This window comes from Hyperoodon ampullatus, assembly GCF_949752795.1.
Source record: "Hyperoodon ampullatus genome assembly, chromosome: 1".
NCBI lineage: Eukaryota > Metazoa > Chordata > Mammalia > Artiodactyla > Ziphiidae > Hyperoodon > Hyperoodon ampullatus.
The window spans coordinates 176,618,632-176,762,810 of NC_136914.1; the positions used below are offsets into that span (position 1 = coordinate 176,618,632).

Sequence of the window (144,179 nt, forward strand, 5' to 3'; positions counted from 1 at the left end):
TTCACTACCCTTGACCCCCCTAGACTGAGGAAATACCCTTGCAGATCCGCTTCATTTCTGTTGTGTCCATTCATGGGAATGGGATTGATAAACTATTCTATGGGGCTCCAGTGCCAAGAAACAAAGAGAGGAAATAATAGAGGGGCAAATTACAGTTCACTATAAGGGCCAGGAATGTATATAGCGCAGGGGCTGACAGTTCAGGCTGAGGTAGAAAGGCCTGTTTGGAACCTCAGCTCAGCCACACTTATAAGCTGTGTGACCTGAGCAAGTCACTTCACCTCTCTGGGCCTGAGCTCTCTCATCTGTAAAATAAGACTATCACATTGGACTGTTGTGAAGATTAAATCAAGAGTTACTCATGAGAGGTGTATAGCATAGTGTGAAGGCCTAAGGATCTAATGAATGGCTACCTAGTCATGGATTGGATGACCTTGAAAGGTAGTGAGTGTCGTGTCCCTAGAAGGATCAAGTAAAGGCAAGGCTGCTATCTCTTCGGTTTGGAAGAAGGATTTCCGCATCCATTAAGAGGCCAGCTGAGATGAATTCTGTGATCCCAACTCTTGGGGGGGAAGGGCCAAGATGAAGGAAAGACTGGCGCCCATAAGGGCAGGCATCTGGCTCCTGCACAGAACCGGATGTGTGCCACCAGACCCGCCCACAGGACCCCATTTGGCCCCTGGAGGCTATTTTTACGCCTCTCCTTTTACAGATCTATTTTGTTAATCTTCTTATATTTGCTGTTTTGACTTCCCAGCCAGCTTGCTAATCAGTTTGCCTATTTGACTCACAGGGTTTGCGTTTGTCACTGAGACTTAAACACACACTTGTTTTGATTTCTTTTTGTAAAATTAGAAGCGTTTGATGTAATGACTCTACCTAGACGCAGCTGGTAAAGTGAGAATAATGCTCCAGTTTGCACAGTTTAAACACAATGTCGACAATAATTAGAAATGCTATCTTTAGATGTTTAGGATAAGCTTTTTCTCCGAATTGCAGTGAATTTTTCTTCCAAGTGGGGCTTTTCAGTGCGTGTATATACAGAAATACTAAAAACGTAAGAAAATAGAGCAAATCAGTGAGTGCTTTGGTCAACTTGAAAGATGGCAGGAAATTAACTAACTGATTTTAGATCTGGCATTTTTGACTGAATGCATAAAATCCTTACATTCTCCATATTTTTCACGACTAGCATATGATCTAAAAATTTTAGGGACGGATTGCAAGTGATAAGTTGCTACAATATGCTAAAAGCTATGCTCAGCCTAGCCTTGGCCTTCGGCGAGGGTGGGAGGAGAATAATGTAAATAATACCGATGATTAATCACCTACATCAGGAAAATTACATTTTAATTTCAGGTAACAAAAAAGATACAGTTATGATACATGATGATCATAGATCCACTAAATCAAGGTCTACAACTGAATAGAAGTTACTTTGTTTAAATCAAATGACAAAACAGCAGCTGATCTGCTTTTTTTTTTTTCAAGTCCGTTGTTTTAAATTTAATAGGCTATCACTGGCCTTCGCCAAGATCCCAAAATATATTCCTGGGCTCATATAGATTCCAGAAAATCATACTTGTCAGTATTATGCAAACTTTCCCTAAGAATCTGAAAAAAATCCTCATTTGGTAAAGAGGTGTTATGAAATGTAAGGCGACACATCTATATCTATCATTTTAAATTACCTTCAGCCTGTATCAACTTGTTTTGTTTTGTTTTGTTTTTGTGAACAACTGTAATATCGAGAGATGGGTCCGTCTTATTTTTCTGCTTATTTCTAATTAGATTCACTGCCTCGCTCTCTATTGCATCTCTAGAATGTTCAAATTTTTCTCTGTTCAGAAGGACACCTGGAAAACAAGGAATATATTAATGTAGTGAGTTGAGGGGAATCCTTTGGCTTTTTGACATCCTAACTGAGCCATATGAAGGTACCCTCAGTGTTATTAAGGAGGAAGATTGCTCCAAATGGAGGCTTCCAAAATGAAAGCAGAGGGCAGAGATGGAAGAGAACTTCTTCAAAGAGAAATAAGGTATCAAGTCACAGGGCTACAGGAAACAATCCAGCCAGGAGAGAGCCACAGGTTTTAGAGGAAACCAAGAGCGGCAAAGGCATGCTGTGATTTGAAAGAGACAGAAAAGGTAACCCCAATGAGCAAGTAGCTGGTCTTCGAAATTCTTTAGAGAGAAGATTGGACGTCCATTTGGAATAATTCAGTTGGTGAGCTGGGGTGCAAATGCTCCCAGAAGGAATAACACATCCCCAAATTCACTCCAACACATGAATGACTGATACTAGAACTCTTTTTTTAGAGCTTCAAGTCATGATGGTGGTGTGTGTCTGGGAGTGAGGGCACAGAATGAGGAAAAACGATGGGAAAATGAATTTCGCTTCCTTAAGGCTGCCAGCTAGGAGCAGGTTCCAGCAGGGATTGAGCTGAATGCCATCGGGGGCCTCCTAACTACAGAGGCTGTTCCAGGAGAAGGAGAAAGGGGGAGGGGGAGAGGAAGGTGCAGGAGGCATGGAAAGAGGAGTTAGGGATGAGAAATGTCTGGTTTACAAAAACCAATCCATTTCCACTGGCCTTAATTAAAAGAATGACAAACACTCATATGTAAAAATCCACACCTAAAGGCTCTCAGGTACAGAGCGATCACAAGAAATGCAGAGTGTGCAAACAAGCTTTCATTAAGAGACCTGTCAGCTCGGTTTCATTTATCCAGACTGTTCAGCATTCTGCTGGCAACTGAGCTGGAAAAATAATGGAAGGACAGATACACTTGAAGAGGTAAACAAAGGTGGGAATGTTTCAGCTGCAAAATAGGACAGATAATAAAGAAGTCAGGGAACGGGAGAGATGAGATGGCATTTTTCTTAACAAACAAACAAATAACAACCACCCCTCCCTCAACTCCACACTCATCAGTAGTGCAATATTCTGGCTTTTAAAAGAAAAAATAAAACAAGAACAGACATGTGGGGTTCAGAGACAATGCTATTGGTGGCCTACTCAAATCTATTCCCCGCTCTGCTACACTTCCCAAGATCTGATTTCATTTTAGTGTTCACCCTTTTAGAGTCTACATGTCCAGGGACAAGGCTCCTCCCCAATTCAGAGGATGATACTGATGAACCTAAGTCCATCAGAGTAATTTCATCTTCCTTGTTAAGGACCGTTTTAGACATAGACATGTGACATGGTCATATAGGCATGTGACAATTTTGACCAATGAAATGTGACAAGAACTGGGTTACCTGCTCTTAAAACACACACACACACACACACACACACAGAGAAACTTCCTTCTGCCTTTGGACACAGATGTGAGAACAGGTGATGGCTGGAGCTGTTGAAGCCATCTTGTTATCATGAGGGAGTAGGTGACACCGAGGCAGGCAAAGCAGGAAGACAGAAACTCAGATCCTTGATAACTTTCTTGAATGAACCAGCCCTGCCTAGCATTCCCTACTTCTTAAGTTCTTGTTATGCAAAATAATTCATTTCCTTATTGTTTAAGTTTCTTAAAGTGTGAACTGTAGCTGAGAATACCCCAACTGATGCAGGGTTATCTGGTGGAGTAGGGGACAGAATGCAATACATTGTCACAATGACTCTTAAAAAGACAAAAGACAACCATAAGTAATTGCTGAAACTCTTTTTAATGTCTGTGGAACAGAAGAACCATGTTGAGTTGGGATAGCAGAGGTGGGACAGTGTCACATGTATGTACAGGGCAATGTCAAGATTACAAATATGACAGGATCACCTCATTGGCTCCAATTCCATCTAATAACACAAGACCCCCCCCCCCAGGCTGATTGGATACACAGAGCTTAGGTTATCGCTCCCTATGACCCCCTGCCCTGAACCCCATACTCTGGGACTCATGGCAATTTCTTGCCCATGACGGAATGTGTAGGAGTTTATTATAAGCCCTGCTTTCCAGAAGGTGATGAATGGGCCCTAAAGACATGCACCTGGCCAACTGTGTGTCAAAACCAAGGCTTCCGTGGGGAGAGATTTTTCTTTTTATTATCATTGTATTAAATCTGGCTGTGTTTTCTTTTGGTGGCTTTGGCGTCCTATGCAGTAGTGTTAAACATTTGCAGGGAGTTTAGGCCTGGTGCAGCAGGAAAATGATTTCTGTGGCTGCTGGCCTGGGCAAGCTTTGCAGCTGCAGAAGCGACCTCCGTGGAGGGAAAGGTGAGGGGATGAGTCTGGGAAGGTGGAGAGGCTGGAGCATAGAGGGGTGAATGGGGCATTGGGGCCTGACGGGAGCCACAGTGCTCTGACTCAGGTGTGCCTGCATCCCGCTAGGTGATGAGGGTGAACTCAGGTGAGTGGGAAGAATGCAGCTGGAGGTCCACCCAGGGTGCATTTGGCAGAGGATGGGACCCTCCGGTCTGCACCTTGCCCTCCTTCAGAGCAAGACAGTGCAAAGTCTGATGGATCCCACCCAGCTGGCAGACTGATGTCAGGAGATAAATGTGGCAGGGAAGTTTTGGGGGTGGGCGGGGGCGGGGCTGGCTGGCCACCCACGTGCATGCAGGATTCACACCTGGGATCCCAAGCCTGGTCTAAACCTCTGATTTCTAGGATGAATTGATGAATTTTCTACCTCTCCCACCTTGGGAGCTTCTCTTTTCCCTGCAGGAGAGTCTCTCAAAGGAGCCATTCTGGTTTTCAGGGACGTTCTGAGCTTTGGGATCTAGTTTTAGGTCTTCCTGGAGAAATGAACTGCGTTCAGCACAAAGAAAGGTCTGTCATTTGATGAGGCTTCAACGTGCTGCAGCGCCAGATGCCTCCTAGAAAAGTTAATTTTATCCCTAAGGAAAGAAGCAGGTGGGGGTGACCACTCTCTGCTTTCCCACTCTTGGAGCTTGAACTTGCTTCCCTAGTCCCCTCCCCTCCCCATCATTACAAAGGCTGTAATGACGTTACTTTGTTTTTCCCTTTCTTTCCACTCTAGGGCCACGAGCTCTGTCTTTAAAACCCCAATAGCTGGCAGCACAGGGGGAAGCAGCCGCAGCATTCTGTTGGAGGAGTGATGCTAGAGGTTTCAGGTGGTGGGGGGATTGTGGGTTGGCCCCTAAGCAGCTATATCTTGCCCTAACCCTACAGGACCATAAAACCATAAAACCCTATATGTAGCCTGGGATGAAGGGAGAGAACCAGCATTCCCAGGTTCTGGCTCTCATCTCACCTCAGAAACGAAACATCAAAACACCACTGGAGTCCCCCCCACCCTCCCTGCGTATCCACAGCCCGCCCCCCTCCACCCCCCCTCCCCAGTCACTCCAGGTCGATTAATCCTTTAGAATTACAGGCTGGAAAATTCAGCTCTAGTAGTCAGCAGACAGGTCTCAACAGGGGCTGTGGATTTCAGACCGGAAGCCTAACCTTCTGAGCCCACTTAAGCCCCTTTCCGCCTGCCAGTCAGTGCCACTACAGACAGCGCTGCGGGCAGGATGCCAAGAACACCCATGCTGGGAGGTCCTACCGGGCCCGGACGTGATGGAGAGGAGCCGGAGGGGGGCCCTCTGGATCCACTGTGCTTAATTACACCTTACTCTACAGCCTCCTAATCAGTACAAAGACGGGGATCTGATTAAAAACCCCATCCGTTTCAAGCCCTTCCCATAATTTTGATCGACAACTTTAAACGCAAATAGAAAAACATCTTATCTCTAATAAAACAAGTGCTGACAGAAAGATGGATGTCGAAAACCAGCCATATGGCTGACACGATTCCGTGCCTGGCCGTGTTCACAGCGTGCAGCTTCCGCAGAAAGAGATGACGCTGAGAAGCTTGAGGACCCGCATTTAATAAATCGAACTGTGCTGGCATCATCAGAATATTCACAGTTTGCAACAGGAGCTGTGTGTCCTTTTACACTTGCAGACTTGGAGGTGTTTTAGGAGAAAGTGACTTCGGTGAGCTGTTCCGATGCTGAATTCTTTACCCTCCCGGGTGCCTTCAATGAGCCTGACCTCGTTCCCCTTCAAGTTTTCATGGTGTTCCTTCTACCTCCACTCTCTGGGGTCTCTCCTTGCCATCTTCCAGGGTGGGAGCTTCTGCTGCAGGCTGGCTGGACTCAGCAGAGTCCGGGCAAGGTTTGGGGCACGACCCCTTGGCGGCCAGGCCCGGCGGGGATGGCCCCATCTCGTCCCTCCGACTCTGCACAGGACTCTCTCTTGTGACCCCTTCTGGTTTGGCAGCTGCCTGCTCCTCTGCCAGTTTCACGATTTCCCTTCCAAGCCTGTTTACGTCTTCTTCCTCAGAAGGGAGCTGGGGTAATGAGGGATGAAAGTGCTTGCGTTGGTTCCTGTGGCTCTGACTTGCTGGGGAGCTAACGGCGGGCCTCCCAGCATCCTCCCGCACTGTCAACGCCTCGGCAGCGGCACGACTTTCGTCTCGTTCTTGCTTCTGAGCCTCCCCTGAAACAGACCAGGGACAGCATCAAACCTCTGGCTGGAAGTCAGCCCTTACTTCCCCTCTCCTCCCAACCTCGGGCCCGCTGCTGCCGGGCCTCCGACATAGAAAATGCTGCTGAAGGGAACACAGGACCCACAAAAAAGAAAACAGCCACTCTGGTGATTCCTGTGTCATTAATGGAGGGAAAGGGATCACGTGGCCATGTCTGTAACCGCCCCCCTTTCCAGGCCCCTGGTTATCGCCTGCTTCGCTCTCTGATGGTGGTTCCTTGTGCCCTTGAAATATTTAACCTGAGGACAAAGGTTTTGTAGGTTCTGTAGCTCAGGGAAGATCTGGGGCTCTTTAGTAATGAAAAGAGGTTCTGGCTGCTCTCTGTGTGGGAAACAGAAGGAGAGTTAGGAAGGGATTGAGCACCTCCACCCCAATCTCCATCAGCCCCTCATTCTTTGATGCAGACCACTTGTGCTTTCTCACTTTCAATAAACTGCTGTATGCAAAAGCAACTTCAAGCTCCCTACCCCGCCTCACTAAACTGTTCTTTCTAAACCTGTACAACAGAAATTCTCTAGCTGCAACTGGAGGGGGATGGGAGAGAACATGGGGCCCTGAGAGCCGGCATCCAGCCCCCATTTTCCTATTTGCTTGCTTTGTGATCAGGATGACCTGTTTGGCCTTCTTCTTTTTTTTTTTTTTTTTTTTAACATCTTTATTGCAGTATACTTGCTTTACATTGTTGTGTTAGTTTCTGCTGTATAACAAAGCGAATCAGCTATACATGTACATATATCTCCATATCCCCTCCCTCTTGCGTCTCCCTGCCACCCTCCCTATCCACCGCTCTAGGTGGTCGCAAAGCACGAGCTGATCTCCCTGTGCTATGCGGCTGCTTCCCACTAGCTAGCTATTTTACATTTGGTAGTGTATATATGTCAGTGCCACTCTCACTTTGTCCCAGCTTCCCCTTCCTCCTCCCCGTGTCCTCAAGTCCATTCTCTGTGTCTGTGTCTTTATTCCTGTCCTGCCCTTAGGTTCATCAGAACCCTTTTATTTTTTTTTAGATTCCATATATATGTGTTAGCATACAGTATTTGTTTTTCTCTTTCTGACTTACTTCACTCTGTATGACAGACTCTAGGTCCATCCACCTCACTACAAATAACTCAATCTTGTTTTTTTATGGCTGAGTAATATTCCATTGTATGTATGTGCCACATCTTCTTTATCCATTCATCTGTCGATGGACACTTAGGTTGCTTCCATGTCCTGGCTATTGTAAATAGAGCTGCAATGAACATTGTGGTACATGACTCTTTTTGAATTATGGTTTTCTCAGGGTATATGCCCAGTAGTGGGATTGCTGGGTCGTATGGTAGTTCTATTTGTAGTTTTGTAAGGAACCTCCATACTGTTCTCCATACTGGCTGTATCAATTTACAGTCCCACCAACAGTGCAAGAGGGTTCCCTTTTCTCCACACCCTCTCCAGCATTTACTGTTTGTAGATTTTTTTGATGATGGCCATTCTGACTGGTGTGAGGTGATACCTCATTGTAGTTTTGATTTGCATTCTCTAATGATTAGTGATGTTGAGCATCTTTTCATGTGTTTATTGGCAATCTGTATATCTTCTTTGGAGAAATGTCTATTTAGGTCTTCTGACCATTTTTGGATTGGGTTGTTTGTTTTTTTGATATTGAGCTGCATGAGCTGCTTGTATATCTTGAAGATTAATCCTTTGTCAGTTGCTTCGTTTGCAAATATTTTCTCCCATTCTGAGGGTTGTCTTTTCATCTTGTTTATGATTTCCTTTGCTGTGCAAAAGATTTTAAGTTTCATTAGGTCCCATTTGTTTATTTTTGTTTTTATTTCCATTTCTCTAGGTGGTGAGTCAAAAAGGATCTTGCTGTGATTTATGTCATAGAATGTTCTGCCTATGTTTTCCTCTAAGAGTTTTATAGTGTCTGGCCTTACATTTAGGTCTTTAATCCATTTTGAGTTTATTTTTGTGTATGGTGTTAGGGAGTGTTCTAATTTCATTCTTTTACATATAGCTGTCCAGTTTTCCCAGTATCACTTATTGAAGAGGCTGTCATTTCTCCATTGTATTCTCTTGCCTCCTTTGTCAAAGATAAGGTAACCATATGTGTGTGGGTTTATCTCTGGGCTTTCTATCCTGTTCCATTGATCTGTATTTCTGTTTTTGTGCCAGTACCATACTGTCTTGATTACTGTAGCTTTGTAGTATAGTCCGAAGTCTGGGAGCCTGATTCCTCCTGCTCCATTTTTCTTTCTCAAGATTGCTTTGGCTATTTGGCGTCTTTTGTGTTTCCATACAAATTTTGAAATTTTTTGTTCTAGTTCTGTGAAAAAAGCCATTGGTAGTTTGACAGAGATTGCATTGAATCTGTAGATTGCTTTGGGTAGTATAGTCATTTTCACAATGTTGAGTCTTCCAATCCAAGAACATAGTATATCTATCTCTCCATCTGTTTGTGTTATCTTTAATTTCTTTCATCAGTGTCTTATAGGTTTCTGCATACAGGTCTTTTGTCTCCATAGGTAGGTTTATTCCTAGGTATTTTATTCTTTTTGTTGCAGTGGCAAATGGGAGTGTTGCCTTAATTTCTCTTTCAGATTTTTCATCATTAGTGTATAGGAATGCAAGAGATTTCTGTGCACTAATTTTGTATCCTGGTACTCTACCAAATTCACTGATTAGCTCTAGTAGTTTTCTGGTAGCATGGCCTTCTTTTTTTCAGATACAAAATGAGGGGCAGGACTCTCTGATGGCCCTTCCGGACCTAACAAGCAAAGAGGCTCTGCATGCCTGGGAAGCACTTGGGGAGTGAAATTTTGGCACCCAGACATGTGTGTTCAACACTAGACCCTGTGGTTCCCAGAAGTCAAGGCAGACCTTGACTGCTGTCCCCACCCCCCAAGCCTCTAGTTCTGATACAGATTTGCTTCTCACATTCAAAAGAAGCCATTTTCCTTCTCTTACTTCCTTTTAATGACCATAGAAATTTCCCAGGGACAGACATTTGACCAAATCTTGTATATACTCTAAAGCCTGTATTTAGTCATGGACCACTATGTATTACTCTCCTAAGAGCTCATTGACTTCAGTAAGTATTGTACCTGAAAATGAGACAATTACTTGTGCTTAAATGAAATTCATGAATATATAAATGAGTGACTAAAGCAAGCCTTGATTTTTAAAAAAGTAACTCTTCAGATCTGTTCAGCCAGGATAAAGTACGTTAGTTCCTAATAGGTTCCTGTGCTCCCCCGCTCCTCCTGCTGTAATCCAACCTATCCGGAGAGGAACCTTCCCTAAGGCTTTGCTACTAAAAGTGGGGTCCATGGACTAGCAGCAGTGGCATCACCTGGCAGTTTGTTAGACATGCAGTATCCTATCCCAGACCTACTGGTTCAGAATCCGCATTTTAGTAAGATCGCAGGCGATGTGACTGCATGTTACAGTGTGAGAAACACTAGAGCTGAAACATAAATACGACTATGCCTTTCCCCAGCTCTCAAACCTCCAAAGGCTGCCACCACCCTGAGAACAAAGCCCAAGCTTCTCCTGACATTTAAGACCTTCAGTGACCCAACATCCATTTACCTGCCATGCAAACTCTTCTTCTCGTGACCTTATACTCCAGCCACACCGAACCCTTCATGGCACTCAGCCCTGCCCTCTGCGTCTTTGCTTACATGGTTGATGCCTCTGTGACCATCATTCCTTGATGCGTCAAGATGACCAGCTTCAAGAGTGAGCCCCACCTCCACCTCCTCCGTGAAGCCTGTTTGATTAAATCCTTCCACTGTCCTAATCCCCACAAGGTTGTGTCTGAACCTCCAAGGGAACTTCATACTTTATACTTTTTTAACCCTTAAATTGTTACTTATGTATAATTAGCTTATAAAACGCACCTGAAGTATAAAATCTTACCTGATTAATTTTTTACCTTTGCCAGTGTTCTATAGCAGGGGCTCAGTAAATAGCTTATTAAATGTTTGAATCTATAGACATATACATGAATGCATGAATAAATGAATATGTTAGTACATATATTTCAATGCCATCCATAAATAAATGAAAGCAGTCCTTGAATTTGTTTGTTCCAGGTTCAGGTTGCTAAAAGTTCTTAAAATGGCACTTTGAGAAAAAAAGATTTCTAACTCACACAATCACTTAGTTACATCTGTGGTATCTCAGGGAAGCAATCACATAATTTTCATACTAACAAATGAAAAAATGTTATAGTGGTTATACAGGAGACACCGGGAAACACGGAGTCAAAATGAGCCAGTTTCCAGCATAGTGCAAGAAACTTTATTCAAAAGGAGTAAATTATGGTCCTTTCTGCGACTAAATTGTTCACCAACGTGAGATGAATAAACTCCTTCTGGAAATTACTCTTACGAAATTACTTCTTCCAGGACACTTAATAGTATATTCTAGTGCCCCTGAAAAATTAATTAACCTTATCCATAACAACCTAACCCCTAAACCATTTGCGCTGTTTTTACTGTAGGTCAGGTTAATCTTCTCTACCTTAATTTACATCTAAGGGAGGGTGGTCTAAATTACACTGGGGCCTTTTGGTTCGCTGGTCCTTTGCCTTGTGCCATTTTTTTAGATGACATTCTGCTCACATCCAAATGTATGAATCTTTTTTAAAATGGCAAACCTCTGAGATTACCAGGGAGAACTTTTCAACGTTTGGGGGGTGAGGGGAACGGGGGCCCCACTGCTGTCATCATTATAGGTCAAGGCACAGTCGCAATAAGGGGATGGACATGGCTGTAATTCTCTTGTCTGGTCCTATTGCGGATTTTTTTTTTTTTTTTTTTTTTTCCGAGAAAGCCTAGATTTTCAGAGTCTCAGGACCATAAACATATAGGGACCAGGCTCTGAGACTGGCTTATGGTTCAACAGCAGGATTTGCCAATCCTCTTCTCGCTTTTGTTTATCCAAAAGATATCTAAAAAGTATACTCAAGTAGTGATCAGAAGACAAAGAAAAGTTACTGAAAATACCACAACTCTTGAGCTTATAAGGAGGACATCTGGTTATCTGCTGTGGGAGCAGAATCTTCCTTTAACTCTGTGATTCTGGAATGTTGACTCTTAAGCTGTGGGAGTTTTATTTCTCCTTCGAGAACAGACACATAACATTGCCATTTCTTTCTTTTTTTTTTTTTTTTTTTGCGGTATGCGGGTCTCTCACTGTTGTGGCCTCTCCCGTTGCGGAGCACAGGCTCCGGACGCACAGGCTCAGCGGCCATGGCTCACGGGCCCAGCCGCTCCGTGGCATGTGGGATCTTCCCGGACCGGGGCACTAACCCGTGTCCCCTGCATCGGCAGACGGACTCTCAACCACTGCGCCACCAGGGAAGCCCTTGCCATTTCCATAAAAGAAAGATTTCTGAATTGGCTCAGAATTGGAAAATATTATTACCCCCCAAATAGTAATTATTCCGTGCTGCTTTAGCAAACAGAATTAGTATCATTAATACTTATTAATAACAATATACATATCAATAATGAGGAGGCAATCAACTGATACAAATGCATTAGGACACAAATAGTGCAGAAAGAAGAAATATTTTCTCTAAAAGAAAAAAACAGTAGCTCTTTGTAGAAAGGATTGTTGGTCTTCTAAAAATGTGTTCCCTCCCCCCTAACATTGGCCCGAAGGGCACATTCATCTTCTTTTGTTAACTGGTCTCTGATGGGCTTTGTCTTCCTGAGTGTGAGCTGCTTTCAGTTGGAATTAATCAGAGATGCAGCGGTGATGAGGGCATCCCAGACACTGACAGCAGTTACATAAATGCTTCCTTGTTGCCACCCGTGCTGGCGAAGGACAGGGTTGGAACAATGAGAGCTAATGATGGAACTCTGAAAGCTATCATTTTGAATCAGGCCATTACTTACGCTACCCTTCTGAAAATCAAGCCAGGCTCAGACTCCATATCAGATTAGCAGGCTTGGGCCTGCCTGGGGGCTCAGCAGGCCACAGCAGACAGAGGGCTTTGGATCTCCATGGAGACACTGGATGCTGGCATGGGATGACCACCAGCAAAGACATGTTCCAGACTGCACAGTGGGCTATGGTGTGTTACAGGCCAGCCTTGCCAACAGCCACATGCTGCTGGCTAGAAAGTCCCAGCCTTGTCTTCTGGCCAGTGTGGGAACCACACAAGTCAGGAGCTCTCTCCAGGAATTCTTCCCGCATGTGCTTGGGGAATCTCTCTGTTGAAATCCTAGACCTGTCCAGGCTTCTCTTCTTACCATTCCATGCACTAGTATGAGTGATCTGGTTAGGCTTCAAAACACAGCTGTACAGAAGCAGGAGTGAACCTTGCTGAACCCAGCTCAGATTAGCAGAACCACCCATCTGATCCAAAGACTCAGGATAAATAATACATAGTTGTTGCTTTAAGTTCTAAGTTTTGGGATGTTTTATTATACAACAGCTAACAATAGACAGTTGGGAGCCATTTGAGATTTTTGAGCAGAGTACAACCATGATGGAAAGCAGTGCTCCAGAAGCTTCATCCCACAGCAGCAGGATGAAGACGGGAAGGGAGTAAGGAGATTCTGGGAGACAGGAAAACCAGGATGGAAGCCTTGCCAAGGTCAAGAGGGTCTAAACCAAGCCAGAGGTGGTAGAAATGGAGATACAAGAAACTCTGAAGAAACAGTAGCAGCAGACTAGGTATGGATGGAGAAGGAAAGTGGATGGTGGTCGATGATGACGCTGCTGGATAGCTAAGTGACAAAAAGGAGAGGAAGCAGGAAGAGTTGTGATGTCATACTTGAGAAGTCCATAGAATAGGCAGGCGGGAAAATTTGTGCTTTGGGAAATATGGGACTGTAACTCTGCAGACGGGACCCACTGGGAAAAAATTTCAAAAATATTTTCATAGAGGTGTGGTTGAAGGCATGACTCTGAGCAAGAGAAGATGGAGAGGAAATGTAGAAATCCAGGAAGGAAGCATGACACCTGTGTGCTGGGTATATTAGTTATCTAATGCTGTATAACGAATTGTCTCAAAACTTAGCAGCTTAAGACTCAGGAGCCTGGGAGCAGTTTATCTGGGTGGTTCTTGCTAATGGTCTCTAATGTGGTTGCCATCAAAATGTTAAACAGGGCTGTTGTCATCTGAAGGTTTGACTGCGGCTGGAGCATCTGCTTCCAAGATGGCACACTCACATGTGATGGCTGGAAGCCTCAGTTCCAGGCCACATGAAGATCATGTAGGGCTGCTCAAGAATCCTCAGGACATGGCAGCCAGCTTCCTCCAGAGTGAATGATCCAAGGTAGAGAGAGCAAGGCAGACTCCACATGTCTTTCATAACTCGGCCTCAGAACTCACATACCATCACTTCTGCTGTAATCTATCAGCCACACAGACCAACGCTGATACAGTGTGGGAGAGGACTACACAAGGGCACAAATGCCAGGAAGTGGAGATCAATTGGGGCCATCTTGGAAGCTGGTAACCACACTGGGGGTGGAGGGAGAAGATAAGCAAAACTCAGAAAGATGTGAAAGATAGTTTAGTCAGGGAAATGAGACTGCCACCTGGGAAGAGATCTGGTTCTCGACCCTGTTGCTTCATCTGGCACCTTAAATGGGCCCTTGATCCCCTTCAAAACACACTGCCTCCAGGAAGCGTGCCTGGTAAAGAAGTTTTTTTCTCCATCCAACTGATTCCTAGACCACTTACAACATTGCCAGGCAATGTGCCAAGACTTCCCTGACGTTGGTACCACATCTCACCTTCTTATAGGTAGGGAAACTGAGGTTGAAGTTACCAGTCCAAGTTCTCACAGCCAGTGTGACGTGGGGCTGGAATAGGAACCCAGGTTGCTCAAATCCTGAGCCCTCACTCCTAACCTCTATGCCACCATGCTGAGAGTGCAGGGATGCTTGTTCTTCTTCAGGAAGCTCCAAACAAGACAAACCCACATAGGCAACAAGCAGAAACATGAGGGATGACCCGACAGTGCCACAGAAGCTGCAGGAAGGCGAAGGACTGATGTCCTCCAAGCCCCTGTGCCAGGCACAGGCCAGGCAAAGAGCAAGAAATCAAGGGCTGCTTACCATCCTTAGGACTCGCTTTGTTCTCAGTGAGCTGCTCGACGAACTTGAGCAGTGGGGATCTCGACCTCTGCGTGGTGGGAAGAGCGGGGTCACCAAACAGTATGGTGTCTTTGCCTCCTGTCATGGAAAAGAGGAAAATGGACATATGATGTCACCACTGGAGTCATGGTCACACTCATCCCACACAAGGGACTGGCTGTTTGGGTGAACAAGGCACCTTCTTCAATCATAGGGAGTGCTGTGGGAGGGAAAGGGCCAGCATTGCCCTCTCTGCAGTGTGAGGACCCGGCAGAAATGTCCAGGGCCAGCTGTCTATGAGCCCTAGAGTCTGCTCAGGACATGGCTGCCCACAAATGCCACCGTTAAGGGGTAGCCTGCTATGTCTGCCAAAAACTGAGTGGCTTTGATCTGGGTGAGACAATAACAATAATAACGACAGCAGTAGAGTGCTTTGAGCACAGGCTCTGGAGCCATGCTGTAGTGCCTGTATCCTGGACCCCATCGCTTGCTAGCTGGGTGGCCTTGGGCAAGTCACTGACCCTCTCTGAGCCTCAGAGCCCTCATCTGTAAAGTGAGGAAGAATAACAGCACCCACCTCATGGGGTGGTGGTGATAAAATGAACTGATTCATGTAAAGCACTTAGGCATTTCATCAGCGCTCAATAAATTTCACACATTGAATTATTACTTTATGGTGGAGACAGAACTGCCATACACATATCTCTGATTTAATTAGCTTTGGTCATTTAGATCGAATCATAAGTATGTCATGAGGCAGGTAGCATCAGGTTCCCTAAATGATCACAGCTAAACTCTACTTAGGACATAGAGACCTGCACCAGCCAAACCCTTTTATGGATTCACATGAACTCCCTAAGTGGATAGAGAAAGCCTGAGGCAAAGAGAAGGAGGAAAGGAAAACCATTACAACTCTACTTTTGAGGCCATGGTAAGGTATGGGGGTGAGGACCAGGGAAGTGTGGCTTTGAAACATGAGCGTGATGAGCACAGACACATGGACACAAGACACGTACACAGAAAGTGATGCTGCCCCAGTGATGAGGAGAGCCCTGCAGGGAGGATTTGATCCCAAACTCCTGCCCATGAGCCCTGAAGATTCTCTCGGTGGGAACCACCATGCCAACAGCAAAAACCCTGGGGGCCATGGCCCAGCCCATGCTCCAGCCTCAACTGTCTGACTTTGGATGAGACCTTATCTGAAGCCAAGTCACTTGAATGTCTCTGGGGCTCAGATCAGAGGCTCTAAAGTTCTATGACTCTACTCAGTTTCAGGTTCGGCAGAGCACAGAATGGTATTTGGGTCAAGATGTCCACTCCCTTGGATAGCCAGGTGAACCTTGGCCTGTACCTCGGAGCCCTCAATTTGTTTATAATACTACCCTCCCTGTAGGCCATGCACGTCTTATTAACTTGATTTCCAAGACTGTAGTAGAGAGTTTGGCGTATGGCAGGTGCTTCATAAATAGCTGGTAACTGTGCATAAATGGCTGATGCGTTCTTGGAAATCCTGATGTCTTGGTGGGCATGGGTGCTTGCAGCTGCCACAGGCAGATGGAGTATGTTACTAGCAGCCACTGGTCTCTGGTTTCCGCTATATGAGGGTCATCCCAGAAGAGAAATCTGATAGGAGCTGACCCTGAAGTTCTCCACCAGCACAGCTATTGTCTCAAGTGGAAAAAGTCCTGAAATCTTCAGGACCACAGTCTGGAGAGGTTTCCCATGGAGAACCATTTGAGCTATACCTTGGGATATTTTAAGAGGCTCTCAGGATGAAGTCAACCCAGTCAGGTCTCTTCTTGTGCTGCAAAGATAAAATCTAGAAACACCATGAGGAACTAATGGTTGTTATGAAGCCATAGCAGATGCCTCAGGTGGGCTTCTTTTGTTTCTCTCCACCAAGGCAACAGTTACTGTCCTCGAGTCAGGGACGGGACTGCAATTCCTGACCCATCTTTCTCTAGAAGGTAGGCTGGAAGCTCTCTAACCTTAGGGGACTGAGGAAGAGGCACACTCTGCACTCTGTGTCTGAACAAACCTTCCAAGTCCCCTCTGCCCTGTGGCCAAGGAATCAGAATTATGGGCAGAGTTGGGAGCTGGCTGCAGCCGAGTGACTAAGGCACCAGGTGGATGGTGCGGGGAGCCTCGGCCCTTCCTATTGTGAGGAATTCTCTAGGGCAGGATGTCTCTGTGGCTGTTTCCAACCACAGGGATTATCCACTCCGCAATGGCTCCTCAAAAACACTGGTACCAGCACATAAAACTTCTCCAAGAATCTGAGCAACAGGCATGCAGACAAGGGAAATAGAAGCCGCCATTCATCCATATCCAGTCAAAGTAGGGGCTGGGGAGAAATTAAATACCTCCCTAAATCCCTGCCTGCAGAGACCATTTCCTTATCTGATGGTAAAATGCCAAGATTTGGTTTTTGCAAAATATTTGAAGAATTCAAAGATCTTCCTTAGAAGGCTCTCAGTTCTATTGTTTCTAACTAAGCCCGGATTCTATCTGTGTTGACTCAATTGAGCTCTAAACTGATGGTCTGCTATCTCCTAGTCGCATTTTGGTTCTTGGGACTGGGGGGTGGGGTGAGGGAGATCCACGAACTAGATGTGAACCACAACCAATGTAGGTCTCACAGGCCCTTCCATTCAACTGGTGTGTGAGTTTCCGGAAGCCCTCCTGATTCCCTGTAACACAACGTCCCTCGTCCACTTCTCCAAAATGTGCCAGTTACTTTCAAAATGCACATTTTCCTTCTCAGGCTGATGTTGAGAGTGGAGAACAGAGAATTCAAATAAAAAGCTCAAAGAGCCAGGCTCTGCTCGTGCCAGATTTTTTTCTGGCTTTCAGTATTTCTTTCCAGAGCATGAGCACATCCAGGAAATCTCCCCTCAGTCCTCCCCTTCCCCCCAAGCATCATTCTCACCTGCAGACTCCAGCAAAAGGCTGGGAGAATGAGGCTGACAGGTAGGGGCTGAGGAAGGTGGAGGGTCGTTCCTTCCTGAAGGGCACGGCCAACCAGCCCACCCCCTGGCTTCCTCAAAATAGCCCCGTGCCTTTCCCACTTCTCAGGGACCCGTTAAACAGTCTGGAGTACACTCTGCTTTCCAGATGATTTTTCCATGTGGGCTGTGACATCTGTTAGACTTGTCTACTTCCCAGCAAGATCACACATTTGCCCCAACTTTATCAGACACCATCAAGAGCTATATATTGTTGGCTGAGAGAGTGAGGAGGGAGGGAGAAGAGAGTCAAAGGAAAATCATAGCATGCTCCAAGTCCAAGAGTAATTCTGCCTTATAGTAATGAGTGATGGGCTCCTTCACAATGGTCCTTTAAAGTCTCAGGATAGATGGTTCCAGCTTCTGAATTTTTCTTCTCCAATTCAACTTGCTTTGAGAACCAGTCCCCAGCTGATCTAATCTACACTCTACAACCCCCACCCCCTGTGTGTGTCCCTCTTCTCTGAATTGTACTTCTCCAGTGCAGGTGGAGTACTGAAATGAAGATCTGAACACCTGAGTTCAGCCTCTGTGGTCTTAGGTATCACCTAACTTCCTGAGCTTCTGTTTCCTTGTCTAAAATGAGGGGATCAGACTAGATCAGGAAAGGGAAAAATGTTTTCTCTCACATATCTACTCTGACCAAGAGGTGGCTTCTTGGAAAGCAAAAATGCAAGACTGTTTTTAGGGCCACATGTGAGATCAGCAAGGAGTGATGTGATTGATTAGCAATGCCTGCCACTGGCATGAGAATGGTGTTGGTTATATACACCAAGCATTTGCCATCCTTGAACTTTTTGCTCTCATCTGTCCTTCTAAGTCCAGCATTCGATGACTTGTCCCATTATTCCCTCACACACTAACATCTTTATCACTTAATTGATACTTAATTATGTAATATTTTGTGCTTTCTTTTCACTGTTTGATGCATATTCATCTTACTTCCCTAGTGGGACTGTAGATTCTTGGAGGGGGCGAGCGGCATGTCTAGGATGCCTGGTACAGGACTGAATTTACAAAGCTGATGCTCAGAAAGGTTTCAGTATATTATGGGTTGATTTATTAGAGGAGCCACTGATCCTTTCAAGATGCCGGTAAATAAGAGAGAGCTAGCAATTCTCTGAAACCACTGGGACTCAATCCCTTCCAGTTGGCTGAAATCCTATGACTTGGCTCTTACTTGGGGAAAGAGGAAGAGGAAGAAGAGAAGAGACAAGTGGAATAAGAAGAGGAAAAGGAGGTGGAAGAGGAAGAAGAGGAGGAAGAGGAAGAAGAGAAGGGAAACAGAACATACTTCCTCTTGCTCCGCTATTCAGAAGGTTAAATGGAGACCACAGAACAATGAGCAGACAGGAGAGACTGGTCTGATTTGCACTAAAAGAGGCCACTCCCCATCCCCCAATCTCACCATGGTTTGAAAATGATCATAAGGTGACACCTCATTGCAACCCCCTTCATCACTGCACCAGGGCAATGCTATCACCATTACATAAACTGTGTCAGATCAGGGGGAATTGCCGCTCTTTATTTCTGTCCTCCCATTTTGTATGGTTGTGGAGGCCAGAGATTAGAACAAACATGGCTAGGGCGTAAAATCCATTCAGTTACTGCCATCCAAACTAATTTTACCATTTAATATTTGCTTTGTGCTAATTGAATTCTCTATTTCAATTGGCTGTTCTAATCAGAAAAGTGCAAGGATACATAGAGAATGCATTTCTATTTATTTACATGCAGGGGTGATATTAATGCACTGCTATTAGCCACAAACAAAGATATTTCAAATAGAACATACTCCCAAATCCTACAGAAACATTGTAGCTCAGGCCTTCAGGCAGCAAGAAAAAAAAAAAAAAAGGAAAGAAACAATTGTTATTGCATAATAGCCATTCTAACCTAGACCAAACAACAGCAGAGACAGGAAATTCTCAGCATTCTTTCATTTATTCAACTTCCATCTTTTTACATAAGTTGTAGAAATAAAACATTGTGAAATCTCACTAAGTCATTTGGAGAGAAAAAAAAAATCCAAACTCCAGTACATGCACAGAAATAGCAATCTGACTGCACAAATAAACGATAAATTTGCCTGTGTTGAAATTCAATGCAATAAAAGAAAGGCCTTCAAAGGAGATAAGGTTTTAACTGAATCAAAATGTTCTTGTGCAAAATGGATCATTCAAATCCCCAGGATGGCACTTGCCACTAATTAGGTCTGTTAGGTCTTTTGACATCAAGTTCAAGGAATCTCTACTAAAAATTCCAATTTATGAAACACACTTCCAGGCAACCTAAGGTGGCTATTCAGATTTATGTTAAGAAAACATGTGGTTTCGTCCATGTCCCCGTGGCGATGTTAATTTCTCATCCATTACAAGGAAGCAACCAATATGATTAAAGGGTAGAGAAGGGTTTGTGCAGAAAGGTTAAGTAACTAAAAATATTGGAACAAAGTTGTTTCCAGGGGAAGAGGAGGTGGTGGAAATGATAAATATAAGTTTCTGGAGAATGTGAAGAGAAAGAAGAATAGCTGACAGGGGTCTCATGAAGGGGGTATTTTACCAGGACAAATGGGTAAATATAGCTAATTAAAGTGAAACATCAGTTTCTTCACACCCTGTACAACTGCAAAAAATAATCTCCAGAGGAAGTTTTGATTTTCAATCTATGTAACAAATGGGATGGGGCGGGGGAGAGAGAAGGAGGTTATAAAGTGCATTTGGGATAGACAATTGTTGGTTCTTATATTCATTTTTAGGACTGATGATTAAATTGAACAAGTCTTTGTAAGTTTGTACATTCATTTTTAGAACTGATGATTAACTAGAATAAGTTTTTGTGGTTCCTATATTCATTTTTAGGGGTGATGATTAAATTGAATACATCTCTATAAGACACATACAGGGAAAAAAATGAAGCAATTTACCATACTCATAAAAGTTAAAAATAAAATATATACAGACATATACAATGACAATTTCAGAATTTAGATCAGCAAAACTTCATAGTTCACCTTGCGTATTTATTATTTTTTTCTGATTTCCTCCAAAATGATGGCTTCTAAGTTTAAAACACTTGTAGATTTCTCAGCAATGATCATCAAATAAAAGAACATTAAAAAGGTAAAGGGCTTCCCTGGTGGTGCAGTGGTTGAGAGTCTGCCTGCAGATGCAGGGGACACAGGTTCGAGCCCCGGTCCGGGAAGATCCCACATGCCACGGAGCAGCCAAGCCCGTGAGCCATGGCTGCTGAGCCTGCGTGTCCAGAGCCTGTGCTCCGCAACGGGAGAGGCCACAACAGTGAGAGGCCCACGTACCGCAAAAAAAAAAAAAAAAAAAAAAGGTAAAGTCTGTTCTGCAAATTTTCAAAAAAAGAATTTTTTTTTTCAAAAAAAGAAAATTTTCATGAAGTTCTACTTACCTGGAAGACTCCACAAACCAGAAACTTCCAGAGTTCTTAATTTTTTCTCCAGTTCAGCCACCCGATTCCCTAGGATTCTGGAAAAGGGGAGAGAATGACAATAGACACCAATGAACATCGATCTCATCAGCTCTCAGGGCTGTGAGCAGGATACTTGGGAAGCCCCCTAGTGCCCTAATAGAGAGAACATGTTTTGAGATTTAAGATACATGCTAAAAACTGTGTGTGTGTGTTTGCTACACACACACATACTCTATTGGAAGTACATATGAAAATATAAAGTGAATAATTAAAAGTGATTTAAAAATTACTGAAATGTTGCCATTCAAGTGAATCTTGTCACACAAAGGTAGCTGCACAGCCAAACAATGATTCTACCATTGCCCAGACATCTTACATCATTTCTATTTGCTCAATGCTAAAGATGACACTTAATTTTGAATACTCTTACAAGTATCACACCCTGATTCTTTGAGGGTGGATCTGAGTTTCAGAAACAACCAAGTCTAGTAAATAATATGGAAGAACATGCTTGGTAATGTTACTTAGAGGTAATAAAATAATAAGATCCTCCTTCTTAGACCTAAACTATGGCTTACAGATGTCCATATCCTTGATATCTAGCATAATGCCTGGTAGATGGTAGGTGCTCAATAAATATATTTGATTAAATAAATGCTTGCCTTTTTTTCGTGGCTTGTAATGATCTCCGGAGAGAATTAAAAAATAGGCATATCAAAAACTTTTCAGAAATTACAGAGTCACTAGAATAATTACATTGCCTTCCAAGGTGCCCATTCTGACTCACTGTGATGTATAAGATCTAAAATGTGTATTTGAACAGATTACTTTGTTTACTTGGAAGCCAAACTTTGTCTATATGCAGGGAAAGACATAAATGTGGGCATATATTTTCCCTCCTTCACTCTACACAAAATTAAATATAGTTGGGAAATGATTTGATAGTCATCTAAAACTTCAATCATTTTCCATTGGCCCTGAAATTGAAAAACCAGTCTTTATCTTTGGGGGATTTTCTTGGCATTGCTGTGCTAAAATGATGTGGAAATCACGTTAATAGCCAAGTTTCAAATCCTTTCAGCAGGAGAAACCAGAACACCAGAATTGTTCTTCTACCTCTCTTTAAATTCCAGACATAGCTGCACACACCCACATACATACCGAGACATGAATATGTATATATCTGCACATATATATGTGGCTTTGAATTCATCCTTATTTTACCTGAATTCACTTGCGGCGTCTTAATTAATATTCCCTTTGAGTTCACAGAAAACTCTTTGACGTGACTCTATGTGGTTTTGTTCATCTAGGTACTTAGAGTTTTCTTTTCTTCTTTTCCTTAAGTCTTAAATTCTGCATAGTCGTTATCAATTACTTTCAATTTTCACTCTATGTGTTGGGTCTATTCTGCTTTCATGTCTGTGACCCCTCAATAAACACCTCTTTTTGTAACCTCACTTTCAATATTTTGCTCAGACCCTCTGATCCGAGCTCCCTTTTCACCAGCTGATGGGTCTGAGATGCAATCACAGCAATGTTCAAGTTGATGCCTGCTTCTTAGCGAGATCAGATCATCTGTACATGGCTGCCTCTTGGAAACAAAAGATAAGGCTTAACTCTTCTGTGGACGATGAAGGATGCCATCAGGGCAACGTTCAAAGGCGTGGTGCAGAGACATTTGGCTGCATTTTTTCTGATAGTCCTGGATAACGCAGCCATGTCTCCCAGAAATGTGCTGAGGTCAATTTGTTGGGGTCCCTAACAACCTACTCTCAGGGACTCTGCCTAAGTTTGTCAGGGCTGACTGCTTTCTTCTTTAGCCTGACATAAGCATCTGATGCAGGGCTGGAGGTGATAAAATGGACCCAGCAGAAGTTGTGGTAGTAGTAATAGTAACAATAATGCCACCAATAAAAATAACAACTACACTACAGTTAACACAAATAGCAACTAATCTTTCCTGAGTCCCAGGTCTGAGTCAGAGCCTATGCCAAACACCTACTAACTATGCATTTTTTTATCTGACCTGACAAAAACTCTGCAGCATAGACTGTATTTTTAGCCTCCTTTTACACATGTGAACTCTAACAAACAGAGAGGTTAAGCAACTTGTCCAAGGACACACAGCTCATCTCAAAGCTGTGTCTTTTCCCAACCCCCAGTGTTCTCACCCACCACACTCGACTCCTCCCATTAGAAAACAGAGGCAGGGAAGTTAGTTAACTTAACCAAAACCACATGTAGGACTCAGCTGGTGATGAGTCTGGATTTTTAACCTATACCTCTGTTTGCCTCCCAAGTGCATGTTCTTAACCAATAACCCCCTAATGGCACTAGAAAACCAGTATTCTCACACCTAAAGCAAGTTCTCTTTAAAACCGTTCATAACTGATATATGGATGCAGCCAAAGCTGGACTTGCAAAATATAACCCAAGATACTTCAAATGACAGAGAGTCTTCTAACTGGCCTCACACTGAACAGATATGGCAGGTGGTCCACTGAACGTGGTATGATGCAGCCCACAGAGAGAAGGGGGTTATCTGAGTCTCAATAGCTGGTAGTATTCATAGATGGAGACAGTAGAAGTACAAACAGGGTCTGTTCAATGAAGTTCAACCAATCCAACAATTATTGAGGCTGTAGGGGACACTGGACCCTGTCCCTACATTTAGGGACTAAAATTCTGGTGGGAGACAGACAGATGCACACAAACAGACACACACAAGTACAGTACCAGTGGAAGGCTTTAACAACAGCTTTAACACTTGTTTAAATAAACAAGTGATATGTATTAATCACTTGTTCTGTACCAGGTATTACTCTAAGCCTTGCACAAATATTATCTCCCTTAGCCCCATGTGACAATAGATGAGGTAGCTCTTATTACGTTTATTAGAGGCCAACTAACTTGCCCTGGGTGACACAGCTGGTAGTGGAGTGTCCAGAATCAAAACCCGAGGCTGGAAATACACAAGTCCTTCAGTAGAACTGTGGAGAAGACTGTGAAGATTAAATGAAAGATGAATCCAGAGCAGCTTGTAGGGACCGAGATCACGAATGATCTTGCTGCCATATTGAGAATGGTGAGACTTTTTATTCATTGGCCACAAGGAGATATTGAAGGGTTGTAAGCAGAGTAGCAGCATAAGGAAGTTTAGGAAAACTGTTTCTGATGTGGGGTTGAGAATGAACTGGAAGGAGGATGAGTAGAAGCAGAAAGACCAGTTAGGAGAGTGTTGTACTGGGCAGTGATGACGATGGCTCAAAGGAGCCAGAGGGGATGCAGGGAAGCCAAAGGGATGGAGTAATAATACGGAGGAAGATGAGCAGTTCTGGAGGTGCCTATGGGATATCGGGGTAGACAGCTGCACAACTGGGAGACAGGAGGATCTGGGGGAGCAAAGATGAGAGTGCACACTGGGGTTGGCTCTGCTGCCCAACAGAGTGTGAGGAGTCAGAAGAACAGAGGGCCAGAGCACCACCCGCGGAAGGTGAGAAAGGACCAGAGAAGCACAGGTGGAGAGGGGAGAGGAGCGCCAGGGCCATGTGGGGAAGGGGAGAGCCAGCATGGTCAGGATCGTCTTATTCTAGAAGGTGGTCACACAGGATGAAAAAGCCCACTAAGAAGACATGCCCCACCCTTGAGAGAGCTGTTACAAGACAGAGGAAGGGGTGAAATCCAGAATCCAAGTGACAGGGGTGGGAAAAGCAGCCTATGAGAAGGTTGAAGCAGTGAATATAGATGACTCTTCAAGTAGTTTAGCAGGGAATCCAAGGAGACAGCCAGGGCAGTAGCCTGAGGCATAAACAGGCTTGAGAGAGGTTTTTTTTTTTTTTTTTGTAGGACGGGGGAGATTTTAAAATAAAGTTTTTATTTAGAGGTGGCTTGTTTTAGGGTAGGGGAGATTTCAGCATATGTCTACCCAGTAGTCTAGAAAAATCCTCCAGATGCCAGGCTTCTAGAGAGATTTTCAGTAGTAGTTTCTGATGATAGCAACATTACAGGAAATCTGCAAAGACAGAACGAACCCAGGAGCCGGCCACCACTATGCCTCTGTCTTTGCTCTCTGGACAACACAGCAAGCAAGAACCTCTGAGTGAGGGTCCTGGGGGGAGCCCGATCCCAAAGAGGAAGAGGTGGCCACGGCCCCCCGCAGACTGGAGAGAACCGTGCCCCCCTACCTCCACCCCAGGGGACCTTCTTTTGAATCTCTGCTCTGATCCCCGACAGCTCCCGCTGCTTCCAAGACCTTGAACTTCCAAGGTCTTGAACTACCACTGGCCACCACTACCACTACCTTGAACTACCACTGGCCAGGGAGTGGGGAGAGCAGTGAAGAGTTTTAGGCAAAGCACAGAGGGTAGCGAAAGGCCAGCGTATCCTCACGTACTAACCACCACGGCTATCATCCCAGCACTGGCAGAGTGAAGGCTTGCTGGGATGGGCTGGAGGACCAGAGGTGGTGTGCTGTGAGACGTAACTCTTAACGTCTGTCTCTTCATTAATGCTTTGCCACCTGTTTCTAGGACACGTGAACCCCGCCCCTTCTTTAACCATAGCTAGACAACTGCAAACTCACAAGAAGTCCCTCAAGCAAAATGCTTATTAATTGAACTTCGTCTCAAAATATAAAGTCCTAGGTTTATTCATCAGTTCTTCAAGATGGCTCCCACTGGGCCTTCTCAGCGTCAGGGGTGGGTGGGGGGGTAGAGGGGGTGTGTGCCAGGTGGTGGAGAACCAGTAGGGGGAACACACTCTTACAGAACAGAGAACCTGTATTCCTACTTCTAATGCTCCACCCAAACAAAGCTATTTTAAAATCTTAGGTACAAAAGGCTAAATCATGGGGGACAACAGCAAGCAGACCAAATGCACATTTTATTCTTAGCCCTCACTCCATCTGTTGTGTAATTCGTTTCTTTCCATACCCCCAAATAAAACATTTATTGAAAGTGTGAAACTTAAGACCCTCAAAGGATTAAAAATGGCACACTAGGTACTTTACGTACTGATATGAGGCAATCTTCAAGATCTATTGTTATGAGAGAAAAAAGCAAGGTGGAAGACAGTGAAACGAACTTTTTCTGATGAATACTAGCTACCATTTGTAAAAATATGTCTATATAAATATATATGAGCATTTATGTGTGTCTGTATAAATGTACTATGTGTTTGCTTATATATGCATCCTTGGAGAGGATACATAAAAAAGGAGGAATGGTGGTTTCTTCCAGGCAGGGGAATTGGGTGGCTGAGAGATAAAAGTAGTTTGGAGATATATTGTTGCTCAATCTTTTAAAACGTAAATCAACAGATGGTTCAAAATTATTAAATAGTAGTTAAAAATGGAAAGGTACCTTAAAAAAGTAAAGCCAGCAAAATGAAAATGTCTGTCTCTCTCAACAGAGGGCGAGAGCCCATGGCACCTGGGGATGTGTGTGGCTGCAGTGCAGTATGGGAGGGATGTATAAGGAAATCAACCTGTCACAAGAGGCGGGAGTGTCAGGCCAGCAGCTTGGGGATACTGAGTTTTGCAGGCGGTGGGACTCAGCTGGGCTTTTCGGTGGAGGCTCGTGTCATGATCGGCACTGTAGCTGGCAGGTGGGTCTGAGTGTGGCCGGGCAAGCAGTGGAGGAGGTGAGCTGGGGTCTGAGGATGGAGGGTTGATGGGAGGATCTTCCCAAGGACAAGGTAATGGTCTGGTGGGAAGAAGAAGAGGCAGGTAGGAGATGTACACTGAAGGACCTTGGCAAGCACTCAGGAAATATATATTGAATAAGTGAATGAATGCATGAAAACCATAAAACTGAATGCCTGTTTGCATGTGAGTATTAAGGGAACAGGAACAAAGGGTTAGAGGACATTCAATCATCCATTCATCAAATAATCACGAGCACCCACTGTGGGCCCAGCACTATCCGACATACTGGGAGAGAACAGTGACCAAAATGGACAAACATACTGGCCCTGGGACAGCTTCGACCTGAGTGAAGTGGAAGTTGGTCAAACCTAGGTATTAGGATGGTGAGCAGAGCACGTTAAATATTCTTCAAATCACGCTTTAAATGGCTGCATGATATTGTGCCTTATGGATTTACTGTAATCTTAACCATTCTCCAATTTAAAAATATTTGGGTTGTTTCCATTTTTTTCACTCTTAGAAATGAATCCACGGTGAACAACCTTATGTATAAATCTAGGGCATCATTCTGATTTTTTTCTTTAGGATAAATTCCTAGAAGCGGACCCTCTGGGTCAAAGGGCACAAGCATTTCAAAGTATTTAAAATGTACTAAGGGATGGATGCTCCAGACTCTAGACTCATTGAATCTGAGGAGATGAAAAAATATCAGGGGAAACTGTCAACCTAGCAGATGGAAATGTGGGTCTTGCTCTCGATGGCGCAGTGGAGACAAGAGTTCTGGGAAGAGCCTCCAGAGAACAAGAAGCAAAGACAGAGGGAGTGAGGTCCCCCAGTGGGGGAAGAAGATGGAAGACCAAAGAAAAGAGGAGGAGGAGGTGAGCTGGGGTGGAGGGAGGGGAAGAGGACAAGGCGGAAGGGAACGAGGCAGTACAGTGAGTAGGAGGAATCCAAGAAGATGGGTTTCAAGACGGGGATTGGGATGAAGAGAAATTATAGATGAAAGAGACTCAGAAAGTGGGGTTTGGGGGTACTGGTGACCTCCAAAGGAAGATTGCTATGGAAAATTCACAAGAGGTCTTGGGAGGTATTGAAGCGAGGTGATCTTTTGTTGCTGCCCAATGGCATTACTGGGGGCTTGCTGAAATCCAGAATCCTGATATTCCCTCCAGAAACCCCCCTAAATCTGCATTTCTAAACAAGCACCCCCTCCAAGTAATTCTAACACAGGTGCCCCCCAGAACACACTTTGAGGGGGTGGCTATTGAAGAAGTAGAGGTGGCCTCTTGTTCACAAAGATTGGAGGTGAGTGGAATTCACGGGAATCCTTTGGGGGGTTCAGGAAGACCTGGGAGGTTTCTGGGTGAAGATGCAGAAGCAGGACGAGGGGCAGAAGTTGAAGAGGTTGAAAGAGGAGGTCACAGGAGAGCTGGGCCCCAAAGGAGGGAGGATGGTGTGGACCAACAGGACAGCGTGTTGGTGTGCTTCCCAGAGACTGGACGGATAGGATGGAAGACATTGCTTTGGCGGGCCCAGCACTATCCGACATACTGGGAGAGAGGCAGTAAGCCTTGTGGCTCAGGATAGGCAGGCTTTGTTTTCTCAGTAAAAGAAGAGCTGAGGTCACCTGCTGGGAACAGACTAGGGTTTAGAAGACCTTGAGGAGGTTTGAAAGAGCCCCGGTGGGTGCCTTCTAGGGAGCTGGTGAGGACAGAGAAGGCTCCTGGGGACACTGCCGGGTACAGGGGATTCTACCTGAATAAAACAGACCTCGTACCTATTCTGTGGAGACTCTCCTATTTCTTCGTCCTCCCCCCGAGGCATATCTCCATTTTAGCATCTGGCTGCTTCAGTCCTTGATTAAGATTTCTTTTAAAGGAATTTTTAAAACTTCTTCTGTCAATAAATTACCCCTGTCATCCCTTTGAGATTGCCCAGACCCCCTCCACTGCTCTCTGCCCTCTTTTATATATATCTTAATCTCTTGCTCAATCTTCCTTTACTCCCGGCCTCTCTTTTCGTTATTTTGTTTTCACAATACTCTCCATCATTTTCCAGTTGCCTCTCTCCTTGCACCCCGCCTCGCCAGGCCCCCGATTCCCCGACCCCTCCCTGTTCTTGCTGGAAGCCCAGCCTTGGGCACTTGCTTCTGTATTCCACGCTTTAATTTTGCTTCCACACGTAGGTCTTATAAGCAGGACCAGCTACGTAATTTGCAGAGCTCAGCGCAAAATGAAAATCCAGGGCCCCCTTATTCAAAAAAGATTAAGATTTTCAAGATGGTGACGCAAAGCACTGATTAGACCAAGTGCAGGGACCTTCTGTGCACTGGGCCATGTGTGACTGCATGAGTCTCTGGTCCTCAAAGCTGGCCCTGTTTGCAATGTGTTTTGCTTTAATTTACTGTTTATTCACCATTCTCTGAACACTTCCAATTTTGCTTCTGTGGTCTTGACCTGTTACTTTAACTTGCTTGATTTTGCCCAACATAGTCAACATATTTATAGTAACCAAATAAGACATTCTGTTTTAATTATTGTTTCTTTTCACCATCTTTTTTGCTGATCTGGAAAAGTGGCACGAGACTCCGTTCTAGGCCCAGCTGCCTGCAAGTTGATACTTGGGTGTTCCTGCTATTCAGAGCCCAAGAAAGCTGTGCTGTGAGGTTAAAATGGCACGAGGAGGTGCCTCCTCTAGAGAAGATACGGAGGAGAGTTGATTAATTTCCCCGGGCAAGCATACCATCAAAATCAGCCAGGTAATATGCATTACTCTGTGAGTGGCTCAGAGTAGGCATTCAATAAGCAAGAACCAGTATTATTTCCATGTTGGTTCCAGCTGAGAGCCAAGGTGCTGTCATAATGCAGAAGCACAGCTCTAGCTCAATAAGTTTCCTTCCAGATTTAAGGGCTCTTCTTCCCTTAAGGCCGGCAGGCCCACCACGTGGTTGCCACCCACTGCTGATAGTCATCGTCCCACATATCTCCCGCCTGCCCTGCACCCCAGGGTCCAGCCACCTACTTGTTGGTCTGCCTCTGGTGCTGGATCACCATGTTTTTCTCATGGATTGTCTCCAACAGGGCTGTTGCCAGAGATTTCAGATCAGAAATGGACTGTGGAGTAGCTGGGAGACTGCACCCGTGATCCTCAGATAACAGATCCTGAACTGGGTGGGATATAAAATTTACAACTCAGTCTTAAATCCTTCTGGAACGTTGGAATGCAAACCAATGTCAGTTCTTCCTGGATAATGAAGCTGGGATCAGTTCCCAGCTTCCACACGCTACTGTGTTGTAACTGAAGAGTCCACTTCAAGTGTCAAAAGTGAAAAAAAATAAAATTTAGTGTGAGGGTTAAACAGAAAGGAGGAAGTACTCATGGACTTTTAGCAACACCTTTTATTTAAAGGATAATAATTTTTTGCATTTGTCCAGTATTTTATGCTTTCAAAACACTCATGCTGACTAACTCATTTGAGGCTTCAAATTTTAAAAAGAACCTGGAAAATGTTATTTATTCCCATTTCATGGACAGAAAAGCAAGGTGCTGATGGATTAAAAACATTAGCTGAAGGTCACACAGCAATGAAAATGAAAATGACTCTAGTCCTGAGCTCCTGGCTTTATATCACAGCTTCCCACAGTACCCTTGGTGGGTGGTAAGATAATGTAGGAGATTATTTAGAATACAAAATATATTTTGTATATGCATGTTTTTAGAAACTAAGAGATAACCCAAAAAGACCACAACCACTTGTATTCCTATGAGACAGAAAAAAGAAGAAATAATATAAATCTCTCATTATATATCTTTGAACACCATTTCCTATATGCCTATATGTAGACACACAAATTCACACATTTCTCTCCAAAAATGGGAAAAAGCTCTGCTTTTTTCACTTAACCTTATGTCTCATCATGAATATCTACTAAAATATAAAATGTAACGGCTGCTTAGTAGTCCATGCATAGATCTACAGTAATTTATTTAATTACTCCTGGACAATTATGTTGTTTCCAATGTTTTTTATTATAACTAATGTAGGAAGAACTTTCCTGAAGCAAAATGCTTGCATATGTCTGTGATCATTTCTTGTTGGCTCAAAGGGGATCAGTTTAGGGCTTTTTATAACAGAGAACCAAATGGTTCTTTAGAAAGGTTGTGCCTGGTTGACTGCTCTGCCAGCGTGTTTGAGTGTGGCTAGCGTTCCCCAGATCCGTGACAGGACTGGGTCTCAACATTCAAACATTCAACATTCAAAGGCTATCAAGGGTATCCAGAGCTATACTTAGATGGGCTACCTCACGTTTGTATAGAAGGTGTCCTTTTCTAGTTGAGTGAAAAAAAAAAAAAAAGAAGTTGCTTGGAAAAGTGCCTTGATTATTAGGTAGTCTGGAGATTCAGCATTTTTTTTTTTAATCCCCCGTAGCTCTGATGAGGACTGTCACGTGATCCTTGCTGGTCTGCACTGCCAACAAGCCCAAAGCAGGCCAGTCCAGCACGGTCCACTTGAGGATCGTGTTTAGAACTGAATTCCCAAATATTAAGTGTCAGAAGCAAGCTCTCTGCTATTTATTCCCCCTGAGTGTTCCTGGAAGATCATTATTTTTCATCGGAATCGACAAGAAGGAGGAACAAAATTGCAATCAATAAAAGCTTCTTTGAAAAAGGCACATGTGCCATGGTAAAATGATTTCAGCAGCTGTGAGACTTTTCTAGTCTGATCATAGAGGCCAGGAAAAGGAGAAACTCAATGAGAATGGAACAGACACTTGGAGATACTAACCTGGTGATTACAGAAGGGAAAACATTCTGGAAAGAGAAGCATAGTTAGGGGAATAGGTGCAAATGGGGTCCAGTCATTAGAGAGACCTCTAATGCAGCGGCTCTCAAAGCAGGGTCCCCGAACCAGCATCAGCATTATCTGGGAACGTTTTAGAAATGCATATTCTCCGGGCTCACCCTAGACCTAGTAAATCAGAAACTCTGAGGTGGGGCCCAGTAATCTGTGTGTTAATAAGCCCTCCAGGCAATCCTGATGCAGGTGGAAGTTTGGGGGTGGCTGCTCTAAGGATCACTTCCATTCCCAATTCAAAAAACGAGATGTGGACCCACAGTGCTAGCATTCTGTGATCATAGATGGTCCCTCCCAGAAAATGACCCCTACCTTGCTTTGCAGACAGGACTCCAGTCAGAGCACTGCTGCTGGATTTACCCTGGCCTTTTGAGTTTTTCCGTCTCTCAAGAGCATTCTAAAGCAGCATTGGGAGAAAACAAAAACCTCTGTCAGAAAAGCCAATAATGGAAAAATACCTAATTCCGGTAGATGCATCCTCCCATCCAGCACACAAGAACTCTTTACAAACTCCAAATGCTAGCCCAACTTTTAAAATTCAGAGTCCCTGCCAGAGAGTTATGATTTTTATGGACCTGGTAAAGAGTTTTGTTTTTTTTTTCTTTTTAAGTTGGTGCCCAGCAGAATTACAGCAATTATATCCTCCTATATATAGAAGGTACTCAATGCATATTCGTTAAATTAAATCAAATCTGAAGCAAGAACTCAGTCTAATGTGTGAAGTCACTAGTTATGGAAACCCCTTCCAAACAGACATGAGGTGGAGACTAGGTTTACTTTCATGGAGCAATGCCAAAAGATCATTAGTGGTGTCTGGAAGGTTTCTGTGGCTGGACTGGAAAAACAGGCATGACTGATTAATGAAATCTGCCATGGACTCAAGGTTAAGGAAGTGCATATGTGTCATTCCTAGAACAGAACGTTACATTAAAATTGATATGTGCTATACAGCCAGTGCTTGGCACATAGAACTGAATAAATGTTGTTAAGTGAATGCATATACACATTTTTTAAATTACGTATTAATTATACAACTTTAAGAGCTGTATTCTTCTTTGGCTGTGTGTGTATATATAGATGGGTGTAAACTCAAGTGGCGCCCCCCCACCCCAGATTGGAAAAGGAAGAACAGCATGGAGACTTCTGAGAAAAAAGTGAACGTCAAAAGCCAGGAATATGAGATGGCTGCCCCAGCAGAGAGACGGCTGTAAAACTTCACCCTCAGGAAGAGAAATCAATCTATTTTCAAAGCAGAGAAACCCAGGAGATTTTGCTAATTGTAACACTTACAACTACCATCTGCAGAAACACATATTATCTAACTAATGGCACTGGAATTAGACTAAATAACAGTGGGGAGAATTTAAACATTCTGTCCTTTGAGTGTGACGTGAACATTATCATTTAGATTGTGATTTCCCAACCTTTGTTTCTTCATTGCTCAGAAATCATTTTCTTATGGATGATGAGGAGACAAAGAACATCTGGTGACAGAACACTTTATAGAAAAGCTGGATAGGAAACCTAATTTAATATAGACTGAGGCTGTATAGTGGTCACATCCAGATTCTGGTGGTCTCAGTGTGCCCTGTCCAGATAACAGAAGGAGCTCTTGCAAAACCTGTTTTTGTTGTGTTTGCTGTTTGGGGTTTAATTCTTACTGGTTCCTCAGTCAAAGCTCTTACTGAACTACCTGGGAGGGCAGGCAAGCACTAGAGTATCTTTGGCACATAAAAGGGAATTAAAATAGAATGACATTTAGATGTACAATAGTGAATCATCACCGTCACCGTCATGATTTTCTACCTTGTATTTGGCAATGTTAGATTTCAAGAGGTTGACCTCTTCATGAAGTTGCTTTAATCTCTCTTGAAGGTACCTGAAAAAGAAAATATACAACTAGGAAGAGTTTGGAGGCAAAATAAAAAACATACACTCAAGTACGAGAGGATAAAAAGAAAACCACACACCCAAAGAGCCACCTTTTACATACAGTGCCTTCCCACCACCGAAAGCAGAAGAAGTGCACCTTGGTGACCTCTTCTTAAATGGATGTGATCAAGGTCAAATACGCCCAAATCACTGAAACCTCACTTTAGGACAGCCCTCTGCAGAGATCCCCTACGGGATATCAACACAGTTTTCACATAATTCTCATTAAGATGATTCCACTGGGAAGCAAGGCAGCAAGAGGCAATACCAGACACAGCATTAAGTTAGTCACATACACACACTGAAATTTGCCTCTGGGAAAAGAAACAGCTAAGGGAATTTCTCAATTTATTTTCTTATTCTTTTCTGTCTTCTCGATAGCAATAATAAGCAGCTTTCACTGGTTCCCTACCCTTCTCACCCAACCGGGGAGGGCAGGCGGAAAGAGGGCATGGATGTAGGCATGTAAGCATGTGGTTCTTCTTTTCTTACTGCTACAACTAACGTGTGACCTTAATATCATTGTTTTAGGGTTGAGACTTTCCTTTCACTGTAAGGCTATTTTCTTAAATGTAAATAGGGCTGCAAATAACTCCCAGCCTGCAGGCAAGTGGAGAGCCAGCATCCTACCCCAGTGCGGGCCTGGGACTGGTCACTTACCTGTTCTCCATACACAGGGCATCCACGTCAATGATTCGGTTCTCGTGGCCGCTCAGGATGTGGTTTAGCTCCTGGTTGAGCCTCTCGACTTTGTCCTGGTAGGAAGACCGCTCTTCTTTAACGTCCTGAAGCTCGTCCATAGAGGCCTGCAGGTCATGCTCCAGAGACTCAATCTGAAACCAAAGAAGTGCCCTTACTCAAGGTATTCTGCAGACATCAGCTTTATGGTTAGAGGCGAGCCTTCCACTTGGCTGACTGACTTTTAGAGAGCTTATTAATACCAGCACCTGCTATAAAACCATAAGCACCACACATTGGAATATGATAAAAGCTAAAAGCAAGGAACAACTTCCGGCCAGACACTTACTATATCCAAGATGAGATGGATTGCAGCAGCTTGGAAACACAGAACCGATCACTTATCAACTGCAGCCTGCCCTAAAGCCAGGGGCTCGGAGAGGGCAAATCCAGATATTGGGAACAACAGCCAGTGTCTTACAAATACATACTTTTTCAAACCACTCTAGACCCAGAAATCATGTTCTGCTCTTCAAAACCAATTAGTGAGAGGAGAAAAACGAAGTCTAGGCTCTCTAAGCTGTTCCCTAACTAGGGCTCGGTACCCGTTGAGATTTTGCCTAAAAAGCATCCACTCAGCATTTCAGCGGAAACTTGCAAATTAAGGCCAGTTTGTCATGTTTGTTCTCTCCCTGTCTATCCTGGTTATGGGGGAGGTTTCTTGTTGTGTTCAGAACAATGGCACCCAAAGTAAGAGAGCAGACCTGCTGGAAGACAGAAATGCAAAAGGCTGCTTGGGAACCTAGCAGAGAACAGAGGGAGTAAATGCATTCAAACTGCATCTTCCTTCCTCCTCTAACCCCGTTCCAAGCACCCCACAGTCTCTGAGAAATTGGGGCACAGTCTACTCTTCTCTGTGTCATGCTCAGCTGTGCAAACATATCCCCCACTCATAACAGATGTTGGCGATAACCTGTTCCCTTGCTCTCTCCAGCTGCTGAACCAAATCTTCACGCTCATGGGCTGCAAAGTGCCGCACGCCAATTTCTTCGTCTCCCAGCCTCTGTTTGGCAATTGTCATTCTCAAGAGCTGCATTTTCCATTGGTAGAAAAAGAAGAGAGAGAGGGAGAGAGACTTAAAATGAATAGATCCAAACAAAACCCCAAGCATACTAGGCAGAACGTGTTGGAAGTTAAGATTTTCCAAGAAATACTGGAGAAAGGCACAAGACAAAGAAATTTCTTGCCAATATCATTAATTAAAAAAAAAATTTTTAAATCCATATTGTATGTACAGACACATGTGTGCACACATACACCTATAAGGCTAACGGGAACACAGGCCTGGGCATCTGAAGGGGGACAGCCTGTTTAGCCCTGCCATAGTGAGGAAAAAACTCTGTGTCTCTTTTAACCTTAGCAAAGATTAAAAAATGATAACACAATGTTGTAAAGTATCTGCTAAGATGGGCATGCTCCCACATTCTTAACAATTAGGCTATGTTATCAAGAGCCTTAAAAATGTCCCTGACTCTTGCATCTGAGTGCTAATTCAGATTTAAGCCTAAGTAACCTCATCGCCTCTCACCACATGAATGTTCACAATGGATGAAATACTTTGCTGTAGTTCTGGACTAAAACGCTGGGGAAGAAACTTAATTTTCTTTTTTGCACAACTCAGGAAAATAGCTACTGTGCAGAGTTTCCTTTCTGACCTCAGCTGATGAACTGGACTGATAGTGTTAATTCAGATTTAAGAAATTATCTGAATCTTGGTTTGAGTAGATTCGGGATCTACATGCAATATTAACTAGATCAGATACCTTTTATATTTTCACATGTATACATAGGCTCTCCTCACCCTCATCAACATCCATTAGTTACTGAACTCTGCGAACTGGCACTGAAACATTACAATGTTTTGTTGCTCCAGTTTTGTAAAGTTTTACAGTGCAATACCTGTTACTTTTCAGAGACAAACCAAAGGTTAATTTCTCTAGGTTCTTGCTGTTTGCTTTAGCAGCATTTGATGGAGGATCTTTATATATATATATATATATATATATATATATATATATATATATATATATATATATATATATGTATATACATTTGTAATAGATGAAAAATAAACCAGATTGCAAATCCCTTTTTTTTTTTTGAAGCAAACCATGTACCAGGTTTTTGGTCCAAATTGTGTAGGATAAGTTAAATTGCATTCTATTAACCCATATGAGTGTATTTCTGTACCCATAGTTATGTTGAAATAAAATTTTAAAAAGCAAAAAAAAAAAAAAAAAAGTCCCTATCCAATGATCCAGTAAGTCTGCTTCTGATAATCTGGGCTAAAAATAATCCCAGACATGGACTAGCTTTAGGAAAAAAGAAAAAAGTAGACTGTGCTGTTATTTATAGAAAGAGTAAAAAAAGAAACAATGTCCAACAATAGTGGAATGGCTAGCAAATGATAATGGAATCAATCAACTGATTGATTGTTTGATCAATCAATCAAACAGCAAGTTTCCAGCTGTTTAAAATGAGGTTGATGTGAACTATGTAGTACCATGGTCATGTGGATGCTGCCACACTAAGTGGGAAAAAAAGCAGAAAACTAACTTGAATACGCAGTTTGGGGACTTCTCTGCCAGTCCAGTGGTTAGGACTCCATGCTTCCACAGCTGGGGGCCTGGGTTCAATCCCTGGTCAAGGAACTAAGATCCCACAAGCCACACAGTGCGACCAGAAAATAAATAAATAAATAATTTAAAAAAATGTTTAAATACAGGCACTTTCCTGGCAGTCCAGTGGTTAAGACTCTGAGTTTCCAATACAGGGGGTGCAGGGGGCACAGGTTTGATCACTGGTCGGAGAACTAAGATCCCACATGACGTGTGGCACAGCAAAAAAAAAATATGCAGTATGACTGAAATTATACTAAGAACCCACATACAAAAGAAAAAAATTACCAAATACACTAAAACCCTTAAATGTGTAAGTTTAGGTGATGCAAGACTGTGTATGCTATCTGTTCTTTGTTTTCTAACTTTTAAAATAAGTATATGTGATTTTCATAACATACTTTTAAAATGTTTTTAAATCCCTAGGAACTAAATTCTAGTCCTAAAAATGTAATTTTCCAAAGCATCCCTGCAGAACCCTTGGCTTTCCCAGTCTCTGGGGCCGAGCTCCATGTGCAGCTCCAAACCTTCCAGTAGGGCCATGATGGAAACTATGTTAGAGACTCCAGGAAGGTCCAGTGGTCCCAGAGCATTCCCTACATGCCCATCAGTGCCAAGCAGGTGGCCATTAAAGTGCTTTTTTAACTTTACAGCACTGCTTCCTGATGCTTCTTCGAAAGAGGTTGTAAGACTGATTCCTCCACCTCCCTGTAGGGTGTGTGCAGATGGGCTTCATATATGGATGAAATCCTGGGGACAGTGTTTTGCTGCCACACAGATCCAACCCATCCAGGAATACCTGCTGGGGTATGCTCTTCCTCGTTCCTGCGTGGATCCTAAGGGATTTGTTGCCAATAGAGAGAATGGCTTTATTTTTCAAGTCCCTAAGGATTTAGGGGCAGGTGAGAAAGTTAAAAGCCAAGGTAGAATATTAACTATATAGGAATAATAAAAAACAGCAATGAACTGTGCAGGAAATGATGACTACTGAAAAGTAAAGAGCATTTTCAAATGACATATATTTGGGGTCCTTATTTGAAAACTAGTCAGATGAACTGGACATATATTTATTGTGCATCTACTATGAGCAAATGCATCATTAGGATCAGCGCACAATGTTCCAGGCAGGTGGAACAGCTTGTACAAAGGCCTAGCAGAGGACACATGGGCACTTAGGTACACAGATGGCCATGCTTAATGGAATCCCCATTCCAAAGCTCAAGGATTCTGTATTTGTATACTTGCCTAATGCAAATTTATTTGTAGCCTCGAAATCAGCATTCATGGTGCTTTTGCATCATGAGGGGACATGTGCAGATAAACACAGAGTTGCAAAAAATGGGAAGCATCCCACAGGAACGTTCCCAGCTAAAGTCGAACAAGGCAATGTTCCGCTTTCTTGTTTTAGCTCATACTATAAACAAGTGTCCTTTTCACGGTTTTTTTCACGCCACTTTTTTTTCACATTTTTGTGCTTTCTGTTGGTGTTTTGCCATTTAGAATGGCCCTCCTGTGCAGCACTGGAGTGTTGTCTCATGTTCCTGAGCATGAGAGGCCATGATGTGCCTTACAGAGAATATACGTGTGTTAGATGAGCTTCCTTCAGGCATGAGTTACAGTGCTATTGGCTGTGAGTTCAATGTTAAAGAATCAACAATATAAATGAAATAAGGTGACTTTAAACAGAAACACATATAAAACAGTTATATATTGATCAGGTGACAAAAATATTGTGACCAGAGGCTCAGAGGAACCTAATCTCCTATTTCCCCTAGGAACAATGGTTCAATATTCCCTAATTCAGTGTTTGCAGTGATTTTAGAGAATGTAACTACAGCAAATGTCAAGAATCGGCTATATTGTGGGGGAACGGAGTTTATGTCAGAACTGGTTAATTTACCTGAAAGCCGATATGTGAAAACATCTTTCACATCACAGTCTTGGCTCAGGACTTTCAGAACCCCAGGTGAATACACAGAAAGACAAACAGCTAACCAAGTAAGAAACATTTCTCAGATGAAAGGGTCTAGGAACAAGAAGGCCTGTGCCGTTTTGGGCACGAGGCAACAGGAGGTCTGCAACACGGCTTGAAAGCAGGGCGCTTTTCTTCGTATGTGAAAAGCCAGACTGACAGCCTGAACTTTAAGTAATAAAACACCACTGAGGTTTTCCATTCACAGTACGCTTCGCCGAACACTTAATTTAGAATCACACAATTATGTTTGCTTAATGCCAATTAATTATTAAACATATTTATTGAGGTCTGACAGCCATATAAGAGAGTCATCTTTTATATACTGGATGCCTGTTCAGCTTCAATAAACATGTTAACAATCATTTGGTGTTTAATGTGCATACAATATCGGCTATTAAATCTCAGGGCTGGACTGGATGAAACACTTATTTTTAAAAGTGAGGCCCAAGTTGGTAAAAGCTGGATCACTGGTTGGGTCTGACACTCAAGTTCAATCAGCTGAAGGGGCCCAAGGAGGCCATTGCAACGGGGATGGCAGCCCCAGGGAGAGTTCTCTTGTCTTCCCAGCTGACAGCTGATGGGCTCTGGAGTCCACCTGCCGGGGGGCGGGGGGGGTGTCCTGGGGCCAAGTTCGAGAGCTGTGCAATCTCAGGTATATGCCTAAACTTCTCTGAGCTTTAGTGTCCTTCACTGTAAGAATACGACAGTAACAGTACAGCTTTTTACTGTCCAAGGTTGCTGTAACTGTTGGGGCCCAGAGTAGGCTGCCCCCAAATGTGCCTCAATGGCATATTTATTATTTTGAATGAAAGTTACTTAAGAAATGGCCAACACACGAGGGACACTCTGACCCTCCTTTCTGTCACCCTGAAAGCAGGAAAAGAAAAATCTCGCATGTGAAGGGTGCCCTCCTGCAGCTGGAGGTAGAAGGATGCCCTTATCACCAGAGATGGGGATTCGGGCGAGAAACCAGGATAAACAAACCCTGTTACTGCTTTAATTTACTACCCCAAGCCCAAACTTGGTTTAGATTCTTCACTAATTGGGCACCCCGAACCTAAGTTTCTTTGTCCTGTCAACTCCTCCCAAATTTATTATTTCTTTGTCTAAAAAGTATAAAAGTTATCTGCTTTGGGCACGTCTTAGGTCCCATGTCTATGGGACCAGCATGAATTAAAATGTGTTTCTTTTTCTCCTGTTAATCTATCTCATGTCCAGCCACAAGAAATCAAGAAGGGGGAAATTCCCTATTGGTCCAGTGGTTAGGACTCTGCTCTTCCACTTCAGGGTTCAATCCCTGGTTGGGGAACTAAGATCCTGCATGTCGTGCGGGACTGCCAAAAAAAAAAAAAAACAAAAACAAAAAAAACAGAGAGAAATCAAGAGGAGTGGAGGGGGCAATTTCCCCTACCCAACATTAAACACGAAGTAAGAGAGGGACGTTGTATTAAATGAGCATTTACCTTAGGGGAATTCAAATGTATGTGTTTGGCAAAAAGATGACGGGGAGAACCAAGTGGAGGGAGGGAGTGATGGAGAAGAGGGGATGGGAGAGAAAGAAAAATTTTAAAAATTGGTGGCTCTACCCATCCCTGCTTTCAATGTCCCAGACTGAGAGCAAGGTGGGAGAGGGACTGATAATACATTTAGACAAAATCATACTGTTCATATGTATACATAAGACTCCTGTTCAGGAGACACATGGCCACTTGCCCTGAACTTCATGGACAATTTAAGAGACCATCAAGGTGAATTTCTGCTAGACACAAGTTTTTGCCTCTTATCCGCTGACTTTAGAACCTAGTCCCAAGTAAGAGAAGATGAGATTTCTCTACCATACTTAGCACAGCCCCTGGAACATACAAAGTGCTTGATCAACGTCAGCTGCTATTAGGACTATTGCTGTGATCATTGGTGTCCTCCTCCATGAGAGTTTCCCCACACATACACCCACTGGGGAAGTCGATCTTTCTTCTAAGCTGGAGGAAGCCCAGCTGCTGAGCCCACCTTATCTGTAGACTGCAGGCAGTGAGGCTGATTTCCCACCTTGGAAGCTCTATGAAGCAACTGCTCGGAGCGCTTGATTTCCTCCAATAGGGCCATCAAAACTGCACGGCTAGCCTCCCCGTGCCAACGCTTGAAGTGCATCAGTGCCCTGAGAGGCACGCACACGGCCACCAGGAGATGCATCCATTTGCTGATTTAGATGGAAATAAACGTTTATGAATGAATTATGGGTGTGAGTCGTCCACTTATGGATGAGGTGCAGCTGCAGCTGGGATGTGGCTGAGGGACAGGGCTGCAAAACGGTGTGACAAAAGGCTCTTGGGCGCTCTTCCCCCACCCTGCTGATGGAGTCCAACTCCTCTGCCAAAGCCCTGCTCAAACTCTGGTCCCGCCAAGGCCCCCCGGTCGGAATGACTCGCTTCTTCCTTGATCTCGTCTTGGGCTTCATCCCTCATAGCCCTCAACAGTCTCTCCCTCCTCTTGTTTTCATTTGCCTGAATCCATTTTCCCCAACAGACAGTGGAAGGAAGGCAGCTGGTGGCAGGAGCAGCTATTATTCTCCAGGTGTAGTCTGTGTTCAGATCCTGTATCTGCTGGTCCTAGTCACATGTCTTTGGCTGTCATCTAGCCTCACGGAGCCCCAAGTGACTTTAGTGTTTTTGAAAGTGGAGATTGCCTTAGTCCATTCAGGCTGCTATAACAGACTACCATCGACTGCATGGCTTATAAACAACAAACATTTATTTCTCACAGTTCTAGATGCTGGGAAGTCTAAGATCAAGGTGCTAGCAGGTTGGGTGTCTGGTGAGAGCCTGCTTCCTAGTTCATAAATGGCTGTCTTTTTTCTGTGTCCTCACATGGAGGAAGGGGTGAGAGAGCTCTCTAGGGTCCCTTTTATAAGGGCACTAATCCTATTCATGAGGGCTCCACCTTCATGATCTAACCACCTCCCAAAGGCTCCCACCTCCAAATACCATCACACTGGGGAGGAGTTTTCAACATATGAATTTTTGGGAGGGGACACAGTTTATAGCATTCCACCCTTGATCACCCCCAAATTCATGTTCTTCTTACACATGAAATACATTTACTCTATCCCAATAACCCCCAAAGAATTAACTGGTTCCAGCATCAACTCTTAAGTCTAAAGTCCAAAACCTCATCTAAATATCATCTAAATCAGGTATGGGTGAGACTCGAGGTGAGATGCATCCTGAGGCAAACTCCTCTCCACCTGTGAAATTGTGAAACCTAGCAAGTTATGTGCTTCCAAAATACAAAGGTGGGACACACGCAGGAGCGACATTCCCATTCCAAAAGGCAGAAATAGGAAAGAAGGAAGGGGTGACAGGTCTCAAGTAAGTCCAAAACCTAACAGATCAAACAACGTTAAATGTTAAAGCTCAGGACTAATCCTCTGGCTCGATGCTCTGCCTTCCAGGCCCACTGGCAACATCACCACCAAGGCTTGGCAGGACAGCCCTGCAGTGGCTCTGCTCTGGTGCCCTGCAGCTCTGCTGGGTTGGGGTCTCAGCCCTGGGGCTCTGGGAGGCCCCCTCCATTCTAACCCAGGTGAAGGTATTCTGTCCCCCAGAGCCATGCACTCTAGGCCTGTGGCGGGAGTGGCAGCCTTACTGGGCTCTGAGTTACCTTCCATGTCATTCTTCTCTTGCCCTGAAAAATAGAGCCCGGCCTCTAATCCATACTAATCTCCTTACCAAATGGTTGTTTGGCCAACACCCTTAGCGTTCTCATTTTTTTGCAATATGGACAGGCTGAGAATTTTCCAAATCTTTAAATTCTGGTTCCTTTTTGCTGAACAATTCCATCTTCAAATCATCTCTCTCTTCTCACATTTTATAAGCAGTCAGGAGAAACCAGCCTGCTCCTTCAACACATTTTTTAGAAATTTCCTCAGTTAAATATCCAGTTTCATTGCTCACAAGTTCTACCTTCCATAAAACAATAGAACTCAATCACAGTTCAGCCAGATTGTTGCTACTTTGTAACAAGGATGGCCTTTTCCCCAGCATCCAATAACGTGTTCCTAATTTCCATCTGAGGCCTCATCAGAATGGCCTTTACTGTCCATATTTCTACCAACATTCTGTTCAGGATGACTTAAGTATTCTCCAAGATGGACGCTTTCTCCACAGCTCTCTTTTTTTCTTTTTTTCTGAGTCCTCACCAGAATTGCCCTAATGGTCCATTCACAGCAATGCTGTGAGGGACAACAGGCTTTTTCAAGCAGGAACCTCAAAACTCTTCCAGCCTCTACCCACTACCCAGTTCCAAAGCTGCTTCCACATTTTAGGTATTTGTTATAGCAGCACCCCACGTCTTAGTACCAACTCCTGTCTTAGTCTGTTTAGGTTGCTATAACAGAATACCATAGACTGAGTTGCTTATAAACAACAAACATTTACTTCTCACAGTTGGAGTCTAGGATGTCCAAGATCAAGACACTAGTAGGTTTGTGGTCTAGTGAGGGCCCACTTCCTGGCTCATAGTCAGCTGTCTTCTCACTGTGTCCTCACATGGCAGAGGGGGCAAAATTGCTCACTGGGGTCTCTTTTATGAGGGCACTAATCCCATTCATAAGAGCTCTGCTGTCATGACCTAATCACTTCCCAAAGCCCCCACCTCCTAATACCATCACATTTCGGATCAGGTTTCAACATATGAATTTGGGGTGGGGGCACATTCAGTCTACAGTAAGAATAAAAGCTATCTTGTAGACAGAACAACTATGTATGACTGCCCGGCCTGTGCACTGCACAACTCCAGCTCTGGGGGATTCCATCCTTGCAATGTGAAGATACAATGCAATAATCACTCTTTGAAGAGCTTTAAAAGTACAATCCCCAGTTATAGCTGGTATGGTTATAATTCTTATACAGTGACTCTCTATTTGTCAGAGTTACTGGGAAGATCAGATGCAAGAATTAATAGGAGTGGATGTTAGCCCTTCCTCACCCCCGGTCCTTGTGTACTGCTGCAAATAGCACGCCTAGGGAGAGGTCAACACCAAAAGCCATTTATCAAACATTCATCTGCCAGTGTTGTGCTGGGCGACTTAATAAACAAGGTCCTGCCTATCTTTTCTTTACTTTTCCTGTTGGTTTTCTCCACATCCTCTCCAACTGCCCCCTGACCTTTTGAAATACCCTTGATAAAATTAGACAGGAGAGCTTTAAAAGGCTCCAAGTAGGCAACTCTATTGTGTATACCAAAGTTCAAATTCCTAAACCTATATGGCAAATCTAGTTCTAGCTTTAAACAAAAGAATTTGTCACTTAAAAAAGAAACCCAGCAGTTTTCATATTCTTCCTCCCAGGCTCTGGAGATTATCAGGCACACACTCATTAATGTGTGTCAATATTTCCCAGTTAACAAGCACCCAACTTGGGCCAAACAACATGCTATACACTTTCCTTACACACGATACCTCCAGCGGCTTTTCACTGTAATGGGATAAATTTGGAATAAATGGCAAAGCCCTTATGAGAGCTGCTGATGCATGAGCTGCCCCTGCCCACCTCCCAACCCAACCTCCAACCACCTCCCTCGTTTGCTGGCCACACTGGCTTTCCTTCAGCGCCTCAAGAACAACCTGCTCCTGCCTGCCTCTGGGCCTTTGCACTTGCTCTGCCCTTGAGCAGCTTGCCCACAGGTCTGTCCAGAACCCACTTCTTTTGTCTCTTTCAGGTCACAGATCAAATGTCACCTCCTCTGAGAGGTCTTCCCTGGACACTGTCGCTGAAGCAGTTCACCTTCAAGGGCCCCACTGCCTTCATCATACTGCTAGAAATCACCTGGTTCATCTGATTGTCCCTCCCCCGTCAGCTCCACTGCAGGAACCTGGCTGTTCATACACACTGAAATAGCTGGCACCCATAGCAGTGTCTGGCTAACCGCAGGGAGTCCTCAGATACATCTTAAATACAGGAAGTCTCTCATGTGCTGCTTCCCAACCCCCAGAGGCAGACACTGCCCCGTCCTCCTCATAGGGGAGAAGCTCATAGGGGCTGCTGCAGGGCTCTGAAACCAGGGCTCCTTGCCTGGGCCCATGCTCAGATCAGGAGGCTGCAGTGTCCCCTCACCCTTAACACAACAAGCCCTGTCCTAGGTGCTTACACACATTGCCCCAGTAAGTCCAACAAACACTCTGTGATGCACTGTTACAATCCCCGTTGTCAGAAGAGAAGCAGAGACACAGAGAGGTGGAGTAACTTGCTCACGTCACAGACCTTAGAAATGGCAGGGCCAGGAGCTGACCCCAGGCAGGCGAGGGTTCTGGAGTGGATGCTCTGCGGCCTCTCTCCACACCGATGATAGCACTCACTGCCTGGCGCTCCCCCTGTGGAGTGTGTTCTGCATTAAGTGCCCTGTATAACTTTCTGTATTTAATCCTCACAGAAGGCACGCTGGCCCCCTATGTCGGGCCTGTGTCACCCAAGCTCGCTCACTCAGGGTCTCTGCACCTCAGCCCCCCATTATCTGACCACCTCCCACCTCACTTCCTTCAGGCCTCTGAGTAAAGGGTGTGTCAACAGAAATGCCTTCCTGACCACCCAGTGTAAGCAGTTGCCCCCCTCCCCTATCCCCGGCAGCCCAGGCTGCACTGTACAGCCCCCTAGCCTGCAGTAACTTGTTGAGCACTTAGCACCTTCTGACACATTATACTGTATTTCATCAAATATAAGACTCTATCAACTCTAAGACCCACCACTATGCATGACCAAAAAGACTGAAAAATACCAATCATCACTACATGATACCAATAACTACATCAGAGATGTTCAAATGTGAAAACCTGTGCCTCTCAGAATCCGTGTAATATCATATATTAATTTGTTTATTTGCTTACTGCCCATCTGTCCCCACTAGAATAGAAGCTCCATGAAGGCAGGAACTCATTGGTTTTGTTTACTACCCTATTCCCAGACCATAGAGTTGAGTCTTCAATAAAGATATATTGAAATGAATTGACCTGAACTACCCTCCATAGGCAAGTACTACTGTTATCTCCATTGTATAGATGAGAACAACTGAAGACACAGAGAAGTCAAGCAACTGGCCCAAGGTTACACAGCTAGGAAGCCCCTGAATTACCTTCAGATAGTTCAGAACACATTGCTCCCAGAGCGACAATCTTTACAGAGTTGCACCAAGCAGTTTTTTTTTTTTCGGTACGCGGGCCTCTCACTGTTGTGGCCTCTCCCGTTGCAGAGCACAGGCTCCGGACGCGCAGGCTCAGCGGCCATGGCTCATGGGCTCAGCCGCTCCGCAGCATGTGGGATCTTCCCGGACTGGGGCACAAACCCGTGTCCCCTGCATCGGCAGGCGGACTCTCAACCACTGAACCACCAGGGAAGCCCGCACCAAGCAGTTTTAAAGCTGCTTCAATTTGTTTTCATTTTAGTGTAATTTGGGTATGGTGTACTATAAAATAAGTCTTAGGCAGAGATATCTTTCAGAATCAGTTCTCTACAAAGTGTAATTACAGTGCATGATCTAGGGGATGAATGTCCAAAACCACACTGTTTTGGTTGCTTGGTCTACCCGGGCTGTGTGCTCATATAAGCCAGAATAAGCTCAAATATGGTGTCTGAGACCAAATTCATTTGCTTAATTCATCTAACAATAAAACATTAGGAAATGTTGAACTAGTCTGGCTGCTTGCTGAGCGTTGCCTGTGTTTCACCATCAAGATCCCAGTTAGAATAAGATATGATGGGGCTGGAGCAGGTGAAGGGCCCTTATCACTCACTTTAATTCTTTGTAATTAATTTCTATAATGCCCCAAGGTGAGAGCTTTTCATTAGAGTGCCCTCTTCATCCTGGTTTCCCACAAGCTAGGACATCTCTGTGCTCCTTTGAAGCATAAAGACGAAATGTTTACAAAGAGCTCTCTAATCCCTCATCCTGGACTCTTACAAACATCCAAGCTGAACACTTTTATTTTTTAACAGAGTATACTTTAATTAGTCACCTGCATGCTCATTGGTCTGCCGGTATTGGCTGGTAGCTTTGACTTAATTGGTTTGCTTGCTGAATCCTTCCAAAAGTCCCACATCATTAGAGGTACGTTCACAGAAGGGGTCTATTATTTTATGGGGCCAACACCAGATAAAACAGAGGTACTTAAAGACCTTCAGCTGGTGTAACATAAAGCTCATTATTAAGGGCAAAACCCCATGTTTATGAATGACTGCAAACAGTTACATTTAAATTGGCCAGCAGGGGCCCAGGAAATGTGACTGCCTGACCCTGTCCACCTGAAGTTCCTTGCTTTTGAGTACTTCGCATTGCATTATTGTTCTTCTGCACTTAAAGTGCCATAATCTGTAAAATGAATTAAAAATAAAAGCAAGCAGACAAGGAAACCCAGCAGGAACACGAGATGCTGCTCCTGGCCTGTTCTATTAGGTGCTTATTCCACAAGGGTACACAAAATGCAAGGAAGCTTCTGGGAGCGTGACACCAAAGCAATAATATTTGGGGTGGTGATAAATAATAAAGTCAGGTGGTGATAAGGAGGGCTGAGTTTTGGGGATCCATTTGCCAGATGCCAGGCTTCTTACCCCAGTCTCTGTCTCTGTTGGGAGGCACATACCCCCGGGGTTCACTGGAAACAGTCGATCAACAGAAAGGAAGACCTTGAGATTCCTGGTGGAACTCTGATACAAGAGGATACTAAGCCGATGTGGGCCCAGGTTGTGCTAAAGATACCAGCAATGTTTACCCTTTATGGAGTGCTTACTGGATGCCAGGTACTATGCTACACCCTTTATAGACATAATATTGCATGCACACACACACTCCAAACCATTAAATCTCCTGCTTTCTTTTCTTCCCAGCACTAACCACTGTCTGATGATCTTACATAAGTATTTTATTTTCTTATTCTCTGTCTCCCCAACTAGACTATAAGCTCTGTGAGAACAGGCACCTTGTTTTTCTTATTCCTGACGTAGTCACAGCTCCTAGAACATTAATCAGTCCCCAATTATGTATTGATGAATAACGATGAAACCTGACAGCAATTCTATGTGAGGTATCATTACTCCCATTTTACAGATGAGGAAACTGGGGTCTAGAGAGACAACTGACTTGCTCAAGGCCACACAAATAATAACTGGCAGAGTTAGAATATAAACCTGGGCCTAGCAGTTTCCAAAGATGGACCTCTTGGACTATTCTAGATTATACCACTTGGCAGTGGGAGGCTGGAGCTAGCTCTTTCTGGAGTGCCAAGCTTTCTAACTCCCAGTTCAGTGACTTCACTTTGTTAGCCTGATATTTGAATGCCATGGCATCAGTATTGACACCAGGGAAATTGGTAAAGTGCTACCAGCCAGGCTTCCTCTTCAGAAGAGCTGGTTCACCAGCTCACCTCTGGATATCTGTGATTCAAGAGTGCTCTGCTAGTTCTGTGGACTGCCTCTTACTGATCCTTAAGTTCTCAGAGGCCTCCTTTCCCCCCGCCCCCCGGTCCCCTTTCCCTAAATCCACTCTTTTCTTAATGCCCAGAAGAGGAAGCAGGCATGCCTCTGGGGCAAGAAGGGGAGCTGTAACTCTCTGGGTGGGCTGCTCTCCACACTTGAGGCCCTAGCATTGCCTGGGTTTTCCACGTAATTGGTCCTTATTCCTCACAGACTGCCACACAAAGAACCCTGGGCAACCCACCCTCATGAAAAGCTTTCCCCAGGGTGATTTGTGGAGGTGTGAGTTCTCCCTTCCCTCCTCAACCTTTCAGAGCTATTATTAGCAAGGAAGGGGAGGGTGTCTACTAGGCTTCCCTTTTCCCACCTCTCGTCTGGTTTGAACTGGGGCTTTGTGTCTGTCCAGAAGCCTCGATTGGGGCGCTGCTCAGAGAGATAATAGGTTTGTTAATCATGGAATCCCACCCTCCACCTCCAGCCCTGTGTGAGTGCTAAGCTGCTTGTAAGACAGGGTGGCAACAAATCTTTCAAGAGGCTGTTTGAAAATGCTTTATGGCACGTAGGGTTACAAGGCTCTAGCTGAACAAATGGAAAAATTAGTCTACCTTAAAATAGCCAAGGCAAGTAATTTCCTATCACCTTGTTTCTTAAATGTACTTAACATCTAGAATCTGGGCTTCCCAAAATATGGCTAAGGGTCATCAGTTAAAATGACAACTTGGAGATAACGAACTTCCACTTTAATAGTTGCTCATAAAGTGATGCCACAAGCCCTTCTGTTCGGAATGGGAGGAGTTAGGAATCCCACAACATCCATTATTAAGTATTATTGAATTTAACAGGCTTGAACCAGCCTAGGAGCAGGACCCTTACCCCACATCCACTAAGGCTCAGCATCAGAACCCCTGACCTTTCCAGGGGCTCCCTAAGGTCTCACACCTTAGGTTTGGCTTTCTTCTGCGTTTTCTCAGATGGAATAGTTTGCTTTTCTAACTCCTTTCTCCAGGTTTCTAAACTACTCCTGACCCCACAAAGAGAGTTAGTGATGACAACCGGAGGGGCAGTCAGTCTGCTATTTTCATGTGTTCTTCCTTTTTCTTTTCCTCTTCCTCTTTATTGAACCTTTTTGCTCCTTTTTGCATTCCCTTTATTCATTCACTCATTCATTTATCCTATTCCATTCCTTCAATAAAGATCTATTAAATAATGTCTGTGTATCACGAACTAACATGCAAATTCCTACAGATACAGGAATTTGGCCTGCAAAGAGTTTACCTTTGGGGGAGGGGTGCCAAACAAGTACAAGCAGAGGGAAGAGAGCAGGGCACTGTGGGTGTGTGCAGGACCTGCCCCTGAGAGTTGGAGAAGGCTACATTTGACCTATGACCTGAAAGATGAGCAGGAGTTTACAGAAGTAAAGGGGAAGAGTGTTCCAGAGAGCAGACAGCAGGTGCAAAGGCCCTGAGGCACAACTCAGTATGGCTCAGCTGAGGGGCTGAAATTAGCCCTGCAGAGCTGAAGTGTGAGGCGACTAATGGCAACAGATGTGGCTGGAAAAAGCAGGAGGGTCCAGATAATGGAGGGCCAAGCACACCATAGTAAGGAGGTGGGACTAGATTCCGAAGGCGATGGAAAGGTTGGAGCTGTGACACGATGAATAAAAGAGCAAAGGAAAGGTTAACCCATTCTCCACCACACAGTCACAGCCACCCTTCAAGAGAGGCCTCTGTGTTTCTCAAGATGGCTGGTGTCATTACTGAATGAGTCATCCGGCCTTAATGTTGATGACTGGGGGTGGGGTGGGGGGGGGAGGATGACCGTGACTCACAGGGGGGATGAAAATAAACCAGCCCTATAACTTTGCAAATGCAAATGAGAATAAACAGAGTCTCTGGGGCTCACTGCAGTTGGTCTTTTTTGAGGAGGAGAGGACTGGAGACTGAGATACAGGGTCTACTGAACATTTTAACATCTTGCCTGCATCTGCTGGCAGGCAAATTACTTCACAGGCCATGAATATGAGTCACTAAATTCTAAACCTTGAGTGAGAAAACCAAGTTTGATAAATGTGTCCAGCTACTGGAATAAAGGCCCAGAATACAAGCAAATCATGAAGCTCAGATGGTGCCAATGCAAAAGCAGCCCCAGACCTGCGCTTAGCGTTACACTCACACACACGCTCATGCACACATACCCTCCCTTTCTTTCCTCGAAATATCAGTTGCAAATGTCAATTCCTAAAATATCTCAGGCCTACAAGGCGATACAATTAAAAGTGACCAAAAGATGAGGCAGAGGTGTGTTTAGGACAGTTGGAGGTGGCGGGGGGCGGGTAACTCAGAAAATAAAAACGAAAAGAAAAGAAGAAGAAAAAGAAAATCAGTCAAGAAGAATCATGACTCCAAAAATCACATTTCAAAATGTTTCAGTATTTTCTGGATTTATAACTTCTCCAAAATTCCTGCAGTATTTTTATGGGTTTAAAAGGAAATGATTGCACATACTTGATTTTACTCTCTAGAAAAACTTGCCCTGATGCTATCATTTGATAACACCTAAGAAGGCCTGGCCTTTAATTATTGACCAAACACCTAGGTTACAGAGCTCAAATCCTTTTGAGAGGCCCGATTAGCTTGTCCAGGGTTAATTAGCACCCTTCTTAGCATTCTCACCCACTCCCTATTTCATGATGGAGAATAGTCATGAAATATTTTTCAAATATAGTATGTTAAATCCAAGAGGTTTAAAAAAAATTTTTTAAAGGCAGACTAAGTGGACAAGTGGCTATGTAAAGAAGACTTCCCAGTATGCCCTTTTTTTTTTTTTTTTTTTTACTTTTTGACCACACCTCGTGGCATGCGGGATCCTAGTTTCCCGACCAGGGATTGAACCCGTGCCCCCTGCAGTGGAAGTGTGGAGTTTCAACTGCTGGACCACCAGGGAAGTCCCACCAGTACGCCCTTAGATTGAGCCCCTTAAGCCAGCAGTAAGCACACAATCCTTTCTGACCTTTGTTGTGGAAGAGTTCTCGAGATAATCCAGACACATCCATACATTTTTTTTTTTTTTTTAAAGAATGAGCATCTTTCAAAATGGTGCCTTCCAATAACCAGTGACTCCCAGGAACAACAAACATCCCCATCATTTGTCAGGGAATTTGGTACCATTCAAAAGACATTGCCCAAGAAAGTACCTCCTCCCCACCATGTAGTTTGCTTGAGTAAAACTCCAAAGGCCATCCCTGTTGGGAAAACTGGCTCTGGCAAGAAGTTGAAATTGAATCTATTGGCAAAATGGGAAATGATTTGGGGGCGATGGAATTAAACTTCGGTAGTTTTTCTTCCTTTTCTCAATTGTACTTTTGTTCACAGCTTCAGCTGGGAGAGACAGTGCTCACATTTAGTTTGGAGTATATGAGTTCATATTTTATAATTAACGTTGCCAACAGGGGAGTTTGATTAATACCAAGCAGTGGATTTTGAGCAATGTTCCATACAAATTGCCAAATTTAGCAATAAAATAAATTGGTTATGTGAACATAATTAGTAGGATGACTACTTAAAATTCAAAACTGAATGTGAATAATTCCAAATCATCTGAGCCACAAATCCATTATTTGTATAGAAAGGAGAAAGCATAGCATTTGGGCTTTATTTTGCTCTCAACCACAATGTTATTCAGCACCAAGCTGAACGTAATGAAACTTCTACAATGGGTTGTGACAATATTTTAGAGCAACCCAGAAACACACACAGACACGTGTGCGTGCACACACGCGAAGGGAAGGTAATAAAGATAAGAAATGCTAAACTGTGAATTTTCATTGCAAATGTAAAAATCTATAACAAATTTTTCTGCAAATGCTGCATTACATTCTTCTGATGCACCATACATAAACCTCTGGCACAAAATTACTCAGGAGAGGTTTTTGCCTTTAAAATATTCACGGTACCTTATTGTCGCCCTGGACTTCTCCAAGTCTTTGCTGAAGTTCTTTCATTTCTTCTCCCAGATGTTTATTTCGGTCCTGAGAATCTCTCAATAGTTGTGCAAGATTAGCCTGCAAACTGACAAAGGATTAATCTCCAAAATTTACAAGGAGCTCATGCAGCTCAATATCAATAAAACAAAAAACCCAATCCAAAAACGGGCAGAAGACCTAAATTGACATTTCTCAAAAGAAGATATACAGATTGCCAACAAACACATGAAAGGATGCTCAACATCATTAATCATCAGAGAAATGCAAATCAAAACTACACCAGTCAGAATGGCCATCATCAAAAAATCTACAAACAATAAATGCTGGAGAGGGTGTGGAGAAAAGGGAACCCTCTTGCACTGTTGGTGGGAATGTAAATTGATACAGCCAGTATGGAGAACAGTATGGAGGTTCCTTACAAAACTACAAATAGAACTACCATACGACCCAGCAATCCCACTACTGGGCATATACCCTGAGAAAACCATAATTCAAAAAGAGTCCTGTACCACAATGTTCATTGCAGCTCTATTTACAATAGCCAGGACAAGGAAGCAACCTAAATGTCCACTGACAGATGAATGGATAAAGAAGATGTGGCACATATATACAATGGAATATTACTCAGCCATAAAAAATGAAATTGAGTTATTTGCAGTGAGGTGTATGGACCTAGAGTGTCATACAGAGTGAAGTAAGTCAGAAAGAGAAAAACATATGCTAACACATATATGTGGAATCTAAAAAAAAAAAAAAAAAAAGGGGTTCTGAAGAACCTAGGGGCAGGACAGGAATAATGACACAGACATAGAGAATGGACTTGAGGACACGGGGAGGGGGAAGGGTAAGCTGGGACAAAGTGAGAGAGTGGCATGGACATATATGCACTACCAAACGTAAAATAGATAGCTAATGGGAAGCAGCCGCATAGCACAGGGAGATCAGCTCAGTGCTTCGTGACCACCTAGAGGGGTGGGATAGGGAGGATGGGAGGGAGGGAGATGCAAGAGGGAGGGGATATGGGGATATATGTATATGTATATCTGATTCACTCTTTGTTATACAGCAGAAACTAACACAACATTGTAAAGCAAGTATACTCCAATAAAGATGTTAAAAATAAATAAATAAAAATAAAAGGTAGATTTCAAAAAAAAAAGATTAGCCTGCAAATATTAACACATTATGAAATATAATCAGAAATGGAGGAGTGGAGAAATGCGGGTCTTTCTTAGGCTTATTGCAGCCAGCATCCAAGCCCAGCTGAACCATTAGAATAAACACATGTACGAATGCAGCAAGTGTGCAAATCGCACCACTACAACTGCATGGAGAGAAATAAAGTTGGCCATGAACCTCAATTTGGGGATGTTCTTTGTTTCCAGAATGGCTCACAGACAAGTGATGGAGGAGTTGGTTTGTTTTGTTTGTTTTGTTTGTTTGTTTTTAATTTAAGAGCTCCTCACAAAAACTCTTGCAAGTGGTCTTAGTTCAGTTCTAACTTTGGGTCAACAATATAGGAAACATTTCATTTCCTTGTTTGGATAATTTCATTTCCTTGTTTGGATAGTTTTTTTTTTTCTTCAAATAGATCGTGTTTAATGAACTTTTCTTTGCCACCTTAATGCCCAGAATTTTGATCAAAATTGTCAGCCAGAGAAGAGACCAGTGAGGTGTCACGATTTCAGACATCAGGATCCAGAGGTAATTCAACAGTCTCCTGGGCTGTTTTTCTCACCTCCTTATTCCCCTGTTCTAGCTCCTAGAGTACCAAACAGCCAGGGTGAGTGCCTTCCAGTCCATCTTCATGATGTCATCCCTTCCTTCAGGTTGCCTCCTGCTCAGAGCAGATCCCTCTGGCCCCAGTGCGCAGTTCTCCACCAGGCCCCCTCCCCCTCTCAGTCCAGCTTCATCGACACATCTCAGCCCCTTTCCCGGGAGCACGCAAGCACCCTTTACCATGCTCTCACCCTTCTCAGGTTCCCTGAACCTGAGCTTGCATATGCTCCCAAACTATCTACATGCTTTTATCCACTCAAGCCTTTAACTTACTATTCCACTTTACCTCCATGGCTGCTTCTTCTATACTATTTGAATTTTGCTAATTTGATCTAATTCTCACCTTGCTTATTGCACTCTTATCTAACCTCAGCAAGAAGAAATGAGCTATTGAAAGGCAGAGATTCTCTTTTTCTCCCTTCTCAGCCTCCATGTACATGGCTCCAGGAAGTGCTCTTGTTCCAGCAAATGTTTTAAAGACCCATGATGCATAAATGGAGGAAGGAAGGAGGGAGGGAAGCAAGCCAGCAATCGGAATATGACTCCTAAAAAGGAATCTTTCAGAAACAGTCACACAAGGGATTAGAAAGTTATCTTTTAGATTCCCTCCATGTGATAGCTGAAGAAACCCAAATCCAGAGACACTGCAGACGAGTACAACTACAGTGGCTAAATCTCCAAAGACTTTGATGCTAATACTTTTGGGAATACTGAGTTATGTTAGGTAATCAAAAGGGAATAAAGTGAAAGAATATAAAGATTAAACCTTGGCTTATCCTGGACTCCTCACTTTGTCTTATCTCCCATATTCCATCCATCGGGATATCCAGTGTCTCCACCATCAAGGTAGCCCCCCATTCAGCTCCCCCGAAGCTCACCTCCTGGCTGTTCCCCACATATACCAGGCAGGAGCCCATCTCAGCGCTGCTCTCTCTGCCTTTTCTCTGGACTGGACTGCTCTCCCTCCAGGATACCTCTTGGCTCACTCCCTTGCCTATTTCAGGTCTTCGTTCAAACTGCACTGTTTCAACGGGGCCCACCTGGACCACTTGATCTAATCTGCAGTCTGGCCACCTCCCCGCTGGACATCCAAGCCCTTTCCCCTACACTACTTTTTATTTCCATAGCACTTACCATCTCTTAATATACCATGTAATTTACTTTATAGTTTATTGCCATATGTTTACATATGTTTATTACTTACTGTTTATTTCCTATCTCTCTCTCCCTACTAAGACAGAAGTTCCATGAAGGGCAAGGAACTTTGTTCTCTCTACTGGTCTACCCCAAGCACCTAGTGGATGCTCCATAAATATATCTTAAGTGAAAGATAATATGCTGAGTCTGGAGGTTGTGGTCTCAGCCTAGGGAAGTATCTGGAATAATAAAATACTGAAACCAGTGCCTGGCATGCAGCGTTGCATAGAAACCCCACTCATCCCCACTGGCTGGATTTAATCTAGCTCTGAGTTCCACTCACTTATTTGTGAACATTACTCAATAATGTGATCTAATTCTCAGCCCCATATTTGCAAAGCTCATATCTTGTAATAGTTGTGTTTCAACTGTCCCAGATTTCCATTCTCATCAGATAAAAATTTGGTGAAGGATGAGGAAAATTAATCCTCATTTCACAGGCAGGAAAGCAAAAAGACAAGAGGCACTGTGATCCACTGACTTTTTTGGGAAATGTTCAAATTTCTTTTTGGAATCAGATAGACTAAGTTGGATGCCAGTTCTGCCACTTACTGGGCTGGGTGACCTTGGGTAAGATTATTAACCTCTTGAGTTTCCCCACCTGTAAAATGGAGCTAACCATACATACTTCATGCAGTAATTTGATACTTACATTGAATAATGAACCTAGGATGCTTACCACAGTGCTTGGTATACAGTAGGCACTGGTTAAATGCTGGTCACCTCCCCTTGACTCTGCCCTTCCAGTGGCTCCAATTCGATCACTCAGTGGACAGTTGGATGCATCTGGCCGAATGGCTCCTTGGACACAGCTGGCTCCCTTGTCATCCTGCCCCTTCACTTATTCATCCATTCATTTATACAACAAATATTTATGGAGTGCCTACTATATGTCAGGCACTGTTTTTGATTCTGGAGATACAGCAGTGAGCCCTACAGACAAAGCCTCTTGCCCTTGTAGACCTACATTTTAATAGATGATGTTATATTAATTACATTATATTACAACAAAATGAATAATGACCGAGGAGCTGGATGATAAGTACTATGGAAACAAATACAGCAGGTAAAGGAAACAGTGTGTGCTGGGGAAAGGCCACGGAAGGCGTCACAGTGAAGGCCACACTTCAAGTCTTAAACCAAGACTTGAAAAAGGAGGGAGAGGGCTTCCCCGGTGGCACAGTGGTTGAGAGTCCGCCTGTCAATGCAGGGGACACGGGTTCGTGCCCCGGTCCGGGAAGATCCCACATGCCACGGAGTGGCTGGGCCCGTGAGCCATGGCCGCTGAGCCTGCGCGTCCGGAGCCTGTGCTCCGCAACGGGAGAGGCCACAACAGTGAGAGGCCCGTGCACGGCAAAAAAAAAAAAAAAAGAAAGAAAGAAAAAGGAGGGAGCGTGAGCCTTGTGGATATCCCGGAGAAAGTTCCAAGTAGGTGCAAAGGCAAGCAGCTTCCCTCTCTCCTTCTCCCCCTCACATCACAAGATGTCCACTTTGGAAAGCAGTTCAAGGCCACTAGAGCAGGCGGACCCCAGGGACTGCAGTGAAGTGGAGATGATTCAATTCTCAATTTTCTTTTCCTGGTTCCTCCCCTCTGTCCTGCAGCTCTCCTGCCTTAGCACAAGGTATCACAAGTGGGCGGCCTCTCCTTTTCCTTCCGGGAACTCCAGAACACTTCCCAGACATTAGCTCAGCAAGCATAATCCCTCCCCCAGGTGGAGGGACAGGACCCCCAGGCTGGAGGGACTGGCTCAGAGGTGGGGCGGGAGAAGCCACCCGGGGCAGGTGCTGGCATGCGGCTACAAGTGGCCTCCGCGAGCCTGCTGCCACCTGCACACTGCATCTCAGCACCCCATCTGCAGGAGACACAGCAAAATTCACCTTCACAGGAGCCTGCTTTTCTTAAACAGTGGAAGAGATGTTCAGAAAGAAATGTTTGTAAGAGCAACAGTGAAAAATTTAACAAAAGACCAAAAAAAAAAAAAAAAAATCTGAAACGTCCCTAACCTTCCCTTTTTGAATCAACAGTGGCTTGAGCCCCTCAGGTGGGTGGGAAGACCCTGACATTTGCTCACCAATGAAACCACAAGAGCTAAACCCGTACAACTCAAACTATCAGTGGTGAAAGACCTCGACCTCCGATCTGTCACAGATCAGTACTTGTGCAAAATACAATAAAAATCCATTCCTAGGAAAACAAATTTAAGAAGACATCAAGGCCCCAAGTGTTTGTTAGATTCACCTGACGTAAAATCATACATACTGTCAGATTGCTAGAAAAGTTTCTGAGCCCTTCCTCTCAATTTCTGCCCTCATCTTGTCGTAGGGACCAGAAAGGGCAGCTTGCAGCCTGGCACTGGTCCTCGGGCCCCACTTTGAATAGCACTGAGCCCAGCGATACTCCCCAGTATTTGGATGTTACAGCAAAGCAGGCACCCACGTGTTATATATCAAAGGTCCCAGTGACACATGAAGCAAAGGACAGCACTGCTTTAGGAGACAGCGAGTCAGAGACCCAGCGATGTGACTGTCAAACATTATTTACTCTGCAGCCTGGCCGAAAAGAAATCTACCCAAATAAACTCAAGCATTTCTACAGTAGCTGCAAAGCAATGGTTAATTAGAATCACATCGCCTCCAAGGGGATTCACTGCAAATCTACCCCAGATTTCAAATTGACCCCCTGGGGTAGGGTAGGGTGAGGGAGACCCCCCCCTTTTAAAGCAGGTGACTGTAATTTTCTTTCACATTTCACAGGCTGGCTTACTTGTCAACACACAATTCTTTTCTATTCAGTCCTTCCACCTCCTCAACTCCCAAACAATAACTTTGAAAACTAGAAAATGACTATTCTGATACGGTGCCTAGTTCCTTGACATACACCTTAAAGAACAAAAAAAAAAAAAAAAAAGAAAGAAAGAAAAGAAAAGAAAGAAAAGTAGTACATTTCAAAGCACTCAAAATAGAGGAGAAAAGTTCACATAATTCTTTTTACCAAAAAAAACACCCATGACTCACACACATTCACTATAACCATCCATCAAGCTAACACACGGCGCCGGCTTATAATTTATCAGCTATGCAGACCGTTTTGTCTCTGTGTTATTGAGAAGGACTCTGTGACCATCAGTTTAGAATAGCAGCCCTATGTAAAGGAAATGTCAGGGAAAAAGTGGCAGACCGTCTAACACTCGAAAGGATTTCACAGGGAAGGAAAACAAAACCTAGAGATTATTTCCTCTAAATCTCTGGGGCAGGGTGGGTAGCATAAATAGCAAAACATGAAAAGGTTTCAAAAGAAGCCTCTTTTAAATATTCAGATATAGCCAGGGCTGACGTTAAAAGGTTGACATTTTCTCTCAGATAATAGTGGGATGTTGAATATCCTGGAGCATATTGTAGAATCTATATACTCAAGTCACTCTTTCTAGCTCGGAGTTTATCTATTAAAACTGTGATGGGAAAGGGAGAGAAGACAGATTTGATGAAAACATAGCTGGGAGGCCCAAGGCCAAAAGGACATTACAGCTGTCCATTCCAACACACGTTCCTTTGTCAAGGATCAAGTCAACCCCCAATTACAACGGATGTCTGCAGAAGTACGCCGCCAAGGCCAGCCCCTGGTGTGGGGACTTTGAGGCTCGGGGAAATTCTCTCTGCACACAGATGAAGACTACACGTCCTGACAGTTGTTGCAAAGGCAGAGATCTGGGAGTTGAGAGAACTGTGTGCATCTCGCCCCAACCTCTCTGCCTTTTTGTGGAAATTCTCACTGAGGCAGATTAGTAATGGGGACAGGGGGATCTCCCTTTCTTCAGGTGCTGCTGCATCCTAAACTCTAGATCTTGCCTCTACCACTGTATTTGAATTCCCTTATGAATGAATGTCACAAAATACATCCAAATTTATACTACAGATGCAATACATTTTTGAAACTTATAAGAAGTGGTAGGAGATTTTTTTTAATGGTACATCACATTTGGCAATGACAGTCTCTGTGAAAGAACTCTGTTTTCAATGATCAAGTAACCAAGACTGGTTTACAAGGAAGGGGGAGTTCAGGATACCAGTTGTAAGAAACAGCCCTAAATCTTTTAGATGGGGAGAAAAGGATCCACTATATACCATTTTCCTCCCTGATGTAAGAAATGAAAAGTTGGATATGATAAGATCAGAATATTGCCACCCCAAAATATGCTCCTTTGCCATGAGGATTATTTTGATCTGAAGGCAACTGAGAATCAGAAGATACAGAGAATATTCTTCCCTCCCCTTTTCAGCCTAAAAATAAAGGCATACATTTCCCTTTGTGAGTTGTCCCATCCCCTCCGTACCAGGAAGAGAATAGCAACTCTAATCACTGGACACAGAGCATTGGTCCATGATGAGTCTGCATAAACAAACCTAACTAAAATAAAACCTTATCTTCCATTCGTTTCCCATATATCTCCTAGTCACTTTCCCACAGTTTATCATCCCTTAAGGCCCAAACCCCCTCTCTTTTATTAAAATGCTATATAAGCCACGGAGTCTAAACACTTCTTTGAATTTCACTTCTTCTCTGTGAACTCCTGTGCATGTAAAATATTCATGAAATTGTTTGCTTTTTTCTCCTGTTAATCTGTCTTTTGTCAGTTAAATTTGCAGGCCTCCATGCACTGAACCTAAGAGGGTAGAGGAAAAGCTTTTCCTCTCCAACAGATAAAAATAAAATGAAGGAAAGTGATGAAAAGTTTAAGATTAACCTTCCAACCTTGCACTAGCCAGACATTGGGAAGGGCAGTAAAACGGGCAGGCCATGTGTTTTCTCCTAAGTCCTTAAATAACTCAGCCCAGACACCAGGAGGGGAAAGGAGCAACATTCCCGTTACTATCCCTCAAGTCACCCTGAAATCTTTGTAATTTATTGGGTATACACCACTTCAGTAACCTAGCCATGGAAAAGTCATTCTCCATCATAATGTAAAAGTGATGTATACCAGAAAATCCTATAACTTCCTTCTCAACTTGCTGACATATTAAAACTCAATGCAAAAACGGGAGGGGAAAAAAATAGGAGAGAGACAGGTAAAACCTTGGCCTAGGCACTTCCTCAAGGAGAGTTTTTTGTTTGTTTGCTTTGTTTTGTTTTGAAAAAAAAAGAGTGTAAGAGAGAAAAAGAGACCAGATTTAGAAAATGCTCCTCTACTACATGGTGTTGACCCCTGAATCCTTTAAACTCACACCTTCAATAGGGTAAAGTACTCGATTAAGCAAGAATATGTGAAAAAAAAATGTTTGATAAAACGTGGAGTGTACTTGAGCGGTGTGATTGATAGCAAATTTAATTGCAATTTCTACTCCGCTGCTTTGGTCTACGGTGACTTCTCTGTTAATAGTAATAGAGTGAAACTTGCTTTGCTGAGCAAGCGCCCCCTATTCATAGCAACTGCCCAAGCGATGACCTCTGCTACAGTGACAGCTTTCTTATTTACAAGAAACAACCACCCAAGAACTCATTCCACACACAGTTTTTGGCTGTGCAAGGAGCCCTCGGCAGCCTACTCTCACCCCACCGAGATGGTGAGCACACACTTCCCAATGCAGGCATTTCCAGGCCCACAGGCAAATGCTCTTCAGTAGGTTTAGGAGGTTGCTATTTAAATAAATGTTTACTTAATCTTGGCCATTATGGCTCCGCATCTGCCACTTAGTGGCTCCCTTAATAGTTCCCAAGTTCTTTAGACGCACTGAGCCTAAATTCCCCCATGTTTAAGTTGGGGGATGCTCTCACCTTCCTGACAAAAATCACTGCAAGGATCCGAAGGGCTTCTGAGCAGGAGGTGTGAATGCTAAGAATGAAATTACTGTTATTGTGATTTGGGGAGGACTCCCGCAGGCTGAACCCTGGATTTCTTCCCAGCTTCCCCGGTGTAACAGTGAAGTTGTACTGTTCGAAGTGGTATAAAAAGAAACGTCCCAAAGCACTTGAGATCTGTGAAGGAAGTTTTAGGTTCTGAGCATCAAACCGAGATGCATAGACAAAGTTGCTCTGATTTGTGGTCACGGGGGACTAAAATAAGATTGACCAAGAAGACTTTTCTATTGAAGTAAAAGGCTCCCTCCCATCCCACAAAGGGCCACTGTGTGCTCTGATTTCTCCAGGGTTGTCATCCTGGTGCATGTCACCGTCTAAATAAGCCATCACTTTTTAAGGGAAGAAAGCCAAGGCTCCCTCCTGGACCAGGAGGAATACCTCCCGTGGTACCTCGGCTTGAAATCAAAACAGGGAAAGACAGAGATGTGTTTGATTGTTTATTCAAGGAGGAGTTGGCATGGGGAAAAATGTGTTGCTGTGACCCCAAACGATCCCAATTTATAAAAAGATTAACCCAGGATAATTTAAACTCCCCTTTATCGCCTTTGGAGGAACTGCTTGTTTCGCAAAAGAAAAATATTTAAAGGGTTGTTTGAGATCTTTTGGTGATCTCTCACTGCAGTGCAGAGAGGTGCTCTGTGTACAGTTCTGCCTGGAGTATCAAGAAGAAATTTTCATTTCAATATCCCACGAGAAGCTATTAGTGAAATCACTGTTGTCACGATTTCTTCACAGCTTCTTCAACGGATGATTTGCCATTGGAAATTGAGTTGTTTTAAAAAGGATTCTAAATTCTAAAAGAAAGCCTCAATCGACAACCATATTTCTAGACCTACAACCATGAAAGTTCTGGCTGCCCTGTAAGGAGGAGGCAAAAAAGCAGGCAGACATTATGGCCAGATATTGGCTGCCACAGGAAAGAACACTGGCCTAATGGGTAAAGACTCCTAGCTCAGTTTCCGCTTCTCAACCCCTCCTAAGCAGAGGGCTTCGGATAAAGCACTTCATCTTTGAACTTCCAAAATGGGTGGATTAAATGTTGATTATGGGGCTTCCCTGGTGGCGCAGTGGTTGAGAGTCTGCCTGCCAATGCAGGGGACACGGGTTCGTGCCCCGGTCCGGGAAGATCCCACATGCCGCGGAGCGGCTGGGCCAGTGAGCCATGGCCGCTGAGCCTGCGCATCCGGAGCCTGTGCTCCGCAATGGGAGAGGCCACAACAGTGAGAGTCCTGGAGAGGCCACGACAGTGAGAGGCCCGCGTACCGCAAAAAAAAAAAACCAAAAAAACACCAAAATGTTGATTATGCTTCTTCCCCAATCAAACAGCCTAAGAGTTAAATATGGAACAAAACCCTGAACTAAAACACTGAACTACAAGTGAGCAGATTTGGATTTTTAGGCCTGCTCTATTAACCTGCTGTGTGACCTTGGACAAGTCACAGGAAAAATAAAAATTAGCCAACACCCATTGAGCACTCACTAAGTAGAAGGCAATGGGCATTATAAGCATTATCACACCGATTCTTTATAAAAACTTTATGAATATATCTCATGCTTTTGTTCATTTTAGAGAGGAGGAAATTGAGTCTCAGAAAGGTAACACAGCTTGCCCCGGATCACCCAGCCAGCAAGTGGAAGTGTTATATTTGAACCCACAAAATTGGATGCCAGAACCCAAGCTTTTATCTACTGCCACCCATGACGCTGCCTTGAGACTTTACGCAAGACCTAACTTGCAGTGTGGCCGCAGAAGACAGCTGGGAGGTGACACACATACATAGATATATACGTGCATACACACATGCATACATGGTCTCTGAAAAGCACAAAGCACTGCCAAGACTGAGGATGGGGTACTGTTTCTACTTATATTTGAGAAGAACCCTCAATACATTTACAGTCAGCTTGAGCTGCTACAACAAAACACCATAGACTGGGTGGCTTATAAACAACAGAAATTTATTCCTCATAGTTCTAGAGGCTGCAAATCTGAGATCAGGGTGTCAGCACAGTCAGGTTCTGGGAAGGGCCCTCTTTCAGGATGCAGATTTCTTGTTTTGTCCTCACACAGCCGAGAGCAGAGCAGAGAAAGCAAGTTCTCTCGTGACTCTTAAAAGGACACTGAACCCCCTCGTGAGGACTCCACCCCCATGACCTCATCTAATCCTAACTCCCTCCCAGAGGCCCCACCCCCTAATACCATCACATTGAGGACCAGAGTTTCAACTTATGAATTTGGGGGGATGTAAACATTCAGTCCATAACAGAGTGATGACAGTAATCTCTCCTGAGCTGAGAAATGAACAGGGGAGGAGTCCATAGAAATTCCTCCTTCAAGTCAAGAATAGGAAGCCACGGTTTCAAGGCTGATGGGCAACAAGATGCTCAAGGCGGCATCTTTTCCTTTTCCAATATGTGGATCTTTTGACCCCCAGGTCCCATCTGTTACCCCAGCAGCTGGTTCTCATTCCAGTGCCTTCCGCTTACACAAGGTACCTTTGCTTTGCAGCTGGAGGGATAAATACTTCACCTACTGTCTTGCCTTTGGGATAAACATGTGATATAAGACAGGAGACACCAGGTCAGGGTGCAAGCTTCTACCCCTGTTCCTGCTGATGAAAAAGTTAAGAAGGTAATTGTGCCTCTCCTTTCCAGTACCAGATACATGGATGCCAAAGCTGTCTGCTTCAGGCTAAATGGAAAGTTTCATTGTAACCAGTGCCTGCAAATTCAATGGTGCATTTTCTTCCCCACACTGAGCTAATGAAGAGGACATCTTAACACTCCCCCTCACTCATCCAAAAACCAACCCCATGCTTTTATAAATAAACTAACTATATGTAAATAAAATTTGAAAACATATATTTTAAACAGGTAAGATTATTTTTCCAAATACTGGAACTATTTTCCTCCACTGTTAATCAAGACACTTCTTCCGTTACTAAGCCAGAATTCCCTCCCTGGCTTTGGGCTATCTTTTTCTCTCCACTGCACTGCTTACCATTTAACATCCTATACATTTTAATCATTTTGTTTATTGTCTGCTCACAGCATCCCTACTAGAATTAAGATGACTATATTATTTATCATCCAAACCAAGACACTTTGGAGAGTACAGGGAGCACTAATACAAATTATGTCAGGACAAGAGGTAAAATTGGCAATGATCCTGAGTAAACGGAAGGTCTGGTCGCCCGAGCTACAAGGCAAGTTCTAAGCATGAGCTCTGAGTGGACTGCAGGACTTTGAACTGTGGCTCCACCAATTACTTATGTTATTTCCCTTGGGTAATTTACTTGACCATCATAGGCCTAAATTTCCTCGTTTGTCTGATGGCAATAATAATAATAACCCCCAACTCCCATGGTTGTGTGGGAATTAAATGGGATCATCCACAGTGCAATGCTGGGCACAGGGTCTGACAGACTGCAAGAGTGAGCACTCAAAAACACTGGCTGCCGTCGTTATTATCTGTCATTCCAAGACTCTCTCAAGAAGGCGTGTACAGCAGATGGTTAACACACGGTCTACCCAGCACCCCGTCAACATGACAACAGTAGAAGCTTCCTTGTATCTACAGGATGCCTGGCCATGCCCAGCTGACATGAATGGACCCCTGGCCTGAGCCTGGCCTAGGGGAGCTCTCCCCTGGGATTCAGGGAGCAGCTCTTTCCTACAGGTCAAAGACGTGGGGTCTGTAGCCCTCATGTGGTCAGCAGCCACGTTTCCTATTCTACGGAGAAAGCAGGTCCAGAAAAAGAAATGACAGCTGACACAGAGAATGCTGAGGGCAGAGGAGAGAGCTGGGGGCACCTAAGTCCTGGTGGTAGCTGGTCCTGAGGCCTGGCTGCACTTCTGATGCCCAAGGTTGCTGCTTACCCAACTCTTTTGAGGTCCTATGAGCCAGGAACTTCTCTTTGGCCCAAGCTATTTCAAGCTGCCAAGGGTAACCAAAAGGGTCCTGACAACAGCACACTAATATATAATTTTTTTTTTTTTTTTGCGGTATGCGGGCCTCTCACTGTTGTGGCCTCTCCCATTGCAGAGCACAGGCTCCGGACACGCAGGCCCAGCGGCCATGGCTCATGGGCCCAGCCGCTCTGCGGCATGTGGGATCTTCCCGGCATGTGGGATCTTCCCGGACCGGGGCACGAACCCGTATCCCCTGCATTGGCAGGCGGACTCTCAACCACTGTGCCACCAGGGAGGCCCCACACTAATATATAATTGATTAAAAAAGAAAGGGATGGGGCTTCCCTGGTGGCGCAGTGGTTGAGAGTCCGCCTGCCGATGCAGCGGACACGGGTTCGTGCCCCGGTCCGGGAAGATCCCACATGCCGCGGAGCAGCTGGGCCCGTGAGCCATGGCCGCTGAGCCTGCGCGTCCAGAGCCTGTGCTCCGCAACGGGAGAGGCCACAACAGTGAGAGGCCCGCGTACCGCAAAAAAAAAAAAAAAAAAAGGAAAAGAAAGGGATGATAAGGAAGAGGAGAAGATGATAATAAATATTTATTGACGCTCACCTGGTGCCAGGCACTGTGCTAAGGACTCTACTCGCGTACGTTATCTCATTTGTTGCTCACAGCCACACTATGTGGTGGGTACCATATTTATTCCCACTTTGTAGATGTGAAAGCTGAGTCTCAGACACCCAAAGGAATCTTCCCAAGGCCACACAATTAGTTTGGTGGGTGTCATTGCTGGCTCCCTAAGCCCTTGTATCCCAGGTGATTAATCTAAGCCCATTAATGTATAGTACCCTCCCAGTGAATGTTAGTAGACCAGGAATGGGAGTACGTCCTACAATGGCCCAGTGAAACTGGAGGGAAGGACTCATATTCCATAGCTGGGTTTTCTGCCTTTCCTGCTTCGAGGAAAGCTGATGTTAAGTTCAAGAGGAAGCTGACGTTAAAATCGGCATAATGCTAGAGTGGTCAGATAAAATATAGGATGCCCAGCGCAATGTGAATTTCAGATAAATAATCAATAATGTTTTAGCATAAGTGTGTCACGAATATTGCATGGTATATACTCTTATACTAAAAAAGTATTCATTGTCTCTCTGAAATTCAGATTCACCTGGGTATCCTGTATTTTTCTTTGCTAAGTGTGGTAGAGAGGAGAGAATGAGTACATGATGACAGTACGGCATCTGAGACCTGCACTACCTCTCAACTTGTGGTTATGCAAGGGCATCGATTCCTTTATTGATTAAGCAGTTTAGAATTTCTGTCACTTGCACCCCAGTCCGTCCTATGTCATCCATCCCAGGCAGGAAGAATGCAGAGCAAGCTCACACCACCACACTAAATCCTAAAGGGACAGAAACTAAATGCCATATTAAAAGCTACAAAGCCAGCGCTTAGGACATTGAACTTGTTTTGTTTGTTTGTTTGTTATTTAGAGCTGTAAGAATGCAGCTTGACAGACTTACTGGAATTCATCAGATTCTCTTCAGTCAATGTAAATTTTTTATTATAAAGTCACGGAACGTGAATCCACTTACACTGTAAAACTCCTTCATGAATACTAACAAACTCTAAAATCACAGCAAAGATGACGGCTCATAGCCACCAAAAACACAGAAACAAAAACATTAGCAATTCCACATTAAGGATCCCAATTTTTAAACATTTATGCTAACTTTCCGTGTCATTTTGCTTAGGAAAAAAAAACACAACACATCAATTAGCTCCATAGAAAATTTTGACTTTAAATCAAACCTGGAGCATTACAAAATAATCAAATAAAATAGGAAAGGAGTGTGGGAGTGAGCAGAACTGAATGACTGAAAGGACAGCCATAGGACTGAGTTGTTATTTAAGGGTGAACGTCATGTATGTGTGTGTGTGTGTGTGTGTGTGTGTGCATATGTGCACGTGCGCGTCTACTGTTTACTCAGCATCGAAAATCACAAGGTAATGAATCTAAGGAGTTTATATGCTGTGCCAGGTATATGATCAATGAACAAAAACAGGATGTTGTCTTAGCCTTTACAGCTATGAAGACAGCAAACAATTCCTTGTCCTTATTTTCATCCACCAGTTTTGAAGCCCTGTTCTGGTGCAGAGCATTTCCCATAACATGGTACACACAGCACTAACATCACCATCATCCAGGCTCCCCTCAAGCCCATAAAGGGCTGTGAGTCAGGGTATGTCAGTACAGAACAATTGTAAAGTTGAGGAAAGTGTTAAAACGCAATATATCTCTATATATGCATGCAACTGGATTAAAAAATTTGATGTACGATATTCCTGGACATAATGCTATAAAAGTATTAACTGACCCTATATTGATCTATACATTTAACAAAACCCCAATCAAAATACCAATAGGTATGGGTTTGTGGGGGGTGGGAATCAGAGGAGGACTTGATAAAATATTTGTCAGTTATATCTAAAAAAAGAAACAAGAAACATCTGAAAAGAAAGAGCAAAGGGAAGGAGAATAGCCCAAACAGGTATTACAAGTATTATAAACAAAAACAGAATAATGTGGTACTAACAGGACAATACAGGAAGCTCAGTGGAACAGAATAGAAAGTCCAGAAAGACACACACACACACACACACACACACACACATGGATTTGTCCATTGCTAAAAGTGGGCATCCAAAATCCGTGGGGAAAATGGATACTCAATAAACGATGTTGGTTACCATTTAGGAGAAAAGAACATAAATGGCTTATGAGTTTTAGTGAGATGGCTTTTAAAAGTCTGAAGCGGCTGGAGCTAAACAGCAGAACGGCATCCATCCACAGAACAGTAAGCTAAAGTCCTCTAGCAGTGTGCTCTCAACTTGTGGTTTTCTAAAAGGATTCCCAACAAGAAAGGGAGCACAGTCAACTGGTGTGCCTTCTTCCACCCTGTTAGACTTCACTGTGTTTCCTTCACCCAATCCTTAGGCCCTCTCTGTAGGCAGTATTTCTCTACCACCCATTCCCCCCAGTCATACAAAATGATTCTGGGAAGTTAGAAGCTTTCTCTGTACATTTTGGGATTTCCTAATCCCCCAGTAGTTGTAAGGCATCAATACGAACATTCTGAGAGTTGGCAAAGATCAGGAATAAGTCTTACCTGTTTCCTCTTCTCAGGGGGAAGTGCTGGATCTCCATCCTACAAAGAAACCAATGTTACATTTTATTCTTTTTAACTTAGATGTGTGTAGAGTCAAGAAATTGAACCGAACTAGGAACTAAATTCCGACCATCCCCCTCCCTCCCCCTGCAACCAACAATGTGCTGAACCAAACTCAAATATACTGAAAAAAGTTTAAACGATAAGCTGAACCAGAGTTATTTTGGGAAAACCTCTAAGGAATCACTCCCAATTAGGACCAATCTATGTATTTTCTAAACCTATGTGAGCCAAATAAATGAACTGGATTTATCAAAATTACTTCTGAGCAGAGCCTAAACAGAAATAGTATTTCATTTGGTTTGAGTTGAGCTCCTCTTTTAAACAGATCCAAAGGAATAGTAATGGACACATACAATGCACACACATACTTGAGTTTTCTCTATGGGCAGAACAATCTGGGGGGTGGGGATAGGATATGCTCAAAATAAAAGAAAATTCACTGAGAACTTGTAGTCCTATCAGACTTTTTGTCCTGAAAGGATTCAATTCCTCTCCCTCGTGTGTCATCTGAGAATACATAAATATGTCAGGTGAATGATAAATGCTCAGGAAATAGTACTTCTCTATCTGATGCTGTCCACATATAAGTCAACATTATTTTAACCTCAGGAATCTTTCTACTGTACTTCTGTTCCAGGACAGTTCAATGACCCCAGCACAGACGGTTAAATGTAAGCAATAGTGTCAGCACTTAAAAAAGAGATGGCATCAGTGAGGAAAAAAATAAGTGAGAATGCAAAATAGCACTATGCAGTTGGTATCCTCCATTTCAGTAAAATTTGCATCCTTAAAAATCTTGCCATATGAAAACTAGAGAAAATCTAATTGCCCAGGAAAGGGAAAGGTTTAAAAATTATGGAAATATTACTATGCACTGCTTTAAAAAATGAGTTAAATCTGTATATATGGCCTAGAGAGATGTCCAAAATAAAGTGCTGAGCGAAAAGAGCAAGTTTTAGAACAACATTTATATAAAGCTGTCCAATAGAACTCTCTGCAATGAGGGACATGTCCTACAGCTAACTGTCCAATATAGCAGCCACCATGGAAATGTTCTATATCAACACAATCCCATACGGTAGCCACCAGCCCCCCATGGCGATTGAGGGCATGAGATGTGATAAGTGAGACTTTTCAATTTTATTTCATTCTAATTAATTCAAAATGAAATTTAAATAACCACATGCAGCTAGTGGCTTCTGTATTAGTGCAGATTTATAACACAAATCCTCTTTTAAAAAAAAAAACCTCCATACAGTGTTAAGTAAATAGGCACACACAGATGCATTCAGATATGTGTGTAAGTTCATGGGCGCCAGAGCAAGCATCTGGAAGCATGTACTTATCAGCTAGCAAGTGGGACTGGATCGTGGAGGAAGTAGGGTGATGACTTTCACGTCTTAATTTTTCCACTTTGGAACTCTTTGTGACGTAATACGTACAATCAGCTCACGGTACTTCTTCTTTAGGGACTGGTGGCGCTCTCGAAGCTGATTGGCCATGAGTTTGTACTGGTCCCTTTCCTGCTGGCATGTGTCCAGCTCCTTGGAAAGGATCAGCAGGGCTTCCTTCTTACTCTCCAGCTTTCTCTTACACACCAGGTACTGCAGAACAAACACACGCAGGCGACTGCTCAGAACCGTCAACAGGCCTCCCTCCTCTCACCTGCGCTGGGGTTCACACACCCTGCAGTGTTGGTTTTGTTGCCTTTTTTGTTTTAAGAGATTGTATACCCAGAATCATCTGTCAGTCAATGACATGTGAGCCTAAAGGCTGCTACTGTACCTGACATAGTCCCCTCATGACAGAACCAAAACCTTGGACATTCATGAACTTTGGCCAACCGAGACAGGAAAAATAACTGATAAATAAGTTAAAAAGCAGAATCCTTTTTAACAATTACACAGATAGCTAAATAAATAGATAGTTGGACCCAAAATTTTATTTAAAAAAGGATTTAGATATCCAGGTAAGATGATGTAAAGTTCTATTAAAATTTTACCAAATGATATAACACGGAAAGATTTAATAAAAATTGTATATATTACTAACAATTACCTCTTGGGAGCAAAATTATTTGCATTTTTTAATTCTTTATACTTTTCTGTGTTTTCGAAATGTTATAGAACACACCTATATGGCTTCTATAATAAAAAAAGTACAAAAAATGTAATGAAAGATAATTTAATTGAACCATAAATTACTGCAATAGATTGTACCTGCCCATGCAACCCAGCAGACATGATCTCACCTCAGAATTTTTGTTCAATAAATTCGGTCAGAGGTGTGCACCTTCTCCTATGATTCCAATGCAGACACCCACCACCCAGAGACCAATTTTATGAGCTAACTATTTTAGTCACACTTTGAATTATCCCCCCAAAGTCAGGCATATCTTGCTGGAATTCTTCCTCAGAGTTGCGGGATATCTTCATCCCTCCATCTCCCCACTCCCCACACTGTGACCAACCCTCACCTGACAATCATCCACCACCTGGATCAGTGTGAGCCTGACTGGGATGCTGTCCTTTTATTGGATCTATAGTACAGTCTGGTGTTATTCACATATGTGAAATGTGGAACTAAATACCTTTTGAATTTGCCCCGTAAAATACCAAATTCGGAGCATTCATGAAAACAATTTATAGTTTCATTATACACTCTGACATGAGCACTTTGTCATTATGGACGCTCACACAAAGCAGACAGAGGATCAGCACTCCCATACCATTTGAGTCAATGCTCTTTCATGGACAAAAAGCATTACTCATATATAGTGCTTGCTTGGAACTGACTTTGTTAAGTTCAATTTCAAATAAATGAAAGGGGAAAAAGAGAGTTTTGTGCATTAGCACATTTTTTTTCCTTAAAAAAAAAAAGTAATTGCTTAGCTTCAAAAACAAAGGGGAAAGAAAAGCCATTCTGAGACGGATTTGAGTTCTAAGAGAGGACACTTCCACCTTGGATGAATCTTATTCCTGGCAGTAATGAGGTTGGAATCCTGCCTTAAAACATCCTGGATTTTAACACTTTGACATCGTCTTCGTGGAAGCAAACGGTTCTGTTGCCACAGTGATTTCTCAAGAGTAAAATCCCCAACGAGTAAATATCAGAGGAGAGTACTCCAAAAACCTGAACTGCAATGTCCTAAGGGAGGTATTGAGATTTCACAGGAAAAAATACCATTTACACACAGTTTAACAGAGCTGCCCTTGTGCCTTCAGTTCTTTGCCTGTGATCGGCAGCCTCGTTTGGCAGTGCTGTTAGCCTTGGTGGCACAAAAACAGTCACCTTTGTCCCTTCAATGTACCAGATCCAAATCTAAGGCCTCAAAAATATTCCGTGTCTTCCAACTTTGGGGAAGAAAATTGCAATAGTGTGGAGACGTTGTACAGTACAGCAGGCAAGATTAGAGTCACATCCAGTCTACTGAAGGGGACCAGGTAAGGGTCACCACTTATTGGCAAAGTAGAATTCAGGTTCCCTGACCTTGAACTGCAATCTCTTACGGTCCAAGAGAGAAGCCATTTCTCTCCCAAGGCATGGTCCAAACAGGGCCTCGGAAGCTGTTTAAAGGGCAGTAATAGGCCTCCATTCCCTCTGGGTCTAAGACACCTGGTAGATGTACAGGCACAGAGTCCTCTGCTAAGACCCAGTGACCTGGGATTTGAGGAGCATCATCACTGCTCTTCGGGTCTCCTTAGGGCATGAAAACAGGACAATTATAAGCTCCATCAAAGGGAAAGAAACGGATTCTGTATAGAAGATGAAGCCACACCAAGAAAAGGGCGGTCTTTAGAAAGCCACTGCTGGACTGCTCTTTCTTTTGCTTAGTATGGTCTAGAACAGTGAATTTCAAAAATGTTATTCTACGTCATTTATATTTATCAGCAGAACAAACCTTAGGCTGAAGCCTCATTTATAAACAGCTCAAAGTGGCGCTGCTCTGGCTGAAGATGGGACACCTCCCCTGTAGTCCGGCCACCCTCGCGTGGCAGCATCCACAAGGAGCCCTGCTCTACATCACCCTGGGATGCTTGTGAAAATGCAGATTCCTGGGTCCCAGCTCAGACTACTCACCCTCTGCTCACTGCCATACTGCCTGAATCATGAATCTCTCTGGTGGCTGGCTCAGAAATCTGCAGTTAGCACATGGCACAGGTGATTCTTATTCCATCTATACTTTGAAAACCCAAGCACTGGAGGCCTCCAGCTTCACGGTGTCTCAAAAGTTAGAAACAATTAAAATAGTCTGGAGGGTCTGATAGGCCAGTGGCAGCTCAGAAGCTCAGGGCAAGGCTCCATCTCAGAGTCATTCCAGGGTTGTCGGAGCCACCTTTTATAGCACAGAGGGGTTCCGAACAAGTAAAAGCACAGATTACCTTTTACCATCTGGCCAAAGAGCCTAAACATGCAGGGTCTCATTAAAATATCAATAGAAACTCTGGGATGTGTATGTGGCGGCGGGGGGTTGGGGGGCGCAGTGGGAGTGTTACCAGAGAATGGGATGGAATTTCTTGTTATTATTCTAAAATGGTGACAGTTTAGTACCTGTGGTGGCAACTGCTAAATTGTCCCATTTTCTATCCCTCCAACTGGAAACAAACAAGCAAAAAACAGGCGCAGTGGTTGAGAGTCCGCCTGCTGATGTGGGGGACACGGGTTCGTGCCCTGGTCCATGAAGATCCCACATGCCGCGGAGCAGCTGGGCCCGGGAGCCATGGCCGCTGAGCCTGAGCGTCCGGAGCCTGTGCTCCACAACGGGAGAGGCCACAACAGTGAGAGGCCCGCGTACCACAAAAAACAAAAACAAAAACAAAGAAAACTGGAAAGAGAGAAGAAGGTGTTGAAGATCCTCTTCCGTTGGCAGCTCTGGACAACCAGCAAATGCACGGACTCAGCCGCAGCCTTAGAAGGGACCAGAAATAGAACAGAAAGCGAGACAAGCCAAGTCACTGCGCTTGGGACGTTTCTGCTTCTAAAGGAGGATGAATAAGTGTAGACGATGGAGGGGGTGGACAGCAGAAAATCACCAGGCAGAGTTGGGAGGCCTCTGTCCAGATGTAAGTCTAGCAATGGGCTAATCATGAACCGCGGGGACCCTGGGAAAGCCACAGAACGCAACGAACAAAACAAAGTCACACTGCCTGGGCCTCAGTTTCCACACTTGGAAAATGAGTGGGGTTCCCACAGTGCCCTCCAACTTGAGGAACCCATGATTTTAACATCCCATCCAATATCACTGGGGTGCTGGGGAGAACACTGTGGGGAGGGGCTCCAGGCCAGGAGGTATGACTCACTTCAAGCACCTAGAAATTGCTTCCTCTGCCTTGTCTAGGGCAGAGCCAGCTCAATGATTTCCAAAGATCACCTGCAGCAGTGGCAGTTTCAGAATCTCCAGACAGCTGCGGCTTTAGGACAGCCACCTGGTTGGAAAGGGTGCTGGGGCTGAAGCTGTTTGCAATCACAATTTACAATAGAGTGAGAAAAGGCTAAATGTCTGAGTGGTCAACATTAGTGCCTCTCTCCAGTATTTCTAGTTCTCCTTTCCTTGCAGGTGCTCGGAAGGACTATTCTTCCCCATTGCTTTGGAGTAAGGCAGAGCCATGTATCTTGCTTTATCCAATAGAGAGGGACTGGAAGGAACATGAGTCACTTCCAGGGTAGAAGCTCCCAAGAGTCAAGGTATGAACTACCAGCAGAACCTGGATCATGGAACCAGCACAGCAGACAACTGCCCTGAAGAGTCATTTGGGTCCACAGAGAAATTTGTGTGGTCCAGAAATAAACTTTTGTACTGTTAAGGTACAAGGATTTTGGGGGTGTTTGTTATCAGAGCATAACTTAGCCCATCCTGACTAATACAGTCCACAGCAAAGTATAAGGGTAGGGAGGCTGATAGAGATCATATCTGCCCCTGCTCTGTGCTTCTACTGAGTTACCACAATAATGAAGAGGATTAACATTATCACTATTATTATTACTATTAATAACAAAAATGAAAGTTGTATGGCAAATGCTTTCCATGTATAATCTCCTTTAATCCTCACAAAACCATAATGGGGTTACTGTGTTATTATCATGTACATTTTCTAAATGAGAAAGTGAGACTGAAAGAGTTTATATAATATGCCAAGGGTTTGGCAGAGCTAGAATTCGAACCCAGGTTTTTGTACAGCCAAGCCTGTGGAACCCCAATTCCTGACAAACCAAGCACTCAGTGAAAAAACAACCAGAATATTCATGGAATTGGTCACTACATCTATTTGGTATTTTCAGCATAGGGAAGCTAAGAAAAGGGAATTTTAAATTTGGCTACTTTTTATACCTAGAATCTCTTGACCCACCCCCTTCTAAAACTAGATGCAAGGCCTGAAGGAAGAAGGAAAAAATAAACAAAAAAAATAAACAAAGAATCCACAAGCATCTCTCCCCTCTGCTCCTCCTGAGGGAGCCAAGTAGAGGTTTCCATCCACTTAAATGACATGGGATAAAACTAGAGGCTGTTTTCTCAAAAGCGGCTTGGTCCTAACAATTTTCTATAAGCTGTAGTTGTTCTCAATCATTCATTCAACAAATATTTTCTGGGTGCCTTCTATGTGTTAGGCACTGAGCCAAGCATTTGGTCTCCTAAAGGGATAAATGGTCCTGGGGATTTTGAAATGGAAAAACATGATACTTGGATAACAAAATATAATTTCCACAATTCCTTATGGGTTTTTCTGAAACCCCCAAAGTTTTGAAAACTGAAAATGTGTTCGCATCCCGTTAGTGACCTCAGCCTATATGAGGGTTTTTATTGTCTTTATGCCACTGATTGTGAATATTCATACATTTGCTGGAGACAAATCAATGTGTTTGATTTCCAGCTGCTGCCCAGAACTCTACTGGGGTTGATACACAATATACAGTACACTTATTACATTTCCTTTCAGACACCAAAACTCCTGCCTCTAAAACATATCTGGGGTCCAAGGATTTCAGATATGGAACCTGCCTATTATTTGAAAGTCACCCTTGCAAATCTCTGTATAGTCTCAAAGACATACTGGTGACTAAAATCAAATCTTTCTCAAACAGCAATTGTCCAAAACCTAAGAATTTATTAGATTTTGACTTCCTCATGTAGGCCAGGAAAAAACCAAAAGTGTGTTACATGCAGTAAATGTTCAAGCTGCCACAATGCTTACGTGCCTATTCCCATCACCTCACAATGTCTTTAGTCTTGAGAATTAGCATGAATGCTGGAGTGGAAAAAAAAAACCTCCCAGATAACCCAAGTGACTTGCCCAATTGCAAAGAACAAGGTTCCCAGCTGCCAGCATCTTCCATAATAGTGTCTTCCAAATTGTAGGTCACGATACATTAGTCTGGGTAGTAAAATCAATTCAGTTGCAACCCTCATTTTCTTTAAAAAAAAAAAAAAAAAAGAACAGAAAATAGCGTGAATCCCATGCAGTAAAGGTAAGCACTGCTTCCTGAAACTTCTTTTTGCATACGTGTATACAAATAAACATACATATATGCATGTTTTCACACATTTATGGTGGACTGCCATTTTAAAAGTTTGGAAATGACTCTTCTATAATAAGCCACTTTGCACATTTATTCATTCATTCAACAAATAGTTAGTAAAAGGCACCAAGAGAGGCAAGAGTGGGGCTGGGGGGTAGGTATTGGGCAGGAAAGAAAAGCTACACAGAGGAGATGATGCTTGAAATGAGTTTTGAGAGATGAGGAGGTATAAAAGGCACCCGAATAAAAGCCATTATGTAATAGAAATAATTAACCAGTTCTTTGGGATCGAAGCACAATTCTGATTAATTAATACCTGCTCTGCCCACCTTACTGAGATTACCATGAGCTTGAAATTCAAAGTACTATGCTAAAATTTGGCTTTGGAAATGTTCTCAAAATTAAAGGCATTATTTTTGCAGCAGTTAAAACTTACAAAACATTTTCCCAAAGACTCTCTCATTCGATAGCCAACACTATATGACAAGTGTGACAAAAACTGTTTTTCCCATTTTACAGACAAGATAGCTGAGATTGTCTTTCCCAGAGTCACAAAGCTAACAACTGTCAGCTTAAACTAGGGCTCTTAACTACAAATTCCAGGCTGTTTTTAGTATTCTATATTGGTACCAATTAAATTATTAGCAATTCCACAAATTACCTCTCTTGGGTCAAACTATATTTTTAACAAGACACTCTAGGAGATAATTGTGTAACTGAAAGCAATGCATTTTAATTCATAGTATTTTGAGACCCTGTTTGGAAGACAGGCAGCCCTCCTGGGGCCTTTTCAATCATATTCCATGGGGAGTGGCTGAGGAGATACAGGCTACCTAGAGTCCTGCTCAGTGGTCAGCCAATTCCATGTCCCAAGTGCTCTGGCTAGCCGAGTGTCAGCTGATGGGCAGTTCACCACACTGGGGTCTTCATCAGCTGAATCACGGGCATGAGACACTTTATTTTTCAAAGAGCACTTGAACTCATAATTGTCTAAGCTGTGACTCAGGCTCTAGCCCTCTTGGCTAACTCGAATTCTATCCCTGCCCAGCCCTGCAACAAGGTGATCTCATATGGTCCAATGACTTTCACTGTCATCTCTGTGCTGATTTCACCCAAACTGATATCACAGCTCAGACCTCTCATCTGTACTTCTTGCTCTGCTATCCAATGTGTAACTCTATCTGAACATCTCAGAGGCATCTTAAACTGAACCCTTGATAGTCCCTCGGACCTGCCCTGCCCCAAAACTTCCATCTTGGTAAATAAATGGTACAAACCATATTCGGTTTTCCATGAAAACTTTGGAATCATCCTTGCCTCTTCTCTTTCTTTGCCAGCCCTCATTTAATTCATCAGCAAATCCTATGGCACTACCTTCATAAGACATACTGAATTCGAATACTTCTCACCCACTTCTACCACTGTCACCCTCCTTCAAGCCACCATTATCTCCTGATTGGACTGTGGCCTTAGCCTCCTATTTCTACCTCCTGCTTCTACCCACCTACAGTCTATTTTCCAAGTAGTGACGAGAAAGATGCTTTTCAAATGATGGCAACATGTGGTAGCTCAAAATCCCCCATGGCCTCCCATCACCTTTAAAGCAAAATCCAAAGTCCTTCCACTCCTCCTTGCTCACTGCTCTCCACCCTCACTAGCCTCCTTGCTAGCTTTGACCACATCAAGCCAATTCCAACCTCAGGACCTTTGCACTGCCCTCTGCTTAGATTGTGTGGCTTCCTCCCTGGATTCATTCAAATATCTGTTGTAATGTCTCCTTCCCAGGAAGCTCTGCCACCATGCAGACTCTCAATCCCCTTATACTGTGTTACCTTCCTTCATAGCACTTATTACTTGACCTTGAGTTACATAACTAATTATTGATTTACTTTCAACATGTCCCGCTCCATGGCAGCAAGAATTGTGCTGTTTCATCCCAGATCCCCAGTGCTGAAAACAGCACATAGTGCATAGTTGGTGAATGAGAAAATTCAGTCTTACTACCTCTTCAACATACCTGTGACACACATGGTATGGTACCCATTTTACAGATTCTCAAACTCACAGCTAGTGAAGACCTCAGGAATGATCTAAGTCAGGCCCCTCATTCTACAGATGAGGAAACTGGGACTCAGAATTGTGAACCGACTTATCCAAGGCTGGCTAGTAGGCCCCAGAGTTAAAACCTAAACTGAGGATTCTTCTCATTCCAAGTTCAGCACAATTCTCACGTTACCAAGTTGAGGTACACATTCCTGGCTGGGGAGACATAAATGTCTATAAACTTACAATGGTACCTGGTACTTTTTATAGTCAAAATAATTATTACAATAAAATAGATAATAATAGATGATAGTAAGTGGCCAAATCATCATTCATGAATACTTACTAACTATAGTATGTTAAATTCTGTAAAGAGATGAAAACAAAGCTCCCAGAACACAGAGAAAAGCAGTTTAGAGTAATGGTTGGGAGCATGGCAGAAAGAGCTGGAATGCCTGAGTTCAAGTCTTGACTTTGCCACTCACTCGCTATCAATTACTTAGCCTCTCCATGCCTCAGTTTTCCCATTTATTAAATGGGTATAATTATAGTATCTTCACAGGGCAGATGTGAGAATTAAAAGAATTTGCATATGTAAAACATTTAAAATAGTAAGTGCTGTATCCGCATTCATTGTTATTACTGCTATTTCTATCACGAGGCAAGTGATCATAGCTTAGCAAAGAAGGTATTCAAAGAGTTGGAGCAAGATGTGAACATTTGAAATGGATTCCGAAGAATAGGTAGAAGGATGTGTTTTGTTTGGGGATAGACGGAGTTGTGACAGGTAGTGGTGATGAGAAAACAACACTCCTGGCAGGGAAAGAGCCACAGCAAAGCACAAAGGTGAGAAGTAGGAAGACATATTGTCAGAACAGCAAGCAACGAGCAACGCGCTGGGCTGGCTTCGGTGGAGGGGTGGGAATAAAAGCTGTGTGAGATAAAGCTAGAAGGAGAGATAGATGGTGGCCGGGTCAGAAAGGGCCTGGAAGTGTTGCTGAGGAGTACAGATTTTATTCTGTCAGCAAGCAGGAGCCCCGAGGGTTTCTGAATAGGGGAGTGACATTAAGAATCCTTTCAGGAAGACAGTTTCGTCCTGACATCATGTGGTGTAAATTATCTTGGACTATACAGCTTGGGTAGAATTGGTTGCCAAGCTCACAAGGGGAGGGAAAGGATTTGAGGTTCAGGGTCCCCTGTGTAGACACAACTCTGGATCCTGCATCTGATCCAAACTCTCAGGCTTACAAAGAACACACTGGCTTTGCTGTTTCTTAATGTGGGGTCTGCTATCATCTTGTCTAATGCAATATTGATAGGCAGGGTGCTACCCAGGCGACCAGATGCACTCATGGGTTTAGCCTCAGCCTCAGCAGCTGGTATCAGAATCACATCAGTGGGCGAGTGGGTGCCCAACCACACTCCAAAGGTCTGAGCTGAACAGGAAAATGCAGCACTTTTTGGTCACTCGGGTGGGACCAAGGGATACACACTGGGTTCTCCTTAGGCCTCCATTTTTGCTCTACAGTTAAGGTAATAATTCAGCTTGTCAAGTTCATGTGTAGTGTACAGACCAGGGATACTTGCTCTCTTCTCTACCCCGGAAAAGGAGGGTTTGTTTTCAGGAGAGGGGCGGGACAAAACAAGCTAGTATCTTTTTGAATGTCTTCTATGTGCTAGACACTGTTAGGAGTAATAATAAAGAGAAGACGACCTTTATTTGATTATAAGAGTAGGTGGGGCAGCCACTATTTAGTGAACATTACTATTTTCCAAATTGTGCCAAATGCTCTATTTGAAACATCCTATTTAACCCTGTGAAATAGGTTGTTTGATTAGCCCCATTTTGAGCTGAGGACACTGAAGCCCTCAAAGAGGTCAATTTATCCTTCATCATGAAGGTAATAAGTAGCAGAGCAGACTGGTCTCTGCATATATCTGTTAGGATCCTTCGGTTGTAGGCAACAGTAACTCACACGCTCTCATAGGAACATGTTGGAAGGATACTGGAACTCACAGAATTGGCAGGAAGACAGAGAAGTAGACCTAGAAACAGGTAGGCACTGAGGTAACTCTGGAGGCAGGACCAGGAACCACCAGGTCTCAGTGCAAGAAAGCTTGGGTTAGAGGCTATTGAACGGGGTAGAGATGAACTCTGTTATGTTTCAGATTCCTTGTCTCTCTGCTCAAGTGTTTCTCCAACTGGCCTAATGCTGATCACGTGTCATCCTTTGCCTGGGGGACAGGACACCCAGACTGTATCCCTCCAACCTGTCCCTCCAGATTATACCCAGTGGTAATACCATCCAAACTGGGGTGTTGTTGAGAAAGACAAATGAATGCTGGGAAGTGAGAAAACAGCAAATGTTCACCACAATAACCTAGTGTTGGGCTGCTCCCCGCAGGCCCATAAGACCAAAGAAAGAACCCGGAGTCAGCAACAGAGACATCAGTGGTTTAATGGATGCAGGAGCTTACACATCTGAAGCAAGGTCCTGGAGCGACACCCTGTGCGCAGCAGCTGGCAGGCAGGACTTGGCGGCGGGCTTCGCTCCGAGGCGGAAGGGGGAGATTGCCAGTTACAGGGGGAACTGATGTCAGGTTGGCTCATCGGTTACCAGGGAAACCAGCAGAGGCGCACATCCCTCACCACTCCTTTGATAAGAACAATCACTGGCTGGGACCTGGGGCAAGTATGTAGGAAGGTCAGTCCTGTAAGGAGGGTGTAGGTGAAGCAGGCACTGGTTGGGTAGGGGATGCACAGAGAGCAAGAGAACAGCCATCTTGAGTGGCCTGACCATACACCTAGGTAGATCCATCCTACTGAGCATATTTCTCAACCTTGCTAATGTTCCCCTTCCAGTGCTTCATGAATAAAGGTTGGAAAAGAAATGGTGGGCATTTAGGGAAGTCTCTGGTGGCCCAGTGGTTAGGACTTGGCACTCTGACTGCCAAGGGCCCGGGTTCAATTCCTGGTCAGGGAACTAAGATCCTACAAGCCTCGTGGTGACCAAAAAAAAAAAAAAAAAAAAAAAAATGGTGAGCATTTAATAGCAACTTTTATTTGAACTAACCTCTGAGCCTCTACTCATCATACACAGAAACACATATACAGTGGTGAAGTTTACATGGCTCCAGTGGGGTATATAAACCTACCAACTGGAGAAAGGAAAAAAAAGAACACACCACCAAGTACAATGGGTAATCAGTGAAACACAAATGGAATAAACTTGGTAAAATATGCCCAGTTTTTGGCATGTATACTAGATATCATGAAATGTTTTTATTATCCTCTCAAAAACAGTTTTCTTTTGAATTGCATTTCAATTATATTTTTAAAGCAGAGCTTATAGCTCATTTGTTGATGTTAATTCATGCCCACATGCAAACACCTGAAGGTAGCCTTGTGCTTCTCAAGAACCCAAACCCACCGTTTTCACCACTGAGTGGCTTTTATCTACCCATTTACTGTTATCTGCAATAAAGCAAGTCATAATTGCTACAAGGAAGATCATAATAATTAAATGACTATCTGACATACTACATTACTATTTGGATGGCTTTACAACCAGATAACGGCTGAGAGAGATGAAGGTAGCCTGGGCGTCAGGGAGGGGACCTCTCTGCCAAGTGACCCTCTCTGTCAAACAATGACTCATGGTCCTTGGCGGCTTTTACTGATGGGATCAGGCTAGCTCTCATTAACTGCTGCAAGAACATGGCTTGCTAATCTAGAAAGGCTTCTCAGCATGATGATAAACACATGTGGCTGAAGGGTTCATGTTCAGGAATAATTTAGAAACTTCTCAACAGCACACTCACTCTTAGTCTGAGAGGTATTTCCTCCCCCGGTCCCCCTCTGCTTTCTGTTACTTTCCTCTTCCTACCCTACCCTCTCTCCCCCATTCAGGGATACCTCCTCCCCCATCCACTAAGTAGCGCCAGGTAAACAGTATTCAACAATCAACAGACCTCTCCAACCTCAAAAAGCTACTCCCTCCATTCCTGGAATCCCTACTCTGAGCTGCTCAGTGATCACTAGCTGGGACCATCATTTGTCTGCCTACCTGTCTAGTCCAGGTACCAGTCCCTTTGAAAACCGTAACTGGGACCTGCCACTCTTCTTTAAAAATATCTCCATTAAGGAGAGTGGCAAACAAGAGCCCTTCAATGTCTGGCTGAAATCCAATTCCCTGACTTTTCCCGCCCACTATGTTTCTATCAAGGCCCACTTACTGCTACCCCAAACTCGCTCTCCCTAACCTCTCTCTTTTCTTGTCAGCTCCTGGACCCAGCTCACAAGTCCCTGACTGGGAAGCCCTCTGCCATCCCCAGGCAGAGTAAGAGCTGGCTCCTGGTGGCCACACGGCATTCTGGGTACACCTTGATTAGAGTATCACACGCTTCATCACTGTCACCTGCCCACCCACCTGTCTCCCCACAGACTGGGGTCTCTTTGCAGCCAGAGTCCAACTCATTCACCTTTGCATCTCCAGAGCCAAGCACAGCTCCTGACCCAGAGTGAATACCCACAAAATATTTGAGAAATAAATGAATTTCAGTTTCCATGAAGCTGAAAAATATTTATATACATATTATCTATAAATTTATTTATAGATATTTATAATATATATTTTTAGCAAGATAGCCATCAATTTTTATTAAGCTTAAATCTCTAAATTCCATTTTAGCACCACATTTGGGGGGAAAAAGTCCAGTTTTATATAAACTCGATGTGTATGAAGAGGGCACAGGATAGCTCCTATAGAATTATCAAAATGGTGTTTGTATTTAACCTCATTTTTATCACTTCAAAGGAGCACTTCCCTACATCATCTGGGCATATACTCCATTCACCACCTTTATTGTTTGAAGTCTTGCAGAATCACTGCTCTAGATAGAATACAGGACTGTGACCTGCAGATACACGTGTGTATACTTATAACTCCACCAGACCAAGTTTGGGCATCTAGCAGGGTACATGCCATTTGGGGCCTACCATACGCTGATGTCCACTTGGCTGAAGTCGTCCAGCTGCGGCGATCCCCGCCACGCACCGCTAACCCGCTGGGGCCTTCATGTGAGCCTTTCCTGTCCATGCCTATCTCTTGTCTCCAATTGTACAGCTCCCTGAGTATTCCACAGCCTTCTTCTAAATCTGCATTCGCTTCTGTGATTTTTAGATAACATTTCAGCAATTTCAAGTTTGTAACCTAATGATTCTTATGCTCTTCTCTAAGAAGACTTTTTTTTATGATTTACTTTTCTCGGAGTCACCATGGCAGTTTCCCCTCTCTGGTATTACTTTCGACAGGCAAACTTTGATTATTTGAATGCCCCAGGGGATGTGCTGAAATTTAAGTTAAGTGAGATTTCAGGTAATTGGAAGAGTTTTTAATGTGAACCACTGTAGCTGGGGGGTATGTGAAATTCACTGACAGTCTTGGTTAACTGCAGTTTTGAGTAACGAAGGTTTGCCTGAATATCTATTTCAATCCTTTCACTCCTGTTATTTCTCCTTTCCTCCCTCTGCCCATCTTCTCTCTCTCCAAAGAGTGTGTTCTTATTCTTTTCAGGCCGATAAAGATGAGAAAAAAGCAAGGGAAGAAGATTGGGTTTCCTTATAGCTGGCCGTAAGTGGGCTAGGAAACCCCTTCCCATTTGCTGAAGAGAGCATATGTTTTTAAAAATCATCCCTTGCCTGGAGTGAATTTGCTCTCTCCCCTGTGCTAGGCTGATCCGACCTTGCCTCGGGCCGAGATGCTGAGGGTGGAGCATGCAACTCTGGTTCGTTTCCAAGACTGGGTGTTCAGGATGGAGCACAAAAATTACCTGTGCATCTGAGGCTCTCCCTTTTCCATCCAAGTTGCCAAGAGCCTGGGATATGCTGGATGAAGGTGACAGCCCACGTCACCAACCCTCACATATGCAATGACCCATTATAACATATAACAGTCACATATGGAATGTAACGATAGATTCGCTGGTTATGTCATTATATGATAATAATTCGATTCAGTTGCAGAGGGCTCCCCCTGTGGGCTGGGTGGCAGCAAAAAGCCAGCAAACCATGGACAACATTTCGGTCAAACTGCCTTTCAAAGCTGTAAAAATGCTGTGGCTCTACTTCCCCTTGTCTCAAAAAAGAAATCATAAAAAACCCAACATTCCCCAATAAGGCGCCCCCTTGTATATCTATCAGCTCTTAACCTCTCAGCTCTGTCCCCAAACACCAGGAGCAGAGGGACCTGCGGTCACGTCTTCACTTTACATATGAGGTGCTGAGAGGACTAAGTGGTGGCATTTGCAGAACTAGAATTGATTCCTGGACCATCCTTTAACAAGAGGGAATTCGGGAGATACAGAGACAAAGGAGCCATTAATAGAAGCAACGTGGCACGTGGGATTTAGACTGAAATGTGGGTTTCGCTGCCATCACCTACCACTGGGCCATGGGAAGCCCCGCACCCACTCTGAGCTTCAGTTTCCTCTTTTATAAATGATGATATCAATAACCACCATCGGGCTTCCCTGGTGGCACAGTGGTTGAGAGTCCGCCTGCCGATGCAGGGGACACGGGTTCGTGTCCCGGTCCAGGAAGATCCCACGTGCCGCGGAGCGGCTAGGCCCGTGAGCCATGGCCGCTGAGCCTGCGCGTCCAGAGCCTGTGCTCCGCAACGGGAGAGGCCACAGCAGTGAGAGGCCGGCGTACCACAAAGAAAAAAATAATAATAAAATAACCACCATCATTTATGGAAGCTACTCAGTGCCCAAAGATGATTCATCATTTCATATATATAAATCATTAATCCTTATCACAACTCCAAAAGGTAGATGTCATTACCCCCTTTTACACATACAGAATCTGAGGCTCTAAGAGGTTAAAAAAAAAGGCGTGCAGCATGTAAGTGACAAAGGTGGGATTTGAACATAGGTCTGCCCCATGTCCTTTCTGTTGCAGTGCACTGCCTCTCTCACAGAAGAGTCTAAGGATTTTATAAGGCAGTGCATGTTAAAAAAAAAAAAAAAAGCACTCAATAAAGTCTAAAGGCATCAATCTTATTAATTATCACAGTATCAAAAGAATCAAGAGAACTGTGTCTGCCCTATTCAAAGAAAGAAAACAATCTCCATTCCTAAGTTTGTCAGCAGAACTTGCCTCTCTGAAAAATATTATCTCCCTGCTGGGATGAATAGTTCCATAAGAGGGCCGGAGTACTCAAGATGAAGAGTCAACTCAAGATGGTGCGTTTTGTGGGACTATTCCCTGGCTCCCTTCTCTCTGATACTTGAGTCAGGTGCAGATGCTCTAAAGCAAGGAGGTGTTCCATCCCCGTCTGCCCCAGAAGGCAGTCATCTGCAAACTAGAGATCTTGAAATCAGCCACGCAAATCCATCACCATTTTAATTATCCAAGTAAATAGAGCTCTTACCACCATCTGCTAAGATTTCAACCAGTCGTGATCATTAAGCTCCCCCAGCAGTTCTTTCTGGGTGAGAACCATGGAGTCATTGCTAAAGGGCCACTTGGGCCGAAATTTCCGCCTACAGGATGAAGGTGTCCCCAGCTGAAGCATGTGTCTCAGAGCTGTTTTTTCCCCTCTCTACACCTTGCTCATATTTTTCTGAAAGCCGTTCATTTGCTCCTTCAAAGTAACTTCATCTTTGTTGTTCTTACTTCCTTTCTACCAACTCCAGGCAGTACTGATTAGTGAGAAATTTTCCTCCACAAGAACTGTCAGCTCAGAACTCAGCCCCACAGCAAAAAGTGAGGTGTAGATTCACTGTGGAACACGGGTGGGTGTGCAATCCTGGTGATTCGAATCACCAGAGATTTTAGAGACCAGACTAAATTGTAAATGCTTCTTAAGGCGGGGACTCTGTGCAGGTCTGTTTCTCTGGCTGATAACTGTGTAAATGAGTTGATTATGTTAGTGAAAGGCTCCCGTGGGTGACCTGAGTTAATTATGGCTTTCAGGGAAGATGGCAAAATCCTCACTAGCTACAAATCACCAATGGACCACAAGGCAGTATTGGGTATAACTGTACTTGCTTTCCTTGACAGTCAGTTGGTCCACCAACACCGCTACCTCTGTCATCACCGTTCCTCAGGATAGCATTTAAATGACAATAAAGTGATTACTCTTCCCCTAGTACAGAATTAAGACCTGACACTCAAAATACTCCTTGGAGAAGGACGCACAGACATCACTGATGCAGGTAATGTCAAAGTTTGGGCATTTCTCTTTCACTAAAGAAAATTCAGTGATAATCAGGATCACCACAGACAGCAGCAACAAATTGCTAATTGCTAAATATATGATCGGGCTGACCGCTCCAAAAGGTGATGACATTTCAGAGGCAGAGAGACCTAAAAGTATATGGAGTACAGCGGATAGGCTGAGTAAGACCCTGAGCTTGAGACCCAGATATGACCATGGAAGCATCAGTCAAACACAGAGGGCAGACCCTCCTCTATCAGTGACAGTGTACCAGGCACTTTATACACATTAGCTCATTTGTCCTCACCATGAGACCCTACAAGGTAGGTACTACTATGATCCCCTATATACATATAAAGTGCTGGTCAGTAAGATGGAAGCAGAAGTGTCCTTTGGGACTTCTGGGAAGTTTCCTTAAGGGAGGGGTCCCCAACTCCTGTACCAGTCCTCACCTGTTAGGAACCGGACTGCAGAGCAGGAGGTGAGTGGTGGGCGAGCAAGCGAAGCTTCATCTGCTGCTACCCATCCTCCCCCCAACCCTGTCCGTGGAAAAACTGTCTTCCACGAAACCAGTCCCTGGTGCCAAAAAGGTTGGGGACTGCTGCCTTAAGGGGAGAGGTACACTCTTGCATGTCTTCCTCATCCTGAAATATATGGTCCACAAAATAGAAAACCTCACTCTTGGAATGGAGCAGTAGAGCAGAGAAATGGAAGGTGCCTGGATCCCTGACAAACAGTGAGCTGCCATATCAGCCCAAACTGTCTACCTCCAAATTTATTGTACATGTGTGTGTATGGCTGTTAGCATAACTGAGGCAATCTTGGGCCCTTAAAGTTTCTCCTGTCCTTTTGCTGACCCTACCCAGGACTGTACTGTGCAGTAAGTCACTTCCCTGTCATCAAGGGCTTTGTATTGATAGTTAATAGATATTGTTTAATAATCATTAGGACCAGGTGGCCTCTATGCTCTGTTAGTCCCCAAACAATGATGAAAACCTTCACTGACGTATTGTGCCCATGAGACTAGTTACTCATTCATGAATCTTGACTTAGAAATGCACGTCCTGTTTCCCAGCACCTATCCCAATACCCCTTTAACTATAAAATTGTCCCCATGGCCCCTAGGCAGTGCAGGTGCAGCTGTGAATGCTTCCAGATCATTGTTCCCTACCCCATCCCACCCTGTGAGTAAATTACCCTATAATAAACTGATCCATTGACTGTATGGAGCTGTTTGCCTCATTTTTTTTTTTTTTTTTTTTTGGTCTCCAGATGCCTTCTCAATTCAGTGGGCACTTTTTGTTCCCTCTGACCTTCAATAATGTGAGTGAGAAATACAGATAATTCTATCTTATTTAAACCACTGTTATTTCTATTACATTAAAATTAATCCTAAATAATATCCTGATATGCCAAACAACCGATATTGAGGAAATTTCAGAAGGAAATTAATAAAACAATCCCATTTACAATCTCATCAAAACTAACAAAATAGCTGGGAATAAATCTAAATAAGGAGGTAAAAAACCTGTACTTGGAAACCTGTAAGACACTGATGCAAGAAATTGGAGACAACACAAATGGATGGAAAGATAGACCATGTTCATGGATTGGAAGAATTAACACTGTTAAAATGACTATACTACCCAAAGCAATCTACAGATTCAGTGCAAGCCCTACCAAAATACTAATGGCATTTTTCACAGAACTAGGACAATTCTAAAATTTGTATGGAAACACAAAAGACCCTGAATAGCCAAAACAATCTTGAGAAAGAACAAAGGTGATTTCAAACTATAGTACAAAGCTACATCATCAAAACTATATGGTACTGGCACAAAAACAGACACATAGGTCAATGGAACAGAACAGACAGCCCAGAAATGAACCCACACTTATATGGGCAGTTAATCTATAATAAAGGAGGCAAGAATTTACAATGGAGAAAAGACAGCCTGTTCAATAAATGGGGAAACTGGACAACTACATGCAAAAGAATCAAACTGGACTACTTCCTCTCACCATATGCAAAATAAATTCAAAATGGATTAAAGACTTAAGTATAAGACCTGAAACCCAACACTTCTAGAAGAAAACATAGGCAGTACTCACTCTTGGAATGGAGTGATAGAGTAGAGAGACAGAAGGTGCCTGGATCCCTGACAAATGGTGAGCCCCTATATCACATATCTATATTTTCCAAATCTGGCGTGGAGGGGTGCAGTGAACTCAGATTACTTGGATATTTAAAGTTACATCCACCACGACTCAAGGTTTTATCATCTCTAGGCATCAATAATACCTTCAGCCACTCAGTTTTCTTCCTCAACCTTTCCTTGTTCACAGATTCAGGCCATCAAGGGCAGGGACTCGTTGCTGCGATGAGGACACTCTGTGATGGGGGTGAACAGGCAGGGGTGGAAGGCTGGAGTCCCTCACTTCCATGGAGCCGGTGCTTGGACAGGGCTGGGTCACCTGGCACACCTGCCTTCCACCCACAGCACAGAGGTAGTGTCCTGCCCATCCTTCGGGATGTGGTTATGACTGCAGGTCTCCTGACACCACTTTTGCTCAACTTCCAACTAAAATTGAAGTCATGGCAGGAGTCTGGAACCAGACCCAAAAAGGCTCTTTTTCAGCTCAGGTTTTTAGGCTTAGAGCTAGGTCAGCTGACGTGAGTGTACAGAGTGTCTGAACCCAAAGCTCCCAGAGGGAAAACCTTCTAACCTTCAAGTTTAAAAGCCTAGCTCCATACACTTGCTTCTTTTTGAGTGACCATAAAAAAGGACTCTGAATTTCTGAATATTTCATAAACACTCTGAATTTCCATCTCTTCATGTATAAAGACACTACCCCTGCTCATTCTAACTGGTAAAGTAGTTATAAGAAATTGATTAAGGAATACAGAGGAAGGTGACAACATCGTGTTGCATTTTGTACCCCAACTTTTAGCAAAGTGCCTGGGACATAGTTAATCATCTTAAATATCAGTGGAGGGAAGGCAAATGTAAGGAATTATTTTTATTTGTTACTGCTCATGATGAGAAGATGGCCATAGGGACCAAAATAATAATAATAATAATCGCACGATTTCTTTGCATGAGAGTCAACCGTGGGTGGCAAATAACCTTGGAGCAAATTTAAATTCTAGTCCAGAGCAGAGTTAAAGGCTGGCATCTGTTCAGACACACTATAGTACAGGTCAGAGTCCATTACAGAAAGTAGCTCTTTATAACCAAATGATTTCCCACCCGCAGCTACTGCCTGACTCTTTTCAAGCAATATATCTGATAGAATAAAATTCCAGTTTGGAAGAAAGGAAGGAAAAGAAGGGAAGGTGGGAGGGAGAGTGGGAGGGACTTGACTTCTAGTAAATTCATAAATCCCTTAGAGCTTATTAAAAGGAGATTTGACTTACTACCTTTAAAAGATCACAGTCTATATTTTGAGAGTCAGAAGGCCTGTAAGATCAAATGGAGATAAGGGGACTTGGGGGAGAAAAAGAGATAAGAATATTGTTTTGACAAAAAAAAAAAAAAGATGTCCTTGTTTTAATTCAGCAGTTTTTCAATTCAAGTATTAGCTGAGAATCCAGTGGGGTTGTCATCTCTTTTACGTTTGTTCATTACATGCAGCACATTGCTCTGGGCACAGTGGGAAATTAAAAAAATGAATCTACCCCTCCTGCGTTGAGTAACTCCAGGCTGGAGGCAAGATGTACATAAATAATTCCAATGTGAGGCAACCCAGGAGATGCTGGTCACAGAGGTGTGTCTAGACGCTTGGGATTGCAGAAGGCAAGAGACCTTTCAGTTGGGGATCAAGGTGGTCATGACAAAACCTTGAAAGAAGAGTGAGAAGTGAGAGGACAAGAGTTCCTGGCAGAGGGCACAGCCTGAGCAAAGGCCAGGTGCATGGAAACACAGGCTTCCAGCAAAGACCCCAAAGTGGTTCTGTTTGCCAGGAGTACAGGACATGTGAAAAGGAGAAATGCAAAATAAGGCTGGAATGTTTGGTTTGGATGAAAGTAAGAAAGGCCTTAAATGACAGTGGAGTCCGAGCCAAAGGCAGAGCCAATAGGGCCGTGGAGGGCTTTGAGCAAGGAAGGTCAGGATCACAGTCCTGCTTCCAGACCCTTGACCAGGCAGAGATGGACTGGAAGGAACGGCAGAAAGAGATGCAGGAGACAGGGAGGCTGATGAGGAGGCACCTGCAAGAATCCAGGGTGGGGAGCTGACTGCTGGTTCTTTGTGAGCAAGTGCTGGGTCTTGGGCACCAAAATCAGCTGAATACGAGGCTTATTCAAAACCCCAACAAATGAGGAAGGTAAAGTGGTCAGCAGGAGACTGGACTGAGGGAGAGTGAGAAGGGTGCAAAGTCACAAGGTGAATAAGGTGAGCGCAGAAGAGGCCATGGGATGGAAGTTGCCCAGGAATTGATCGAGCAGTCTGCAAACACATTAGAAGGTCTGGCAAAGCTGGAGACTGTTGGGAAAGCAGAAAAGGTTACAGATTGACCCTGACAGCATTCACCAGTCTGGAGCAAATTAAAAAGCAAATTGGAACTGGCTTAAATAAAAGGGAGTCCCATCGCTGCCACCTCCAATGTCTCCTTGGTCGTGGGGTCTACAGATGGCAGAGCAAGCAGGTACGTCAATCTGCACTTCATCAATGTGAATTTTCAATGGCATCATGTTGACAGCAGCAGCTGACACATCACCTCCCTCGGCTGAACCATCCCTGAAGCCCTGGGAAGCCTCTTCCTAAAGCCCAGGCAAGGACAGGACCACCCCCTCAGCTGGAGAGGGTGGGGGACTTTAAAACATACTTTCACGTACATCATCTCACTTTATCCTCATCTTAGATGAGAGACACAAGGCAGGTATTGTTATCTTCATTGTACAAAGTCCAGAGAAACTGAGGTCTGGACAAGTAAGGTGATTTGCCCAAGACCGTGTAGCTATGTAGTGGTGGAGCTTGATGACTTACATAACCCACTGCCGCCTGAGAAAGGAAGCTGCCCGGGACACCCGGAAGCTGCCCAGGACACCCGGAAGCTGCCCAGGACACCAGGCATCTGCCAGGCCATGTGGACACTCACTCCCAGCTCCTTCACAGCCATGGTCAGCCCGGGGAGACTTTGCAAGTGGGGCACACTGGCAGGTGAGTAGGGCTGGTTTCAAAGAGAATGTTGAAAATGGCGAGGTGAACTGTTTTTCCTTCCTTGTTTCCTCCTCTTCATTCCTTCCCTCCTTCCCTTCCTTTCTTCCACAAGTGCCTGCCAAGGATCATGTGCCAGGCACTGTGCTAGACATTGGTGACCATCCACCCCTCTGAAGGTCTCTCATCCTCAGGAACCCCAGTTGCCATACCTGCTCACAAAGCCCCACACTGTCTTCCCAACTGAAATACACCATCCACTTCCCAATCTCTTGAGACCCACAAGAGGTAGGAAACCCAAGTGGAGGCTATGACATTTGAGCTGGGCTGTAAAGTGTGAGTAGGAGATCATCTTTGGACATAAGCAAAGGCTTAGAGATGTCTCAGGGTACGGAATGATCTGGTAACAGGAATTCTATAGAGCATGAGGGAGGTGGTAGCATAAGGGGTACAGAGGAGTTACTGAAGATGAGGAGAGAGCAGGCCCTTGGAGGCCACCTGAGGAAGGGCTTTCACTCTGCGGGCCCTGGAAAGCCATCGGGGGCTTTAGGCAAAGGAGTGGTAAATCATTTCAGTGCTTGGAATGACAACTCAAGTAACTGGGAATAAAGAAGATCTTAGAGGGTCTTTATGCAGATATTCTGGGAAGAGTGGATGAGAACCTGGGCCATGGTGGGATAGTAGGAAAGGTGACACAGAGCCCTTATTAAGGACTTGTAGCAAAGCAGAAAATACGGGTCTTTGTAGATAATTAGATGGGTATGGGGTAAGTTGGGAAGAAGAATCAAGGAAGATTCCATAGTGATGTCATTCATTGATATGGGATAGAAGAAGGGAAGAGAGATGGGAAGGGCTGAAGGCAGAGGGAGGGTAAATTCAGTTCAGGGCACGCTGAGTGCCAGGTGCCTGGGGGACACTTCCAGTAGCCCTGCAGAGGGATGCAAAGCCCAGTGTGTAGGGGGAGAACAGTGGAGCGTCAGAGGCTGCACAGCCAGGTGTCAAGTAGGTAGAGGACTGAAGAAAGACCGCCGCACGTGGCAAGTAGGAGGCTGGTCTTGGGTGGCCTTGGCAAGAGCATTTTCAGGAGTAAAAATGGGGTGGAAGGCAGGCTCAGGTGGGTTGAGAGTGGATGAGGACAAGGGCACAGAAGGACAGGTGCAGGTACAGGGGGCCTCCTGGGTCCTGCTCAGCCCTCTCTCCCAGGCAACTTCTCCCTGTTCAAAGCGGACAGTCATGCCCTTTGAGTTGCCTCCAGAATGAAGGCCACTCGGGACCCCAGCACTCTCTAGACAGCTAACCGGGCATTCAAGGTCAGCCTAACAATCATCAGCTGATGCTCCACTGTGTGTCTCCAATCAGAGAAACACATCTGGGATTTCCCAGACAAGCCCTGTATTTTGCCATCTCTGCACTTTTGCTATCTCCATTCCTTCTGCCTAGAACACCTTTCCTTTACATTTCCACTTGCAGAAATCCTGCCTAACCTTCCTGGCCCAAGTGCTACCTTCATCAAGAACCTTCCTCAATCCCCCAATCCAAATGAACTTCCCTGCAAAGCACAAGGCTATGCACACAACATAGTTGTGTGCAACACAACACAACACAACATAGTTGACCTTCTTCTTTGCTATCCACCTGTCCCACTGAAATACCTCCGGGCTGTGTTTCATTCTTCTTTCATGCCAACCAACCAACCTATCACAGTGATGGATCCATCCTGACCCCCCACCTGTGTGTCTGTCACTAATAAACTATAGGTGGGCAGGCACGTCCAAGATTCTCTTCCCATACATGAGAATGTGAAATCAAAGTTGAGGCCCTGCAAATGGGCCAGAACTAGGTCATTTGGGGGATGTTCTCTCAGTATCCTCACTCAGGTCCTGCACCTCTTGAGTCATAGCATGAAGCCTCATCATTCTAGAACTCCTGTCTCCTACCCCAACACAGGTGGTCACGGTCCCTCCTCTTAGGAGCTCACTAATTTGTGTAGGAGTTAAGATCAACACACAGAGAAGGTCCTTTCCTTTCTCAGGGAGCATGTAAATTCTACATGAGTGGTTTGTAAGCTACACTACATAAGGCAACAGGATGAAGAGCTCACTTCAAGCTTGGGTGGTCATGGATGATTTTATGAAGGATGTTGGTGTCTATTCCATCTTGAAGGACTGGTAAAGGTTGTGGTCAGGGAAGAAGTGGAAGGTCCACCCAGATGAGATCAGGATAATAAAGTAGAAGCCAGAAGGCAGAACAGATCAGTTTGGCTGGAACAACCAATTTATGAGGGAAAATGAGGCATAAGGCTAGAAAGATAGGCCAGCTTGGGGCAGGCCTTGAATACCCAGTAATGGGGAGCCACTGAAGGCTTCTGAGTAAGAGGTCCTGGTGAAGTATCTTTTTAAAGATAGTTTAATAGGCTAGTCGTATAGAAGGTATATTGGCTTGAAGAAGATATGATATTTTGAACAAACTTAAGATGTTCATTACAATAAAAATACCATAAGGTAATGGAAACAGAGTAGCCTAGAAGAAGTGAAATGAAAATGAGAAGACTTCAAAATAAAAAATCTGCCAAAGGTTTGTGTTCCTTGGGGACCAGGTGTCCCCTACCACTGGTGCCCTTTTACCTGAAGGACCAGAAAGAGATGCAGACTCTCAACTAAGCAAAGTCCTCTGCCAGGAGGTACCCAAAGCCCTGCTATGGTTTTATTGATGGAAAACCAGGCAGTGGGTAAGAAACGTTGCTCACTCTGGTCATTTTCATTCAGGGACTAGCCAAAGTCCTCTTCTTATCTTCAGCCAATGTATTTTATTCAATGTGAAAGTCACTAAATTAATTTTTTAACATGATAAGAGTAGCAATTGTCAATTTTAGAAGCACATATGCGAATTTCCCTGCACAGGAGAGAGCATGAATCCCATTAGTTAAAAATAGCAGTTGTGCTCACTTTCCCCCACATGCTAATTTTAATAAACTTACTCTAAAATTAGCCTGCCACTATGAGGATAGCTGCTCATCAAAAATGTTCCCAGGAAGCACTAAGCTTGCCTCGCAAGAGTTCAAGCACTCCTAGGAAACTCTGAACAATGCAGAGCTCTAAGCAGAACTTGTCCTCTTCTCACCAGACTCAGTCACCCCCAACCCTCTGTCAGACCCATCACCACCACTCTCTAGCCACACTTCGAGGGTCATCTTGGACTCATGCTATTGCATCTTCCTGATCCAATTGGCTATGAAGTCCTGTATGGGTCTTCCTTTAAAATCTGTCTCATAGCCATCCCTTTTTCTCTCTCTCCACTGATGCCATAACTCCTTATTACTTCATTTATTCAAATATTCAAGCATTCACATATTCTACACTCACTGAGTACCTACAAAGGGCAAGGTACAGTGAAAAGTGTTAAGGTCACAAATTAATAACATATGGTCCCTACCCTCAAGGAGTTCAAGATCTTCTGGGCCCAGTGGAGAGAGAGACAAGTCAAGGGTTTATCAAAGAACCATATGATAAGTGGTATGGCCTAGGTGCAAAAGAGGTAATTGGGAATATTGATGGTGACAGAAAAGACTAGATTACTGGTAGCTCATCTTCACTTGTCTTTCCCTGATTCCTGGGAGAGCTACCAAATTTGTCTTTATATTCCCGCTGCCTGGCACAGTGCCTTGTGAATGACAAAGGCTCGGTGATTACTGAGTTCAGTGGAAATGAATCTTTCCCAAGTATTTTCATCAACTTACACTCTAGCTAAAAAAGCTTTCAGAGGCTATTACCAGCTACATTAGAGTACACCCTTCTGTCTTGCTTTTGAAGTTGTTCACCATCTGGTCTACCCTGGCTATCCAACCTCCATTTCTGCTATACCTCAACCCACTAGTTTCAGGCTTTATCTGGAGCATTTCCTCAAAGGCCAACCCAACCACCAGTCCAGTGCTCAGGCCTGCTTCCTGTCACCACCACCATGCCCTCTTCAGCCAAAGCGGAGGGACTCAGTTCAAGTTCTACTTCTTCTAAGAAGCTTTTCCCCACTTCCTCAGCTTCACCAACTGCCTATATGTATATATATCTAAGATATATTGTTCAGTATTTTGCACTGTTTTTTCATTTAATATTATGAATGTGAATAATACTTTGAAATATTAAATGGTACTCTATTTACCTTGCCTCAAATTCCTATAACTCCTACCCTGTTTCTCTCCACATATCCCTCTCCCTTTTATTATTTATTTACTTATTTATTTATTTTAAAAAAATTATTTATTTTACTTTTGGCTGCGTTGGGCCTTCGTTGCTGCGCGCGGGCTTTCTCTAGTTGCAGAGAGTGGGGCTACCCTTCACTGCAGTGTGCAGGCTTCTCATTGCAGTGGCTTCTCTTGTTGCAGAGCACAGGCTCTAGGCACACGGGCTTCAGTAGTTGTGGCACGCAGACTCAGCAGTTGTGGCTCGCAGGCTTAGTTGCTCCATGGCATATGGGATCTTCCCGGACCAGGGCTCGAACCCGTGTCCCCTGCATTGGCAGGTGGATTCTTAAGCACTGCTCCACCAGGGAAGCCCCCCCTCTCCCTTTTAAAAGCCAGACATTTTGCCTTCTCCAAGGAAGAGAGTGCTCAGCAGAACACTGGTAGCAAAGTGACTGGCTTTTCAGTTTTGAAGGCCTTGTCCTTCACCAGAAGATACCAGAGCAAAGAAGAGTCTCCCCATAACTCCCTCCCCCATGACTCTCCAAAAGACTAGAAAAGATCTCCAAATTTGAGGAAAAGGCAGACAGAGTGCAAGGAAAGAGAGCCTGGTTATCATTGAATGTCTAAGAATGAACACTAATCAGCCTGGTGTCAGGAGAGTGGAGTAAGGACTGTGGGACTGAGATGTAGGGGCCGTGGCTAGTTGTGACGGAAACCTGATGAGTTGGGGAATCAGAGAGGTAAAGAGTAAAGCTCTCTATAGCGATGACTGTCTTCAATGTCCATTCCGCCCCTTTTTAAAGACTTAAGTTTACTGAGGTATAATTTACATAGAGAAAAAAAATCACCCTTTTGAGGTGTACAGATCTATGGATTTTAACAAACGTATACAATCATGTAGGCATCAACTCAATCAAGGCATAGACTATGTCCATCACTCTAAAAAGCTCCCTCGTATTCCCCTGCAGTCAATCTGTTCACTCACTCCAGGCTCTGGCAACCACTGATCGGTTTTTCTGTCCTTTTCGTTGTGCCTTTTCAAGAATTTCATAAATGTGGAATCTTACAGTCGGTGCATTTGAGTCTCTGCCTTCTTTCACTTGACATGTTTTTGCATGCATCACAGTAGTCTGTTCCATCTTAACGCTAAGCAGGATTCTATGATGTGGATGTAGCAATTTATCCACTTGCCAGTTAGTGGACACTGTTGTTTCCAGTTTTCAGCAATTATAAATAAAACTGCTATAAACATTCACATACAGGATTTTGTGTGGACACGTGTCTTCATTTCTCTGGGGTCAACACCTATGAGTAGGATTGCTGGGCTGTTGGGTTTAGTGTAGGTCTGACTTTATGAGAACTTGTAAAACTGTTTTCAAAAGTGGTTGTACTGGGCTTCCCTGGTGGCGCAGTGGTTGAGAGTCCGCCTGCCGATGCAGGGGACACGGGTTCGTGCCCCGGTCTGGGAAGATCCCACATGCTGTGGAGCGGCTGGGCCCGTGAGCCATGGCCGTTGAGCCTGCGCGTCCGGAGCCTGTGCTCCACAACGGGAGAGGCCACAACAGTGAGAGGTCCACATACCGAAAAACAAAAAACAAAACAAAACAAAAGTGGTTGTACCATTTTATATTCCTCTAGCAACGTAGGAGACTTCCAGTCACTCTGCATCCTTATCAGCACATGGTTTTCCCATTTTTTATTTCTGTGTCTGTTTCTCCATTCTAAAAGATGTGTTGTGGCATCTTATTGTGGCTTTAACTTACATTTTCCTGATGGATGATGATGCTGAGTATCTGTTCATGTGCTTATTTACCATCTGAATCTCTTCTTTAGAGCAGTGTCTATTTAACTCTTTTGCCCATTTTAAAAATTAGATTGTTTTCTTACTATTGTGTTATGAGAGTTCTTTGTATATTCTGGACATAAGATATGTGTTCTGCACAAAATTTCTCATCTGTGGCCTGTCTTTTCATTTTTTTTAACAGTCTTTCAAAGAGCAGACATTGTTTATTTTGATAAAGTCCAACTTATCCTTTTCTTCCTTTTATAAGTTTGTGTTTTTCCTGTCCTGTATACTTTTCTAACTTTTTAATAGAACCCTCCCAAATTTAAGTTGGGCATACCCAGCTTAAGATGACATTTCCTAGCCTCCCTTGCAGCTACATGTGGCCATGTGACTACACTCAGACAAATGGGATGCGAGAAGTGATACGTATAGCTCTCTAGTCATCCCTAATTAAAGAAAAGCCCTTTGCCCTGGACTTCCGCTTTCTCTCTTTCCCCTTTCCATGGGCTGGGACAAAACATGGCAACAACCTAGCTTTAACTATACAGTTGAGGACCATCCCCTAAGAAACAGTAGAGAAACAAGATGGGAGAAACCTGGGTTCTTAAATGACTCATGGAACAGGGCTGCTCTCCCAGCCTGGACCACCACACTATGACACAAAAGAGACCTAAATATCTACCTCACTGAAACCAATATATTTTGGGAGTAGTATCTTTGTTAAGTGGCTTAGACTTTACCCTAACAAATATACCCTTCCTTCTTAGGAAGTAAAAAATAATCCCCAATTCCCTGGACCCAGCCTGGTGTGGTGTGGTGTGTCTATGCAGAAAATTGCACCATGGTTTCTCAAAGTTTCCCTCAGCTCAGGAGTGATTCAGAGACAGCAGAACATGACTGAATTCCCCCACCTTGGGCAAGGGAGCAAAGCCCCCCATGCCCAGAGTAGTGAAGAAGCAGTATATCACCTTGTTCTTCATTCACCCAAAGTAGCATGGGTCTGGTACAGACACCAAAGGGTCAGAAGAGGGGAACAAGGGCAGACACAACGGTGACTGACAGTGACCAATGACCAGATGCTAGACTGAAATGAGGACAGTGTGGCTAAACAAAAATAGCCCAGACCAGCTGTGTGCCCCCTATCCCATCACCCCTGCCAATGGCTGAGTACTACTTACCAACCCTAGAACTCAAATACAAGTTCAGGCAGAGGTGTGATTCCAATCCAGATTATGTTCCCCACCCCACCCCACCCCCGCCTTACAATGGGAGTTTGTAATCATCATTAAGGTGTTAGAGCAAAATAAAGTTTTCAGTTTGTGAACACCTGAGTTTGTGCCCTGAGATCCACCCTCACTGTATTAATGTTTGCTGAACATTTACTGCTTGCCAGGCAGACAGCAGAACACTAACAAGCATGATTTCACTGGATCCTCACAATTAGAGCACCTATGACTAGGTGCTTTATGATCCTGTTTAAAGATGAGAAAAATGAGGCTCGGAGGAGTTTCATGGCATGGTGATTCTCTCAACCTCCATTCCCCTTCTTCTGGCAATTGTTCCCACCCCCCTAACCCACTCTCAGTCCATGTGGCCTGGGCAGGGCCCCGTGCACAACTGCAGGCCTGAGACAGGTCACTATGCTCCTGAGTTACTTCTTCCAGGGCAGGTGAGGGATCTAAGTGGGTGCAAAGGGAGTGATTCCTGGGGCTCTATGGGGTCTCCTGCAGAAGAGTTTCTGTCTTCCCCTCTGGACTTGAGCTTGAGAGGGTGGGAGGCTGAGACTGAAGTCAGGCCCCAAGCAGAGCCAAAGATGGAGAGAAAGCATCTGTTTGAGCACTGAATCCAGCTGTGCCCCACACCACCCCTATCTTGGAATGATTAGTCACAGCAGCTGTGTTAGTTTGCTAGAGGCTGCTGTAACAAATTGCATAAACTGGGTGGCTTGAAACAATAGAAATTAATTTCTGATAGTCCTGGAGGTCAGAGGTTCAAAATCAAAATGTCGATAGGGCCAGGATCCCTAATAAGACTCTAGGGGAAGACCCTTCCTTGCCTCCTCCTAGCTTCTGGTAGCTGCCAGCAATCTTTGGTTTTCCTTGGCTTGTGGTAGCATAACTCCAATCTCTGCCTCTGTCATCACCCGGCCTTCTTTCCTCTGTGTCTTCACATCGTCTTCCCTTTGTGCACCTCTGCATCCAAATTTCCCTCTTCTTATAAGGACACTGGTCATTGGATTAGGAACCCACTCAAATGACCTCATCTTGAGAACATCTGCAAGATCCTGTTTCCAAATAGGGTCATATTCACAGGTATTGGGGGGAGGAGGTTAGGACTTGAACATATCTTTGCAATTCAACCCACAACATCAGCTGATAAATTCCCTTTGAGCTGAACCTGCTTGGGTTGGGTTTTGCACCGAGAAAGAAGTAGAGCTGAGACTTACTCTCAGTTCTCAGTCAACAAACAAGACCCGAAGCTGCACCCTTATCCACAGGCTCAGACTGCAAGCCTGTTCAGCTTCCCTCCCCAAATGTCAGCGGCTCTACTTTAGGCGGAGGCCCAGGCTTAACCATCTTCTACATCTGCCTCCTAGTCACTGCACACAGCATGCTCAAGGAATACAGGACTGATTGCTATCTAATTAATTAACCAAAATTCAAATAGTGAAACTGAATTAGTCATGGTTTATCATAGGGCAGTAGGCTGAGAGATGACCAGGATTTTTATCTTAGAAATAAAGTTATGGATTGTCTGCACAACTGCCTTTCAAGATTTCCCCCTGATTTGAAAGATCACCTCAGGTGGTGATGAGAAGAATGCTTCCCCCTCCCCAGACATTTAATTTCCAGAATAGAACAGAAGCCACACTCCTTTTACATGCATGGCCGTGTTTACTTCAGGACCTGAGAGAAGGCTGTAATTTCAGCTTGTTATGCTAAAAATATGAAAATAAAACTGATCTCTATAGGATCATTTAAATGAAAACGGCTTCCTAGAGGCAAGCCGAGGAAGCAAACTGATTGAAAGAGAGCACAGGGCTCTGGGCAGGAAGGGCAATGGAGTGTGGACCCAGGGTGGGAGGTAGAACCGGGGACTTCTGTAGAAACAGACTGGAGCCCATTTGACCCAGGTCACATGTGTGGTGATGCCTTCCCCAGTTCCTTCCACTGGCTTCCAAAGTCACTTTCAAACGCCACTAGCCACGGACCATTCTCTTCTTTGAATCCTACTTGCCTAGGGCCAACACGATTTCTCCAAGCCCACGGAAGCCCAGGCAGCTGAACTTGAGTGTGCAGGGGAATCCCCTGGTGAGCTCCCTTTGCAACAAAAGCAGATTTGGGGCTACACCCCTAAGCACTTTCATGAAGTAAGGTAATTTGTTTCCTGTGGTTGCCACAGCAAATCACTACAAACTGGGTGGCTTATAACACAGAAATTTATTCTCTCACAGTTGTGGAGGCCAGAAGTCCAAAATCAAGGTGTCAGCAGGATTGGTTCCTTCCGGAGGCTCTGAGGGAGAATCTATTCCAAGCCTCTCCCAGCTTCTGGTGGCTGCTGGCAGCCCTTGGCATCCCTTGGCTGTCGCTACCCATCTCCAGTTTCTGCCTCTTCATGTGGACTTCCTCTCTGTGTGTCTCTGCTTCCCCATAGCCTTCTCCCTTGTATCTTTGTGTCTCAAATCTATCTTTACTTTCTCATAAGAACACTAATCATTAGATTTAGGGCCCATCCTAAATCCAGGATGATCTCATTTTGAGTTCCTTAGCTTGATTATATCTGCAAAGACCCTGTTTCCAAATAACGTCTTATTATAGCTACTGGGACGTCAGGACTTAGATGTATCCATGGGGGGAAGAACACAATTCAGTGCACTACTGTAGATTTGGGGAGAGACCCAGAAACTTGTATTTTTCCCCCAAATGCCAAGTAACTCTTTGTACTCTTTGCTCCCAAAATGACTCTGATGATCTGTAAATCATACTCTGAGCAACAATGATCCAGTTGCTGAGGATTCAAAGATGAATAAGACATAGACCCCTCCTTTGAGAATCTGCTGTCCAGGGGAAGATACACACAGATGAACTGGTGATTAAGATACAAAGTGTGGCCTAATGATCCCAAGTTCTGGAGTCAGGCACCAGGATTCAAGTTCTGCTCCCTCCAGATGTGAGGCTCTGAGCAAGTTCCTTAGCATGTTTGGGCCAGTTTCCTTATCTGTAAAATAAGAAATAATTCCTACCTTATACCATTGTGAGTATGAGGCTGTGTAAATGTTAAATATGAAGGATGGACTTGAGGAATGGCCGTTAGCTCTTATGAAGGTGGGAAGCACCTTGCATTCATTTTCACATCCCACAGCCCCGAGCTGTGTGCCCTCTGCGTCCTAAGCTTTAATGAATGTCTGTAGGCAAGACAGCATTACTCTGGAGATACAGAGCTGGGATAGGCAGGACAACTACGGAAAGACCCATATCCGGATCTTGACTTATTTTACAAGCATTTTTTGAGCACCTGCTGTGTATGGAGCTCAGCGTGTAGGCACCTGGAACAAAGCCAATAAAATACACAGCCTAGTGGGGAGGCCATTAGACTGCAATACTGTGTGGTCAGGGCAAGACAGAGGCACCCTTGGTCCAGGGACAGCCATGCCAATAAGAACTTCCTTCTTTGGTTTCCCATCCTTCCCAGTCCACCCTTTAGGATTCTCTTAGTGTTTATGGTGTGACTCTCCTTCCACACTATACCATACACTTCAGGAGTTCTTTGAGGGCAGAAGGGGTCATCTGTCTTCTTGGCCATTGTATCCCAAATACCGAGCAATGTACCTGACTCCTAATAGGCATTCGACAAGTATTTGCCGGAGTAGTGAACATTCTGCTATTTCAGAGCCCAGCACTGGACTTCCATGAAGAACCACCTCCAGCTTCCTTGACCACTGGGTATGATTCTTGACGAGCCAAGAGAAAAGATCCCCAGAGGATCTGTCCCTTAACATAAAGCCTGTCAAAGGAGATGGGGACAGGCTGCATGACAACATATCATAATACTGTCCAGTTATTACATACAGGTCAAGAGGGAACAAACTAAACTCGGGGAGAAGCTATGATAGTCCATTCCTCTTCAGAAATACAATGCTTTGCATACACCGGACATTAAGTACTGTTATCAGACTGACCTGGATGCCCAGGAAATGGTTAAAGGAGAAAGACGGTACAAGGTTTCCCTTCCAGCACCCAACATGGGAAGGAAGCCAGCAAACCATTACACCCTGCATTGTGAGTACAGAAGTAAGAAAACGGAGGCCCAAGCTGGCCTTGGGGATGGGGATGCGGACGGGGATGGGGATGGTTCTCAGGAGGGAGAGAATGGAGAATTTCCGGGGTGTGGTCAGCACAGCTGGGTAAGTGGCTAACCGCCATCACAAATGGTGGTAAGTCAGGACGAACAACTTACCTGTGAGAGGGAGACACCAGCACTCTCTCTCACCTGGAGAAGTCAGGCAGCCCCTCCCAGGCCAAACCATTCTTAGGGTGGGCTGAAGAGAATAGGATAGGAGTCCAAAAGTTGACCACAGGGGTGTTTCTGACAAAATCGTTGGGCCGGGGGGGTGGGAGGGGAAGGCACGGTATTCTCTGCTTCCACAAATCGAATGACTTCTGCACCAGTGTTTCACTCCTTTGATAAACGGCGCGCCACCTTACACACAGAAGGCCCACGGTAAACGTGTTGACTTAATTGAATAACTGAATGAACGAAGGCTACGGAGGACCCTATGGAACTCCCCTCCCCCGCAAACCTCCGCTGCAGGTGATTCCACCTGGCCGGCCGTGGCCCCAGAACCCGGATTTCCCCCTGGCACCACCTTTCCGCTTCAGCACTGGGCATCCAATCGCTTGGCTCCAAAACAGCGGCAACCGAGAAGGCAGGTGGGGCTTGGCTCCCACTCCCGGATCCCCGCGCTCCTCTCGCCAATCCAGTGCCCAGCCCTGCCCGGAGGGAAGGCCCCTCCCCAAAGGCTGGCACCAGCTGGCGTGAAAGAAAGTGGCGCCCGGGCAGACCGCAAAGGGCGGGAGGAACGGCGCACCTGGCGGGGCGCGTGAGAGCAGCCAGCCGAGGCCGCGGGGTGCGCGTCCCCCGCGAGTCCCCGCCGGGGTCGGCCACCCGGGGGGCTCGGGGCTGGCGACCGCTCGGCCCGGCCCATCCCGCCCGGCCGGCGCCTTGGCCTCACCTCGCTCACCAGCCCCTGCCAGTCGCTCTCGGTCCGGTCGCCGTTCATGGCCTCCTCCTGCAGGCACGGGCCGGCCTCATGGACGCCGCCGTCCTCCTCTGCGGCCTCCTCCTCCCGCCGCGCCGCCGCCGTCGCCTCCTCCACCCGGGCCCCGCGCGGCCCCGAGAGGGCCCGGCGCCTCCGAGCCGCCGCGCCGCCGCCTCCTGCGGCCGCCCGCGCTGTTGACTCAACGTCAGCCTCCGCGGGAGGAAGGGGAGGAGGAGCCGCTGTCGGTGCCGGGCCGCAGCTGCCGCCGAGCCGGCCTAGGACAGCGCCACGAAGCCCCCGGGCCCCGCGCAGCCCCCGGACCCCGCATAGCACCCCGGACCCCGCGCTTGTGGCGGCTGAGGTCCTGACCGCAGGATTACTGCTCTCCCAGCGGGAGGCGGCTCGGCGTCCCCCACCAGAAGTAAATCCCCAAATCCAGCCATTCCGTGACCACTATCACGGCTCTCACCATTAGAATGTAAGCCCCACCTGGGCAAGGGGTTGCTTCCCTCTCGGATGAATGTTGGGTACAGGGCCTGGCACACAGTAGGCGCCCTACAAATATTTGTTGAACCTATGGATGAATGAACCACATGTTATTACATATTTAACATGGCTTTTTAAGCTACTAATGTTTATTTCTATTTCTTAAATTGTCAGCTGTCATAAATAAAAACATTGAAAATAAAACGGTAATGAATTCTAAATAAGACCGAAAGCTCTGAGTGTGATGCTTAACATGGGTCAAGAGAGGTGTTGAAGACATATTAGCATCAAACTGAGACTTTCTCCTAAGAGGAAGGGCTAAAAGGGAATTACATTACAGAGGACAGGGGAATCTTCACACGAGTCAATATTATTCAAGGTGGTTTTCCCCAGTCACCTAAAATCCTGTCCTGAATCACTACCAGTAGTGAGCTTTCCATACTTGCAGAAGCGCTGCCTGTGGAGATGAGCATGTAGGTTGAGAAGTTGTGAACCCATTTTAGTTGTGGACGCATCGCAGCCAACATCTATTTGTTTTAGTCCCTGTTGATCCTGAATCAATCCTGCAGGATGGATATTACCTCCATTTATCAGAAAAGGTGGAGAAACAGAGACTCAACTAGGACTCCTAGCTCCTAGAGACACTTCCCAGCCTCTTGGAAACCTGAAAATGAAGTATTACCCCTGGGAGTTGGAAATATTGCATTCTACTGTTGGCCTGTTTTATTGGCTGTTTGCAAAATGGTGTCAATTCCCATGTTGCAGCCACTGTCTTTGACTCTAGGCTCAGCCATGTGACTTGCTCTGGCTAACGTGACGTTTGCAAGTGTGCTACACAAAGAGGCTTGTAAAATACCTGTGCAGTAGGGCTTATTCTTGCTTATGCTCTTAGGAACCTCTGATCACCACCATAGAAACAAACCCAGAAGAGCTTGCTGGATGATGAAGGACTCATGGCCAACAACCAGCCAACTGCCACATGTGAGTGAGGCCACTGACCCCCAGTGGCCACAGATGCCTGCATTAGTCCAGCTGAGGTCAGCAGAAGAACTACCCAGCTGAGCCTTGCCCAATTTGCTGACCTACAGAGCACGTGCTAAATAAGCTGTTGTCGTTTTAAGCCCCTAAGTTTTGGGGTGGTTTACTATATAACAATAGATAACTGATATAAATGGTGACACCACTGATGAGGAGCCTGGATGGCCTGAACTCTCCCTGGAAGCCCTGGCATCATGACCTGTTGGGTCCTCATCTAAAGAAGATTCTACAGCAGATTCTGGCAGACCAGGGGCTACAGGAAGGAGCCAGTCTAGTAGGTAGCACTTTTATTCAGTGCCTGTTGTGTACAAATCCTGTACTCATCCTGAACACATTCAATAGCATTGCAGACCACGGTCCCTGTCCTAGAGGATTTTCAAGGCTTACCATTAAAGTTTTGCAAACAAGTGCTCTAGGGAACAAGAGAAAAAGAAGAGGCTAGAATACAGGTAATGCTTCTGGTATTCTGACCAGCTGGGCCACCTAATCCATTCTTTGTAATCCAAGAGGGTGGAAAGAAGGTCATCCCTGAGTTGAATGTCTAGGGTTAACTCAGCACCAAACGCTTGCTCCTAACAGCCTGATCGATGTCTCATGCTAAGAAGAAAGGTACTGTCTGCCAATATATTGCCCTCTGGCAAACCATCTGGTTTCATTCCAACCTGTCAATGAGATAGACTTTAGGAAGAGTGGGCATAACTTGGTCCATCTGCCTTCCACTGCCTCGAGGTCTGCGCCTTGCTCTCGGCTGGCATTCAGGTGGGAAAGCAGCCCGCCCCTTCTAGTTACTATGTTTAGCTGAGGCTTTCAGTACTGCTGTGGCTTTGGAGCCTTCACTGGTATTTCAGGCAGCAGGACAATCAGCAAGCTGTTGGGAGCCAAGGAATCTTCACGTGGGGGGGATCATGTACCTTTACGATAACTCTCTGGGCGACTTTATTGCGCCTACTTGCTTTCCTTCTCTGAAGTAAGTCAGCCAGTTATTAAGGTGTTTAAAAATAAAACTGGAGAGGAAAATCAAAGAGCGGCAAGCCTCTACCCTCCCCAGTATGTGGAGAAACTTTCAACTCAGTTGAAACGACATCTCCAGTTGCCTGGGTTTCCCTTAGAGGTTTCATGCCCCAAGTGCCTGCTTAGCTTGTGAGATGTGATGAAATCACAAACCAAGGCAATGTAGCTGTGAGCGATTCTTTTTTATTTCTTTTCATTTATGTAGCCTGACATTGAGTAATAATAATAATTAAACGCAGTTTAAGCTTTCAGGCACCTATACCAGAAGGCCTCTAGACGCCTCATCAACAGCAGCCCAGGCTGACAAAAACAAAGCTAATAATATTGTGGTTTACAGTTTTCAAAGGAAAAAATAAAACTGCTCACAACTGTCCTCACCTCTGATAAAAGCAGTACATTAAATGTTCCATCCCACAGTCATTTGCGTGGGACCAGTTTAAAACCAGGGGCCCTGGTCTTAAATTTGCTACCCTGGCACTAACTGTTGAAACATTGTTTTCAGCCTCTATTTTCTCTATCCCCTTAACTCTCTGACAAATCTCTAGGGACCCAATTTTTCTATATATATATGTTCAGAGCCCCAGGGCCAATTCTATCAATATTTATTTATTTATTTATTTGCACGTGTAGTTAGAAGAAAGTGCTTAGGTGCTTTTGAGCGATGCTTTAAACTTTCAAATTTTGGGAAGGTTTTAGATACGGAAACTCCAAAATAGCTTAATCTAAGAAATTGAACTAGCAGATACTGATGAAAACAAAACAAAACAAATCTCTGGAGAGACTGGGACAGAAAGGATGGCTTGAAGTTATTGTTAGAAACGTAGCCTCTCCTTATGGGTTCTCTATTGACTTGCAAGATAACTTTGGCCAAGTTTCAGCAGCCCCAGACACACGGGAAAGCCCTAAAGCTTTTGATACAACTTCTCCAGGCAGCATTTTCAGTTCAAATTCTGGCCGCCCAGGCCAAAATGTCAGCATTCTCATTAAAGGAAACTGAGCAAATCTCCAGTAGAGATTTTTGGCTCAGCTTTTCTCTGAACTGTACAATTGGGGAAATATTCATGGCCACTCATTTCTCCAGTCACTTTTCTCCTGCCTGAATTAGGAAACCCAGTCTGATGAGCCTGGGAAGAAAATGATTCTTAATGACTGTGGTTTATAGTGGTGTGTGTGTGTGTGTATGTGTAATGTATATATTAATTAGCTTTTATAAGCCAAGATCCTCAATTCTTTCTCTTGTCAAGGGAGGGCCGTTTTGACAGGTCCTGCCAGGAGTCCCCATGACCCAGTTGCTAAATGGCTTCCTTTGTTCGTGACTTTAACCCAGGGCAGGGAACTGCAGGTCCCAGTGTGCACTGCAGTCAGGCCTCCTGCAGAGCCCTGAGACCCGAGGTCCCCTGGGCCACTGGCCTGAATTCTGTAAAAGATAAGCCTCTTCCCTTCCCTTCTTTTCCCCTACCTGGGGATACTCTGCAAAGGGCCTCATCCATCATTTCCCTACCAGGGCCTGCAGCCAGACACCAGACAGACAGACAGGGGATTCTGGCCGGGTTCCTGACTCAGAGCATTCTCTGTCTCTTAGCCCCCTGAGCTCCTGGCCTGTCTCTGTGCCGCCACCAAGCCCTCCCTGCCCAGCAGCAAACAATCAGTTGCATGCTACTCCTCTCCACCCTGCCCCCCAGCCCAGCTGGCTGCCAATCAGCTGGGCAGCAGCGGGTGGAAGGAAGTTCCACTCCCTGCTGAATCTCCTCTGAGGTGCTCAAAATGACTGAGTGGGGCTGATGATGGCCTGTCAGGCCTGGGACCCGCAATTGCCATCCCCAGAAGGGGCGAAGCGTGATTGACTGGCACGTTGTGGGCAGGAGGCTGGGGACCGGCAGAGGCAGATGGGCAGCTTTTTTCTCTACCTGTGGAAGGGTCCTGATAAGGGGGAGGAAGATGTCAGGAGGAAAGGGCCCTGAGCTGGAGAAGAAAAGGAGAGACAGAGGGAGACGCAGGGCTTGCACTCTGGATAAGAGGCCAAGAAATCAACTAGAGAAATCAATTAGAGATGATCATACTAAGTGAAGTCAGTCAGAAAGAGAAAGACAAATACCATATGGTATCACTTTTATGTGGAATCTAAAATATGGCACAAATGAACCTATCTACCAAGCAGAAAGAGACTAACAGACACAGAGAACAGATTTGTGGTTACCAAGGGGGGTGGCGGAGGGATGGACTGGAGTTTGGGGTTAGTAGATGCCAACTATTGCATATAGAATGGATGGACAACAAGGTCCTGCTATATAGCACAGGGAACTATATTCAGTGTCCTGGGATGAGCCATAATGGAAAAGAATATAAAAAAGAATGTATATATGTATTAAAAAAAAAAAACCCACAAGAGAAGAGCGGAAAACTTTGGACACAGCAGTGGATGGGGGTAAATCCAACCCTGGCCCATGGGGGGAGTGGAGTGAGCTGTAGCCCAAGGAAGCAGTTAAATGGAAAAGAGACAGGGAAAGTCAGTCTGCTCTCAGATTATTCAAATTTGTTGTACTTATTGATAATGTATTTCATTTCTTCTGCATGGGGCCTATGACTCAGCACAAATTTGATGTAAACTTATGGAAATGGAAATGCATTTCCGCTCGGCCCTCACCCAGGCGGAGGTTACCACTCTCTGGACTTGGGGAGCTGAAAATAGAAATGTCTGACTTGGGTGCCACTGGCCTCTCCTACAGGCCAAGAGAGGGACTGACCCTGTCGCTCTGCAAGGCTTAGTTAAAAAAAAAAAAAAGGCTGATGACTGTCTAAAATAGGATCACCTACACTGTCTTCCTATCTGATTTTTGTCTTAGGGTGGGGGAAAGAATTTTTACCCAGTAGAGATGAGCAGGCTTATTTCAATGAAAGGGGAGGAAAACAAAGAAGAGAATTAACATTATCCAGAACGTACCGTGTACACAGAGTTCGCTAGTGAAGTGACACAAGTGTTTTTCCTCCTGTACTGTGGAAGAATCAGGGGGCTGGGGTTAAAAAAAAAAAAAAAAACTAAAAGAAAAAGAAAGAAAGAAAGAAAATAATTTGCTAAAGAGGGTGAAAATGTGGCATTCCATACAAATGGATGGATCTGGTCAAATATTTATTATCCATTGGGCTGTCCTTCAGAACCCTGGATGTTGATTTCTATCTTTCCCCCTCATACCAGGTCATGGCATTTGTCTAATGATGTGCCTCTCCCAGTTGGTAGCAGCCTCTCTGGCTTGGCCGTGACCCTGACAGCCAAGAGAACTTTTCACAGCTTAGGAATAGCTTCTCTGAGCTAGGCCTTACTCTGCAACTTGCAGTTGCAATGAGACAGGAAATTCAAGAGACCAAGATACAAAGCCAGACCAAATGGTTTTAGTGCCCCTTCATTCTCGTTAGAGATAAAGTTTACTGGCACTGGTTCTTGCTTTCCACCAAAGCAGGGATTCCTTTCAATATCCAAACAGTTGTGAGGTCCCGAGCTGCCGTGCTCAGCTGGTCTGGGGGCAGACAGAGGCGTTTGCCTACAGCCCACAGCCATGGTTTGTGGGTGTATTTGAGCAAATGTTTCCAAGGATGGCAGTGATCTGCTCACTTGTATTACATCCACGGGGTAGAAACTGTCAGCCCTTGGTGACACTGTTTATAATGCTTTGACCTCATTCAGTCACCAAAGGGCAAATTTCTCTTTGTTCTCTAACAGGAACTCAACATGGCAAGTAAACATGATGTCTAAAGAGAGACTGTCAGCAAGGGCATTTACGAGCTTATCATGCCCCTGCTGTTCCACTGAGTAGTTTACCTTTGGGAAGAGAGGCACATATATATATGCCCCTTATACACCCACATGTGACACAATGATTGCCGTTTATTAACACTGTTTGTTCCCACGAGACAGGAAAAATAATCTTAAGGTGATACAAGTGAGTCTGTGGAGGGTCTCCTTTAACATGCAGGGTTGTTTATTCACTCGACAAACATTTCTTGAGCTTGTCCTAAATGCTGAGCTAGTCAGTGGGAATGACAACGAGGCTAAGACCCACTCCATCCTCGAGGCTCCTAGCCTAGTAGCTGAGTTCCCCGAACAGCTGAACACTGCAGAACATGGAGAAATATTCCAGAATTGGACCCTTCAACTATGATATGTCATATAGTCAGCATCTTCAGGAACTGGGAATGAACCATGAAACCAGGTCCATTTGGTATGCTTATAATGGTTAAAATGGCAAATTTTATATTATAAATATTTTACCATAATAAAAAAAAGTTTAAAAAATACTTGAAAAAATAAAAAACACAAAAAAGTAAAACCAGGTCCGTTTGGAAAGATGGGAGAGGGCAAGATCGAAGGCGACAAAGACGCAGAAAGCATGAGTTGGTGAGTTTACTCATCACGTCCCAGAACATTTGAAAAAGAAGAAGCAGTGACCCCTTTCCAAGGTTAAGGAAAGTTTTCATTGGACAAAAAATACTTTCAAAAGGGAGCAGTGGGTTGGAGCAGTGACCCTGGGAGCTGGGGTATCTTCATCTCTCTGTGACTTAACTGTACAATGAGCAGATCAGGCCAGATGACCTTGAAGGTCTATGACTCCACGAAATTAAGACTAATTTTACATTTGGGTGGAACTCTGTACAAAAGGGTAGTGAAGGTACTGTTAATATCATCAAAGAAAGATTACAGCACCATCAAGTATTACAAAGACAAGGAATCTTAGATAGCTGGACCCCTTACTATACAAGAGAAGAAGTACAGGCCCAGAGTGATAAAACTCTGTGCCCAAGGTCACTGAGCTTGTTAGGGACAGAGCTGTGGCCAGAGTCCAGAACTTCTAATTCCCATGCCCTGGCTGCTTCACAATGCTCTGAAGCTTGAGGTTCCTGAAAAGCAGAATTCTCGTTATCTATTACTATGCAACAAACCATAATAGGTGCTTAATAAGTGTGTTTTGAGCTCTATTTAAATACCATTCTTCTCAGTAATAATGTAAACTAGCATTTATTGAGCAATTACCATATTCCAGGCACTTTGCTAAATACTTGACATGTGTCAGCTCGTCTGATCTTCACAAAACTGTATAATTATCTTTAATTATCCCGGGCCTGATATTCAGTAGGTAAAAGCCAGGAAGGCCCTATTAGTTGTCGAAATTGTAAAATACTTCCATATGAGTTGGTAAATAACAGCTGCTCTGTGCCCCTGAAATAAACCACTGACCTTTATACCTCTTCCCCACTGAACACCCCAGACCAAGGTGGGCACAGCCAAGGGGGAACCCCCCTCATGTCTGAAGCCCTGTATGCTTCCCCCACCTTGGCTCCTATCCCTACGTGTCTCCCTGTTCTGAGCTGACCGCATGCTGAAGGGGTAGACAGAGCTTGGTAGTTGTGTTGGTGCCTCAGCAGGTAAGTTCTTGGTGCCCATCTAACCAAGAATCTTCAAGAATGAATGGATGGATGGATGGATCTTCAAGAACTAATGTGCTGGAGGCACTGTGGCCACTTATGGGATTGGCAGCCTCTACAGAGTGCTTTATGGGCCGTTAGGTATTTTGAATTTCACTCTACCTCCATTTGATAGAAAAAGAAGCTGAGAATTTTAAAGAGTTTTTAAATGACTTGACCAAAGTCACATAGCTAGTGAGGGGTGGATCCAGGACTAAACTGGCTTCTAGCTCCACGCGCTCTGCTATTGTACTAAGCTACTATATTAGTATTTTAGGGCTGCTCTAACAAAGGACCACAGACTGGGTGGCTTTAACAACAGAGCTTTATTGTCTAGCAGAACTGGAGGCTAGAAGTGTGAAATCAAAATCAGCTGTGTTGGTTCCTTCCGAGGACTGTGAGGGAAAGATCTGTTCCAGGCCTCCCTCCTTGACTTTAGAGGCCATTCCCTCCCTGTGTCTCTTCACATCGTCTTCCTTCCATGCCTGTCTGTCTCTGTGTCCAAACGTTTCCTTTTCACAAGGACACCAGTCATATTGGATTAGGAGCCCATCCTACTCCAGTAGGACGCTATCTTAACTAATTACAGTTGCAATGACCCTATTTCCAAATAAGGTCACATTCTGAGGTACTGCAGGTTAGGACTTCAAACATAGGAATTTGGGGGGAGGAACACAATTTTTTTTTAATATGACTTCCTCATCTTTGTGTAACAAAGTTAATTAGGTGTCTACATAAATTATCTGGAGAAAGTTCATGATGTATAGGTCAACTCGCTCCCCAATTCATGCTTCACCCTTGCCAAGGCCCCCTTTACTTCAATCAGAAGTAGTGTGAATTGATACTGACTCAGCGACTTTTGCCCTTCTCCCCACGCAGTCCATATCTTTCCATTATGCCAACCCCTTCTGATGTCCAGTTGAAGGCTCTGAGATGAGGTGTTCTTTGCTCATTTTTATTCTTTCTCATGCTATTTCAACGTCCTTGGGCTCGTGGCTGTTTCTGCAATCACTGCCGGATGCATGAGGTTAGTCCTTGTCCCTTCAGCCATTCAGTGAACTCTGCAGTTCAAGAGACCCTGGAACTGCAGTTCATGTACGATGAGCCCCTTCTTAATCTCAAGGAGTTACTGCAAAGGCCTTTCCCAGGAAGTGCTATCTGTAACTCTTTTCTCACTGGGAGCTTTAGTTCTACTCTCTGTATGTGAGAGGGTCGTCTGGTCTGCTTTCGTACATGGCTTTGAAACAGACAGTAACCTTGGTTTCAGATGCAGTGTCCTCGGACTGGGAAACTCATTGGACCAAAAATGTCTACAACTTATTTTTCCCCTTAGATTTTCTTTTTTGTATTGATTTTCCATTTTTAGCACAAGATTGATCACCAGCAAAATACCAATTTACATACAGATTCTGCTAAACTCAGCATCCTATATACTTGGGACTTTTTCATCCATAAACCAATTTTTTAAAGAGAGAGATTCTATTATCAGAAGTATCCCTGGCGACAGTCAAGATGGCCCATAGAGAGCAAACTCGGGAGGCCCATAGCCTGTTAGGAGTGAGCTCAGCTGATTTGTGAGCGTAATAACCATGAAGCCAAGGTCGTAACTTGATACCCATATGGGCAGTTTCATCTTTTACTTACTTCTCTGGCCACAAGCCTAAACTGCAAAATTTGATCAGCTATCTTACAAGTTCATTCAATAAAATTCAACAAATACTCTTTGAGTACCTACTATGTGCCAGGCACAGTTTAGAAACTGGGAATAGAGCAAGAAACAAGAAGGACATGAGCCTTGTCCCTATGATGTCTACAATGTCATGGTGAAGCAAATATCAAACAGCTATGCAAAGGATTATTTAAGTAGCAAGGTGATAAGTGCTGTGAAAGAAAAATACAGGGATGCTTTGAGAGAACATGATAGGGAATCTAAGTTAAGTGTCATTCAAAGCAAGACCTTGGAGGTGTGTAAAAGTTAGCTAGGCAAGAGGATGTGCCAACCATGCAGAGACAACATGAGAACAAAAGAACTTCATGCAGTTGGCTTAACCAAAGAGCAGGGAAGTGAGTGACAGGAGATCTGGCTGGAGGGAGGACCAGAGCCTTAGCCATGTTAAGGAAGTTGGAATTTGTCACACAAGCACTGGGAGTCTTTGAAGGGTATATTAGGATTAAAGTGAAGCTTCAGTCACAGAGACCCAAATATATGGTGGGTTGAATAAGAAAGAATTTAATTTCTCCTGCACATGACAGCCTGGCAGGCAGCCCTGCTCTCAAAGCCATTCGGGGCCCTGGGTTCCTTACATGTTATGGTTCTTCCTTCACCTAGGACACCATCCTCAAGTGCAGGTTTGAAGTTCAGTTGCTGGCCTAACTGTGTTCCAGCTTGTGGGAAGGGAAAAAAGTCCAGGGCCTGTGAGTTTTTTCTAAGCATGTGAGAGGGAAGTGGTAGATATCCATTCTACTCATGTTCCCTCAATGAGAACTTAGAATCATGGTCACATACCACTGTAAAAGAGGCTGGGAAATAACAGAGGGGTCATGTGACCATAAAGAAGAAAACAGATTTGGGGTGAGGGGAACAGCCAGCAACCTGACCCAAAGGCTTTTAAGCCATATAGTGACAAGGTCAGATTCTCAATTCTTCTAACTGAAAAAGGATCTTGCAAGTCATGTAGACCAAATTCTTCAAATTACAAATGTGAAAACAAAACGAGGTCCAGGGCTCTCTTGCAGCAGTCACTGTTGCTGCAAGACAGACCACCCCAAACTTAGTGATGTAAAACATGTCATTATGTTCACGGATTCTGTGTTCAGGGATTCAGAAAGGGCACAGCAGGGCCAGCTTGTTCTCCTCCGTGATGCCTGGGGTCTCAGCTGGAGAGATTCAAAGGCAGAGTGACCCAACAGTGGGTCAGGAATCATCTGAAGGCTCGTCCTTTTGCATGCCTGAGTCTTACTCCTCTAAGACTAAGTCCTCTAGTCTTAGAGTCTTACAGGACTCTAAGACTAAGACTGTTGACCAGAGTGCCTACATGTGGTCTCTCTGTGTAGATTTTCTTTATCACAGCACGGCAGCCTCAGGGTGGGGATTTCTCACATGGGGCTGTGGAGTTGCAAGGATGACTATTCCAGCAAACATGGTGGAAATACAGTGACCACACCCACTGGCCGCAATGCCCATTGCACATGCAAAATGAATCACCTCTCTCCCAAGATGCACAAAGTCGTATCCCATTAGTTCATCAGTTGTACAAGTCCAGTATCTCATCTTAAAAGTAATGAAAAGGGGCTTCCCTGGTGGCGCAGTGGTGGAGAGTCCGCCTGCCGATGCAGGGGACATGGGTTTGTGCCCCAGCCCGGGAAGATCCCATATGCCGCGGAGCAGCTGGGCCCGTGAGCCATGGCTGCTGAGCCTGCGCGTCCGGAACCTGTGCTCCACAATGGGAGAGGCCACAACAGTGAGAGGCCCACGTACCACACACACACACAAAAAAGCCAAAACCTGGTGCTTCCCTGGTGGCGCAGTGGTTGAGAGTCCGCCTGCCGATGCAAGGGACACGGGTTCGTGCCCCGGTCTGGGAAGATCCCACATGCCGCAGAGCGACTGGGCCCGTGAGCCATGGCTGCTGAGCCTGTGTGTCCAGAGCCTGTGCTCCGCAACGGGGGAGGCCACAACAGTGAGAGGCCCGCGTATCACAAAAAAAAAAAAAAAAAAAGTCATGAAAAGTCATGTCCAAGTGTGGATGATGCTCCTCAGGTACAGTTTTTAAGTTGACCTCCTTAAGTACCAATCCTCTTAAAATGTACATATATGAACTAAAGAGATGAGTTGTCTCTCCCACATACAAGCAGCATACAAGAGAAGGACAGGTGTTGTATAACTGCTGTCAACATTCCCATTCAAAAGTAGGGAAAACAGAAGGCATCAGTGGTCACTGGTCCATAACAATTCTCAAATCTGGGCTCGTATCAGGAGTTAGCTCTACTCTCTGGGTTTTTCTTTGTGGCTCTTGGTTCTGCCCTCTGAGTTATCCCTCCTTTTCCATAAGGAATGACTTGTGCATGAATTTGAATAACATTTTCAGCCTGCTTCTTGTCCTTAAAAGATTGGGAGTCAAAAAAACCTCTTTTCATTTTATACTGTCTCTATTCCTTTCAGTCAAAGCTGCATAGTTTAAAAAAAACTTCGTGGGTTTTTTTTTTGTATCAAATATATAATTTGTATGTGTGTATCAATATGTAATGTACTGCATTAGACAAAACCACATTTACAAATCTCTTTTAGTCAGGCCCTTCTCTCTCGGGCCCTTGGCTATTGTGAGACAATACCCTCAAGGTTCTTAGAAGTCTTTTTTTTTTTTTTTTTTTTTTTTTTTTGCAGTACGCGGGCCTCTCACTGCTGTGGCCTCTCCCATTGCAGAGCAACAGGCTCCGGACGCGCAGGCTCAGCGGCCATGGCTCACGGGCCCAGCCGCTCCACAGCAATGTGGGATCTTCCCGGACCGGGGCATGAACCCATGTCCCCTGCGTCGGCAGGCGGACTCCCAACCACTGCCCCACCAGGGAATCCCCAGAAGCCTTACTTTTTAATGAAGAAGTTCTACAAGATACACAGTAAGATTCTTAGAAGGACTTTTATCTTCCTGGAAGAATCTCTGAGGTAGCACCTTAGATCATTCTGAGATTTAAACAAAAGATCTTACAGCCACGTCTTGAATCTATACTGTCCCAGAAGCCACTTCTTACTTTGAGATACTTTCTAGCTGAAGAGACTATTCTGGGACCTCTATATAGTCTCCAAATTAGACTTGAAAACTTAAGAATTTATTCTTTAGCCTATCTCACTCCTCTCTCATTTTGTTGTCGGCAACTAGAAGAAGTCAGGCAGCACCCTCAGTACGCTGCCTGGGAATCAATTTACTAGATATATTTTTTACTTTATACATTATCACAGGGAACAGTTTTGCCGAAATTCTTCCACTACATAACAAGGATCTCCTTTCCTTCAGTTTCTGATAACATGTCCCTCAGTTTCCTTTAAACCCTCATCAGTGCTCTCCTTGAGGCCCTTCCAGCTTGCCCTAACTGCCTTCACAAGGGGCTTCTGGGACACATCTGCCACTTGGTCCCAAAGCTAATGCCACAGGTTTTAGTTTTTTGTTACAGTCGCCCCCATTTCCAGATTCCAAATTTTCTGTTTCTATTGATGCCAATTCTATTCCTATTACTTCCAAATTTAGTGGCATAAAATACTATGCCAACAGATAATTTGAGTCAGGAATTCAGAAAAGGCATGGCAGGGATAGCTTGTCTCCTGTATGTCTGGAGCCCCAACTGGAAATACTTGAAGATTGGGAGTTACTCCATGACTGGGAGTTTGGATCATCTGCAGGCTTCTTCAATCATATGTCTGTCACCTGAGCTGGGAGAACTCAAAGACCAGGACTTTTGACTGGAGGGCCCACATGTGGCTACTGTACACTGCTTAGCTCCCTCACAGCATGGCAGCCTTAGGATAGTCAACTTCTTACATGGCAGCCTGGCTCCAGGTACAAATTCTCTGGTGAACAGGCAGGAGCCGCACTGCCTTTTATGACACAGTTTCAGAAGTCATGTATGGGCATGTCTGCCACATTCCACTGGTTAAAAGGAAGTCACAGCCCATTTGGTTTCTGAAGGAAGGGACATAGACTCTTCCTCTTGATGGGAGAGTGTCAAGGTCACATTGTAAAGGAGTACATGGGATGTGAGATTTTTGGGGCCATCTTTTGAAAATGTAATTTGTCATCCAGAAAGGTCAGTCCTGATGCAGCAGAACTGAAACTCGGTTTTTAAGCCCAGACCCCCGTTCTTTTGCTGTACCATGCTGATGAGTCAATAGCATTATTTGCATGAATGAAGATCCTTATGTTATTTAAAAGAAAAGTTCAAACATAAGGCAAGATGCCAAATTCAGCCTCAATTGAACATTCTCTATATCACAAATGCAGCATAAATATATGTTTTCCACAGCTCTCACAGAGCAAACAGCTGCATTTATTTGGGTCCAAAAACATGGAAAAATTCCAAACTATAAGCAAAGGGAAGGAACTCGAGAAAACTACTCAAACTTCTATAAGTGTAAATCTTCATAAAAGTAGTAGTAAGGTTGATTAATGCAGGTGCTGAAACCTCCTAGTCTGAAGTGTTCCACTTACAAACAATCCCCTTCCTGTATAATGACGTCATTCTCTAGGTACCGCTTCTATATTTGGCTAAGCAGTCAAATGCCTGTTAAACGTTCTTGACCCAACCTCCCTGCCCGCCTCCCCCAACCTCGTCCATCCCCTGATCTCCAACACACAAGAACTCAGTCTCTCCTCTCTCCACATGCACACACTCACATACACAAACTTTCCTATATCCCCTTGGAGCCCTTTAGAATTCCTTAGATCCTTTATAGAAAAGGTATATTTTCCATAGCTAAGACTTGGCTTGGACAAAAGTCAGGGCACATACGCCTGTGGACATCCATGAGGTCTATTTTACTCTATGTGAATTTCTTCCTTTGGCCCCATGAATACAGATTTCATCTGGAAGAAGCATGGAACCAAAGATCCTTATAAAACTGCTCACCCCTTTCCCCCCTTGATCATATTCTATCTCTGGTCTGGGAAGCTGAACATGTCAGGAATGCATTCTTGCCTACGACTTATCATTAGCAAGAGAGCTCTTTGTAAGGATGCTGTTACATCTTTATGTCTTTGCACATAAACTAGGTCTTCTCTGAAAACTCAGGTCCAATTTGATTTGCAGTGAAAATCCCTACAGCTGTGGTAAGAAGGGAACACCATTCAGTGCTTAATGTGTCTATAGCAACATGCTAGGTGCTTTTCTAGACATATGTGCCTTGGATGGTTTGGTATAAAAGAGATCAAGAGGTGTCCTGTGTGTAGATGGGGCAGATGCCCAGCAAGGAGGAGGTGATGGAAGAGAAGGGGGGAGGGGGCAGAATCGGAGGAGGTGGGCACAGGCTGGTTTGGAAGGATGCCCAGGAATTCCAACAGAGTGGATGCTATGTGTAAAGAAAGGAGGCTTTGCCTTGACGTCCTGAATTTGTCTCCCTTTCTTAATGAACTCCCTGACTCCTTATCACTGCCCATGTGGGAACCTGACCAGTACTGAGCAACACAGAACTCTCACCTCAGCTCTCACTGCTGTTATTCTCTTTCTCTGCTCCAATCACCCTGGCCAGGCACGCTCTCACCTCAGCGCCTTGGCATTTTTGTTCCTCCTGCTTTGAATGCTCTTCCAAAACTGTGAGAGAATAAATTGCTGTGGTTTTCAGTCCCCCAGTTAGTGGCACTTTGTTGTGGCAGCCCCAGAAAACTCATACAGATGTGCCATGGTCTTCACAGAATAGAGATGTTTTCCTGTCATTCCCTAATGTGTCTGGGAGCTGAACTGAGTCTAGAAGGCAAGGAAGGCAAAGAACAAGAGGAATAGGTTGCTCTCCACGTAGCAGCCTGGGCAGCAAACACCCTTTTTTTTAAAATTGGAATATAATTGATTTACAATGTTGTGTTAGTTTCAGGTGTACAGCAAAGTGAATCAGTTATACATACACGTATATCCACTTTTTTTAGATTCTTTTCCCATACAGGCCATTACAGAGTATTGAGTGGAGTTCCCTGTGCTATACAGCAGGTCCTTATTAGTTATCTATTTTATATACAGTCGTGTGTATGTGTCAATCCCAATCTCCCAATTTACTCCTCCCCCCTCTTCCCCCCTGGTAACCATAGGTTTGTCTTCTACATCTGTGACTCTATTTCAGCAGACACCCTTTTGTTAGGTGACATTTGTGGTCAACAGAAATGATCTTGAATTATTGCTAAGCTTCATCTGCCAGGTAGCTACAGTGTCATGCACTTAGCTGGTCTGCCTGCCTAATTTAAATGAATAAGCACCCTTATTAGCATAGCGCTCTTTGGTGCTTTTTTGAAAGACTGATGGTGGAGGAAAGCAGTCTCAACAGCAGTGGTTTTCAGTCCCATCAGACGTGAAAATGTTTGGTCCCATTCAGACCTGACCTGAGTGTGCCATTTTGTGACTTCTGTGTTCTCCAAATGGATTGCCAAGCAGCCCTGCTCTGCTGATTCTCAAAAGCAGTCCAGTATCTGCTGCACTTTTTCTCATGTGGGCTCCCAGAGAGTGGAAATCGGCCCACGGCAGTTCATGAATGATGAGCTCAAGGATTCTTCTTAGAGTGAGACAGAAAGATTTCTGCGTAGATTAGGAAATTTTACAGAATCTCCTCTCCCTCCTAATCATTAGCACCACCACTACTATCATTTCCATAATCATCTCTATAATTATTTGAAGTGGAAAGGAAGCAGGGTACCTGCTTAATGAAAAATAAATGGGGAAAAAATAGAAACTGTGAAGATAGGTGATTGAGTAGCCTCTCTCAGAAATGCACATGATCATATGTGATTAGTGAGAATTAGAGGGCGTTCTTGGACCCCAAGAAACTTTTCCAACCGAAACTTGCTCTCTTGTCTTCTTATACCCTTCAGTCCAGTCAAACTGAATCTCTGACTTCCTACCATAAAGACTCCCTGATCACCTACCTCTGTGACTCTGCTTCTGCTTTGCCTGTAGTATTCCACTCCCATCACAGACTCCTCCATCTGTCTCCTCTTCTGGACACCCAAAAAGCCCTATCTGAACCTCTCTTGGAGCTTTTGTCATTGTCTGCCATAGATATTGATAGATAGATAGATGGATACATAGATAGATAGGCAGATAGACAGATAGAGCTAGCTAGCTAGCTAGAAGATAGATAGATATAGATTATAGATATATAGATATAGTTTTTTCCTTCTACTAGATTATTAACTCCTTGAAAGACATTCTTTGCATTCTTCTCTGCAAAGATTATTAACTCCTTGAAAGACATTCTTTGCATTCTTCTCCCTTGCCCAAGCCATCAAGCATGTGCTTTAAACAGAGTAGGTGTTCCATAAATGTCTGTTGAAAGAATGAGAAACCAGAAGTTTACTAACTCATTCTTTTAATAGACATAAGTCAAGAGGAAATGTCTTGGGGGGAGCAATACCAGCTGTGGCAGAGCCTGCTTTTATTCCCCAAACATCTTTCCTCTCCTTCCTGGACACACAGGTCAATGACATTTACCTGCCTATTTTGCAGTTAGAAGAAACCCGATTACTAAGTTCTGGTCAGTGTAATGTGAGCAGAAATGCTGTGTACCACTTCAAGACGTGGCCCACTAAACCTCCATGTGTGACCCTCCGTTCTCTTTCCCCTTCTGCCAACTTGATACAGATTGGCACAGTGACCTCGGAAACCAGCTTGTTTATCACAAAGCCACAATTTAGAAGGAGCCTGGGTTCTTGAATCATTACGTGGAGAGAAGTCCCCCTACCAGTCAGGAACACCGCTTTGGGATTTTGTGTAAGAAATAAATGTCTACCATATTTAAGCCATTACTCAGTTTGGGGTTTATTTGTTATAGTAGCTAAGATTACCTTAACCAATATAATAGGTTTTAGTGTTTCTAGAAAAAAAGTACAAAAACCATGATTCTTGGTGGTACTTAAGCAACTTGGTTTCCCACTTTGGGCACAAACATGTCCTCTTTTAAGTTTGGTTGTGGAGGGAGGTATTTAAAGACCACTCCATTTCCAGACACGTGCTCACTTAGCAATGCCCCCACCCAATGAAGCGAAGCATGACAGTTTGGGGTCACTCTTCCTAGAAGCTGCCATACTGAGGTGTTGTCCCAGTTTGGATAGCAAACGTGGAGAGCGTTCCTTCTACTGTGGACAGGGAGAGTTTATGGAGAAGGGTGAGGAATCATGAAAAAACATTTCCATCTTAGAGATCATAAAACCCAATTCTTTTTGGTATTGACTTACAGAACAAACGTCTAGTGTCTGGGAAAGGGAGGAACCCTCTGGCTCAAGCAGGTACCACCTGAAACTACTGGACTTCATGATAGCCTCTTGCTCTTCAAAGAGCTCTCTCTGCTACTACCTGCCCAATGTAATTATCCCAGGAAACAGACTTCATTGTTCTCTGTTGCCTTATGGATTAAAGTCTGAACTCTTTAGCCTGGAATTTAAGGCCCTCCATGATCTGACCCCAGTTTTTCTTTCCAGTCAAACAAATATTTGTCCAATAAGCTGGACCTTGCCCTGTTTCCATTCTTTTTCTTGGGCTCAGCGCCATTATATTTGTATGATGTTATGTGTATAAGGTTATACGCATAAGGTTAATAAAAATTTATATCTATTATATAAGGATATATATATGTATATATAAAACCTTAGTCAAGACAGATTAGGTTACACTAGAGTGACAAACTAAGCACAAAGTCCCAATGGCTTAGCATATAAAAGGTTTCTATTTTGTTCATGCTGCACATCCATTATGGGGGTTGTGTATGAGTGTTTGGGTTGGAGGAGGCATCCCTACTCCCCACCAGCCCTCAGGTAACCAGGCAGATGGCCTTTCCACCATTTATAGCTGCAGCATCTGGGATGGGTGGCCTTCTCTTTCACTGCAGCAGAAGAGGCGGGACCAAATAAGCCCAGCATTCTCACACATATCTCGACTTCTCATGTGACCCTGACAAAAGAGCAGGAAAGTAGATGAAGCAAATGTAATACTGAGTGAACATTAATGTCTTTGCCATTCTTCCAGGAAGCCTCCCTGGTTCCATCCATCTGCAAACAATGTCTCCTGCCTCTGAATTCTGAGAGCACTATACGTGTCCCTTTCTTGTAATAAGTATTTTCTACGTTGTATGGATACTCACACACATATCCACATCCATATCTATATAAAATAGAAATCACTGACTACATGTCAGACACTCTCCTCTTGACATTTCTTAACTCATTTAAATCCCCATAATAACCCTACGAGGTAGCTACTCCTACTGTCTCTGATTTACAAGTGAGGAAACTAAAGCACAGAAAGACTAAGTATTCTAACAGAATTCTAGCCCAGCCAGTTTACTTCAACACGTCTGCTTCTAGTAGTTCCACTTTCTGCATTGCTGGATTGCTTCTAAGGTTATCAGGAAGCATCTTAGGAGATGCAGTTTTTTCTCCTTAAACAGCTACAGGTCTTCAAGAAGATAGAAGGGGGTCTTTGGGGACATCTAGGGGACAGCAAGACAGAAGGCAGCAGAAGTTAAGGTAAGACACTCAGGAAAGACTCGAGCCACTTTATTTATGTTGTGTTTGATTTTGTGCTTAAGAGACTGTTACATTGCTGCAGGGAGGGTGGCTCCTCAGTCTATGTGGTCCTCATTTGAGCCCCCAAACCCTGTAAATAAATCTGCATCCCCAGAGGGGACTTTCCTTTGCTCAAATGTGGATTCCCGGTAAACTGTAATCCCCTTCCACTGGCCGTGAACCTTCTACAAACTAAATTTAGAAAAATTAAATTACAGCCAAGCAATGTGGCTCCCCAAATGAAATGTATAGGACAGAGTACCTGAAAACACGGGGGAAAACGTTCATCAGAGAGAAGTGGCAGGGACCCTCGATCAATCTCACACATCTACAATCAGAAAGATAAAGATCTTGTTCATTTAGAAAGAAATAGGATTGTGCGAACCAATTTAGAAGCATCAGAGCAATGAGCTGGGAGAAGAGCCTCATTCTAATTATGACTCTGTGTTCCAACCAGGCATGAAAGAAGTCACAGTAAAACCTATTCCAGAGGAAGGCATTCCCCAATGAGACAGCATCCGATGTCATGCATGGTGAGGGCCGGTGAGTCAGGGAGGAAAATCGCTAGGAAAGGATCTTCAGTGACTAACAGAGAGGGACTGTTCTCATGTTTTGATGGAAAAATTGGTGGGATCTCAGGAATTAGTAAGGAACTATCAGCCCCTGCTTTTATCCTATAAGTGGAGACTTGTATGTATTTAAATGGGAGGAGTTGGTGGCACCAGAAGTCTATCCTGGGAAAATAGGGGACTAAGTGGTACTTTGTCATTAAACCACCCACGGGTTTGTTCTTCACTATCCAGTGAATGGTATTAATGACCAAGTCATCTTAAAACGCACTGCAGACCTAATGTCTTTTCTGGACTAAAAAAAAATCCTGATATTTTAATAGTAACCTGATAGAGATCTCTGGTTTAAAAGGCAAATGTCATTGGCTGTAGGGATTTAAAAGAAAATGTTTCCATGAAGATGGATATAATTTTTGGAGAAAAGGAAGGCTGATGTATCAGTGTGCTGTATCCATCTCAGCCTGTCAATAACCAGTGTTGTGGTTAGACCAGCCCTTGTGGTTCTTATTATAATTGCAAGATGCTCTTCAGCAATAACCATCAGGAAACTGAAAAAATAAAGATTTATTAATTACAGGACCTAGAAAGTATACAGTACAGCTGGGGCCACACAGTGAGGTCTGGGGTAAAGAGAGAAAGTGAGTGCTGGCCTGGGGTTCTGACTCTTTATATGGGGTCAAGAGTGGTGGCCTAGGGTTTTGAGGACTCACTCTTTATTGGTGAATCTAAAACATAAGCATGGGAATTTAGAGCATGAGAAGAGAAGAAAAACAAGCGGCCCAAATGGTTAGTTATGAAAACCAGTCAAGTTCTCTAAAGCAAAGGAACCTCAGTGGGGGGAGGTGGCCTACCTCTTTATCAAGTCCATGGCTGGCAATGTGTTATTGGAGGTCACATCTTAGAAGTGGTCACCTCTTTGAAGTGGATGCCTCGGCAATCAAAGCTTAAGTCAGGCAGTCGCAATACAAAAAAGAAAAAAAACCCCACCAGCTGTCAGGGTTTTCACTACAGTCAGGTTCTTGGTGTATTCATTTATTCAACAAATATTTGTTGAGTCCTGAAATAGACCAGGGATTGTCCCAAGCACTGGGAATGCTGTGGTGAACAAAAAAAAAAAAACAAAGCCCTTTTCCTCATAGAGTTTATATTCTGACGGAGAGCCCGATAATAAACAACAGACAGATAAAGTAATAATTGTGTAATTTCTCATTGAAATAATTACTATGAAGAAGACAAGCAGTGTCTTAGTCTGTTCAGGCTACTATAACAAAATACATAAAAATATGGTATAACAAAATACTGTAGACTGTGCAGTTTAAAAATAACACAGTTTATTTCTCATAGTTCTGGAGGTTGGGAAGTCCAAGATCAAGGTGCTGGCAGATTTAGTGTCTGGTGAGAGCCCACTTCCTGGTCCATAGATGGCCATCTTCTCCCTGTGTCCCTACATGGTGGAAAGGGAACAAAAGAACTCTCTGGGGTCTCTTTTATAAGAGCTCTAATCCCATTCATGAGAACTCTGCCCTCATGACCTAATCACCTTCCAAAAGCCCCACCTCCTAATACCATCACACTGGGGAATAGGTTTCAACATATGAATTTGGGGAGGACACAATCTATCACAGAGTGAGGAATTAGAAAGTGTTTCAGTTATCTATCGCTTTGTAACAAAATATCCCAACATTTACTGGCTTTAAACAATGACTTATTATGTTTCATGATTCTGTGGGTCAGAAATTTGGGAAGGGCTCAGGTGACTGGTTTTTCTGTTCCATGTAGCATCAGCTGGAATCAGTCACTTGGTCATATTCATCTGGCAGTGGACTAGGCTGAAAGGTCCAAGAATGTATTCCTACATTTGTTGCCTAGATACTCCTCTATGTGTGCTGTCTCTCTACACGGTATTCAGGAGGCCAGTTTGATCTTTACAGCATGGCAGCTTGTTTTTTCCTCAGAGAAAACAGAAGTGGAAGCTTCCAGGTCTCTTAAAGGCTAGTCCTGGAACGGGCACTCTGCCACCTTTTCTGTGTTTCATTGGTCAAAGAAAGTCACAAGACCAGCCCAGACTCAAGGGTAGACTCCACCTTCTGATGGGCAGAGTCTATGGCAGCCATCACTGGAAACTCTCTAGTACTGAAATTGACTGGAGTTGGGGGACCAGGCTGTTTTAGTTAAAATGATCTTAGGAAACGACATTTGAACAAAGACCTGAATGAAGAGAGAGGCTGAGCCATGGCAAAGACGGGGGCGGGGTGGTGTGCTCTAGACAGAGGGAACCATGAGGACAAAGGCCTTTGGATGGGATACACTCAATGTGTTTGGGAATTAATAAAAAGGTCAAAGAGGACAAAGATGCAGGGAATGTAGCTAAAGAAGACTGAGCAATAGGTTAAGTAGGCAGTTGAAGGACACAGAGATGCAGTCAGATTACCAGGGGCTTTGAAGGTCATGGCTAGGTCTTTATATTTTATTCCAAATACAATGAGAAGTTCTCATAGAAGAGTAACATGAAATGGTGTATGTATTAGAAGGATCACACCGGCTGCTGTGTGGAAAATGGGCTAGAGGAAAGCAGTACGGGTGGAAGGAGGGAGACCAGCAGGGAGCCTTCCTCAGTCATCCAGGAGAGATGATGGTGGCTGAGAGTAGAGTAGAAGTGATGGGGGTGTCAGATTCTGGGTATATTTTCAAGTTAGGCCCAGCAAGGCTTGTGACAGATTGGATATAGAACTGAGACAAAGGGCAGAATTAAGGTTGATTTCAAAATTTTTTATCTGAATAGCTGTGTTAATCATGACACCATTTACTGGAATAGAAAAGACATAAGAGGAGCAGGTCTGGGGTAAGGAGTAGTAAGAATAAAGAGTTCTGTTTTAGGGCTTCCCTGGTGGCACAGTGGTTGGGAGTCTGCCTGCCGATGCAGGGGACACGGGTTCGTGCCCCGGTCCGGGAGGATCCCACATGCCGCGGAGCGGCTGGGCCCGTGATCCAGCCGCTGGGCCTGCGCGTCCGGAGCCTGTGCTCTGCAACGGGAGAGGCCACAACAGTGAGAGGCCCGCGTACCTCAAAAAAAAAAAAAAATAGTTCTGTTTTAGACATTTTAAGTTCAAGGTGACTATTAGAAATCAAAATATAGGTTTTAGTTAAGTAGTAGACACATGAGTCTAGAATTCAGAGGGCAGGGGGAACTGAAGACATAAATCTGGGAGTCATCAATGTACACCTGGCACTTAAAGCCATGAAATTGAATGGGACCTGGGATTCTCAACTTTCAGAGGTCAGGAAGCAGGGGAGGGGAGGGCCACCAAAGAAACAGAAAAGAGGTGACCAGTGAAGGAGAAGGAACAAGAAAGAGAGTGATGCCCAGGGGCCAAGGAAAGAGGGTGTTTCGAGAATAAGGCAGTGCTCACCCAAGTTGTTGATGATGGTCAATTAAGATGAGAACTGAGATTCGCTTATTGGCTTTGGCCAGTGCAGAAGTCTTGAGTAACCTTGACAAGATCAAGTTCAGTGGAGTAGTGGGGAAAGAACTGATGAGAAAGTAGAGGCAGCTAATATAGACAACTTTTTCAAAGACTTTTGCTTAAAAGGGCAGGAGAGAAATGGGTCAGTAGGGGGTGTGGATAAGCAAGGTTTTAATTTTTTTTAAGATGGGCAATATTAGAGCATGTTTTTACACTGATGGGAATGTACATCATTGATGGGGAGAAATTTATATTGCAGGGAAAGGAGAAAATACTTGCAGAAACCAAATCTTTGAAGAGGTAACAGGTATGGGATCCAGTGCCCAAGGGGAAGGTTTGGCTAGAAACAGAGAGTAGGCAGATGCAGTTGCAGATGCAAATGGCTTGGTTGATATAGTGGTTAAATTACAAGACAGTTCTTCTCTAGCTGTTTTGGTTTCTCAGTGAAAGGAGAAAGAAGGCCATCAACTAAGGGTTACGTAGAGATGTTACAGATTCATGGAGAGAGGAGAATGCTTTAAAAGTAGAGTGAAAGAATTTATTGATTAGAGAATGGGATAGGATTCTGGGCCCATATGAGGTATGTGGTCATAAACTAAAAAAATACAGTTGTGTATTTTTCTCTAGCTACCTGTACCTGCTAAGGTGCATATATGAAGTAAATGGAGAATTGGGTTAATTCAGGGGTTTGCTTTTTGCCACATGAGTAAAAGGGAGGGAATAAGATGCTTTTTTTTCCCAAAAAATGACTGAGGAGTTTAAAAAATTTATTCAACATGCACATATATAGTGACTCCTATGTGCCAGACACTATTCTAAGTGCTATACTGTAACCCATTTAATCTTTATAACAACCCTATGACGAAGATACTATTATTTCTCCCCATTTTATAGATGATGAACTGAGGCACAGAGGATTAAGAAACTTGTCTAAGAGCGTACAGCTAGTAAGTGACAGAGCCAGGATTTGAACTTGGCAGTCTGCCCCTGAGCCTGTGCTGCTCACCACTGTGATGCTTCTCTAGAGGAATTGTACAAGAGAGAGGCAATAGGGACGGGTCTGGAAGGAAGTAGAGACACAAGGCACGTGATGGGCACTGAAGAGTGTGTAGGGCTAATGGAAATGAAGGTTTTGATTGGAGTGAGGATGATAGAGGGTGAGCTGGAAAGATGGAAGGAGGTGATCAGAGAGTGGGCATTGGAGATTTAGAGATAGAGATTCTTGAAATAGAGATTTTGGAGGTGGAATTATTGATCACGTCAAGATCGGCAACATGATTCTGCGAATGGGTAGCTGAGATGGGATGGAGAAAAAAGATGACTGGAAGATAGAACTGAGAGGCCAGTGTTGGATGAGCTATCTACGTTACTACCAAAGCCTCTGAGAGTGCTGACAAGTAGTGGTAGAGAGAAAATACAAAGAACCAAGCTAGTTGAACTCTTCACTGCATGAGGAGGTATGCCTTGGAGGCTGGTAGAAAGTGCAAGAGGAAAGTAGTGGGTAGATGTCCTTCCAGTGAGTTAAAAGCTTTTCAGGAGAGGGAGGCAAGGTAGAATGGGAAGTAGCAGTCTAGAAGGAGAAGTGAGGAGATACCCCATGCCTCCAGAAGAAAGCCAGTGGTGATGGCAGAGGGCTTCAGGGAAACCACATTCTTTGGGAAAGGCAGCCTTTAATAAGGGAAGAGGCTAAGGATAGTGGGGTTTTGCTGCGGATTATGCATGAGTTTGAGAGGTACGCTAGAAGAACCTGGAGGTTGGGAAAGGTTGGCAGCTTGAGTCACATCAGGAAATACCCAGAGCTGTATGGGAATTAGATCATTGAGGGATGGCCTGGGAGGCTGGAATTCTTTTGCGGTGTCTGAGGTAATGAGATGGGTCCTGATGGTCTCCTGGGGGGTAAAGGATAATCAGTTTTAATTTCAGGCTCTTTCTGGGGCTTGGTCTCTGAGGTCATTTTTGGTGTGGGGTGGGCAGTGCTCATAGCAGAGGAGTGCTGATTCTCAACAAGGGCACACGTGGACCTCTTTTCAGTCCCATTATCAGTGGTGCCAAAGCCAAGGAGAGGAGCCTTAGAAGGCCAAAAGAAACAGAACTTGACTAAATAAAGCAAAGGTGAACTTACTGGAGGGATATCAAGAGACCCTCAGAATTGACAAAAATCTAGAGAGCCTGGCTGGGAGATGGGCAGGAATAAATAGAAGCCCGGATTGATGGACATGGGGTGCTGTGGTATCAGTTTTGTAGCAGGAACAGTCTAATGGACACATCATGGTTGCCATGAATGTTCTCTCGGCATCATTCATGTATAAAGGCACTCAAGACTCAAAGTTCTGGAAGAGTAACCTATTGATCAAATTTAGATCAGAGGCTCTATTGGTCAGGATCGACTAGGCCATGCTACGATAACATATCAAAACCCCATATCTCAGGGGCTTAACCAACAATGACTTATTTCTTTTTCAGTCTTTGTAAGTAAGCAGGAGGCTCTGCTCTATTTGGTCACTCAGAGATTCAGGCTGATAGAGGTTGTACTGGTCACACTGCCTCAATATATGGCTTCAGAGCTTGCTGCAGAAGAGGAAGGAAAAAGCTGGAGGGGCACACACTGGCTTTTAAACGCTCTGGCCTGGAAATGACACACATCCCTTCTGCTCACACCTTTTGGCCAGAATTAGTCATGTGACTCTGCTTAACTGGAAGGGGGCAGGAACATCTGGAGGCACACCTGGCATTCAGTGCTTAGTAAATGTCCCTGCCGACAGGCTGTTCTGGAGCAGGAAGGAGGAGGTTAGCACTACAGCCAAGGTCTTCAAACACCAAATTCACACTCTTTCCTAAATACTACACTGCCTCCTTAAGGATTATAGGTCTGTGTGTGGGTGGGGTTAGGGGACGTGATGTGTAAAGGGGGGTATTTTACATTTTTGTATGTACCTTCTTATTCCTTTCCAAAAATACTTAACACAGTGTTGGAGCACAGAGAATATGCTTGAAATTTCTTTTTGACTGATAGATTGACAGATAAGTAGCATAAAAGTTTAATCACAGGGAAATAACCAAGACCTCCACATCACATAAATTCAATTCAGCCAACCCCTGAGAATGAGTCTATACCACACATCAATTACTGGCAATAAAAAGAAACGACAGAGAGCCCTAATCAGAGGAATAAGAGTTCAGAAATCTTAAGAGAGAATATTATTTCTTTTTCTTTTGGTTATTAAGAAAAGCCTTCATTTCTTTGGAAGAAAGAAGCAACATTAAGGACTAAAAATATAGTTTCAACAAATGAAATCGGTTGCCAAGGTCAAAGGACCATCCTTTGACTTTAATAAACAAATTTTGAGAGCTTTTATGTGATGACTTCTGTTTCCTGCCATATATGATTTGAGTGGATGACGATAATGATGACTATGAAGGTGTTTATTTTTAGTAAGTATAACTACACAGTAGCTTACAACCATTGGCAATGTTGTCAGAGTTCAAGTGCAGGTCCACTCGTGCTTCAAAGTCAAGCCCCACATTCCTACTCCCCTGCTACCCCACTACCTCATTCTCCTTCCCATCAGACACTCCCTTCTCCTTAAAATGATAACTTTCCATATGTTTTCTGTGTGGATGAATGCTGAATTTGGGAGATGCATGTGCAGCTCTTTCCAGGACAATGGTCCTTATACTTTAGAGGGTTCTTCTAATCCCCGGAGGTCTTGTTTAAACACAGATTCCTGGGCTCCACTCAGAAAGTTGATGACTCAGTAGGTCTAGAGTGGGGCCTGATAATTTGCATTTCTGATAATTTGCATTTCCCAGATCTTCAGAGTTGAAGAGTGTGTCCCATCACCGCCCCCACCCCCAACTCATATCCACCCAGAATTTCAGAAAGTGACCTTATTTGGAAGTAGGGTCTTTGCAAGTGTAATAATTAGTTATGATGATGTCCTACTAGATTAAGCTGGGACCTAAATCCAATATGACTGGTGTCCTTGTAAAAGGAGAAGGGACACAGAGACACACAGGGAGAAAGCCATGTGATGATGAAGGCAGAGATCGAAGTGATACATCTACAAGCCAAGGAACACCAAGGACGGCCAGCAACCACCAGGAACTAGGAAGAGACAAGGAAGGATTTTTTCCTTAGAGGCTTCAGAGGGGGCATGGTTCTGCCAAAACCTTGATTTCAGACTCGAGCTTCCAGAACCATAAGAGAATAAACCTCTGTTCTTTAAGCCACCTCAGTTTGTGGTAATTTGTTATGGCAGCCCTGGGAAACTGACACACCAAGTAGTGCTGATGCTGTTGGTCTGGGGATCACAACTTGAGAATTACTGTTCTAGGGAAAAACGAAGGAAGGCCAAGTACCTTTCCAAAGGAAAGTATAGAAGAATTTGAGTGATAAAATATTTTTGAGAAAAGGGAAGCTCTAACCTGTTTTCTTTTGGGTTCTATAGTGGACCTGTGCTGTTTGGGGGTTGCCCCCAAAGCACCTTACATTGCTTTGGGGGAATTGTCACTGAAATGGTCATTCTAGGAGGCTTTACTCTGAGGCTGGGTCCTTTTTTTCCCTGACCAAATACAGTCAGAGCTTGGCACATGATTTGTGCTTGGCCAATCACACTCTTTTCTTGGACTTTGGATTGTAAACAAGAGATGCAGGGCTTCCCTGGTGGCGCAGTGGTTGAGAGTCCGCCTGCCGATGCAGGGGACATGGGTTCGTGCCCCGGTCCGGGAGGATCCCACGTGCCACGGAGCAGCTGGGCCCGTGAGCCATGGCCGCTGAGCCTGCACGTCTGGAGCCTGTGCTCCGCAACGGGAGAGGCCACAACAGTGAGAGGCCCGCGTATCGCCAAAAAAAAAAAACAGAGGTGTCGGCACAGTCATACAGCATTTATTCCCAGCCCAGTGACCAGGCACCTCTATGAGATGGTGTCATGGTTTGGTTGCCTGGCTCTCCAGATGAATCCTGCCCATTTTTAGGCTAGTTCTCCAGCCTCCTGGAGATTCTGTGAGTCCCCAGTATCCTTCCAGTAAATCCCTTTTAGTTAAATTATCAAGTCAGTTTCTGTTGCTTGCAACCAAAGAACCTAAACTAATAAGAGTATCTGTTGTCTTCATATGTGTCCTTGAAGGGTCTACATTAGCTGAGTTGAAGAGAAATGAGGACTTGATTTTTTACTTCAAATTTCCTATCATTCAAACGTAACAGTTTTTCAATTAAAAAATCTTGGGTTTTTTTTCCCCTAATTATAAAACTAATGCAAATGTTGCAACATTTCTGAAGTTTTTTCTTTTTTTTTTTAAGTCTTTTTGCTTGACTTTCCATTGGTTAAAATGCCATTGTATATTTCATTATATAGATAATGAGAGTATAAAATCTCAGTTAACTAGAACAATTTCCCCTAAGGAAGGAAAATGTATATCAAATGGCTGTCTAAAAAGACCACAGTCCTGGTGAACATGTGGCCGCTTTATCCTGGTAAAGGGGGGGAGTTTTCTCTCTGCCACCTTTTTTTTTTTTTTTTTTTTTTTTTGTGGTACGCGGGCCTCTCACTGTTGTGGTCTCTCCCGTTGCGGAGCACAGGCTCCAGACGCGCAGGCTCAGCGGCCATGGCTCACGGGCCCAGCCACTCCATGGCACGTGGGACCTTCCCGGACCGGGGCACGAACCCGTGTCCCCTGCATCGGCAGGCGGACTTGCAACCACTGCGCCACCAGGGAAGGGAAGCCCTCTCTCTGCTACCTTTTTGGGCAAGTTAATATTAACTCCAACTTCATTATCAGCCTTAAGATTTGTCTTTCAAATCTCATTTATGTTAACTCCAGATACATTCTTAGAGTTTCAGGCTTGATTTTTAATAGACAATTATTTGTAGTGCCTATGTATTCACATGTACTCACAGCTTTTCCTCCCTGAACTGTGAATCATTTCCTCTTTGTTATGCCACCTGCTTCCTCCACCTAAGTTACTTTGTCAATAGCTTCCTCTCTGACCTGGAATTCAGGTTCCTGAGAAGGACAATAATATATATATTCACAAGCATTGGATACATTATGCCAACTTCCCCCCTATATCAATGCACTAATGCATTAAAATAATCCCAGCTGGGTTTTCGTATATGCTCTTTGCTTCCCAAATGCCTCCCTCCTGCCCTGCACTAAATCACAGACGTTCAAATCAAACTGGACTCCAGTGAGCCCTCCCCAGTTCCGTCCCTTCCTCCCAAGAAATACAAGCCAAGCTTTCCTGAATCTCCCCAGCAACTTTTCTACATCATAGGAAATCTTCAAAATTTGCCACCATCCGTCTCACGGGTTTCATATAAAAATACAAAATGCTACCTTTTAAAAATTAAAAAGCCAGTAAAGTGCCTCTCAAGGTTCAATTCTGAGTTTAGAAAATTCATTATAATGAAAAGAGAAGAAGGCGGATGGATTTTTTTTTTCTTTATTGCTGATAGTTAGTGGCATTGATAGATCATGGCAGAATCATCTGCAATATGGCCAAATAATTTCACTGGAGAGGATTTTATATAGCTACAGCTAAAATTCAATGAACTGATTCAGAAGACTCAGTATAAAATATAACAGTGACTTCGAGTGCCAAATCAGTTTGGGGGTTTGAGGGGACGGGAGAGCTGTTCATTCCCTGCCTCTTCATAGATGTGACTTTAACTGGAACTGTGAATTCAGAGGCATCAGGGTGGCCAGGCAGTGGGTTACAGCTGGTGATTTAAGAGACCTATCACGAAAAATCAGCAAGTGGTTGCAAACACCAATGCTTAGAGGAGCATGTGACTCTGAAGTACGTCCCCAAGAGAAAGCTAGAAGGATATTCTTGAAGACAAATTAGGAATTTGCAATCAGGTGGCTAGGGTTCTAGGTTTGTAATGTGGATCAATTCAAGACCTGATTTTCTACCTCAGTTTCCTTATTTGTGAAATAGGGGGAAGGATCAGAGTAATGGATTTCAAAGTTTTGTTTTGCCTTTTTAATAGTAGGAGGATTTTTATCAATGAAGTCATCTTACGGGGCTGAATGTTTGATTTGCTGCTCCAGATCCATACTCCAGCTGCTATAGATTGAACATTTGTGGTCCCCCAAGATTCATGTGTTGAGATCCAATCCCCAATGTGATGGTGTTTGGAGGTGGGGCCTTTGTGAGATGATTAGGTTATTAGGAACCCTCATGAATGGGATCAGTGTCCTTATAAAAAGAGGGGGAGACACAGGATTTCTGTCTCTGTTCTCCACCACCTTGGGGACATAAGGAGAGGTAGCCATCTGCAAGCCAGGAAGAGGGCTCTCACCAGACACCGACGTAATCAAAATATGCAGAGCTCCTATATTCATTTATTCACTTATTCAGCTATCGTCAATAGGACACCTGAGTGAAGCAGATTTTGCGCTAGGTTCTGAGGTTAAGAGATAAGCAGTGGGCTTCCCTGGTGGCGCAGTGGTTGAGAGTCCGCCTGCCGATGCAGGGGACACGGGTTCGTGCCCCGGTCCAGGAGGATCCCACGTGCCGCGGAGTGGCTGGGCCCGTGAGCCATGGCCGCTGAGCCTGCGTGTCCGGAGCCTGTGCTCCGCAACGGGAGAGGCCACAACAGTGAGAGGTCCGTGTACTGCAAAAAAAAAAAAAAGAGATAAGCAGGGCATGATGCCTGGTCTCAAGGACTCACACACATTCTGAAAACACACGAGGTGAATACTGAAGATTCAGATTCTCATCCCTGTCTGCACTGAGGTCGAGAAAGTCCCCCGAGGTCAGAAGGAGGCCCCACCTCCAAGCAAGAAGAGTAAAGCCTGCTGTTAGGACCCAAATCCTTCTGAGAGAAGAGGGCAGAGTCAGAAGGGTGAGACAGATGAGATTTTCTCCTCCAGAAGCTATCAGAGATTCAAGCACGGACTCCCCAGGGCTCTTGGCTTAGGTGGATGGTTGCTTTAGAAACCTGCAGGACCACAGAGGGAGTGGCAGCGGTGACTGTGAACAGAATGATGGCCTGCAGAGTCCATGCGCTGTGCCGAGGACCAGAGAGCCAGGTTCATGTCAGTGGTGCGTGGCTGAAGGCACCGTGTGTATGTCAGGGCCATTCCTCTGCTGTGGTTCCTCCCCACCTGGGAAAGTGAAGAGGGAGAGTGTTCATCCTGCTGGGAAGAGGCAGGACACAGCATGGTTGGTGAGCACGAGGTCCAGAGCCAAACTGCCCGGCTCCCAAGCCAGTCTTTGCCCCTTGCGGACAAGCCATTTATTGTCTTCAGTCTCCTCATCTGTAAAGGTGAATTCTAGCCATCCCTCAGAAGTGGGCTGTGAAGATTTAATTAATTAATATACACAAGCACTTAGTGCCCACACCGTGTAAGCGCTATACAAATATTAATTATTGTTACTCCACGCCACTTGACTTTTTCATTTATTGATTGCCAAGTCCTAAAAATGCTTCAAGATGGTCCCTGAGTCAAGTGGACTTGGAGGTGGAAAACTGGCCCATAAGCTTGAGCACAGGGTTGGAAGGGAAAGTGGAGCTTCCCAGTCTAAGACAAAGATTAGAATCTCAGCTCTGCCACAAGCCAGCTCCGTGATCTTGGCAAGAGCTCACCCTCTTAGGTCCTTAGTTTTCTCATCTATAAAATGGGCATACTGATAGTGTTCCCCTCTGAGGGTTGTGGTGAGGCTTAATGCAAATCGTTCCTTTATTTTTCATTTGCTCATTCATTTATTCAATAAACGGATTTTTTTCCCCCACCAAACTAGATGTGTTTATTAAGGTCACAGACTTGTTTCTCAATTTGGGGTGGGTCTAAGGCACACATAATGATCCTTCAGAGCCTCTGATGAGCAGGACCAGATGAAAGTTGCCACAAGGAGTTGACAGAATTCTCACTTCTTAGTTAGATGCTCCCTGTGTTTCTCACATCCAGCCTTCAAGGACTCAGATTCCCTGGACACCTCACCTCAGCAGCATCTGTGTTCCCTCAGAAACCCCCTCTGGAGAAAAAGCAGCTGTTCCCATGCTGGGAAGGAGGGGGAGAGATGGGCGGGAATGTGCAGGAAATTGTTGCCCACAGTGGATGATTTCCCCATGTGTGGGTACCACTTGTGCCTGGGCGGTGACCAGGACGTCAGGCAGCGAGTGACAGATGAGACTCATGCTTCATCATTTACATATGACCCCTACTCCAGATCTGCCTGTCCCCAGGGAGGTCTCAGGGCAAGTTGCCGCCAACGTTTCCATTCAGAATGATGCATCCCCACTCATTTGGGGAAGCTTTTAAACTTCAGGGTGGACAGCGTGGCCCTTGGGAATGTGCTTTCATGCATTAAGAGTTGATCTTAAACAGCAAATATGCTGCAGTCAGTCATAGAGGGAAATAATAATACAACTTCAAAAGTGCAGAGCCCAAGAGAAAGGGTATTATTAATAGGGAAAAAAATGTTAAGTCATATTAAAGAGCCTCAATTCTGGTGGAAAAAGCCAGGAAATGGGAACAAAATTAGCATTATTATAGATTTTCATGGTAACTTACCCTGGGTTTTTATGGTGGCTTAAAAAGGGAGAAAAGAAGGGAAAACCTAGCTGATAACAATTTATACGACCAAATACATGTCCCATCCCAAACGCACCTGCGATAGTGACTGTATTTAAAACGTTTTCTTTTAATATTTGTTTGTGGCCGTTTATACCTCACAGTGTTATTAGACAAAGCAGCATTTTGTGTGGATCAGTAAATAGGAAAGTTCTTTGAGGCCTTTCAGGAAGAGGTGCCATTTAAGGGCCAGGCATTATGATCATTAATTTGCATCTTAATAATCCAAGTCTTCACAAAAGCTCACACTGCAGAGGCATCGCCCGAATCTCTGCCGAGGGTCAGCGCTGCCGAGGGTCAGCACTGTAAATAAAATGTGGCATAGCACAGGGAGATCAGCATGTTTAGATGCTAGTGGGAAGCAGCCGCAGAGCACAGGGAGATCAGATCGGTGCTTTGTGACCTCCTAGAGGGGTGGGATAGGGAGGGTGGGAGGGAGAGGCAAAAGGGAAGAGATATGGGGATATATGTATATGTAGAGCTGATTCACTTTGTTATAAAGCAGAAACTAACACACCATTGTAAGTAATTATACTCCAATAAAGACGTTAAAAAAAAAAATGTGGCTTCTCCGATCCTAGAGGACGAAGAGGTTCCGCGAAGGGCAAGGCCCTTCCTTTCTCTCTTTGCCATCCTCTTCTAGGGGGTCCCACCTCCCTCTACTCCAGCCCCTGAGCTCAGCTAGACCGCCGTGTTCTCATGGCTCCCAACACAGGAGCACTGATTCCCAGTGTCCCAAACAATCTTCCTCCATCTGGCTTTGGGGCGCTCACAACTCCACTCTCCTGAAAGTATTATGGGACATATGTGTGTACATCCATATGGAGTGTGTGCAGATGGACATGCCTTGAACATACAGCTTTGTTCATACATATCGCTCTGCATATGTATATTAACTGGAGCCACCTGGGTTTGGAAGTATGTGAAGTTTAAACGACTTAAAAAATTTTTTTATTGTGATAAGAACACATAACATAAAATCTACCATCAGAAGCATTTTTAAATATACAGTAATGTTAAGTGTATTCACATTGTTGTAAAACTGATCTCCAGAACTTTGTGGGGGGGGGAGGATTTTTTTAAATTAAGACAGTTTTCTAGAGCCAGCTTTAGGTTGGCAGTAAAATTCAGGGGAAGATACAGATGTTTCCATAGACCCCTGCCCCCAGACGTCCATAGCCTCCCTCATCAACATCCTTCACCAAAGTGGGACATTTGTTACAATCAATGAACCTGTACTGACACACCATGATCACCTAGAGTCTGTAGTTTACATCACTGTTCACTCTTGGTGTTGTACGTTCTATGGGTTTGGACGAATGGATGATGACATGTGTCAGTCAGTAGGGTATCATACAGAGTATTTTCACTACCTCCAAAATCTGCTGCCTATTCATCCCTCCCCAACCTCCCCAGAAGTTTTTCATCTTGTAAAACTGAAACTCTGTACCCATTAAACAATAACTTCTCATTTCTTCTCCCCCCAGACCCTGGTAGCCACTACTCTACTTTCTGTTTCTATGAATCTGAGTACTTTAGGTAACTCATACAGGTGGATTCATAGAGTATTTGTCTTTTGGTAAATACCTTTTTTTTTTTTACAACTTTATTGGAGTATAATTGCTTCACAATGGTGTGTTAGTTTCTGCTTTATAACAAAGTGAATCAGTTATACATATACATCTGTTCCCATATCCCTTCCCTCTTGCGTCTCCCTCCCTCCCACCCTCCCTATCCCACCCCTCCAGGCGGTCACAAAGCACCGATCTGATCTCCCTGTGCTATGGTAAATGCCTTTTTATAAGAAGGTTGGATTTGAGAATTTCTATTAGGAGACGGTCATGATGTCACTGGAGACATAGCTGATACTTCTGTGTGGCTCCGTGAGGTCCAGCCGACCCTCCAGTGAGGCGCTCACCTCCCAGTGACAAAGCTCGCTCCTCTTCCCGTTGTCACCCACTGGCCCTTTGCTCTGGAGAGGATGGCAGGTGGGTGACAGCTGGGAAAGGAATGAAGACCACTTCTGTCACATCTGGTGGGGACTCCATCGGAGCTGAGGCTTACAGGCATCCCTCGCTGCAACTTCCTGTCCGCTGCCTGGATTAGTAAGGAGCTGCCCCAGGTTTTTGTCTGCCCTGGAAGCTCCATGTGGGCCAGGATAACTCCTTCCAGCCTGAGAGACAATAAGACCAACTTCCTTTGGTGGAAAGAAAAGGAGAAGAGTGTCATTCCTAGGTTACATCTGAAGGAGGCTTTTTGAAGAAACAAAGATAAAATTCTTCTAGGGACTTCGGTTGAATGGCACCTGCCCTCCTCCCCAAAAGAGAGGAAAACAACCTTTGCTGTAATCTTCACCCGAGAAGGTGGAAGGAAGCTTAATGCATGTATTAGACTCTAGAGGTGGTTCTGAAAAAAATGGACACCATTGTTAGAATAATAAGAGGCCAAACTATAAACCTCAAGGTTTTCATGTATCTTCTACCAAATTAATTGGACCTGTGCTGAGTCATTTCTCCCGGCGCTGAGGTAGAAGCCAAAGTGGTTCTTGGGAGATGACGGAAAACCTAGTCAACCCAACCTGACCCCATAACAAGGATTTCTCTGAACTTGCCCCGGGCCTGACGATCTCAACACACCCTCTTGGTGACCTTCTATTAACATATGTAAAGACTTTCAAAGTGACTTCTAAAGCTGTCCTGTTTTGTTTAAAGGCTGCTGACAGGCTTCTGACTCCATCCTCCAGCCTGAACTTGTGAATTTGCTATATGACCATCCTGTGAGGACTGAAACAGATCTAGGCGACTTCATGCTGTCAATGCAAATTATTTTAGTGATTAGTTACCTCAATTCTCCCCAGCACACACCCCACTCTCACACCTTCCCCCTGCTACTCCAGACCTTCACCGCCTCCTTCTGGCTCACAGAACATGGTGCTGGATGGGCAGCCAACAAGGGTAACTGTTTAAAATGGAAAATCAAGAGCTTGAAGTTAAGTGAGAAGACTGAGGTCAGCCAGTTCTGTAGAAAGTCATGGCCCTCTGCCGGTTTCCAGACCTGAGCCACTTCTCAGACCCAGAACCCGCAGCCTGGAGGAAAAGTCTTGTAAGGATGGATACTGCAGCAGCTGATCAAGTGTCATCCTTCCTCAAGGGTCAGTGTCCATCAATTCAGGTAACTGGGGGGAGGGGGATACCCAGAGATTCCAAGGGCTTTTGGTAAGGTCTAACTTGACACTGAAAACTCAGAGGCGAAAAGCAACACTGTTAGTATACACATATGGGGTCAGGTGATAAATGGAGTCCTGGGGCAAGTCTGTTTCACAGTGAGACTTTGGGTCCATGAAACTACCCACTGGTAGTTTCTCTGGTTTCCAAATGTGTAATGTGAATAGGCACACTCAGCAACTGACAGAGCCATCACCTTGGTTTCTTGTCTGTAAACACCAAGTGGAAGCTCCTAAAATTTCAGCATCCTCCCAGCCCTGCCAAGACATGAGAGTACACATATTTTATATGGATTTTTATAAATATGAATCTATCTCTCTATCTATCTGGTCCTTTGAGGAAGGGGTATGGAGAGATCAGTGCCATCTTCAAAGACTTAAAAGGATGCAGGCGTCCTGGTCCCCTTCATATTCCCATTTAGTTTACCAGTCTGGCCCCTGCAAAAATCAGATGGATCATGGTGGATGGAAAGACACTACCACAAATTTAATCAAGTAATAGCCCCAATTTCAGCTAATGGGCCATATATGGTATCTTTACTAGAGCAAATTAATACAACCTTGGGATCATGGTATGTGGCTATTAAGATGGTGAATGTGTTTTTCCCCACACCCATCAAGAAGGAGGATCAGAATTTGCATGAGGTGGGCAACAGCATATAGTCACAGTTTTGCTCTGGATTTATATACAAGATTTGTCCCAGAGCTATCCTAATTTCTATCATAATATAGTCTCAGGGACCTGGGCTATGTAGACATCCTGAAGAACAATGCATTGGTTCATCATACCAGTGATTTCATATAAATTGGACCCAGTGAGCAAGAAGTACTGGGGATGCCAGAGTAGGACATGGTTGTGATGGGAGATAAACCCTACAGAGAGTTGGTGATCTTCATAGATGTTCAGTGGTCTGAGGCAGGCTGGGACATTCCATCCGAAGAAAAATGTACCTTGGACCTCCTATCACTAAGAAGGAAGCACAAACTCAGTGGGCCTCTGTGTTCTAGAGGCAGCATGTGTTTTACTTGAGAAAACTGATACAATCAGAGTCATCAGGGAACCTGGAAAGTTTCTAGCTTTGAGTGTGGCCCAGAGCATGAAAGGGCTCTGTAGTAGAGCTAGGCCATAATATAAGCATCTCGTTTGTGCTGCATAACCAAGAAACCCCACGGTACTAGAGATATCTGTGCAAGAGAAAGATGCGACAGCCCCCCGTTCCCAATAGTAGGGACAAAGCACTCTAGCACCCCTAGAGTTCCGGAACAAGGTCATGAAGTCTACGGAAGAAAACTATGCACCATTTAGGATAAAGAAGATGTGGTACATATATATAATGAAATACTACTCAGCCATAAAAAACAACAAAAGAATGCTATTTGCAGCAACATGGATGGACCTAGAGATTGTCATACCCAGTGAAGTAAGTCAGACAGAGAAAAACAAATATCATATGATATCACTTATATGTGGACTCTAAAAAAAATGGTACAAATGAACTTAGTTACAAAATAGAAATAGAGTCACAGATGTAGAAAACAAACTTATGGTTACGAGGGGCGGGAAGCGGGGTGGGGGAGAGGGATAAACTGGGAGATTGGGATTGACATACACACACTACTACATATGGAATAGATAACGGGGCTTCCCTGGTGGCGCAGTGGTTGACAGTCCGCCTGCCAAGGCGGGGGACGCAGGTTCGTGCCCCGGTCCGGGAAGATCCCACATGCCGCGGAGCGGCTGGGCCCGTGAGCCATGGCCGCTGGGCCTGCGCGTCTGGAGCCTGTGCTCCGCAACAGGAGAGGCCACAACAGTGAGAGGCCTGCGTACTGCAAAAAAAAAAAAGATAACGAATAAGGACCTACTGTATAGCACAGGGAACACTTCTCAATACTCTGTATGACCTAGATAGGAAAAGAATCTTAAAAAGAGTGGATATATGTATAGGTATAACTGATACACTTAGCTGTACAGCAGAAACTAACACAAATTGTAAATCAACTGTACTCCAATAACAGTTTAAAAAAAAAAAAAAAACGAAAGAAAGAAAACCATACACCATTCAAAACACAGCTCCTGGCACGTAACTGGGCTCTGATAGAAACTGAGTATCTGACCTGGGACCTCAAGCGACCATGTGACCAGCACTGTCCGTCTTAAACTGGGAGCTGTCAAACCAACCAAACAATAGAACAGGCAGACCCAGTGGCAATACAGTGGAAGAAGAAATGGTACCTCTGGATCAGACTCAAGCAGGGTCAGAGGGTACAAGGAAGTTTCACAAACAAGTAGTCAGATCTTCACGTCATCTATCAGCGTTTCACAGATTCTGCTCTCACACCCCATGTGGGTTTCCCTACAACTCTCTGAAGGAGGAGTAGTTAGCCCAAGCTCAGTGCTCTGACTCATTGACGTGACATGTAGGCGTGGGCCTGAAATGGACCATCAACCACAGTACAGCCTGAAGGACAGTGGGGAGAGAAATCTTCCATCGGGGAGCTCCTTCTGGTCAACTACTTTGTACGGAGCAGTAAGAGGTCAAGTCAAGGGAATACACGTACTCGCGGGAAGTGGTGAGTGACTCAGGTCATGGGGCTGGTCAAGGAGGCCAAATCCAGCCCCATACCTGTTTTTATAAATAAAGTTTTATTGGAACACAGTCACACCCGTTCATTTTCATGTGGTTTGTGGCTGCATTTGTACTATAGTGGTAGCATTGGGTACTTGCCACACTGCAAAGCCTAAAATATTTACTATCTGGCCCTTTACAGCAAGTGTTTGCTGACTCTTGACTTAGGTGGTTGAGAAGAGGAAGGAGCAAGATGGGAGCCTAGGGACAGGAAGGTCTGGGGAGGAGGCATGGCAGTGGGGGGGACCCATGAGAGTGGACATAAAGTGTTGTAACATTGACTAGTACATTCAAGTTCACCAGACAGCATCCCCTGCAGAAGAGACATAAAGCAGCCAAGTGGACCAATGACTCAGCCTGTAGATACCAGCCAAAGTCTGTCCTTGCTCAGACTTCTAGGTATATTGTAATACTTAGAACAGCCACTAAAAAAAAAAACCTATTAAAAGATTCAAGTCATACCAAGTATATTCTCTGACCACAGCGGAAATAAACTTGAAATCAATAACAAAAATATACCTGGAAAATTCCCAAATGTTTGAAACAAAATTACACACTTCTAAATAACATGGATCAAAGAAGAAATTAACAATTAAATTAGGGAGTATTTTGAACTAAATGATGCTGAAAACACAACATATTGGAATTTGTGGGACTCCCCTAAAGCAGTGCTTAGAGAGAAATGTATAGCACTAAGTGTCTATGTTAGACAGGAAGAAAGGTCTCAGATCAATGTTTCCAGTTTCCACCTTAAGAAACTAGAAAACCAAGAGCCAATTAATCTCAGAGTAAACCAGGACCTCTCCTCACAAGGAGTACATACTGTGTGATTCCATTTATACAAAACTCTAGAATATGCAAACTAAAGTGACAGAAAACAGATCAGCAGTTACTTGGGGATGGGGGAAAAGGAAGACCGAGAAAGATTACAAAGGGGTCAAGGAAACCTTTGGGTCAGAGATATATTCATTATATTGATTGTGGTGATTGCTTTTTGGATGCCTACATATGTCAAAATTTATCAAATTGTATGTTTTAAATATGTGCAGTTTACTGTATATATTGATTGTGCCTCAATAGACCCATTAAAAATTAGCAAAGAAAAGAAGCACTCATTTGGTTTAACTTGGAACACAGGATGTAAGCCTGAGGCTACTGGTAGCCATCTTGACATTATGAGGAGTAAACCTGTTTGAGAATGAAGCCAACCCAGAGGAAAATAGAACTTGAAAGAAGGCCAGAAAAAAGACCAGATTCTGGTGATCCATAGAGCACCTGGATCCAGCTGTGCCTGAAACCATCCCTGACATTTTTGTTCATTGAGACAACACTTCTCTGTGTGTGTGTGTGTGTGTAACTCAGTCTGAGTTGAGTTTTCTCTGCTGCAGCTGAAGAGTTCCATATAACACTGTCCACAGTCAGACACAGACTGAGAGGCCCTTCTTAAGGCACGTTAGGCACCTATCTTAGGGAGAGATTCACTTTGGGATTATGGGAGTGACCAGTGCTGCCTGTCTTCAGGCAGGAAGGCTGTGCCCTGCTCCCGGGTGGTCCCTGAGTGCAGAGGTCCGAGGGGGAGGCTTCAGTGCTTGCACTCTGGGCTGTCTCACAGAGAGTCACGGTCAGTTGCGCATCTGCTTTGGAGGAGTATTTTTAGCAGCAAATAAGGTGGTCTTCAAATAAACAAACACCTGGAACAAATCCTGAAAAGGAGAGCATCTGTGTGCGGCCACTGTGAAACTAGGTCAGCCTCGGGCACAACTGCTTTTTTTTTTTTGAACTCCAGCATTCATTTATTTTAAAAATATATTTACATTTTCTGCCTGTATTACTTCTTGTGGGGTAACTTGAGGTGGATAAATTTGCTTTTCACTGTTGGCTGAAGAATTCCTTTAATTTGCTCTAAACTACCTCTCTCGAACTTTAAGGGAGTGCTTATCATATTCTGGGATTTGGTGTTCACTTTTCCTATGTGAGTCATAGTTGTTGTTTTTTTTTTAACATCTTTATTGGAGTATAATTGCTTTACAATGGTGTGTTAGTTTCTGCTGTATAACAAAGCGAATCAGCTATACATATATCCCCATATCTCCTCCCTCTTGCGTCTCCCTCCCA

The 144,179-nt window shown here is 44.3% G+C and overlaps 1 protein-coding gene across 1 annotated transcript; it reads right to left on the reverse strand.

Annotated features, from left to right (window-relative positions):
* Window positions 1-5,815: 5,815 nt before the first annotated feature.
* CCDC149 (coiled-coil domain containing 149) lies at window positions 5,816-103,385 on the reverse strand. The gene is given in 14 exon segments (XM_079703228.1): window positions 5,816-6,055; window positions 6,058-6,446; window positions 14,563-14,679; window positions 19,381-19,413; window positions 21,006-21,082; window positions 29,695-29,839; window positions 31,841-31,925; window positions 33,335-33,407; window positions 34,121-34,293; window positions 35,112-35,228; window positions 52,199-52,306; window positions 68,138-68,176; window positions 69,643-69,804; window positions 103,335-103,385. Coding segments are annotated over 14 exon segments (1,611 nt in total). The 5' UTR covers window positions 103,383-103,385; the 3' UTR covers window positions 5,816-6,010.
* Window positions 103,386-144,179: the final 40,794 nt, after the last annotated feature.